This window comes from Gopherus evgoodei, unplaced genomic scaffold (assembly GCF_007399415.2).
Source record: "Gopherus evgoodei ecotype Sinaloan lineage unplaced genomic scaffold, rGopEvg1_v1.p scaffold_39_arrow_ctg1, whole genome shotgun sequence".
NCBI lineage: Eukaryota > Metazoa > Chordata > Testudines > Testudinidae > Gopherus > Gopherus evgoodei.
This window is the reverse complement of record NW_022060060.1, coordinates 3,078,172-3,220,730: the sequence shown is the minus strand read 5'-3', so window position 1 is coordinate 3,220,730 and position 142,559 is coordinate 3,078,172. Positions and strand designations below refer to the sequence as shown.

The 142,559-nt window shown below is 50.3% G+C and overlaps 3 protein-coding genes and 3 gene segments (V, D, J or C); 4 read left to right on the top strand and 2 right to left on the bottom strand.

Annotated features, from left to right (window-relative positions):
• Positions 1–6,201: 6,201 nt before the first annotated feature.
• On the bottom strand, positions 6,202–7,958 carry LOC115642321 (olfactory receptor 10G6-like). The gene is made up of 2 exons (XM_030545774.1): positions 7,057–7,958; positions 6,202–6,229 (listed from the first exon to the last, which is right to left on the bottom strand). Exons 1-2 carry the CDS (start codon positions 7,956–7,958, stop codon positions 6,202–6,204), a joined length of 930 nt encoding a protein of 309 aa, XP_030401634.1.
• Positions 7,959–36,094: 28,136 nt separating this feature from the next.
• On the bottom strand, positions 36,095–93,103 carry LOC115642320 (putative olfactory receptor 10D3). Of its 2 annotated transcripts, none has more exons than XM_030545772.1 (2): positions 93,043–93,103; positions 36,095–37,177 (listed from the first exon to the last, which is right to left on the bottom strand). In XM_030545772.1, the coding sequence occupies exon 2, from the start codon at positions 37,141–37,143 to the stop codon at positions 36,232–36,234; it is 912 nt and encodes a 303-aa protein (XP_030401632.1). In that variant the 5' UTR covers positions 37,144–37,177; positions 93,043–93,103; the 3' UTR covers positions 36,095–36,231. The 2 variants fall into 2 exon arrangements, with proteins under 2 accessions (XP_030401632.1, XP_030401631.1); XM_030545771.1 differs by lacking the exon at positions 93,043–93,103 and adding an exon at positions 54,249–54,300.
• Positions 62,542–63,200, top strand: LOC115642300. The segment is given in 2 exon segments: positions 62,542–62,599; positions 62,902–63,200. Coding segments are annotated over 2 exon segments (336 nt in total).
• Positions 93,104–97,063: 3,960 nt separating the features above from the next.
• Positions 97,064–116,056, top strand: LOC115642315. Of its 5 annotated transcripts, XM_030545768.1 has the most exons (5): positions 98,819–98,901; positions 101,312–101,907; positions 102,677–102,871; positions 113,775–114,642; positions 115,743–115,826. In XM_030545768.1, exons 2-4 carry the CDS (start codon positions 101,871–101,873, stop codon positions 114,080–114,082), a joined length of 540 nt encoding a protein of 179 aa, XP_030401628.1. In that variant the 5' UTR covers positions 98,819–98,901; positions 101,312–101,870; the 3' UTR covers positions 114,083–114,642; positions 115,743–115,826. The 5 variants fall into 5 exon arrangements, 4 of the variants coding, with proteins under 4 accessions (XP_030401627.1, XP_030401628.1, XP_030401630.1 ...); XM_030545767.1 differs by lacking the exons at positions 98,819–98,901; positions 101,312–101,907 and adding an exon at positions 97,064–97,310; XM_030545770.1 differs by lacking the exon at positions 98,819–98,901 and having other exon boundaries at positions 101,285–101,907; positions 102,680–102,871.
• On the top strand, positions 98,112–98,765 carry LOC115642317. The segment is given in 2 exon segments: positions 98,112–98,234; positions 98,411–98,765. Coding segments are annotated over 2 exon segments (381 nt in total).
• Positions 116,057–128,754: 12,698 nt separating the features above from the next.
• LOC115642316 lies at positions 128,755–131,869 on the top strand. The segment is given in 3 exon segments: positions 128,755–128,966; positions 129,472–129,749; positions 131,459–131,869. Coding segments are annotated over 3 exon segments (486 nt in total).
• The last annotated feature ends 10,690 nt before the right edge of the window (positions 131,870–142,559 follow it).

Here is a 142,559-nt window from a genome sequence, read left to right as displayed (position 1 = left end):
GGGCATCTCCTGGCCCAGACACCAGCATCCCCCTCCCTCCAGAGCCCAGCCATGGGGCATCTCTCAGCCCAGACACCAGCATCCCCCTCCCTCCAGAGCCCAGCCATGGGGCATCTCCTGGCCCAGACACCGGCATCCCCCGCCCTCCAGAGCCCAGCCATGGGGCATCTCCCAGCCCAGACACCAGCAACCCCTCTCCCCAGGACCCAACCATGGGACACCCCCAGCTCAGCCACCAACATCTCCCTCCCCCAGAGCCCAGCCAGAGGGCACCCCAGCCAGGACTGGCGCTTCCATTAGGCAACCCTAGGCAGTTACCTAGGGTGCCAGAATTTGGGGGGTGGCATTTTGTGTGCTCCCCATGAGGGTCACGGGAGCTTCCGATTCCGCTCCCATTGCACCGCCAAAGGACCTTCTGCCGACGTGCTGTGGAAAACAGCTGCAGGCAATTGAGCAGCTCAATGACTGCTGCTGTCACCTGTGGCATTTTGGCGGAGGGTCCTTCTCGGCGGCGTGAAGGGAGTGGAACTGGAAGCTCCCATGTGCCCCATGGGGAGTGCACAAAATGCTGCCCCCCGAATTCTGCCTAGGATGCCAGAAACCCTGGCGCTGCTCCTGCCCCCAGCTCAGACACCGGCACTCCCAGAGCCTTTACTGTCCCCAGATTCTTTACTGTCCTGCCAGGGGACACGGTGCAGCCCTGCCCTTCCTCACCCCTTGCCAGAGATAGGTCTCCTGAGGTACCCAGGAGAATGAGGATCAAGCAGAGCGAGCTGCCTCTGGCACAGCCAGCCTGGGCGCTCTGCTCACTGTGAGCTGGGCTCCGCAGAGTCCATTGGTCCCTAGTTGCACCAGGCAGCTCTGCAGCCCAATTCTGCGGGGGGAACCATGAATTCTGCCTAATTCTGCATTGTGCAGTGGTGCAGAATCCCTCCAGGAGTAAACATGCCAGCACTAGAAACAGCCCAAATGCCCAGAGAAGAGCGCCCCCTACTGAGCTGCCTGCACCACTCCCTGCACTGGAGTGCCCCCTTTGCAGTGCTGGGTTCATCATCACAAATTTTCTCTGTGGTTTCTCTGCATTTGTCCAGGGAATCAATTTCCAAAGAGCTAGAAATCCAGACTATGGAGAGACAGAGAAGAAAACCTGGAATGGAAGATCAGGGCACAAATTGTGCGCATTGATTTTAAAAACTGCAGTAGATTCTGGTGGACAATGGGAAAGCTCCATCGAGCTCCAAACCATGGGCATTGGGAGGCCGTAGAGGGAGAAGCAGGGAGAGCAGGTGGCTATAGTACAGGGATCAGCAACCTTTGGAGCGTGGCTTGCCAGGGTAAGCACCCTGGCTGGCCGGGCCAGTTTGTTTACCTGCCGCATCCACAGGTTCCAACGATCGTGGCTCCCACTGGTGGTTCCCCTCTTTAGGCCAATGGGGGCTGTGGGAAGTGGTGCAGGAGGAGTGATGTGCTGGCCGCTGCTTCCCCCCACTAAGATTCAAAGGGCTCTGGGCTGCCTGCAGAGACTCCCAGCCGTGGCTGAGATTTAAAGGGCTCACGGCTCGCTGCCACTGCGGGCAGCCCAGAGCCCTTTGAATCCTGGCCGGAGCTCCAGCGGATGGGCTGGGGCTGGGATTTAAAGGGCTCAGGCTCCCCTCAGTGGCAGGAGCTCTGGGCCCTTTAAATCCCTGCCCCAGCCCCGGAAAGCTCCGGGTTCCCCCAGCCACCGGAGCCCTGGGCCCTTTAATTTGCCCCTGACGGCTCCCAGCCACCTCTTCAGCTGGGAGCCCCTGGCTGATTTAAAATAAAGTATCACCTCCCCACCTTCAACCTTCCTTTTTGGACCACAGCTGTTTTGGTGGGGTGGCACTGGGCAAGGAGGGTTTGTTTCTGCAGGGCTGGGCGGTGCTGGAGCGGGGTGTTTTTGCGGGTCTGGGGGGTTTCGGCCCTCAGTTGTTTTCTTTGGAGTAATGTGGCCCTCGCCACTTTACAAGTTGTGCAGGCCTGTTCTAGGGGATGCTGTGCTGCAGGGAAGGGGTGGGACTCTGTTCTCTGGGTATGTCTGAACAAGAATCAGAAATCTGCACCTGGCTCAGGTCAGCTGACTTGGGCTTGCAGGGCTCTGGGGCTAAAAAACCCATCACCAACAAAAACATTCGCTCAATATATTTCTCAGCTCAGCCCCACTCCAAGCATCTACCCAGCGATATTTACCCCTGCAGCCTGAGCCTGAGTCAGCTGACCCAGGCCAGCCATCGGTCTTTTATCCCTTTGTAGACATACCCTCTGAGTCAGCTTTGGGCCCAATGTCCCAGCATGATAACTCGGGGCGTGATGCTGTAGGGGTGCTGTCTCCTGAGAGTCAGTGTGAGCCCAGGTGAGAACCCAGCTCATGGTCACTGGAGTGCTCATGGCACATTTTGATCAAAGTCGATGTTTTAACCTTCATTTCCTGTCTATAACTAGAAAGTAATTAACTGTTTAAGTGAGAGTGTAGAGGCAGCTCTAATGTCAAGCAGGTCGTATCCCCAGCTAGCACGACTCACCAAAGCGCCTTGGGAGTTAATGCTCTCATGTCTGTTTACATTGAGCAAATTCACTTTGGTTCTTGGCTGCACGTCTATCAGATTATACGCTGGTGGGTTTTCTTTCAAAGCACGGCTAGGTGAAAAAAAGTTTTTCCATCCCAGGAGAATTTCTGGCATTTTGAAATTTGTCAGATCAAAAAAAGCAAAATCTGCCAAGTGTTTCTTAACCAAAAATCTCAATAAATAAAGTTCACTCTGGGTAAATAAATGTTTCTTATTAATAATTTGTAAGTGTTTTAGTCAATACTGACCTTTGCCCTTTAACAATTCTAAACAAGGCATTGTTTTGACTCAAAACCCCCACAACTTTTTGGGTTGACAACACTGAAACAGGGTGTTTCTACAATCTTGAACATTTTTATTTGAGTCAGGTGTTTTATTGAGCCCAACACTGTTTCAGGAGTAGTTCTGGTTTTGCAAAATAGACATTATCCTACCAAAAATCCACAAACAAATCCAAACAAACAAAAAACCCAAACAAACTCACACCAAACACCAGAAAAAGCCCCACCAGCTCTATGTCAAAGGTTAGTTTTCCTGGCATCTGAACAAGCTAAGTGGAGAGTTAGGGGAGAGTGAGGAGACTATGAAGGATACAATTTCTACCCGAGTGCTTGCATTGCCCTGGATCCCCTTGAAGGCCCACTCATTTACACCAGTGTCTCTCTTCTCCATCCTGTCAGAGAGGAAAGGGTTAGCCCATTTCACAGGCTGAGGGCCAGAAAGGTTGTCAGGAATTTTCATAGGAGCCCAACAGACTTAGGTCCCTCCTTTGACCTTTCCAGCATAGGTGACTCACCCAGTATGTGGGCAGATCTCAAACCCAAATCTCTTGCGTCATTGAATAAATGGTTTATTATGGGTCACCTACAACAACTTCCATTGCTCCTATGAAATCCAGGAACTCTGCTACATGTTCCAGAGTGCCATCTACCAGCAGCCTCACTGCTAACAAGCCATGCACTCACAGAGGCGTGTCTCCTTCACAGAGCACTCCCGTAACACGGCATAGTGCTGTGACTGCACGGGTGCCCCTTGCAAGTGGAAATGTCTGTTGTTTCCGAAGGACCCTAGCCCAGATCCTGAGTGGGTGGAAGTGGGTAGCTGCACTTCTACTGGATTGCAATGGAGACCTAGAGGTGAAACGCTCCCTGAATGAGTCTATGTCCATTGCTCCCAGTGCTGGATCAGCCTGACAGATCTCATTTATACTGTCAGTGTGTGCATGGTGGTTGCACCTGGAGGCCCAGCTGGGAATGGAGCCCTGTTCTCCCAGGGGCAGCACAGACACAGTAACAGGTCAGGACTACACTGGTCAGAGACTGCACAAACAGTGACAGCCACTGGGATCCCACTGCACAGACAAACCCCGACTGACTGTGCTTGGGGACCCCAATGCACTGGGCACTGCTCAGACACACAGAGCAACAGAGATCAGGACACTGCAGTGCTAGGCACTGCACAGATAAACAGTAACAGATTAGGATTATCACAGGGCCACTCACAACTACAGCAATTTGTCCTGACGGCTCTGGGGATTAGCTCCTTCCAGGCCCAGTACAGAGACTGTTAAGCACTGTACAGACACATAGTAACTGAAACTGGGACCCCACTGTGCCAAGCTGTAGATGTGCAGATTCACCACTGCGGCGCCTCCTACTAGTTGTCCTCAGGAATTAGCTTTTTTTCCAGCCCAGAGCATCCTCTGCAGGCCAGTGATCCACCTGTTCTCTTGGCCCCTGTGTCCCTCCCTGGACCCCAGCGCCCATTTAACTGGGGTGCTGCCCCTTAGCAGTACCTCACCAATCTGTGTATCCCCTCCCTGGGGAACCCCCAAGCCACTATCCCCACTTTGACTACTGCCCAGTCTCCTCTAGCCCCCGCTCTCTAGGGCAGATTGCAATATCCACTATTCATCACTGGCCAAGAGGGGTTTGGACCTGCTGCATTTGCCTACCCCTGGCTACTCCTCTATAGCCCCAGTACCTGTCCTGACCTTTACCAAGGCCACAGCCTGGGGCTTTCCAGGCTGGAGCTCCCCAGCCCTGCTCCACTCTAGGTACCTTGTCTTTAGCTTCTAAGCAGCCAGGCCCTTCTTCCTCTAAGCCTTCCCTGGCCTTTTCATACAGGCCAGCTGTGGCCCAGCTGCAGCCCCTTCCCCAATCAGCCCAGATTTTTTAGCTGCAGCTTTTAAGCCCTTCCTGCCCCAGCCACAACCCTCTCCTGGGCTGTTGTAAGTTGGATAAGGAATTGGTTAAAGGGGAGACTCCAGAGGGTCGTATTGAAAGGTGAATTGTCAGGCTGGAAGGAGGTCACTAGTGGAGTCCCTCAAGGATCGGTTTTGGGACTGATCTTATTTAACCTTTTTATTACTGACCTTGGCACAAAGAGCGGGAATGTGCTAATAAAGTTTGCGGATGACACGAAGCTAGGGGGTATTGCTAACACGGAGAAGGACAGGGATACTATTCAGGAAGATCTGAACCACCTTGTAAACTGGAGTAATAGAAATAGGATGAAATACAATAGTGAAAAGTGCAAGGTTATGCATTTAGGAATTAATAATAAGAATTTTGGATATACGTTGGGGGCGCATCAGTTGGAAGCGACAGAGGAGGAGAAGGACCTTGGGGTGCTGGTTGATAGCAGGATGACTATGAGTCGCCAGTGTGATACGGCTGTTAAAAAAGCAAATGCGATTTTGGGATGCATCAGGCGGGGTATTTCCTGCAAGGATAAGGAGGTGTTAGTACCGTTATACAAGGCGTTGGTGAGACCCCATCTGGAATACTGTGTGCAGTTCTGGTGTCCCATGTTCAAGAAGGATGAATTCAAACTGGAACAGGTTCAGAGACGGGCTACAAGGATGATCCGAGGAATGGAAAAGCTGCCTTATGAAAGGAGACTCAAAGAGCTTGGCTTGTTTAGCCTGGCCAAAAGAAGGCTGCGGGGGGATATGCTTGCTCTATATAAATATATCAGGGGGGTTAACGTTAGGGAGGGAGAGGAATTATTTAAGTTTAGTACTAATGTAGGCACGAGGACGAATGGGTATAAACTGGATATTAGGAAGTTTAGACTTGACATTAGATGAAGGTTTCTAACCATTAGGGGAGTGAAGTTCTGGAACAGCCTTCCGAGGGAAGTAGTGGGGGCACAAGACTTTCCTGGCTTTAAGACAAAGCTTGATAAGTATATGGAGGGGATGTTATGATAGGATTGTTAATTTGGGCAATTGATCTTGGATCACCACCAGATAGGTCTGCTCAGTGATCTGCAGGGAGATGTTGGATGGCATGGGAACTGAGTTACTGCAGAGAATTCCTTCTTGGGTGCTGGCTGGTGACTCTTGCCCACATGCTCAGGGTTTAGCTGATCGCCATATTTGGGGTCGGGAAGGAATTTTCCTCCAGGGCGGATTGGCAGGGGCCCTGGAGGTTTTTCGCCTTCCCCTGCAGCGTGGGGCACGGGTCGCTTGCTGGTGGTTTCTCTGCAGCTTGAGGTCTTCAAACCAATTTTGAAGATTTCATTAACTTGATCCTGGGATAGGGGTTGTTATAAAATTGGATGGGTGGGGTTCTGTGGCCTGCCTTGTGCAGGAGGTCAGACTAGATGATCAGATTGGTCCCTTCTGACCTATGAGTCTATGAGTGGGTAATCATCTTGCTACACCAGCACTGCAAGTGGCCTAATGGATATGGCATTAGCTTCCTAAATCAGAGATTGTGGGTTCAAGCCCAATCTGGGGAAAAACTGCACAAGCACTGAACAGATGCACAGTAACTGAGACCAGATGCACAGTGAGAGATGGCTCCTCCCCAGGAAAAGCTTCCAGGGTATTTGGGAGATAATAGTGGAACCTCATGGAAAAGGTTTGGCCAGGAGGAAAGCCAAGGTAAGAAACTAATTATGTTTTCATAGAATTCAAGTCCAGAATAGACCATTTTAAGTATTGCAGTTTCAAGTTTAATTGCACCTCTACTCCCTTTGTTGTATGCTCACGGTGCCCCCTTAGCTCAAATGCTTCCAGCTGCCACCTCTCGCTGGGTGGGGATCTGTGTACCTCTCCTGCTAGACCAGGGAGCTTGAAACCCCCTAGCAATTTATTGTGACTATCTCCATGGATCTGAGCTTACTCCCGTACCTGGGGTTTGCTCCTTCTCAGGGACAGGGACAAGGACAAGAATGACCAGTGATCAGCCAGATTTCACACAGTCTATTATGTTCAGCATTACAGAGAGAACATACAACAATAATAATTAAAAATAAACAGACGACATGCCTGCTAAGCTTACCAGGTGCCACCCGTCTTCCACCCTGGCAGACCACAGTCCTTCAGATCCAAGCTGGAACCCAGGAGTCCAGAAACCCCCAAGTCCAAGTCCCTCACTCCTGTCCAGTTCTCCAGCAGCTCCTGCTGAAGGCAGGATAGATCACTGCTCAGGGCACAGCCAGTCTCCTGCCCCCCAGCCTCATCAGGGCTTCTTTCATCTCCTTGTTCCTCAGTGTGAAGATGAGGGGGTTGAGGAGTGGTGTCACCGTGGTGTAGAATACACCCACCACCCTGTCTATGGGGTGATGGGACCCCGGTCTCAGGTAGATGAAGACCAGAGGAACATAGTAGGTCACCACCACTGTGATATGTGCCACGCAGGTGGAGAAGGCCCGACGCCTGCCCTCGGCGGAGCGGATCCTCAGGATGGATGAGACAATGTAGACATAGGATGTCAGGATCAGCAGGAAGCAGGTCATGGCCACAAATCCCACGTCGATGAATGTCACCAGCTCGTTGAGTGCCGTGTCCCCGCAGGCCAGCTTCAGCACAGCCGGGATATCGCAGAAGATGTAGCCTACCTGGGTGTCTCGGGCATAGGGCAGGCGGAAGGTCAGTGCAGTCTCTATCAGCGAGTGCAGGGAGCCCGCTAGCCAGGTCCCCACTGCCAGGCACAGGCAGGCTCTATGGTCCATAATGACGCTGTAGTGCAGTGGCTTGCAGATGGCCAGAAAGCGGTCGTAGGCCATGACCGTGTAGAGGAAGCACTCGGTGCAGCCCAGGAAGTGGAAGAAGAAGAGCTGGGCCATGCAGCCATGGAAGGAGATGGCCCCACCGCCCAGCATGAAGCCGGCCACCACCTTGGGCACCACCACCGAGGAGACTGTCATGTCCAGGAAGGACAAGTGGCAGAGGAACCAGTACATGGGCTTGTGCAGCCGGCGCTCCCGGGCCACCGCCAGCAGGATGAGCAGGTTCCCGCCCAGCGTCAACAGGTAGATGAGGAGGAAGAAGAGGAACAAGGGCACCCGCAGTGCTGGAGGGTACGGGAGCCCCACCAGGATGAAATGGGTCAGCTGGGATTGGTTCCCACACTCCATCCACTCTGTTTGGGTCCCTGTGAGTGGATTCCGGGTGTTCATGATTAACCAAGGGAGAACAATGGGTGATCTTTGCAGACCCCACTACCCACCCAGAGTTGGGAAATTAAACTACACGTGCTGAACCCCCCAGCCTCCACTGAATCCCATTTGCTCCCAGAGTCTGCATTGAAGTCCTGGCTCCCAGCTCCCTGACTCTAGCTCACAAGACCCCTCTCTTCTCCCACATCCAGAATTAGATCCCTGGAGTTAAACGGAGACACATTCAAATGAAAAAACAAAGCCCACAATGATAAGTGTGAGGGTGATTAGTCATGGGAACTCTCTGAAGGGAAGCAGGGTGTTATCTGTCTTTTGAGGTCATTGAGTCACGATGGCCTTTATGGAAGACGGGAGTTTGTCAGACATGAGTTATTGGGTTCGACATTCTGTGGTATCCAGAAGATCAGACTAGATGATAATGCTAGTCTCCTCTGGTATTAAAAACCCATCAGTCTATGAATCTACACATCTGGACACAGTGCCTGGTTTTGTGTCCCAGCTGTGGTACTAAGCCATTCTCACCTGCTCACTGCCATGCCCTGAGATCTCTCTTCAGCCCTTTACATCTCCCTGACCCAACTCTTCACACAGAAGAAGGCTTCGTCCTCCACATGACGCCAGCCACAGATTGAAAGAGCTTAAGGTGAACTTTCTTGTGGAGATGAGCCCAGAGTGGCCCACCTCAGGGTCCTTGCCCCTGCCTCTGACGCAGCTGGTAGCAGGCACTGTGGGAGACCTGGACGGAGGTGCCTTGATGCTCATCCGAGCAGACCATTTCTCTATTTCTGCGAATCGTTTCTCTGTTCTGTTTAGTTTCTTCTTCAGCTCTGACGTATCCTTTCTCTCTGCAGCTTCTTATAACCTTGAACCCTCCCTGCGCTCTCTCTTCTTCCCCCAGGTGTATTTCACTCCCCAGGTCACTTGCAGCTACGTCAGTGTTAAACTGTTCATACTGGCTGTGTTTTTAAGAACATAATGATGCCTTCCCATTGGCAAACTGCAATGGGCCTTATTAGAATTGTTGTTTGGGGCAAAGCGAAGGAGCTAGCTTAGAGATTTCACTAGAGAGGAGAGTCAGTGGCCATGCTAGAGCAGGTGCTTCTGGTGCTCACAATGGACTGAAAGTCTGGCATTTGCTTCATTTAATGAAGCAATTCTCACAGAAAACTGCTCTCCCTGATAGTTCAGGCTTGGTCTCCCACTCTGAGCCAGTCTGAGCCCAGGGATCTGCTAGGAGATGCTGTATGTCAGAGACTGGAGTGGGTTACTCACTAGGATGTGAGCTCTGCTTGGAGTCAGTGTGGAGCCCAGTGTTCCAGCAAGCTCCTAGGGGGACACTGAGTTGCTGGGAGGATAGTGGGGGGTTCAGTAGATGGCCTTGTTCTCTCTGAGTCATTGCTGACCCCCATGTCCCAGCACTATGCTACAGGGAGGAGTCTTGGGGGGGCTCTGCACGGGGTGCTGTCTCCTGAGAGTCAATGCTGACCCCAGCTGCAAGCGCAGTACTTGGGGTCACTAATCATGGTATTTGGCTACATTTCCTGGCTAAATTCTAACATAGTTAATTATATCCTAGTTATAGAGGCAGCTCTAACATAAAGCAGGTCATAGCCCCAGCTGGTGTAATTCGCCAAAGCGCCATGGGAGTTACTGCCCTTATGTCTTTTTACACTGAGAAAATTCACTTTGACTCTTGGTTGTAAGGAGCAGACTCCAAGGTGCATGTCTGCCAGACTATACGAGGGCAGGAGATGGCTTTCCTGTCCCATGGAAAGGTTTGACATTTAGAAATTGTGCCTATTATGAGTCGGGATGAAGGGTTGAAATCTCAAAAAAATTGAACTAAAAATTTGGGGGGAAATTCAGTCTGGGATAATAAAAAAAATTGTTTTTAGATAATTTCACCATGCTTATTCCGTTTTAACCATCTTTCCTTTTAAACACTTACAGTGTATATTTACTACAATTTCAAAATGAAGTCATTTGGACTCAACCCCCCAAAATTTTCTGGTTTGACAGTGTTAAACAGGAGGCTTTGGCCATCTTTGAAACGTCTCTAACCAAACATGCTTTGAGTTGAGTGTTCCATTGAACCCCAAACCAATTTGCAAGCAATTTTGGTTTTGCTGAATTGGCATTTCCAAAAAAACCAACAACTCTTTGCCAGATAATTCCCACCCAGATCTCCTATTTCAAAGGTCCTTCTTCCTGGCATCTGCGTGAGCTAAGGCAAGCAATGGCAGGAGATTCTGAGAGCATGCATCTCGCAGGTTCCTCTGTGCCCCTTCTCCTGACTCATATCAGTGAATCTAGCCTCATGGCTGAGAGGTAGGGCAGGGTTATTGCCCCCAATTCCCAGGCTGAGGACCAGACACATTAAGTTTGAGACTCTCAAAATGGCTCAAAGGACTGGTACTCCTGGGAGGGGGGCCACCCACCTCCTGAGTGCCTCCTAGTGGCTGGGTATGGTCATGCAATCTTTTTTCTGCACATGACCCCCCTGCCAGGTTGCTAACCCCTCTTGGCAGGTCTTCCATGTCTCAGCCCTCCGGTCAAGTCACACGGTGAAAAAACAGACTTGCTACCGAGTAGCAAAGAGTCCATCGAACTGTCTGCCCTCACCAGGGTCTTCAGCCTGGTTGCTGGACCTTTTAAATCCTGCCTTTGGCTCAGGCTTCTAAAGGAGACTTGTCCCTGTATTGGGACTTTGGCCACTTTGACGGAGGAGGAACCTGGGCCACCCACCACTCTGGGTTCCAGGCCAGGGACCGTCTTCCCAGCCACCATGTACTGCTCCCTTTAATTGGCTGCTGCTTCCCACTGCCTCTTCCCACTCAGTCCTTTCACCTCCGCCTGTTATCTTCGGGTTACTGTTCTCAGGTCCTCTCGCTCCCAGGGCCAGCAAATGCGGCCACAGCAGAGCCCCCATTGTCACCCCTCTGCTCCCAGCAAGTCCTGCCGCTCCTTTTGTCTGAGCCCGCTGGGCTTTGATAGGCTGTGTCTGTGCAGGAATTGAAGTCCCAGCAGAAGGCCACAAAGGCCTGGTACATTCGCCCTGAGGCTCCTTTGAAATTCCCAATGGTCACCCACAGAGCCTACAGCTGAACTGGGAGTGGAATCCTGGGCTTCTGAGTCACAGCTTGTCCATAATCAACCATTTACACCCTGTAATGGTGAATTTGATTAGTCCTGCAAAGGCCTGGATCTACACTACATGTCCTTGAGCACCATCCACCTGCACTTTGTCTAATCATGAACAATCTTCATGCAGGTAGATGAGGCAGAGAAGGTAAAATATCTTTTATTGGACCAACTTCTGTTGGTGAAAGAGACATGCTGTTTAGCTACACAGAGCTCTTCAGATCTGGGGAAGCCAATTACAGACAGGGATCCTGCATTTACAGAGCAGTCTTGTAACACAGCCAACTATTTTGTGCTTCTTTTGCAGGCGCAAAGGTCTCTGCCCATCCAGATCTTTAGCTGGTGAAAATGCTGTTTTGATGGCTACTTATCTCGTTGAGACCCCCTGTAACCGGGTCTCTTCCTCTGCCCCCCTTGCTGCAGCTCCCTGCTGTCTCAAAAAGCACTCTGAGCCTCCTGGTTGCAGCACCCGTGGCTTTTTATTTACACACAGTTCCCACAACCAGTGATTCTATTTACAGGTCTTCGCCTTTGCCTTTGCCTTTGCCTTTGCCTTTGCCTTTGCCTTTGCCTTGCCTTTGCCTTTGCCTTTGCCTTTGCCTTTGCCTTTACCTTTACCTTTACCTTTACCGGGAGTCTACCCCAACCTGGAGACTGCCATGCCTCTGGCTGTTCTCTTCCCCCCTACCTCTGGCTGCCAGCCAGCCTTTATGGCCCTTGAGCCTGCAGGCCCACAGGTGCAGCCTGTTCTGAGGCCAGGCACCAGGCTTCTCCCCAGCCCCAATCCATTTCACCTGATTGGGGTGGGCTGAGCAGGGGCTAATTAGCTGCCTCTGCCGCAGCACCCTGCTACATACCTCCCCCCTTAAGCCGGTGCCAGTCCTGGTCGCCCTCGGCCTCTCTTCCCTCGGCCCGGGATATTACTATGCAGTGGGGCCGCCTGCGCTGTGGAGGAGCCCCCAGGACCAACCCTTTGGGGCTTCGGCACACCCCACCCATAAAAGGTACATTGGGTAGGGGATGGGGCACCCCACAGGTCCACGCTTACCCAGAGGTCCTCACACCATTCACACGGCTGGGCTGGCCACTCCAGAGGCTCCGGAGGCTCCTCCTCCCATTTCCCTGGAGTTGTTGACTCCGAGACCCCTGCCCCGAGTCGGCCCCCCGCTTCCAGGCCAGGCCCTTTGCCTCTATGCTGTGGGGCCTCTCCCTGTGGGGTATCTTTAGTCTCCCCCTGGGCATCCTCCCCCAGAAGCTTCCTGGGCTTCCCAGCCATTCCCTCTGGTTTGCTCTCTTGGCTTTATTGTCTAGGCTCTTTCAACTGTTCCCCTGGAGGTTGTAGGTCTGCCCCTTGCTCTGGGTCCACCTCCCCCAGGGTCTGGCTCCCCCTTTCCAGGGTCCTCTTTCCCTTCTTCCTCTTTAATGGTTGCTCCCCCCCCGGCCACCCTTCCCTGTAGGGGAGAGCGCCAGTCCTGCCCTAAGAGCACGGGGTAAGCTAACCCTTCAAGTACCCACACCCGCTTCCAGGCAAACCGCCCATTTACCTCGAGCGGTACCTGGGCCACGGGACAATACTCCCTATCCCCTTGGATGCATTCCACACACATCCGTTTCCCAGGGATAAGCCAACGCGGCCTCACCAAGCGCCGCTGTACAAAGGAGCGGGCGGAGGCCGTGTCCACCAGACCCCGCTGGGGCTTTCTCCCTACCCTCACCGGGACCGTGTCCAACCCATGCCTCCTTTTCTGTGCCCCACTCCTGGTCCAGCCACAAAAGTCCGCCACCCCACACTCCATCACCGGGCAGTCCCGACTTTTGTGTCCCAGCTTTCCGCTCTGCCAACACACGAGCTGCCCTGGGCTGCTTGGGGTCCCCTTGGGCTCCTCCCGTCGCTTGTCCAGCGGCTTCACCCCGCCATGTTCATGGGGCTTCCTGCCCCCCTCTGGATCCTGCCAGGCTCGAGGTTCCCTCGCTGGGAGATCAGCCTCCGCAAATTCCTCTGTCCTTTGTACTGCTGCTTCCAGAGTGGCCGGCTGGTGTCGCCGCACTCATACCCGCAGACTGTCTGGGAGGCCCTGTAAAAACTGCTCAAGGACCACCTGGTCCACTATCTGGCCCACCGTGTGGGCATCGGGCCTCAACCATCGGGTTGCCCAGTCCATTAATTTCTGCGCAAAGGCCCGGGGTCGCACATGCCCTGCCCACCGGGCTGCCCGAAACTTCTGGCGATATTTCTCGGCCGACAGTCTGAGGCGGTCTAAAATCACCGCCTTCACTGCATCGTAATCCCTGGCTTGGATCTCTGTCAGGGCCATATAGGCAGCCTGCGCCTCCCCGGTGAGATAAGGGCCCAGCCGCAGGGCCCATGTGGTCCGATCCCAACCGGCGCCTAGGGCCACCCATTCACAAGTGCCCAAAAAGGCATCGGGGTCATCGGCGGGGGCCATTTTACAAAGGCTGAGGCCTGGGGTCCGGGTACCATCCCCTACAGCAGGACTCACCACTTTCTGCAGGAGCTGTTGCTGTGCCATCGACTGCTCCTTTATGAAGTCCTGGAGGGCCTTCTGTTGCTCTGCCTGCTGGACGAGGAGGGCCTGCCGCTCCACCTGGTGGGACTCCTGCAAGCATCTTCGGCATTTCACTTTGTTGTTCTGCTAGCCACTGCAGGGTGTTCTCCATGCCCAGGCCGCCACACTGCGTCTATGGCACTGGATCCTGGACAAGCCCCCACATATAACCAGGTCTCTTCCTCTGCCCCCCTTGCTGCAGAACCCTGCTGTCTCAAAAAGCACTCTGAGCCTCCTGGATGCAGCACCCGTGGCTTTTTATTTACACACAGTTCTCACCACCAGTGATTCTATTTACAGGTCTTACTCTCATCCTCCTCCTCCTCCTCCTCCTTTACAGGGAGTCTACCCCAACCTGGAGACTGCCGTGCCTCTGGCTGTTCTCTTCCCCCCTTCCTCTGGCTGCCAGCCAGCCTTTATGGTCCTTGAGCCTGCAGGCCCACAGGTGCAGCCTGTTCTGAAGCCAGGCACCAAGCTTCTCCCCAGCCCCAATCCATTTCACCTGATTGGGGCGGGCTGAGCAGGGGCTAATTAGCTGCCTCTGCAGCAGCACCCTGCTACACCCCCCAACAAGACAGCCCCAACCCCATAATCCCTTCCCAGAGTAGGGAACAGAATGGCCAAGGTGGGCTGCATGTACGCAGGATATAGCAAGCAACCATGGTGAGGTGGGCAGCACAAGTGGAGAAGGCTTTGCACCTCGCCTACTGGGAGTGCATCCAGAACACAGCTGTGGCAATCCGGATATAGGAGCCCAGGATCGAGTCCAAGGAGCTGAGGGCCACCATCCCCACCCAACGTTAGCGAAAAGGACAGCCTCATTTAATGAGGTGTCGACACAGGCCAGCTTCAGCAGATGCGGCACGTCGCAGAAGTCGTGGTCAGCTGATTGGACCTGCAATAAGGGGGCCAGAAAGTGAGGGATATCTGCAGTGCTGAATGCGGAGACCCTGCCAGGCATGTCCCAGTCATCAGCCGGACACACACCCTCTGGTTCATGATCCTGGCAAAGTGCAGAGGGTCACATGTAGCCATGTATTGGTCATACGTCAAGACCATCAGCAGGAAGCACTCGGTGTCTCTAAAGCCAAAGGAGATGGAGCAGGAGCTCGCCAGGAAATCAGCCAGCCTCCTGGGGAGCATGACGCTGGAGTGGCACATGTCCAGGAGGGACAGCTTGCTGAGGAAGTGGTACATAGGGGAGTGGCGCTGAGGGCTGAGACTGATGGTCAACAGGATGACAAGATTCCCTAGCAGAGTCAACAGGTAGATGGCTAGAGAAAAAGCAAACCTTCCATTCCTGAGCCCCAGAAAATCCCAGGAGGGTGAATTCCAGCATATGGGTGACATTCTGCCTTGCCATTTGTCCCTACTGCAGTTCCTATTCCTACAGGCTTTTGTCTGAAGGCAGAAAAGAAACTGATGTAATTTAGTGAGGAAGAAGCATATCCAGCATGGTGATTTTTCTGAGAATTTACAAGTAAATCTTGGTTGAGTGACTGATGAGGAGGATAGATAGATAGAGGGGGTGAATGGGGATAGAGAGACAGACAAACATATTCCTCACTCTTAAAAAGAAGAGCACTGTGGCTTGCCCAGAGCTCAATTTAGTACAGTATTCTGCCTCCAGTGATAGCCAGTACCAGATGGATCACAAATTGAATATGAGATAGTAATGTAAGAAACGTAAGAATGGCCATACTGGGTCAGACCAAAGGTCCACCTAGCCCAGTATCCTGTCTTCGGACAGTGGCCAATACAGGTGCTTCTGAGTGAATTATCAGAACAGGGCAATTATCCAGTGGTCCATCCCTTGTCATTCAGTCCCAGAATCTGGCAAGTCAGAGGCTTTGGGTTGTGTCCCTGACAATCTGGGCTAATAGCCATTGATGGACCTGTCCTCCATGAACTCATCTAATTCTTTTTTGAACCCAGTTATACTTTTGGCCTACACAACTAGCAATGAGTTCCACAGGTTGACTGTATGTTGTGTGAAGAAGTACTTCCTTAGGTTTGTTTTAAACCTACTGCCTATTAATTTCATTAGGTAACCCCTAGTTCTTGTATTATATGAAGGGGTAAATAAAATGTCCTTATTCACTTTCTGTAGACTATTCTTGATTCTTTAGATCTCTATTATATCCCTTGTTAGTCCCAGGCTTTTCACTCTTTCGTACAGAAGCTGTTAAGTACCGTTAATCAATTTTGTTGCCCTTTTCTGTATCTTTTCCAGTTATACTATATCTTTTTTGAGATAAGGCAACCAGAACTGCATGGAGTATTCAAAGCGTGGGCGTCTATTTTCTGTCTTATTATCTATCCCTTTCCTAATTATTCCTAACATTCTGTTAGATTTTTTGACAACTGCTACACCTTGAGTGCATGTTTGCAGAGAACTATCCACAAAGACAACAAGATCTTTCCTGATGGATAACAGCTAATTTAGACCCCATCATTTTATATGTATAGTTAGGATTCTATATGTGACATTATCTGATCACAATATGACCATGTAGATCATTGTTGCAACCACTGTTATATATTTGCAACAAACCTTGCACAAAATGTGGCATGTAAGATGTCTATTGAAAGCTTATGATTTGCTGGTTATGATTATGCTATCTGAATGCATGTATTATTTTTGTATCTGAAGTTATAAGCATTGACTCTATTGTTGTATTTCAAATGTTTGCTCCTGGCGTAATGCTCACAAGGTATTTAGCCAGCACATCTTGGAGAGACTATCAAATTAAGTGGCTCATCAAGAAACACTTAACTGACAATGGACCATGGGGATGCCCATCTACACTGAATGGACTGTGATAGAATCATAGAGTATCAGGGTTGGAAGGGACCTCAGGAGGTCATCTAGTCCAACCCCCTGCTCAAAGCAGGACCAATTCCCAATTAAATCATCCCAGCCAGGGCTTTGTCAAGCCTGACCTTAAAAACCTCTAAGGTCCTGTAATCATGCTGTATGAGGTATAGGTAATGGCTTCTACTGTGGCCAAACCTTCATGCGTGTACATATGACTTTGAACTCTATCTTATCACCTGTAATTTTCCACTGGTTGCACTGCAGGCTTTGTTTGAGATAATGGGTTTCTCTCCACATGGCAGAAGATATAAAAGGTCCTGGAATGGAAACCCCTCAATTTTGCTCCTTTTCTGCTCCAGCCTCTGGACTATGAACTTACACTAATGGAAGCGTTCTAACCGAGGGACTAAGGTTCTTCCAACTGTAAGCAGAGTCAGGATAAGCTCTACCCTGACATCTGGTGGAAAGAATGTCAGAGAGTGTATTTGCATAGGCACGCCTACCCTATCCCAGACTGCTGAGTGGTGGGACTGCTTGGTGACAAATGACTCACCCTCAGTTGGGTGGTACTTGCTAGACAAGGGACATGGGTTCCAAAACCCAGTGACCTGAGAGAGGCTGGGGACAGGTGCTTGTGCCTGGTGGTGCAGGTGCCCTGTGGAGCCAGAAGCACCAGTTGCACCCCCTCCTCTCTCCATTGTGGAATGTCAGAGTTGATTTTTTTTATTCCCTCAAGAATCTAAATACAGGTTACTGAGCTGAATTCACTTTGGGCTAATGGTGCACTAGCAGTGGGGCTCCCCCACTAAGAGCTGAGATCACTAAGAGTTGAAATCACTAAAGAGCTGAAATGACTGTGTTGAGAGCGCTGAGTACTGTGCTAGCTAGTGGGGGAGCCTAAAGATATGCTGTGGAACAGAGCAGCTGGCAGAGTGGAGCAGTTGTGGGGATGGCTGGCATGGATCATGGGACAGCTGGTGGCAGCAGAGCGGCTGGCAGAGCAGAGTAGCTGTGGGACGAGTGGAGTGGCCCACAGAGCGAGCGGAGCTGAGCAGTGTTGCAGAGCGGCTCATGGAGCAGAACAGCTGGTGGAGCGGAGCAGTTCCTGAGGATGGCTGGAGGAGCAGAGTGGAGCAGCTGGTAAAGCGGAGCAGTTTGTGGAGAAGGCGGAAGCAGAACCCACGGAGAGGCAGGGCAGTTGGCCCCTGGACCACGTAAGGTGCCCCTTTCTACCCAGGCTGGGGGGAGGGACCTCTACAGATAACCCTTGAACGCTGGGGTGGCATTGACCAGAGACTTTTGGGTTGTTGGACTTTGGGGTGATTGGACTTAAAACCCTAAGGGGAAAAAGGACAGTGCCAAACGTACTTGGAGGTGGTTTTTGTTTATGGTTTGTGTTATAACCCTATCTGTGGTGTTTCTCCAATGGGATGCCGCATTGATTCCTTCCTTTATTAAAAAGATTTTGCTACACTCAGACTCCGTGCTTGTGAGAGGGGAAGTATTGCCTCCTAGAGGCGCCCAGGGGGGTGTGGTATGTGAGTGTCCCAGGTCACTGGGTGGGGGCTCGAGCCAGTTATGCATTGTGTTACTGAAACGGAACCCCTGGATACTGAACCCGGCCCTTGTTGCTGCCAACTCAGAGGGGCAGAAGGGCTACATTTTTGGGGGGCTCGTCCGGGATCCCTGGGTCAGTACCCCTCGCAAGCACCTGTTGAGTGTTCCACTGTATTGGGAAATAATTGTTTATATTTTGAGGAAACTACTGTTTGTATAATGGCTAATATGTCGGGTTTGTTGGGCCCCAGTCCTGCAGCCTCTAGCTCAGGGGCGGCAGACTCAGCCTATGATTGGGCAAAAGCACTGGGGCATATATTGGAAAAGATTGTGTTGGCCTATGCTACGTCGAACTCTTGTCGTAAGTTAAGGTTATTTGATGGGGAAGAGGAGTTTGAACTCTGGTCGGAGCATACTACTGAAATGCTGCGGGAGTGGGCCGTACCCGATGTAGAAAAGCGACGATTTCTAATAGAGAGCCTTAGTGGCCCAGCATTAGATGTAATTCGCACCCTGAAGCTCACTGACCCTGAGGTCAGTGTGAAGGACTGCCTAGAGGCCCTTGATAATACCTTTGGGAGTGTAGAGGGCCCTGAGGACAGTTACTGTAAATTCATTAATTCCCGACAGCAAAGCGGTGAGAAAATTTCAGCCTATATACAGAGGCTGGAGAGACTACTTCAGAGAGCTGTTATGAGGGGAGCAGTGACTGCTGAGCCGATGGATCAGACCAGACTGGCTCAAGTTGTTAGAGGGACTCAGTATCGGAACCCAATCTTACTTCATCTCCGACTAAGAGAACGGCAGGAACATCCCCCAAGTTACTCCCAGCTGATAAAGGAGGTCAGGGAAGAAGAAGAAAGGCAGGCAGCCAGCGAGTGTTGGGAAGCCCAAACATTGGAACCAGCCAGCACGACGCCACCGCCAATGGCCAGTGTACTGATGGTGAGCACCACAGAGGAACTTGCCCAACAAATGCAGGTCCTGACAGAACGGATAGCTGAGCTGCAAAGCATCATTGACCGAGCTAAGATTTCCAGGAATAAGGAGCCTCAGACTGTGATGATAGAGAAGTCAGTATCTAGAGTCACCGTCCCACCTCGCCGAATGGGGAAAGGACAATTCTTTTGCTACCGGTGTGGTCAGGATGGGCACAGTGCTGCTAACTGCCATAAGGAAGAGAACCCCTCCTTAGTGTATGAAAAGCTGAGGATCAGTTGGGAGAGATCCAGTAGCTGCCAGAAGGTCCGGGGACGGAGACCACCTAGGCCTAGAGGATTTGAAGATTCCCCCAGAAGAGACCAACCAGCTGGGATCCCTGCAGGACTGATAGGGCCTCGAGCAGAGGTCATGGTGAGGATTGAAGGGGCGGAGTGTAAAGCCGTTCTTGACACTGGATCTCAAGTGACTATTATATTTCAGTCATTCTACCAACAGATGCTTAGGCACCTACCCATACAGCCACTGACTGGCATTGGTCTGTGTGGCCTCAGCATGGATGAATACCCCTATCAAGGGTATGTCATAGTGCACCTGGAATTCCCAGAGGAGGTTGCTGGGGTAAAGCAAGAGGTGGACACCGCTGCCTTAATATGCCCTGACCCGAAAGGGACTTCTGATGTGTTTGTGCTGATAGGGACCAACTCCAGCCTCTTCAAGGTGCTCACGGATTACTGCAGACAACGGGCTGGGAACCAGTACCTGAGTACCCTGATGATCCATACGCTTTGTGCTGAAGCCTATAGGAAGATTGAGAGCGCTATAAAGGAGACATCTGAGCTACCGATTGGGGCACTGAAGTACATGGGTACAACCCCCTTAGTAGTGCCTGCAAGGACGGAGCAAGAAGTACTTGTCATGAGTACCAAGCTGAAAGGCAGTAAAGGGGCATTAGCAATGATAGAGCAGCCGACTGAAGGAGAGCTCCCGGAAGGAGTGCTGGTCCCCAGTGGAGTCATAACCCTACCTGCTGAAGCCCAGGAAAAGGTGACTATACTGATCACTAATGAAACAAGTAGAGATGTTGTTGTGAGGCAAGGACAAAAGATAGCAGACCTCTTTGAGCCTGAATCAATTGTAAAACCCCAGTGTGAGACTCAAGTGCCAACAATAGACCCAGCAAAGTTTGACTTTGGAGATTCACCATTGTCTGAGGAGTGGAAAGATCGCCTAAGAAGGAAACTTTGTGAAAGATCCAAGGTGTTCTCATTGCATGAGTGGGATGTGGGATGTGCAAAAGGAGTAGAGCACAACATCAGACTACATGACTCTCGACCTTTCAGAGAGAGATCTAGGAGGTTTGCTCTCTCCGAGATGGAAGATGTGCGACAACATCTTCAAGAGCTGGCTGCAAATGGCATCATTACAGAGTCCCGCAGCTCATACGCCTCGCCCATTGTGGTGGTCCATAAAAAGACTGGGAAAATCCGGATGTGTATTGACTATCACACCCTAAACCGCCGTACTGTGGTTGACCAGTACACAATGCCTCGAGTTCAAGATGCCTTAGACTGTTTGCTGGGAAGCCAGTGGTTCTCTGTGTTGGATCTTCGGAGTGGATGCTACCAGATCCCTCTGGGTGAAGAAGATAAGGAGAAGACAGCCTTCATCTGCCCATTAGGGTTTTATCAGTTAGAACGCATGCCCCAAGGGATTTCTGGAGCACTTGCCACATTTCAGCGTCTTATGGAGAAAGTTGTGGGAGACATGAATTTACTGCAAGTGTTAGTTTATTTGGATGACCTGATTGTGTTTGGAAGAACTTTGGAGGAGCATGAAAAAAGACTTCTTAAAGTGCTTGATAGGCTAGAGGATTATGGTTTGAAGCTTTCAATTGACAAATGCCAGTTCTGCAGGACCTCGGTGAAGTATGTGGGGCACATCGTGTCCCAAGAGGGTGTGAGTACTTATCCTGATAAAATAGAAGCACTCACTACATGGCCACGTCCAAGCAACTACAGAGAACTCAAGACCTTCCTTGGGTTTAGTGGTTATTACCGCAGATTTGTGAAAAACTATGCTACAATTGTAAAACCCCTCAATGATCTTACCAGGGGATATCAGCCCAGCAAGGACAAATCTAAGACCAAGAATAAAAGGCCTTCCCTGCAGAGACACTATGGCCCCTTCGAACCCTTTAGGCCACGGTGGGATGAGAGATGTGAAAGGGCTTTTTGAGAAATCATTACTTGCCTAACTCATGCCCCAGTCCTAGTATTTGCTGACCCAAGCAAGCCATTTATCCTGCATACTGATGCCAGTTTGGAGGGCCTGGGGGCAGTATTGTACCAGGAGGTGGAAGGTAAGCGTAAACCTGTACCCTTTGCTAGCCGAGGACTGTCTGATAGTGAAACCCGCTATCCCACCCACAAGCTGGAGTTCTTGGCCTTGAAATGGGCCATCACTGAGAAATTTAGAGACTACTTGTATGGGGCTCAGTTCCAGGTGTGGACAGACAACAACCCACTGACTTATGTGTTAACAAGTGCTAAACTGGATGCTACAGGGCAAAGATGGGTGGCCGCTTTGGCTAGCTATGACTTCAGCATTCAATACCGATCAGGGAGAAGCAATGTAGATGCAGATGCATTGTCCAGGAGTCCACAGGCACCATGACTTGCTGTGATACCCACGGATGGAGTGAGAGCTATTTGCAGTGTAAGTCGCCGAGAGCCGGAGGCCCATGAGAGCCTTCATGGATGTGTTGCTGAAACTTTGGGCCTACCCCCTGAATGCATGCCTTCTGCTTCAGTAAACTATATTGCTTTGGACCAATCTCCCTTGCCCATGCTCAATACGGCTGACTGGCAAGAGGCCCAACTGCAAGATACTGACATTCGTGATACACTACTTGCCAAAAGAGAGGGGCGAGGCCCAGCTGAGGTTGTCCCACCTACCCCAGAGGGCAAACTACTATTGAGAGAATGGACCAAACTAAAACTGATTCAGGGAGTGCTACACTGCACGACCACAGACCCTCTACAAAAGCAACGGAATCAACTAGTGCTGCCAAAAGATTACAGAGCCCTGGCCATGAGGGCCCTGCATGATGACTTTGGACATTTAGGGATGGAGAGGACCCTGGAACTTATCCGCAGTAGATTCTATTGGCCACGGATGGCTGAAGATGTTCTCAGGAAATGTGAGACCTGCGCGCGATGTGTTCAAAGGAAAACTCTGCCCACGAGGGCTGCATATCTGAAGAACATCACCAGCAACAAACCTCTGGAGCTGGTTTGCATTGATTTCTTGTCTTTAGAAGTGGACAAGAGGAATATTGGGAACATCCTAGTAGTGACCGACCATTACACGCGATATGCGCAGGCATATGCCACACGTGATCAGAGGGCCACCACTGTCGCTCGAGTACTGTGGGAAAAATATTTCTCAGTTTATGGATTCCCAGCCCGGATACACTCGGATCAGGGATGAGATTTTGAGAGTCACCTTCTGAAGGAGGTGCTGAGGATAGCAGGTATTAAAAAGTTGAGGACAACGCCTTACCACCCACAAGGTGACCCTCAGCCAGAGAGGTTCAACCGAACCCTATTGGATATGGATTGCGGCCAGAGCAGAAGGCAACCTGGAGCCAACATGTTGCATTTCTGGTGCATGCCTACAATGCCACAAAGAACGATGCCACGGGGGTCACCCCATATCTCTTGATGTTTGGGCGAGAACCAAGACTACCCATAGATTTGTGCTTTGGGGTATCAGAGGATGGCGATAGCTATGAAACCCATCAGCAATATGTATCCCGACTACGAGAAAATCTACGGGATGCTTATCACTTAGCTACGTCTGCGGCTCGGAAGAATGCAGACCGCAACAAACAGCGATATGATGCTAGGGTGCGTCTTCAAGAGCTCCAGCCAGGGGACAGAGTCCTGCTGCGAAATTTGGGTATTGCTGGCAAACACAAGATAGCTGACAGATGGAAGGCAATACCTTACTTAGTGATGGAAAAGCTAGGAGACCTGCCGGTCTACAAGATAAAACCTGAAGAGGGTCCAGGGCAGACCAAAACCGTGCATAGAAACCTTTTGCTCCCTGTGGGAGAATTGGTAGGCAGCCCTTATGAGATGGGCCACAACAGGGCAACTGGGCAGAACGAAGGTGCTGTACCAAAGCCGCCTTCCAATGTGGACAGCCGGCCTCCTGCAGCTAACCTACCCCTACTCAGCACATCTGACAGTGAGTCTGAGGAGGAAGACACAACCATGGTGTATCCTGGGATGAAGACAAGATTTCAGTCTCGATCCACTGAATCAGAAGAGAGCACATCCTCTTCCGCCCTAAACCCTATGGCAGAAGTATTTAGGCCCATTCCTGACATCCCTGAGCCACTGGTGGGACCCTCATGTAATGACTTACACAGGCTATTGGACAGTGGTGACATACAGATGGAGGATGTCCAGAGCACCTGCGACCCTCCACTGACAGAACTAGAAATGCAGGAGCCTATGCCAGTATCTGACGGGAACTCACAGGAAACCTCCCCATCCGGCACTCAAGAGGATGTCCCCCCTACCATAGCAACAGAGATTCTCAATAGGCGAGACAGGGTAATAAGACCAGTGAAACGGTTAACTTACAATGCACCTGGGGTGATTAGTGAGGAGCCTATACATTTAGCACACAGGTTTGTGAAAGCTAAAGTGGGCTATCTAATGCCTTTTGGAGGGGACCAATAAGTTGGTATAGTAGGGAATGTGATTTGTCGGGATGACAAATTCTTGGCTGGGGGGAGGATGTAAGCAGAGTCAGGATAAGCTCTACCCTGACATCTGGTGGAAAGAATGTCAGAGAGTGTATTTGCATAGGCACGCCTACCCTATCCCAGACTGCTGAGTGGTGGGACTGCTTGGTGACAAATGACTCACCCTCAGTTGGGTGGTACTTGCTAGACAAGGGACATGGGTTCCAAAACCCAGTGAACTGAGAGAAGCTGGGGATATGTATCTGTGCTTGGTGGTGCAGGCGCCTTGTGGAGTCAGAAGCACCAATTGCATCCCCTCCTCTCTCCATTGTGGAATGTCAGAGTTGATTTTTTTTTATTCCCTCAAGAATCTAAATACAGGTTACTGAGCTGAATTCACTTTGGGCTAATGGTGCACTAGCATTGGGGCTCCCCCACTAAGAGCTGAAATCACTAAAGAGCTGAAATGACTGAGCTGAGAGCGCTGAGTACTGTGCTAAGTAGTGGGGGAGCCTGAAGATATGCTGTGGAACAGAGCAGCTGGTGGAGTGGAGCAGTTGTGGGGATGGCTGGCGCGGATCACGGGACAGCTGGTGGCAGCAGAGTGGCTGGCAGAGCGGAGTAGCTGTGGGACGAGTGGAGCGGCTCCCAGAGCGAGCGGAGCTGAGCAGTGTTGCAGAGCGGCTCATGGAGCAGAACAGCTGGTGGAGCGGAGCAGTTCCTGAGGATGGCTGGAGGAGCAGCGTGCAGCGGCTGGTAAAGTGGAGCAGTTCGTGGAGAAGGCAGAAGCAGAACCCACGGAGAGGCAGGGCAGTTGGCCCCGGACCACGTAAGGTGCCCCTTTCTACCCAGGCTGGGGGGAGGGACCTCTACAGATAACCCTTGAACGCTGGGTTGGCATTGACCAGAGACTTTTGGGTTGTTGGACTTTGGGGTGATTGGACTTAAAACCCTAAGGGGAAAAAGGACAGTGCCAAACGTACTTGGAGGTGGGTTTTTGTTTATGGTTTGTGTTATAACCCTGTCTGTGGTGTTTCTCCAATGGGATGCCGCATTGATTCCTTCCTTTATTAAAAAGATTTTGCTACACTCAGACTCCGTGCTTGTGAGAGGGGAAGTATTGCCTCCTAGAGGCGCCCAGGGGGGTGTGGTATGTGAGTGTCCCAGGTCACTGGGTGGGGGCTCGAGCCGGTTATGCATTGTGTTACTGAAACGGAACCCCTGGATACTGAACCCGGCCCTTGTTGCTGCCAACTCAGAAGGGCAGAAGGGTTACACAACGATTTGCAAGCAGGCAGAGACTTGACTTAAGCCAGCAGTTTATTCCATCACTGCTGCAAGCCTGAGCCCAGAACTTTGCCATTACTGTATGTATTTGACTCCTTTGACCAGCTTTAACTTTCTTTCTTTCTTAATAAACCTTTAGATTTTAGATACTAAAGGATTGGCATCAGTGTGATTTTTGGGTGAAATCTAAGTTATATATTCACTTGGATGCATGGCTGGTCCTTAGAGATCAGAAGAACCTTTTATTTGATTAAATTGTTTTTTAAAAAACACTCATATTTAAAACCAGTGTTTTGAGGGGTGATACAAAAACTGGAATACCTAAGGAAACTGCTTTTATGACTTCTTGTTAGCCAGTGTGGTGAAACAGAAGCTTACTTTCATTCTTGGTTTTGGTATATCTTATGGAGGAATAGCCATTAGTTTAGGGTGTGTCTATCCTATTTCTCAGCAGTTTGTCCTGAATTTGGTATTCTCAGTTGTGACCCACTGAGGCATGGCTACATCATGTACATTATTTAGCATTTCTCAACATTGACTTTCATCTACCATTTTGTTGTCCAATCACCCAGTTTTGTGAGATCCCTTTGTAACTCTTCCCAGTCTGCTTTGTATCCTCTGCAAACATTACCACCTCACTGTTTACATTGTGACACAGTTGCAAAAAAGGCTAATATCATTCTGGGGCAGGGATTGGTAACCTTTGGCACGTGGCTCACCAGGGTAAGCATCCAGGCGGGCCGGTTTGTTTACCTGCAGCGTCTGTGGGTTTGGCGGATCATAGCTCCTACTGGCTGCAGTTCGCTGCTCCAGGCCAATGGTAGCTGCTGGAAGCAGCAGCCAGCACATCCCTCATCCCGCGCCACTTCCCACAGCCCCCAATGGCCTAGAGTGGTGAACAGCAGCCAATGGGAGCCGCCCTGCAGACGCTGCAGGTAAACAAACCAGCCTGGCCCGCCAGAGTGCTTACCCTGGTGAGCCGCATGCCAAAGGTTGCCGATCCCTGTTCTGGGGTGTATTAACAGGAGTGTTGTATATTAGACATAGGAGGTAATTCTCCTGCTTTACTCACAACTGATAAAGTCCCAGTTGGAGTCTTGTGTCCAGTTGTGGGCATCACACTTCAGGAAGGTGACAAGTTTCAGAAGGGTAGCCATGTTAGTCTGTTTCAGCAAAAACAACGAGGAGTTTCCTGTGACACCTTGAAGACTAACAAATTTATTTGGGGATAAGCTTTCATGGGCTGGAACCCACTTTATCAAATGCAGTTTTCAAACTATAAGAGTAGTTAAGGACTGGAACAGATTTCCAAGGGAGGTTGTGGAAACCCCATCATTGGAGGTTTCTGAGAAGAGGCTAGACAAACACCTGTCAGGGATGATCTAAGTATATTTGGCCCTGCTTCAGAGTGGGCAGATTGGACTAGATGACCTATCGAGGCCCCTTTCAGTGCTACTTTTCTGTGACTGTATGCTTCAGGGGATCATGTAAGACACTCTGCAGTAGTTAGTTATGGGATTACCTGTGCACAGGTGAAGTATTTTCTTAATCCACATTGTGGAATGGTTGGTTTGTTTCCTGGAGCCGGAGATTTCACATATCCTGCTGTGCTCATGTTTTGGATGAAACAATTGAAACAAAGAGTAAAACTTTGAAGAAGAAGGTGCTTTTATCTTTCTTCACTCACTCGTGGGATAAGCTCCTGGAAGAATGTGGTAGCAGAGGCATCAGCCTAATGAGCAATTACTGGATTTTGCATCATTTCGGTGAAATGACCGCTAGCAAAGATTGTTAAATATTTTAACGTATGAACAGTTTCTTTTGACCTAGGTATTTGTATAATTATGGAGGTGGTTGACCATGGTTTCATTGTGAAGATGGAGTTGAGATTTTACTCCTGGGGAAATTCTGCGCGACTTCAGCTTTAATGAGCTGCACATATTTTTAATTTTTTTGTGCAGAAAAAAGTTTTTGCCAAAATATTGCTGCAGTTCTGCCTTTTTCCCACCAGAGGGTACCGTGGTGATAGAGCAAAGCCAGCTCCCCACCAGCTATGGAAGAGAAAGAGCCTGCCTTCTTCACATCACCTGTTGGGCCAGGTCAGGAGACAGGGGCTATGGGGAGAGAGACAGGGTGGGCTGCTGGTGGGGTCAGACAGGGGCTCATAAGGGCTATTGGGAGAGGACAGACCAGTACAGGGGCTGAATGGGAGTAGAGGCACAGAGCCACAGAGGGGAGGGGGTGCAAAGCCACATGGTGATCGGGGAGGGGATGCAGAGCTACATAGGGACAGAGAGAGGTTGAGTGGGGGCACAGAGACACATGGGGATGGGGAAAGGGGTACACAGTCAGATAGGGACAGAGTGAGGGAGTGCAGGGTCACAGGGGGATGGGGGTGGGGGTGGGGGTGGAGGAACACATGTGTACAGGGGATACAAGGACACATGGGAATAGGTGAAGATGTACCTGACTGAATGGGAGAGGCTAAGGGTCAACCAGGGTCTGCATGGGGGAAACACCTTAACAATCCATCCTTGACCCCCCCCAAACCTGTTCCATACTTTCCTCACCCATATCCAACAACCCTCCAAGTTCACAGCCAGCCTCCTCCCCAGCAATTTACTTCCCTCTCCCTCAGCTCCACCGTTACCCCTGATTCCCTCAAGCTTTGCACTGCTTCTGTGGGGTGCAGGAAATATGGTTTTATACTGTAGTTTGAATTAATTATTACTCAGAGTTCTGTGTTATATGCCTAGTACGGAATCGATTTGTCAAAAAGCATTTCCTGAATCGTTTTTTATGTTACAGAATACTTACTTACAGGTATTTTGAAATAAATGACCATAAATAATTCAAACTGGTGTGTAGAGCCCTGCGCGGATACAAATTTCTATCTGCGGATGACGATATCTGCGGATAGCAATTGGTATCCAGTGATTCACAGGGCTCTACTCCCAGGAAATGCAGCAGCCAAGGAAAGAAGAACTTCGTGCCACACTTCCAGGAGCCAGCTTCCCATGCCGGCAGGCCCCTCCTGGCCGTACTGTATGACCCTAGACAGGAGATGCAGAGACTTTCAAATATTTTACACAGAGTTTTTAATTTTTTGGTTGCAAAATTTTTAATTTTTTGGCACGGAAATTCCCCCAGGAGTAGATCATGGCACCGTTGCTCTGGGTGCCACTTAACCAGAGTGACACAGAACCAGCCTTTCAGAGTTTGCTAACCAACCCAAGCATAGGAAATGTTATCAATGCCATCCCTCCTCTTTTCATTGGGACGAACATCGCTCTGCATCTTTCTGGGTCTTGGGAGTGTTCACTCACCCTCCCCTTTGCACAATCAGGGTGCAGGAGAAAGGGTCTTTACAGAATTAAAGAGAGGGCTAGATTGGGGGGTTTCCAGCAATGATATCATTGATCTATTTGTTGGTGTCCCAGCACCGCAGTTTTAATAAGGCCCCCTGCAATTTCTCTAATCACTATCATTTCCTGCCCTTCCTCGGGGCGGTGTCTTACTTGGGAGCCAGGACGAAGGGGCAGAAGCAGACGGTATAATTAATCTCTGTAGCTGTGTTATTCCCAGCCCAGTCAGAGCATCCCACGGGGTACTATGGCCGCTGGGATTAATTAAAATGTTGACATTTCTAATGAGTCCCCAGTCTGGGCCTTCTCAGTGTGCTGGTACCAGGCTCATAAGTTATTCTTGGTTTCTATCAGCTGAGTTCTGTGTGTCATTGCCAAGGACACTGGAGCTGGAACTGCATTTGACTATTTTAATTTGTATTATCCCTATTGTTATCATAGATATTATGATCGGCTTTACTGTCTGGAACTGAGACATGGGTCCCTTTGTGCAACACACAACACAGATACAGAGACACAGTGTCCACTCAGGGCCGGCGCTACCATTTAGGCAACCTAGGCAATCACCTAGGGTGCCAGGATTATTGGTGGGCGGCATTTTGCCGGAGGGGGCAGCAGGTGGCTCTGGTGGAGCTGCCGCAGTGGTACTGGAGGATGGGTCGGCTGCTTGCGTGGCTCCAGTGGAGCTGTCGCAGGCACCACTGCTGCAGCTTCACCGGAGCCCCGGGGCCAGGGCACGGGGCAGGGAAATTGCCATGCACTTAGGGCGCTAAAACCCCTAGCGCTGGTCCTGTGCCCACCTGAATGCAATACACATGTCATAGCTGAGAGTGACAGAGAATTTAATTACCCACGTGTAACGCCAACAGACATGTCAACTGGCACTTAGTTAAGGCTGTAAATCAGCTTCACTGATCTCTCTCACTCCGTGGTCTCAGTAGCTGTACATTACACATGTATAACCAGGTCAGGAAACTGAGGCACAAAGCAGTGTAGTGAGTTACTTAAGGTCAAATACAGAATCTTTTACAGAACCTGTACTGGAACCCAGATCTCTCGTGTTCCAGGCCTTTGTCTTAACTATAAGATAATGGTTTACAAATAATTCCCATAGGCTCTTTAAATGTAGGTCTGGAGAATTGATACACTTCTCAATTACAAAATACTATAGCCAGCTGCTCTCTTGGCTTCTCCCTCTATGGCTGTCCAGTGCCCATGGCTTGGAGGTTAATAGAGCTTTCCCTTTATCCATCAGAAGCTACAGTGGTTTTAAAAATCAATGTACACATTTTGTGCACTGATTTCCCATTCCAGGTTTTCTTTTCTCTGGCACCATAAGTCTGGCTTTGTGATATTTTAATGCAGCGTGCACATCTGGGAACAAAGAATTGAGGCTGTGCTTACAGGACGGGGGCCTCTCTCCGGGGGAGCAGCAATTCTGAAAAAGATTTGGGGATCATGGTGGAGAATTAGCTGAACATGAGCCCCCAGTTTGATGCTGTGGCCAGAAGACCTAATGCAACTTTGGGATATATAAAGGAGCAATCTCTAGTATGAACAGAGATGTGATTTTACCATTGGTGTGACCACTGACGGTACACTCTTTCCAGTACTAGTGTTCACAATTCCAGATGGCTGCTGACACATTGGAGAGGAATCAGAGAAGAGCCATGAGAATAATTGAAGGGTTACAAAACCTGCCATATAACGTTAGACTTAAAGAGTTCAAGCTCTGTGGTGCTGTGTAACAAGGCTGAGATTTTCAAAGTCCTCTTCAAGGTTTGAATCTCCAATTTGTATTATTTGTTGTGCAGACTGAGTGTGCCCATCCCTTAGGCAGCTTTGAAAATGTCAGATAGCGAAGTAAGAGTATTTCTATGGTTATTAGTGATCCAGATAGATAGATAGATAGGGGCTGTGTGGGGATAGGGAGAGAAGATAGAGATGTGTTTCTCGATGTATTTCTATGCAGACCCACTCTGCGGCCGAGCCCCACAGCTTTCTCACAGCTTCCAGCCTCCTTATGGCTCTCTGTGGTCTTTAAATCTCCTTTGGGCCCTTCGGGGCCAGGGCCCTGAATCCCTGCCAGGCTCAATAAGTGTAGCACCATTGAATTGAGAGGGCCAGATCCCCAGCTCCACCGGGATCCAGATTCTGCTCCCGCTCCTCCTGACCTGATTCCTGGGGAACTCCATTGGATTCCCTGGGGCTATTTCCCCTCTCAGCCGCACGTCCTGTTGTAAATCACAGTAACTCCACTGGAATCAAAGGAGCTGTGTAGATTTATATCAGCTGAGAATCTGACCCCGACATTGTTTGGCGGAGGGGGGACGTTCATGCTCGTCTAGGCTCTCCTGCCGTGTGACACAGCCAGAGAATTCCCCCCAGGGGTGTGAAATAGGAGTAACCTGGGCCAGACATGCAGCTGGAGGCCTCTGAAGCCAACAGAGCTTTGGCCTTGGTTTGTGTCCCCCGTTCTTCCCCTGCCCCTTCGCTGCGTCTCAGTGCACAGGGATGTATTTGTGCCCTTGTGTGGTTATGTGTGAGGGTGAAATTCACCGCTGTGCAGACAGAGGGCAGCATATGCCCTGGGCACCACTTCTCGTCACTTTTGGCAGTACAGAAGAGACTCCAAAAAGAGCATTGAATTGTTTTTGGCAGTACAGTACCACACTCTCCCCCATGCCCAACTCCAATAAGATCCTGGCACCGTTGTTTGGGGCAGCGCTCAGACACAGTGTGAGAGAGACGCTGCTTTTCATGGTCTATGTAATTAAACCCAAACATAGGAAGGGTTATCAACCCCAGCCCTCCTCTTGTCATCAGGATGAACGTCGCGCTGCGTCTTTCTGGGCCTCGCAAGTGTCCTCTTGCCCATCCCTTTGCACAATAGGGGGTCAAGAGAAAAGGCATTTAGAGGATTGCAGCTGATTTAACTGAACGAAAGCTTCTCCTTCACTAGCCTGGTAAGCAGAATAGACACAAGCCTCATCTTGGACTTCTACTGTGCGTCTACACTAAGGGATTGGTGGTGGTTAGCGACATCGCTGGGAAGCTCTATAGTGTAGACAAATCCATCGACACCACACAGAGAAGGATGTGAGAGAGACAGGGCTAGATTGGGGGGGCCTCCAGCAGTGATCTCATCGGTCCATTTGCTGGTGTCCCAGCACCACATTTGTAGTAAGGCCCCTTGCGATTCTGCTAATTGCTATAATTTCCCGCTCTTCTCTGAGGGGCATTTTACTTGGGAGCCAGGGCGAAGGGGCAGAAGCAGATGGTATAATTAATCTCTGTAGCTGTGTTATCCCCAGCCCAGTCAGATCATCCCACGGGGTGCCATGGCTGTTGGGATTAATTAAAATGTTGACATTTTTAAAGAGTCCACAGGCTGAGTCTTCTCAGTGCTCTGGTACCAGGCTCACAAGTTATTCTTGGTTTCCATCAGCTGAGTGCTGTGTGTCATTGCCAAGGACATGGGAGCTGGAACTGCATTTGGCTCTTTTAATTTGTATTATCCCTATTGTTATCATGGGGATTATGGTACAGACGTCGGCTCTTTTGTGCTACACCCAGCACAGATAGAGACAGTCCCCATGTGAATGTAATACACATTTTATAGCTGAGAGTGCAAAGTATTTAATTAACCACAAATAACATATGGGGAAACTGAGGCACAAAGTGATTTAGTGAGTTAATCAAGGTCAAATAGGGAGTCTTCTACAGAGCCTGTATAGGAACCCAGATCTCCTGTGTCCCAGGTTTTTCTCCTGGCCAAAAAATAATAGCTGACAAATAATTCACATGACTCTTGAAACGTAGGTGTGTTGAATTGATACAGTTCTCAGTTACAAATACTATAGCCGCCTGCTCTCCCTGCTTCTCCCTCTCTGGCCATCCAGTCAGGGTTGCAAGGCACTCAGTTTTTGACCAAAATACCCATTCGAAAAGGGACCCTGGCAGCTCTGGTTGACACTTCCGACTGGGCTGTTAAAAGTCCGTTCAGTGGCACAGTGGGATCCCAGGGCTAAGGCAAGCTCCCTGCCTGCCCTAGCTCTGCACAGCTCCCAGAAATGGCTGCCAGGTCCTTGCAGCTCCTAGGCGCATGTACGGCCAGGGGGTCTCCGTGCGCTGCCCCTGCCTCGAGTGCTGTCCTCACAGGTCCTATTGGTCAGGAGCCGCAACCAATGGGAGCTGTGGGGGCGGTGCCTACAGACACAACAGCAGTGCACAGAACCTCCCTGGCTGCCCATGCGCCTAGGGCCTGCAGGGACCTGATGGCCACTTCCTGGGAGCCACAGTAAGTGCTGCTGGAACCTTGCACTCCGAACCCACACCCCAATCCCTTGCCCCATCCCTGAGCCCTCTCTTGCACCCCAAACCCCTCATCCCTGGCTCTACCTTACAGCCCACACTCCCAGCCAGAGTCCTCACCCCCACACACTCCAACCCTCTGCCCTATCCCTGAACCTCCTCCTGCACCCAACCCCTCATCTCTGGCCCCACCTCAGAGCCCATACCCCCAGCCAGAGTCCTCATCCCCCTGCACCCCAACCCCCTTCCCCAGCCCAGAGCTCTCTCCCTCACCCTGAACCCCTCATTTCTGGCCCCACCTGGAGACTGCACCCTGAGCCCAGAACCCATACCCCTTACATTCCAATCTCCTTCCCCATCCCAGAGCTCTCTCCCGCACTCCAAACCCCTCAATCCTGGCCCCACTGCATATCCCATACCCCCAGCTAGAGCCCTCACCACCTCCTGTACCCCAACCCCCTGCCCCAGCTCGGTGAAAGTGAGTGAGTGGGGGGAGAGTGAGTGACGGAGGGATGGGAGATGGAGCTAGTGTGGGTGGGGCCTTGAGGAAGGAGTGGGGTAGTGGGAGGGGCAGTTGTGTTTAGTTTTGTGTGATTAGAAAGTTGGCAATCCTGCATTCAGTGCCCATAGCTTGGAGGTCAATGGCACTTTCTCACTGTCTATCAGAATCTACTGCAGTTTTTAAAATCAATGTGCACAAATTGTCCCCTGATCTTCCACTCCAGGGTTTCTTATCTCAGTCTCGCCATAGTCTGGATTTGTGGCTCTTTGGACCAATGGAAAGAAACAACTGAGAAAATTCAGGAGAATCCCAGCAGTGCAAAGGGGAGTGCTACTGAGCAGAGAGAGGTGCAGGTAACTCGAAAGGAGGCGCTCTTCCCTCAGCGTCAGGGCTGTTTCTAGTGCCGGGTGTTGGGCTCGCATGCGCTGTTCTACAGGGAGATGTTATCTACCCCAGGTTCCTTTCATTTTATTTCTTTTATTATTTTTTCATTTCAAGGCACATGGTTAAATCCCATGTCCGAGGATTTACTGACTGTGACAAGTTGGTCCCCCGAGTGCCACTTGGTGTACTGGGGTACCACTGAGCCTGCCTGTTCTACCAGCCTGGGTTCCCTCACCCTGTCCTGCTCAGCCAGGCCCTCAAGCCTCCTCCAGCACACACACAGGTAGGGACACACTCGGCTGCAGAGAGACACAGACACTGAGATCAGCTCTGCCTGGGAAGGCTTCAGCTCAGGAGCCGCCCAGCACTCAAGTGCTCACCCCCTCTGGAGTAAGCAGCAAAGAATCCTGTGGCACCTTATAGACTAACAGACGTTTTGGAGCATGAGCTTTCGTGGGTGAATACCCACTTCCTCAGATGCATGTAATCCAGACTAACACGGCTACCCTCTGATACTTGACCCCTCTGGAGTGTAAATCTAAAATCGTATTGTCCGGCGTTGCACAGTACAGCACAAGCTCATTGAAATTTGCCCCCTCCCTCAATGTGGAGGAAGATATGCACAGCTTTCTTGCCCCCAGCTATGAATTCCATAAACCTGTTTAAAAAAAACAAAACATTTATTAACTACAAAAGATAGATTTTAAATTACTATAAGTAATAGCAAAGAGATCAAAGCAGGTTACCTTAGTAAATAAACAAAAAACACAAACTGAGCGTAACACACTAGATAGGTAGGATATAAATTAGCAAATTCTCACCCTGAGTGATAAACAGGCTGGCAGACTCTTACGGCACAAGCTGCCTTAGCTTTCCCAGGTTTTCAGACACAGGCTGAAGATCCTTCTAGCTTGGGACCATCACTTCCCACAGTTCATTCCTTGCCCCTCAGCTGTTTCCAGGTGTGGTGGTGTAGGGAGAGCAAGGTCCCCTCATGACATTATTGTCCCCCGTTTATAGCTTCTTCTCACTTGCTGGAAAGCTCTTGTGCTGTGACTAGGTTCAGGCAGTTCCCATTGTGTAGTGTTGTTTCTACAGCACTGTGTAACTTGAGGTTTCTGTTGCACACAGTTCCTGGGGTAATCCCTGTGCTTCTGTGCATTTCCACAATGAGCCATTAATGTTGTTTGGCCTTTTCACTGTTGTACCTGAAAGGCTGCTTGTTTCAGTTTCAGTAACAAAAACAAAGCCAACCTTCATAACTTCACATATGACAGTAGCACACACAGTCCAATGAGATATTCATGTCTAGCAGATCAAGACTTTTAGAATGATGCCTTACAAGACATACCTTGTACAAAACATATCTGAATTACATGACAGTGGTGAATATTGGGGTGTCAGGGTGTCACAGTGATAATTCAGAAAAATACATTATTATTTCTGTTGTATGGGAGGCCCAGCTGCAATGGGTGCTGCACCAACACACCGCGAGAGACAGCCCCTGACTTAAAGAGCTTACAACAGAAACCGGGGGCGGGGGTGCGGGGGAAGAAAGGAATAATTTTCATCACATTGTCTCAGCTGGGGAACTCAGCCCCAAAGAGATGACGTCATTTGTATAACTTCCTGCCTAGCCCTCATAAATCCTGGCATTAATATATTCACTTCCTGCCTCACCCAAACACTGGGTAACTTTTTATTGACCTCATCCATCACCTGAACCTAGTGTCACCCAACAGCCCTATCTCAACACAAGCAGAATTCCTTTGACCTTTTCCCTGTCCCTAAGGCTAACCCTAGGCTAACACCAGTGTTCTCCCCCCTCCCCCTGGGAAAACTCCACTGACCTCCCTCCATACCCCAACCCTGGAATAGCTCCTCTGATCTCCTCCCCAGTTGGGATCAGAATCGCTAGGCAAGGGGCGCAAGCAAACAATGTGCATTTTAATGCAGCTGAAAATACGTATGTACTTCTAGGAACAAAGAACCGAGGCTGTGCCTGTAGCGCGGGGACTCTATTCTGGGTCCAGTGACTCTAAAAATGATGTCGGGGTCATGGTGGAGAATCAGCTGAACGTAAGCTCCCAGTGCGATGCTGGGGCCAGAAGAGCTAATGCGACCCTGGGATGCATAACTCCGGAATCTCGAGTAGGAGCAGAGAGGTGATTTTACCTCCCTGTTTGGCACTGGTGTGACTCCTGGTGGTACACTGTGTCCAGTTCTGGTGTTCACAATTCCAGAAGGGTGCTGATAAATTGGAGAAGATTCAGAGAAGAGCCATTAGAATAATTGAAGGAGGAGAAAACATTCTTTATAATTATAGACTTAAAGAGTTCAAGCTATGTAGATAAGTCAGCTACAAGATTTGGATCTCCAATTCCTGTTAATTTTAGTGCAGACTGACTGTGCCTGCCCTTAGGCAGGTACTTTTTAGGAACATTTCTATGACTTGCAGAGATCCACATAGATAGATGGGGGCTGTGTGGGGATGGGGAGAGACAGAGAGGTTCACAAGAGCCACGGAGCCGCCATGCAGATGTGTTTGTAGATGTATTTCCGAGCAGACCCACATGCTACTCCTGCAGCTGCCGCACATCAAGGTGCAGGTGTTTGACCCCCTCTCAGGTTTCTCAGTGCCGCTTTCACCTCCTTGTTCCTCAGCGTGTAGATGGCCGGGTTCAGCATGGGCGTAACCATGTTGCCAAAGATCTGCCCAGGGGTCACCAGCATTTTGCTTAGCTGGGGCTGCGTGTAGACCAGGGCAAAGGGCCCAACGAACAGTGTCACTACCACCAGATGCGAGACGCAAGTGGAGGCTGCTTCGCGCTGCCCTTCAGCCGAGTTCATCTTCAGGACAGAGTAGATGATCCTGACGTAGGAGGCGAGGAGGAGGAGGAAGCAGGTCATAGGCACCACCCCAATATTGGTGAAGCTCACCGTCTTGACGACATACGTGTCCGCACAGGCCAGCTTGACCACCGGGAAGATGTCGCAGAAGAAATACTCTACCACGTTGGACCCACAGTAGGGCAGTGTGAAGGTCAGGCTGGTGAGGATGGTGGCGTTGAAGGCGCTGGCGATCCAGGTGCCAGTGGCCAGGAGGGCGCACACTCTGCGGTTCATGATAAGCAGATAGTGCAGTGGGTGGTAGATGGCCACGTACCGGTCGTAGGCCATGACAGTGAAGAGCAGGCACTCGGTGCTGCCCAGAAAGTGATTGAAGAAGACCTGGGACATGCACCAGCCCAGAGAGATGGTTCTACTCTTCGCCCAGAGGTTGGCCAGAAATTTAGGGGTGCTGATGGAAGAGAATCCAAGATCTACGATGGAGAGGTTGCAGAGGAAAAAGTACATGGGGGTGTGCAGGTGGGCATCGGCGAGGATGGCTGAGAAGATGAGCAGGTTGCCCAGCAGCGTGCAGAGGTAGAAGGCTAAGAAGGTGATGAAGAGGATGGTCTGGAGGCCGCCGGTGTTGGGGATCCCTAAGAGGATGAAATGAGTCACCATAGTGTGGTTGACCCGCCCCACGAGGGACTCTTTCCTGTGGATGGGGAGAGAAATAATGCTAGTGAGTTGAAACAAAAGACCTGTCAACCTAAAGCTGCAATGGTCACCCTTCCTTCCACTGCCCCCATGACTTACTCTCACTAGGAGTGGTGTCTATTTCTATCATTGTAATGCCACTTAGGGACACGGCCTCACTGGCTGGTGATGAACATGGAAAGAGAAAATGTCTGCCTTGAAGATCCTACAGTCCAGAGACGAACAGACAAAGGGGACCTCTATTCTATTCTTCTCTCCTGTCCTATTCCAATTGCTTCAATTCTATTCTATCTAGGCGCTTTCCCCACTCGTATCACCACAGTACCTTAGAGCCTTTCTTTTGTGGCTAACATTTCCCATGTGTGGTTTGTTTGCTCGCTCTCTCTCAGCCTCTCTGCAGAGGGAAGCCGTGTGTGCAGTGAAGGGTTTTGCTCTTATAAACACATGGGCTGCTACGTGTGTGTCTTAAGGAAGAGGACGAGGAAGGAACAGACAAAGCAATGAATGTTGTGAAGAATTGCCCCAGCTTTGTTTATCATGTCTGTGGTTTTTTGTTTTTTGTTTTTCGGAGTGGGGGGATTGGGGTTAGAGAGAGAAGGAAAAGTAAAGACGGAGAAGGGGAATAGCCACAACCAGAGGTGCTGGAACTTAGGGTGCTGGGATGTGTGTGGCTGCACCCCTCCCAGGACGTGGTTTCCATTATTTCCAGCATTCACAGTTTGTTTCAATGGCACTCAGCACCCCCACTGTACAAATTGTTCCAGTGCCCCCGGCTGCAGCTTGTCTCTGCTCGGCTGTGATCAGCAGCCTGGGCTCTGTGGATAACCTGCCAGAGGGATTTTTAAGGTGATATTTGAAGGACAATAACAAAGTGTCTGTTTATGTTTTGCCAGGGAGTTTTCCCCATGCAGGAGAGGCTGGGCTGAAGGGGAGACGCTGGCGGGTTGGGGCTGTAACACACGGGGAGAGGGAGATGAAGGATAGCTACACAACAGACAGACAGACTGGCAGGCAGGCACACAGAGAAGGATGGATGGCTGGATTGATTTCTCTCTGCAGAAAATATCGAGATGATATCTTCCTCGGAGTGAGACAGAGCCTGGCAGATTCAGAGAGAGGCAGAGACTGAGGCCATGTCTACATCTAAAATTTTGCAGCGCTGGTTGTTACAGCTGTATTAGTACAGCTGTATAGGGCCAGCGCTGCAGAGTGGCCACACTTACAGCAACCAGCGCTGCAAGTGGTGTTAGATGTGGCCACACTGCAGCGCTGTTGGGCGGCTTCAAGGGGGGTTCCGGGACCGAGAGAGCAAACCGGGAACGCCGCGGTTTGCTCTCTCGGTCCCGGAGCCAGCCAGCAAACCGCGGGGAAGGAGACCTGCTTGCTCGGGGTTCCGGGACCGAGAGAGCAAACCGCGGCGAAGCTGGTTTCCTTTCCCGGTTTGCTCTCTCGGTCCCGGAACCCCGAGCAAGCAGGTCTCCTTCCCCGCGGTTTGCTGGCTGGCTCCGGGACCGAGAGAGCAAACCGCGGCGTTCCCGGTTTGCTCTCTCGGTCCCGGAACCCCGAGCAAGCAGGTCTCCTTCCCTGCGGTTTGCTGGCTGGCTCCGGGACCGAGAGAGCAAACCGGGAAAGGAAACCAGCTTGATTACCAGAGGCTTCCTCCTTCCACGGAGGTCAAGAAAAGCGCTGGTGAGTGTCTACATTGCATTACAGAGCGAGAAGAACTTTACCAAAGCAGGAGTCTTACACTGGCTGCATTGGGAGAGGCCGCTCCAGCTGGCTGGAATTCTTCCTTTCTTTCCACGGCCCTGACTCCTTTGTAGCACCATCCAGCTTTCTTATCCCAAACGGCCCATCGCCCAGGAGAGGTGCACAGCCTGGGCTTTTGGTATCCAGTCCGGAGACCTAATCCGCTCCGAAGCTAGCGAGGGCTGCCACAGCATATCGCCCCACTCTGCGGCGGAGCCCCACAGCTTTCTCACAGCTTCCAGCCTCCTTACGGCTCTCCCTGGTCTTTAAATCCCCTTCAGACCCATCGGGGCCAGGGCCCTGAATCCCTGCCAGGCTCCCAGGCTGAGACCTCAGCAGAGTCACCAATTAATGGAGATTCTGCATCATTTTTGATAACGCTCATAGACCTCCGGGACCAGGTCCTCCACCGGCATCAATAAGTGTAGCGCCATTGAACTGAGAGGGCCAGATCCCCAGCTCCACCGGGGTCCGGATTCTGCTCCTGCTCCTCCTGACCTGATTCCTGGGGAACTCCATTGGATTCCCTGGGGCTGTTTCCTCTCTTAGCCGCACGCACTGATGTAAATCAGAGTAACTCCACTGGAATCAAAGGAGCTGTGTAGATTTATACCAGCTGAGAATCTGACCCCGACATTGTTTGGGGGGAGGGGACGTTCATGCTCGTCTAGGCTCTCCTGCCGTGTGACACAAGCCAGAGAATTCTCCCCAGGGGTGTGAAATAGGAGTAACCTGTGCCAGACATTCAGCTGGAGGTCTTGGAAGCCAACAGAGCTTTGGCCTTGGTTTCTGTCCCCTGCTCTTCCCCTGTCCCTTCGCTGCATGTCAGTGCACAGGGATGTGTTTGTGCCCTTGTGTGGTTATGTGTGAGGGTGAAATTCACCGCTATGCAGACAGAGGGCAGCATACGCCCTGGGCATCACTTCTCATCACTTTTTGCAGTACAGCATCAGTACAGTAGCCCTCCAACTCCAACAAGATCACGGTTTTCCTGGGGGAATTCTGTGATACTGGGGAACAAAGCTGCATAGGAAGAGGGAGATGGCTGGGTGCAGACAGAGAGACACACGGGGACAGGAGGATGGGATACAGGGACACACAGGGACAGGGGAGTGGATGGATGGGGGCAGACACATGGGGTCAGGGGAAGGGGGTACAGAGCCACATAGGAACAAGGGGTTGTTGGGTGGGGGCACAGAGACACGTGATGACAGGGAGGGGGAACAGGGACACATAGGGGGAGGGATGGGAGGGTGGGTGGAGGCACAGAGCCACACAGGGACAGGGGGAGGAGGTGCAGGGCCACATAGGGAGGGGAAAGGGGGTGTCTGAGTAGGGGTGGAGGGACATATGTGGACAGGGGTTTCAAGGACACATGGGGGTGCAGGAACACATGGGGACAGGGACAGATGTACCTGATTGTATGTAAAGTCTAGGTGCCAGCTAGGGTCTGCATGCGGGAAGCTCCCTATCAATCCTTCCCCACCCCCCAAAATAATCTGTCCATACTTTTCCCACCCACACCCAACAGCCCGAAGTTCACACCCAGACTCCTTCCCAGCAATTTATTTCCCTCTCCCTCAGCTCCTCCATTACCCTGACTCCCCAAAGCCTTTGCACTGCTTCTGAGGGGTGTGGGAAATACAGGTCGCTATTGTAGTTTAAATAAATTATTACTCAGAGTTCTGTATTAATATGCCTAGGAAGGAATCTATTTGTCAAAAAACATTTCCTGAATTTTTTGTTGTTTGTATTGTTATGGACATACTTGCTGACGGGTATTTTGGCATAAAATGCCCAAAAATTATTGAAACTGATGTGATTATATTGTGTTATTTTGACACAAGATGGATAATTTGATGCAGAATTTTGCAGAATTTTCAAATATTGTGCACAGTATTTTTAATTTTGTGTTGCAGAATTTTTAATTTTTTGGCACAGAATTCCCTCAGGAGTAAGGCTTGGACTTAAGCAAGGATTCAATACCTTTGTTATGTACAAAAGAATTGGAGAGGGTTCAGAGATGAGCCAATAAAATGACCTGAGGGTTGGAAAAATTTGCCTCACAGAGAGAGCTTGAAGGAGGTCAATCTTATCAGAAAGAAGATCAAGAGGTGACTTGATGACCGCGTATAACAGGGATCGGCAACCTTTGGCACATGGCTTGCCAGGGTAAGCACCCTGGCTGGCCGGGCCGGCTTGTTTATCCGCTGCATCCGCAGGTTCAGCCAATTGTGGCTCCTACTGGCCGTGATTCACTGCTCCAGGCCAATGCGAGTGGCAGGAAGTGGCAGCCAGCACATCCCTCATCCCATGCCACTTCCCACATCCCCCATTGGACTGGAGTGGTGAACCGCGGCCAGTGGGAGCCGTGATCAGCTGAACCTGCGGATGCGGCAGGTAAACAAACCAGCTCAGCCAGCCAGAGTGCTTACCCTGGCGAGCCGCCTGCCAAAGGTTGCCGATCCCAGGAGTATAAGAACCTTCATTGGGAGAAAAGAGCAGGTACTAATACCTCTTTAATCCAGCAGAGAAAGGCACAACAAGGACTAATGACTGGAAGCAGAAATCCAACAAGCTCAAATTAGAAACAAGTCATGCATTTTTTAAACAGGAAAGGTGATTAATTATGAACAGCAGTAACCAAGGGAAGTGGTGGATTCTCTATCTCTGGAAGTCTTCGGATTGAGGTGGGATGCCTTTCTGGAAGATAGCCTCTAGTCAAACACAAGTTATTGGACTCACTACAGGAGTAACCATATGGAATTATTTGGCCTGTGTTACCAGATGATCTTATGGTCCTGGCCTTGAAATCCAGGAATCGATGAAAAAAATTACAACATAGGCAAATATAGCCTTTACTCTCTGGACACAGAATTACTTTTCTGACAATTTACCAATAAATCAGTTAATTTGTTTATGGATTAGAATGGGTCCTTTTAATATTTAACAACTGGTGTTGGATCATTTCTTTGAGCTGAAGGATCTTAATAACAATAGCTCTGAGGTGTCAAACTTCCTTTATGGTTAAAATTCACTGAAATCTTGTATATTGGTTACAGTTGAAGACTTTAATTAGAATTAATGGTCATTTCCCCCCCTTTACTTTTCATAAGTGAAAATTTCTCCTTCAGAAGGGTCTGATGAACAACTTGCTACTACAGTGAAGTCCATGTAGAACTGGCACTTCCCTCTTCCAAGATGGCTGACATCTCCTGTTGTTCTCAATGAGACTCAGGAAATAACTCACCCAGTTTGGTGGTCATCTATCTCCCATTGTTCTCACCGGGACTGAAGCCACAGGCTGCCCATAAAAGCCTTAAAAGTGGTGGTTTCTGGCTTCATTCATGCTGGAAACAAGGGGAGGGAGTGGCCATTTTGAAAAAGGGCAGGTCATCTAAGGGAAGCTGTGCTTTCACTCCCCTTGAGAACTAAGGAGGTGGGAGGCCATTTTGAAAGATGGAAGTTCTTTGTGAGTTTCTCTAAAGGAGACAATTTTATGTGCTGGCAGATAAACCTCCAGTTATGAAAAATAACTGCCAAAATTACCATTCACATGATTATATATATTTGCCAAAGCAACTGAGAGGGCAGGCAGAGGAAACGTAGATTGTGTGGGGACATGGGCAAGGGGGAAAGGAAACGTGTGTGCAGGCAGAGAAAAGAGGAACACAAGAGTGGAACTGGTGTGGGAGTGCAGGGGAATGAGGCGTTCAGGAGAGAAGGAAGTAGTGTGTGTATGTGAGCATGGGGTGCAGGAGGAAGAGGAAATGTATGTATGCACAGGGGAATGTGGGGTGCAGGGGGGGGGACAGGTGTCTATTTGTTTAGGGAAATGTGGGGTGTTGTAGGGCAGGAGATACTGGTGGTGGTGTGGTGGGGGGAGTGTGACTGCACTACGGAGCCCCTGCCCTGCTCCTTGCAGCACAGCACCCCGTAGCAGTGCACTGAGGCATTGGGTTCAGCCCTGGCTGCTAGCGGACAGCTCCCTCTATTGATTGCCTGCCCCACTTCCCTGCAGAGCAGTGCCCCAGGTAGCATACTGGAGCATTGCAGTCAGCGCTGAGTCAGAGAGGAGAGCCCTCCCTCATCTACACATTGAGGAACAGGGAGATGAAAGCTGCCCTCGAGAGACTGGGGGGGGCGGGGAAACTGCCAGGGCCTGAGCCATGGTTATCCTGCTGCGAGCAGGAGCTGCCTGAGAACTGGACAGGAGAGAGGGTTCTGGAGACAGACGTCAGGACTCCCCTGTTCTGTCTTCAGCGCAAGAAACTCACACGGCTTCCACCTTCCTGGGTCTGACCTTGGAGCCTTCAGCATCCTCTGCCCCTCCGTGCGCTTCCCACAGTGAGTCCACCCAGGCAGGGTCCTGGGGAAGCCAGAGGGTCCGACACCCCAACTTCTCAGTCAGACGTGACTCTCAGCCAGCCAGTGAAACGGAGGTTTATTAGATGACAGGAACACGGTCTAAAACAGAGCTTGTAGGTATAGAGAACCGGACACCTCGGCCGGGTCCATTCTGGGGAGCAGTGAGACAGACCCCCATGTCTGCACTTCACTCCTCGTCCCCAGTCAGCCCCAAACTGACTCACTCTCCAGCCCCTCCTCTCTGGGCTTTGTCCCTTTCCGGGGCCAGGAGGTCACCTGATTCCTTTGTTCTCCAACACCTTCAGCTATTACCTTTCAGGGGGGAAGGGCCCAGGCCATTAGTTGCTAGGAGACAGAGTGTTGGCTATTTATGCACACTGGTCCTTTGCTCTGCAACAATTACACTCCCTTATCCCACCACCTAGAGACTTAAGAAATGCATAGAGGAAACTGAGGCACCCCTACAGTATTCAGAGGAAACATTAAGAATGGTCCCACTTCGTCACACTCCTGGGTTCTCCTCCTATCTCTGGGGACATTTGTTCCAATTGTTGAACACTTAGAGAAGGGACTAGGGGATGAGTGGGGGACTCCTGGGTTGTAGTCGATGCTGTGAGAAGGTAGTGGGGGTTAGCTTAAATTGGGGAGTGGAGGGGCTGGGAATCCAGACTCCTGGATTCTACCCCTAGAGCTGGGAGGGGAGTCGGGTCTAAGGGTAACAGTGGGGGTGGGAGGGAACTGGAGGGTCCAGACACCTAACAGGAGGACAGTGGGGTCTGAAACCCCCAAACAGAGAATCGAATCCACTGATTGCATACAACGTCATTGTGCAAAAATATATACCAGGTAAGGTCTTGTATGAAAGCTTGTAATGTTCTGAACTTGATGGCCAGAATAAGGTATGAATACAGATTGTGGTTATGAATCTCTGTCTTTAATCATATGCTCATGACTGGTACTACAAATTCCAGGATACCTCACAGGGGGAGGAGGGTTCTCCCAAGCCTGTTGTTTACACAATATTACCCATCCCTTGCCCAGCCAGGAAAAGTCAATGGTGGCCCATTAGAGTTAACGGAGAAACGCTGAAACAGCTTGAAACAGAAAAGAAAACCCCAGACTTGGAAAAGTAAGAGAGGAGGGAATCCCCGTCCTGCACCTATGAATCACCATAGTCTGAGAGAAAAAACAAAACAAAACAAAATTGCAAACCCTGAAGAGAGAAGTGGGTTGACGAGAAGGACAGCTAGAAACTGAGGGCCAGTGCCCCAGAGCTCTTTACCCCTTTTGAGATTCCCTCCTAAGATACTATGTGCAAAAGACACATCCAGTCACACAACTAATAGGGCATTTCACAACGGAGACCAGTCTCTCCACTCTGTCTGTGAAGGACATAAATCCACCTGTGTAGAGGTCAAGCACAGGAGCTTATTATGCACAGCACTGGTGGAGTGTCACCTGGCTTATTAGGCTCAGAGACACTGTTAATCAATTGATTACAATGGAATATATGGATTTTTTATGGGTGGGGGAAAGTCCCACACCCCCGGATAGGTTCTAGCAGCAAGACAAGGTAGCACATTAGCCAATGATTAAAGGTTACATAATGTCTTTGCCCATGGTTTTAAGTTAACAAGTTAACATTTAATTAGTACTTTAATGAAATCTATTAGCATAGGCGTGTGCACAGGGTGTGCTGGGTGTGCCCAGACACACCCTAATGCCTGCGGGCTGGATCCAAAGCCCTGAGGTGCCCCCCGTGATGCCGCAGGCCCCATGCTGCTCTCAGAAGTGGCTGGCATGGCACCACGTCCCTGGGGCCCAGGGTGGGGTGGGGCCAGGGGGCTCCATGCATTGCTCCAGGCACCACTCCCCGCAGTTCCCATTGGCCAGGAATGGGGAAACATGGCCAATGGGAGCTTTGGGGGAGGTACCTGGAGGCTTGGCAAGGACAGCCCGTGGAGCCCTGTGCCTACCCCACAGGGGCTGTGCAGGGACATGGTGAGTGGCATAGTGTGGGGCCAGGGCAGGCAGGCAGGGAGCGTGCTGCTGCAGGTAAATGGCACCGGGCCAGAGCCCAAACCCCTCCTGCACCCCCCAACTCCCTGCCCTGAGCCCCCTGCCTGCTCTTCACACCCTCCTGCACCCCAAACCCCTGCCCTGAGCCCCCGCTGCACCCTCCTGTACCCCAACTCCCTGCCCTGAGCCCCCTGCCGCACCCCTCCTGCACCCCAACCCCCTGCCCTGAGCTCCCTGCTGCACCTTGCACCCCCATGCACTCCAACTCCCTGCCCTCAGCCCCCTGCCTGCAGCCCGCACCCCTCCTGCACCCCAACCCCCTGCCCTGAGCCCCCTCCTGCACACCAAACCCCTTCCCTGAGCCCCCTCATACACTCCACACCCTTCCTCTGCCCCAATCCCTTGCCCTGAGCCCCTTCCTGCACACTGCACCCCCTCCCACACCCTGCACTCCGTCCCGTACCCCAACCTTTATGTTTGCCTTTAAAAAAAAATTCCCTGGGTGAGTGCACACCCTAATGAAATGTGCTGCGCACGCCTATATGTATTAGCATAAAATATAGATGTTGCATTTTGATATGGGGTCTGTAGGAATGAAGTAGTTCCTTTGATTGTCCAACAGCTACATTCCTAGGGGATAAAGCAGAGAAACAGTGAAAGTATATGGCAATAAAAATTGTCTCCTTTGTGTTTTAAGGCAGGCACTGGTCCCTGGGAAAGGGAGGTGGGAGGAGGCCATATTTTATACTGACACGTCCCAACCCTTCATGAACTCAAGGGTGGAGTGTGGGAAGACCATCTCCCTACAGAAAAAGCTAACACAACAGAAACAGGGCTGCATTGTTCTATTTGCAACTTTGCATAAGACACAATATTCAGTTATTGTTCCAGCATTTGGCAATTTTGCTGACCAGGCCTATCTTAGCAAGCAAGGTTATCTTCATTTATTCTGCTTCTTTTAGCAAATTACTATTTGCTAGGCCTCTGGTCTCTTAACCAAACTCTGGACTTTGGGCCTGTGAAAGAGCTAACACAATCCATATACCAGGTTGTTATATAAAATGCACATGGATTTTAACCCTTCAGTCTGTCTGTCTGTCTGTCTCTCACACACACACAGTATCTCTACACAAACTGCCAGTAACATGCGTCCAGGCAGAAGATGACATAAAATGGAGGCTTCTCGAATTTTTGTGAAATGCCATAGAGTTTACATCCAGATGGGACACAGCCAGTCAGCCCATCTGTATCTCATAGGCCACCACCACCACCCAGCATCCTCCCACTAGACCCAACACATGGAATTAGACCCAGGTGTTACAGCCCTCAGCAAACAAAATTATTCTGGGCCCCAGGCAGAGAACAGGAGGGACCAAGATGCACCATCACCTGAAAGCCCTGCACTGGCAGGGAATTGATTTAGTGAGACATACCCAGATGATCCTGGCAAGTCAACTCCACTGCAGAGGAAGGCAAAAAAAACCCAAACCCACGGTCACTGACAATCTGACCTGGGGAAAAATTCCTTCCCAGCCCCACAGATGGTAAATGAGGCAAGAATTGTTTATCTGGGGGTATTATCATGGCCACATGCTCATCTGGTCTAATCCAGTGGAGCTGTGACTGACTTACACTGGATGGGGCTCTGCTGGGGGTACCCACTGCTTCCCCCAGCCTTAGCATGGCGGATGCCCCTCAGTCCCACCCACAGCCCCTCTGAGATCTCAGCACCGGGATTCTCCCCACAGGGCCTGGCCTATCTGAGCGATCCCCTGCTGGTTTTACACGACTAGATCATGCTTGATGCAGACTCATCCCAGGAAAGCTCCCGAGACCTTGGAAGCTGCCAGAGGCATCTTAAAATGATCTCAATGTAGCTAGCAACACTCCAGCCCTGGTAGCGAATGTCAGACACTGAATGAAGAATTCCGATGGGATGCCTGCTCTCCCCTGCTGACAGGGCCTGGGAACAGGAGACCAGGGGCGAGGATTAGCCTGTGTTTGCTTCAGACAATTGCTCCCCACACTCCTGGGAGCTAATAGTCTTAAAGGTGAAAGTAGCATTCAAACACTTGGGTGAGTCAGGCACTTTGCCACAGCGGAGACAATAAAGCAGCCGTTCCTCATCCCTGTACCGTGAGAGAGGTGAGTGCATCTCAGCCAGAGAACGTGCTTTTGTTTAGGGACAGAGGGACTGCCAGACCAGGTTAACCCAAGGTTCATCCAGCCCAGGCTCTGCTCTCAGACAGTGGCTGACACCAGCTGCTTCATAGGATGGTACAAGAGACACCGTACAGAGGGCAGCTAAGAGTTCACCTCCCTCTAGTGGGTCATTTCTCCCTAACCTCTTTAGTTTGGGGTCAGCTCATTCCCTGATCAGGACAGGTTACCACCCTTCCTGCTTTATGCAGTCCTCCCGGATTTCATGCTGCCTGGCACCTGTGCAGGCTCTCTGGACGCTGACTTTCCTGCATGGGCAGGCATTGGAATCTGAGCGGAAATCGTGCAGTAGACACGGGGGCCAACAGAGTCAGCCTCCAGCATTGCTCAGTGGTTTGTAACACTCGGCATCTCCGCACCACACCTCCCCTGAATTCAACGGGCTGGGGACGGGTGACAAGAGAAGAATCAGGATAGATAGATAATGTGCAGGAGACACAAGATGGTCTTGTATGAGGATAGATAGATAGATAGATAGATAGAAGGGGTGTCTGTACAGGGATAGATAGATAGAGGGGGTGTACAGGGATAGATAGATAGATAGGTAGATCGATAGAGGGGTGGATGGGGATAGATAGATAGATAGAAGGGGTGTCTGGGGATAGATAGATAGAACGGGTGTACAGGGATAGATAGATAGATAGGTAGATCGATAGAGGGGGTGGATGGGGATAGACAGATAATCTAACTACACCTCTACCCTGATATAACACAACCCGATATAACGTGAATTCAGGTATAACGCGGTAAAGCAGTGCTTGGGGGGCGGGGCTGTGCACTCCAGCAGATCAAAGCAAGTTCGACATAACACGGTTTCATCCATAATGCAGTAAGATTTTTTGGCTCCCGCGGACAGCATTATATTGGGGTGGAGGTGTATATTGACTGGTCAGAAAGGGACAGACTGGTAATCAAACTATCTGTCTACACTAGCAGGATATTGTTCACAACCGATGTGAAAGGAGGCAAGATGAGAGGAAGGATGGTCCAGCGGTTAAGTCATTAGCTGTGGATTTGAGAAACCTGAGTTCAACTCTCCTGCTCTGACACAGGGTTCCTGTTTGTCCATGATCTTTTCTGTGCCTCCAATCACTGGCTGTAAAAATGGGAAGCTAATTCTGTCCCTTGGAGGGGTGTTGTGAGGATAAATACATTTAAAAATCTGAGATGCAACAGTCATGGGGTCTAGATAGATACCGGAGGGGATGAATAATACACTCTGTTCTAGCTGTTGTTGCTCTGCACAGAGACAGAGCAGATGGAGACAGGAAACCAAACACCCGTGACAGAATTCGTCCTGGAGGGACTCTCGAACACCAGGAAGCTTCCTCCTCTCTACCTGCTCACCCTGCTGGGCGTCCACCTCAGCCTTGTGCTGCTGTTCTGTGCGCCACAGCTGTTTGCATACGTGCACTCCTATTGGAGTCACATATCCAACGGGGCAGTGGCTGAGTTCTACTCCACTGTAGAGTAAAGTTCACCCCCCTTTTGAACCTTTTCATATACATGCTGAGGAACAAGAAGATGAAAAAGGCCTTGAGGCGACTGGCTTATGGACAAGCACTGTCTCAGAATGGAATCAAAAGCTGAAACTTTCAAAGAATCCCGAGAGAGATAAATGCCAAATTTCCATAGGGTGTGTCAAGGTTCCTTCCCCACTCTGAACTTTAGGGTAAAGATGTGGGGACCTGCATGGACACTTCTAAGCTTAATTACCAGCTTAGATCTGGTATCGCTGCCACCACCCCCAAGCACTACCTTTCTCCCCTGGGTAGTCTTGAGAAACTTCACCAATTTCCTGGTGAACCTAGATCCAAACCCCTTGGATCTTAAAACAAGGAGAAATTAACCATCCCCCCTCCTTTCTCCCACCAACTCCTGGTAGATCCAGATCCACCCCCTTGCATCTAAAACCAAGGAAAAAATCAATCAAGTATTTAAAAAGAAGGCTTTTAATTAAAGAAGAGAAAGGTAAAAGAAAACCCTCTGGAAGAGATTAGCATACCAGCTACACTCACAGACAACAGATTCAAAACACAGAGGATGTTCCCCTGGGCAAAAACTTTAATACACACAAGAATACCCAATTTTGATAATTCCCTTAATGGTACCAAGACAAGTTACAAAGAAAATAAACATAAACCTATTTATCCCTTTCTAAAACTTACTACTCTGATAAGAGGCTGGCTCCTTGATCTTTTTCACTCCGGCTGAAACTGAGACTCTCAACAAAGGAAAATTTCCCTCCTTCTTTTTTAAACATCTTGTTCCCCCATTGGTTCCTCTGGTCAGGTGTCAGCTAGGCTAGGTGAACTTCTTAACCCTTTACAGGTAAAAGAGGCATTAACCCTTAACTATCTGTTAATGACAGAGTGTCCGATTCCTTTAGCCACCTTTGAGAATTCCAGCTGAATGTCTGTTTATTGGAGTGAGACAAGGTGGATGAGCGAGGTAATATCTTCTAGTTTCACAGTCTCACAGAGCTGTTCCTCAGCTCTCTAGAAGGAAACCAGAGTGTCACAGCTAAATATCAGGAAGGGACAGATTGCTAAGCATAAGGGGTCACGCATGTTGTAGGACACCACTTAAAATGCAATGTAGGGCAATTAATGTCTCTGCAGTTGTAGGGCAAAGCAGAGTGGAGAGGCAACAGAGTTTTACAAATTGTTGTCATGAGCCATATAAGTCCCTGTTTTTTAGTGTCCAGCTGCGTTATGACTTGAGGTTCCCAAGTTGTGCAGGTCTCCTTTGAGGACGAGGCCTGATAGATCAGACATGGAGCTAACAGGATTTAATGGCAAATGAAGGGTAAGTATTGCACTGTGGAAGGAAGGTGCATTCCCTCGGGACATGAGTGTACAGCATAAAAGGGGAAACACAAAATCCTACAGGGACTCCAAGGAGGAGCCACAAGGGGCTGTATTTTTTTGCAAATGGCTGCGCTTTGGAAGCAGAAATCAACCTGGCACCAAGAAAGATCAGTGAATATAAGAAGTGGAGCTTAATCATTATCACGCTTCTCCAAGCGTTCCGTTTATCTGCAGTGTAAAGTAAATGTGATTAGGAAGTGATTTGTAAACGGAAAAAGAATATTTGTATTAATATGAACCAATTATACAAAAGATTGAAATGCCCTAGATTGGAAACAAATCCAATGAGTGGTTTGGAGTTAAATCTATGGAGAAAATGTTGTTTAACAATGTATAGTTTATGAATGTGCCAACTGCTATTGAATTCCACCTATCTGCAGTCACTAGAGTTTGGTTAAAAATGGTTAAAAAACACAACGGAAAGTACTTTATGGACAAAAAAATAAACTTTTAAAATGCATAAGGCTGCCACAGTGAAACACCAGTTAAACTGGAAGGAGCGTGAAATGGGAACTGGTATGACAGTCACTCTGAAACCAAGCTGACAGAGATGCTGTGGAAACATGACCAAGCATTTCAACTGAAGCTAGCAGTAGACATACGGTATCCATTGCATGAGCAAGGGTTCTAACTATGTTTTGAAAGAATTCAGTAAGAGTTATTAACTGTTTTGTATGTATGATGTTGTAAATGTGTTTTTAATGTATAAATTAAAGTTCATTTCCTATCATGAAAGGTAAAAAGCAAAGCCAATGATGCTCAGTAAATGGAAAATATATGCTATGTAAAGTAAAAGAGGCCTTAAGTGGCAGAGAACAAAGTCTGCCCTCTTTTATCACCACAGAAAAGATAAAAATGTGGTAGAAGGGAGGTCCAGGGTCAGAAAATTAACAAGGGTCCAATGCCATGAAGTTCAATGTGGAAAGCGCTACAGCTCCTATGGTGTGGAAGAAGTTTGCTTTGCCTCCCCTAGTAGTGTTACAAGACAATGCAAGGTCTGGAAAGTCCCAGACTCGTGCATCTGTTTGTCCCTGGGGGATGGTTACAAGTGCAGGTGGAATGAGTTACCGGCATGTGGGTTCACTTTAGGGGAACAGGCTTCAAATTGCACAGGGTGGTTGAGACACTGGGACGTTGGTAAGTAAAAACTGCCTATGCTCTTGATAATGAGTATTATGTAATTGCTGAAGAGAATCATGTCTGGTATGGAGCAGGGAATGTTATTCCAATTGGCCCAGGTTCTGTTTCACACCTCAATTTCCTGGGGTAATAAGTGGAAAGATTTTTATATTTACAATCTTTTCATACTGTCATTAAAATAAAAAGCGAAGTTACAATTACCAATGGAGGCTTTAAAAGCAAAGCAAGCTTATAAAGTGCAATTGCCCCTAGTGCGCTGTCCCAGAGGAGCTGAACTTGCACTCTGGTTTGTACTTACAGCTAATATTGAAGGTGGTTCAAATAAGTACAACTTCTGTGGTCTTGAGTTTGTGTTGCTGGGTAAACTTGAAAAAGAGAGTCCAGAAAGGGAGAAAGATGATGCAACTGAAAAGACTGCTAATATAAAAGAGAAAGACAGAAGCAGGGACATGTAGCTGAGGCCTGGCCAGACATGAGTAATTAACACATGGAGGCAGGTCTCATTTCTTGGAGGATAGAATTAGGGAGGTAAACAGATCATTAGGCTGAAAACAGAACGTCTGGGCTAAATAAAATAAGTAAGTTTCTGAGTCAGGTCAGATAAGAGGGAGAACACCCAAGGACGCCCATTCAGTGCAAAGGAGATAACCGTGGTCAAGATAAGTTAGGAATGTGGAGATGAGGTAAAGAGTTGGTTGAGTGTGGACAATGCTTGGACAGAGCATGCTGCAAAGTAACCAAGCCAACCCCAGACATGTGTTGCAATGTACAGTACATGCAATGTCATTTGAGTGTATATATATATATATATAAGGTATTTAAAGGAAGATGCTGGCTGTCTAACTTTGGATGTGTGGTATGTCACCCTCTACACTTGAGTCGGATCAACTCAGTGTAGGTTTGCTGTATGCCGAATAAAGGGACCTGAGTGATGAGATCTGGAGGAGAAGAGAGTTTTTGGATCACAGAGAGCCGGATGAAGTGTCAAGCTCTTCTGGGTCAGCCGAGTGGAAAAGGTCTTGCAGGGAATCCCAGCAAGCAGAGTCACTGGGTTTATGGCTCATTACAACAATTGGCTGTAACATACTGTGGTGCCTTCCTTTGTCCTATGCCTGCAGAGGTGTGAAGTGACTATTTCATTTCAAGTGGTCTCCAACCACGGGTGTGAACTCCTTAGGATAAAGTGTCTCATATGACATAAGAACCTGAAGAGAAGTGACAGACTGAGCATTTTAATTATTGCTGCAGCTGCCTGTGTTACCTTCCTTACGGTTTTATTCTCAGGGCCCAAGCATAATTTTTTGGGGCCCAGTACAAACATGTAACATACATGTACCCATGTACATACACATACCGCGATCCCTCACCGCATACATACAATCTCATGAGCTCGAGTTTCTCCTGCGTCTTGTAAACCCTCTGAACGGAGTGACGCTAATGCTGATGCTACTTGACTATCTTCACGCATTAGATTGGAGTCACGTGATGCATGTTCTGGCAGCTTCTCTTTGTCATCAGCTGCCAGTGCCACAGACACAGTCTCTATATTGAAAGCATTTTCATCTTATTTTGTTCAGTTGCTTCCCTAGTTAGTATGTTGCCTGACTGCAGAAAGGCCTTGTCTGATTTGAAAACCTGGAGGATAGTTCCCTTTCTTTGACCTTCTTACGTTTCTGGCTGCCTGATTTGTATTTAGAGCCACCACCAGACATGGCAGTATAGGGTGTGTGTAGGGTGACCAGATAGCAACTCTGAAAAAATGTGACAGGGATGGGGGGTAATAGGTCTCTATATAAGAATAAGTCCCCAAAAATGTGACTGACCCCTTAAAATCAGGACATCTAGACACCCTCGGTATGTGTGACTGTGAGTGATTTAGACACTTACTCACAGATATTTTGGGCCTGTAAATCCTACCAGAAGAAGCACCAGCACTGGCTCCCACTGTCATATGGTGCTTTGCCCCGCCACCAGCTATCCCTCCCTCCTGCCTGTGCACAAGGAACTTTGGGACTGGTAGTTCTTATCTCAACAGGCCACGTCACACAGAGGAGCACAAGACTCTGTTTCTCAGTCTCAAACTACGTGTCCTAGTGTAACGGCACAAGCACGTTCTCTATTCTAGAGGAGGGCATGAGGCCCAGCAACTCACTGTTCAGAATGTGCCTGGAGGCTGCTTCTGATTAGCTCCAGCAAATCTCACAAGATCTGGACAATTGATACATAGATACAGGGAAATAAGTTTCTATAAATATCCTCAGGCATGATCTATAGTTTAGCCTCAAATTTTTCCTCATGGTTATGGGGATTGCAGCCTAGGCTGGCCCCCCAGGACCTCTGGGCCCTGGTAAAGTGTACCCTCCCCTCCTCTCCCTCCCCGGTCATGTAAGGGCCCTGTTTATTCTATTACTTATCACTGCAGTATCTGAGCGACTTCCATATCAAATCAATAACAATAATACAAGTCCAGATCATTGAAAGCAGTAGGAGCATCTGGGCCCATGTCCTTTGTATTTAGCAGTGTGACACTGATTCCCATCTCCAGACCTGGGAAAAGCTTTGCTTAGCTTGAAAACTTGTCTCCTCCACCAAGAGAAGTTGCCCCATGAAAGGTATTATTTTACCCACCTTTTCTCTCCCAGACCTGGGGACCACCAGGCTACAACACTGCGAACAATATTGAATGTATTGATGAACCCATACCTCATGGTCTGTGTATAAGGGCGGCTCCAGGCCCCAGCATGCCAAACGCGTGCTTGGGGCAGCATGCCGTGGGGGGTGATCTGCCGATTGCCGGGAGGGCGGCAGGCAGGGCTCCGGTGGACCTCCCGCAGGCGTGCCTGTGGAGGGTCCGCTGGTCCCGAGGCTTCGGTGGAGCCGCGGGACCAATGGACCCTCCGCAGGTACACCTGCAGGAGGTCCACCGGAGCCGCGGGACCGGCAACTGGCAACCGGCAAAGCGCCCCTCTGTGGCATGCCGCCATGCTTGGGGTGGCGAAATATCTAGAGCCGCCCCTGTCTGTATAGCTCAGATAAAGAGTGTTGAAGCCTAGATGTAATGACTGCAGCACATTTTCCCTTTGTGGAAACCTGTTATATATTTATGCTGAATGTTAATAAAGACTGATACTTTTTTTTTCAGTAGAAAGCCAGTGCAATACTTTAAACAGAACTTGCAGTTGTTGCCTGATCCTTTTAATGATTAATAATAATTGTATTGATTGCCAGTCCTGAGGCCTTTTCATCAAAAGACTTCAGACTGCTTGAGAAATGTTAGCTAAATAATCCAGCTGTGAGATGCCTCATTGGCAGCTCTAGAGTGGCCACTTCTGGGGTGGGATGCTGTGGCTGTTTAACAGCGCACTGTAACAGTGCCTTATAGTAGAGGAAGAAGAGTCCTGTAGCCAGTTCAAACCAAAAATGTGAACTGAAGAATGCAAAATGATACAAGCTAAGTCTGAGTTTGGGCTGGATATCAGAGCTAGCTCTCAGGAAAAGCAACAGGGTCCCTAGTAATAAAGTGTTAGTGTCAAGTGTAACCTCAAAGAGGGAAATTTCAACTGCACTGAGCCTCCTAGCACCACCTTGGGGCATTGGGGTCAGCACTGACTGTGAGGGGAGAGCGCCCCCTACTGAACCTCCCACCCTGCTCCCTGCAGCACAGCGCCCCCTAGTGCCCTCCTGGGGCTTTGGGGTCAGCACTGACTGTGAGGGGAGAGCGCCCCCGACTGAACCTCCCACCCTGCTCCCTGCAGCACAGCGCCCCCTAGTGCCCTCCTGGGGCTTTGGGGTCAGCACCGACTGTGAGGTGAGAGCGCCCCAGACTGAACCTCCCACCCTGCTCCTTGCAGCACAGCACCCCCTAGTGCCCTCCTGGGGCTTTGGGTCAGCACCGACTGTGAGGGGAGAGCACCCCGACTGAACCTCCCACCCTGCTCCCTGCAGCACAGTGCCCCCTAGTGCCCTCCTGGGGCTTTGGGGTCAGCACTGACTGTGAGGGGAGAGCGCCCCCTACTGAACCTCCCACCCTGCTCCCTGCAGCACAGCGCCCCCTAGTGCCCTCCTGGGGCTTTGGGGTCAGCACTGACTGTGAGGGGAGAGCGCCCCCTACTGAACCTCCCACCCTGCTCCTTGCAGCACAGCGCCCCCTAGTGCCCTCCTGGGGCTTTGGGGTCAGCACCGACTGTGAGGGGAGAGCACCCCCTACTGAACCTCCCACCCTGCTCCCTGCAGCACAGCGCCCCCTAGTGCCCTCCTGGGGCTTTGGGGTCAGCACTGACTGTGAGGGGAGAGCGCCCCCTACTGAACCTCCCACCCTGCTCCCTGCAGCACAGCGCCCCCTAGTGCCCTCCTGGGGCTTTGGGGTCAGCACTGACTGTGAGGGGAGAGCGCCCCCTACTGAACCTCCCACCCTGCTCCTTGCAGCACAGCGCCCCCTAGTGCCCTCCTGGGGCTTTGGGGTCAGCACTGACTGTGAGGGGAGAGCGCCCCCTACTGAACCTCCCACTCTGCTCCCTGCAGCACAGCGCCCCCTAGTGCCCTCCTGGGGCTTTTGGGTCAGCACTGACTCTGAGGGGAGAGCGCTCCCTACTGAACCTCCCACCCTGCTCCTTGCAGCACAGCGCCCCCTAGTGCCCTCCTGGGGCTTTGGGGTCAGCACTGACTGTGAGGGGAGAGCGCCCCCTACTGAACCTCCCACCCTGCTCCCTGCAGCACAGCGCCCCCTAGTGCCCTCCTGGGGCTTTGGGGTCAGCACCGACTGTGAGGGGAGAGCACCCCCTACTGAACCTCCCACCCTGCTCCTTGCAGCACAGCGCCCCCTAGTGCCCTCCTGGGGCTTTGGGGTCAGCACTGACTGTGAGGGGAGAGCGCCCCCTACTGAACCTCCCACCCTGCTCCCTGCAGCACAGCGCCCCCTAGTGCCCTCCTGGGGCTTTGGGTCAGCACTGACTGTGAGGGGAGAGCGCCCCCTACTGAACCTCCCACCCTGCTCCTTGCAGCACAGCGCCCCCTAGTGCCCTCCTGGGGCTTTGGGGTCAGCACTGACTGTGAGGGGAGAGCGCCCCCTACTGAACCTCCCACTCTGCTCCCTGCAGCACAGCGCCCCCTAGTGCCCTCCTGGGGCTTTTGGGTCAGCACTGACTCTGAGGGGAGAGCGCTCCCTACTGAACCTCCCACCCTGCTCCTTGCAGCACAGCGCCCCCTAGTGCCCTCCTGGGGCTTTGGGGTCAGCACTGACTGTGAGGTGAGAGCGCCCCCTACTGAACCTCCCATCCTGCTCCCTGCAGCACAGCGCCCCCTAGTGCCCTCCTGGGGCTTTTGGGTCAGCACCGACCATGAGGGGAGAGCGCCCCTACTGAACCTCTCACCCTGCTCCCTGCAGCACAGCGCCCCCTAGTGCCCTCCTGGGGCTTTGGGGTCAGCACTGACCGTGAGGGGAGAGCGCCCCTACTGAACCTCTCACCCTGCTCCCTGCAGCACAGCGCCCCCTAGTGCCCTCCTGGGGCTTTGGGGTCAGCACTGACTGTGAGGGGAGAGCGCCCCCTACTGAACCTCCCACCCTGCTCCTTACAGCACAGCGCCCCCTAGTGCCCTCCTGGGGCTTTTGGGTCAGCACCGACTGTGAGGGGAGAGCGCCCCTACTGAACTTCCCACTCTGCTCCCTGCAGCACAGCGCCCACTAGTGCCCTCCTGGGGCTTTGGGGTCAGCACTGACTGTGAGGGGAGAGCGCCCCTACTGAACCTCCCACCCTGCTCCCTGCAGCACAGCGCCCCCTAGTGCCCTCCTGGGGCTTCGGGGTCAGCACCGACTGTGAGGGGAGAGCGCCCCCGACTGAACCTCCCACCCTGCTCCCTGCAGCACAGCGCCCCCTAGTGCCCTCCTGGGGCTTTGGGGTTAGCACTGACTGTGAGGAGAGAGCGCCCCTGACTGAACCTCCCACCCTGCTCCCTGCAGCACAGCGCCCCCTAGTGCCCTCCTGGGGCTTTTGGGTCAGCACCGACTGTGAGGGGAGAGCGCCCCCTACTGAACCTCCCACTCTGCTCCCTGCAGCACAGCGCCCCCTAGTGCCCTCCTGGGGCTTTGGGGTCAGCACCGACTGTGAGGGGCGAGCGCCCCCGACTGAACCTCCCACCCTGCTCCCTGCAGCACAGCGCCCCCTAGTGCCCTCCTGGGGCTTTGGGGTCAGCACTGACTGTGAGGAGAGAGCGCCCCCGACTGAACCTCCCACCCTGCTCCCTGCAGGACAGCGCCCCCTCGTGCCCTCCTGGGGCTTTTGGGTCAGCACCGACTGTGAGGGGAGAGCGCCCCGACTGAACCTCCCACCCTGTTCCCTGCAGCACAGCGCCCCCTAGTGCCCTCCTGGGGCTTTTGGGTCTGCACCAACTGTGAGGGGAGAGCGCCCCCTACTGAACCTCCCACTCTGCTCCCTGCAGCACAGCGCCCCCTAGTGCCCTCCTGGGGCTTTTGGGTCAGCACCGACTGTGAGGGGAGAGCGCCCCCTACTGAACCTCCCACCCTGCTCCCTGCAGCACAGCGCCCCCTAGTGCCCTCCTGGGGCTTTTGGGTCAGCACCGACTGTGAGGGGAGAGCGCCCCCGACTGAACCTCCCACCCTGCTCCCTGCAGCACAATGCCCCCTAGGGCACTGGGGCAAGCACCAACTCAGACCCGTTCCCCAGCACAATCAGCACCAGGAGCAAGAAGGGATTCAGAGTCACTGCCCCATTTGACACTTGGCGTCTCTGACAAAAGATACAATGGGGTTGGGCGCTGGTGCCCGATGTTGCAGTGTTTCCGCTATTACATGCCTGGGCCACTGCCAGATACTTTTACAGAGCCAGTCAAACAGCAACTTTGCTTTAATGACCCTCAGCCACTTCGAGGGACCGGACAGCAAATGTGAGAAATCGAGACAGGGGTGGGGGGATGATAGGAGCCTGTATAACAAAAAGACCCAAAAATCAGGACCGTCCCTATAAAATCGGGACATCTGGTCACCCTACAGCCACTAGTGGACTGGAGCCACTGCCCCATATGCCATTCCCAAATTCCCTGGATTGGGGGCAGATTGAAGCTGGCATCACTTATTGGGGAAAGGCCTCTTTTCCTATTCATAACCCCCTGAGCCAGGTAGTGCCCTGACCCAAGGCCAGATCAGAGCCAGCTACCCTTGAGCCAGCCAATCCTCCTGCTCCAGGCCCGGATTGGAGGGGGAAGGCCCTGTTTCCCATTTCCAGACCACTTACAAGCCAGCTGGCTGTCACAGGGTGTTTAAGCGTAATGTACCACTCTGCTTGTCTTTAACATCCGTTTGTGAGTGATGCTGCTGAGAAATTCTCCATGGACCCCCAGGTCCATTTAGTCAGTAGGAGTAAATCAGCTGAATCTCACTGAACTTGACTGACCTCTGGCTGATTTACACCTGGTGGGGATCTGACTTTATATTTTTGCTTCTGCCTGCTACATCGTAATTGTTCTTGAGGGACTTTGGGCCTTGCTAATATCTCTGCTGGGCTTAGCTTTCCTCTGCACACAGCCAGGTTTCCTTGAGCTACAATTGCCACCTTTTCCAAATATACACTCGCTGTTTGCCAACCTCTCACACTGCTGCTAGCAAGCCCCATGGGCATTAATTCAAAGCTCTCTCTTATTAACTCTGGGGATTGCACACCTTGCAAGCAGGTAGCAAAGGCAACAATTAAAAAGTCATCGCAGGGAGGAACTGCAAGATGTTTAATGAGCCGCAATGGGAACCAGAAGTTACACGGTAACATTTTGCCCTAGCAACAGGAAAACACTGCGCAGCTCGTTAAAGTCCTAGTTACAGCTGTGCTGCTCTCTCAGCTCTGTCTGCTTCACAGCCATCAGCGGGCCAGAGGCTCAGCGGGCGTAATTTGGCTACTTGAATTTACACCAGCTGGGCATCAGGCATCACTGAGTTTATTGCAGGGACACCAATTCACCAGCTACCAATCTGGAGCATTGACTCCAGTGGAGTTATGACAGATTTACACCAGCTGGTCCCATGGTCCCCTGTCTAGTCTGGGCTGTTAATTCTGCCTTTTACGAAGACAAAACCATCCTGCGAAGAAGGATAAAGTGTCTCACACAAAATAAGAACCTGACAAGAAGCAACAGCCTGTCCATTTTAACTACTGCTGCAGCTACATGGGTGGCCTTCCTTAGGGTTTTATGCTGTTACTTATCCTCATGGTCTCTGAGCGACTCCCATATAAAATCAACATCAGTAATAAAAGCCCAAGTCCTTGCTGAGATCAACGGGAGTCAAGTGCCTAAATATCTTGGAGGATCTGGGCCAGAGTCGTGGGTGGACTTTGTGGAGTCTCTGACCCATTTCCTTTTTGGGGGTAAACCCTCTGCTTCGGCCGGAGTTGCTGAAGGCAGATCTAGGTGACACTAAACGAGAACGAGGACACTGCTGATAGGCGCGAGGTTGCCCTTGGGAAAGCAGGAGGCTCATATCTTAGATCTCCCAGGCTCCAGCCCATTTGTTTTAACCACAAGGCTGCTATTAGCATCCTATCTGCTTTGGGCAAAACTGAATCCCAGGATTAAATTCCTTCCTCCAGGCTAGTTTTATGCAATGAAGTATAGGGACTGACGTCTTCTGAAACAGAGAGTTTAAGGCCAGAAGGGACCGTTAGATCATCTGGTCTGATCCCCTGCATATCATAGGCTGGAGAATTTCTCTCAGTAGCCCTGTATTAATCTCAATAAATCGTGCATGGCTAAAACATCTTCCCCAAAAGCCTCCAGTCTGGGTCCAAAGACTTCAAGAGATGGAAAATCTACCACTTCCTTTGATTGTTGAGTCCAACAAATAATCACCCTCACTGTGAAAAAAAAGTATGTTTTATTTTCTAGGCATGGAGGAATCAGATTTTTATTGGCAAATGTTGGTCAGCATTGATTTCCATGCACACCAACCGATGAAAAAATATTTCCAGCTGTAAAAACTGAAATTTACAGATAGGTAAAGATAGGTAGAATTCTGCTTGAGAATTTATTATCGTTTAATTTAAGGTTACTTACTTTGTATATTTTCGTATGCGATGTTGACCCCCGCCCCCCAGCTAATTGTGTACAACTAGATAAAAATAATTCTAAAAATGCTTTAAAATAACCATGGATGTGATCCATCAAAATTATAAAAAAATAAAAACTGAATTCTGCTGAGCCTACTTATTTTGCATTTGTCTGGTTGTAACATCCAGCCATTGTTTCTCATTCTGCCTTTCTCTGCAAGTAGGAAAGCAACTTGGTCTGGTGGACTGAGCATTAGCACAGACAAATGGAGGGTTTTATTATTATTGGCAGTAGTGACGAGGGGGTGTAGATGCACAGACAGACAGTCCAGGCCCTTCCCTAAAGGACCTACAGTCTAAGTCACCTCGACTCTGCTATATGAACTTGGGCAAGTCCTTTCTGCTCTCTGCACATTCGTTTTCCCTCCCACCCCTTGTCTGCCTTCCCCTACTTCCCATGTAATCTCTTAGGGGCTGGCAGTCTTTATCACAGTACAGCACTAGCCTGTTTTGGAGATGGGACACCAGGCCCAATGGATCCTCCAGCCCATTCTCAGAATACACCTTAAGGCAGGGGTGGGTCACAGCCAGCCCCCGGGACTGTCCTGCCCAGCCCCCGAGCTCCTGGCCCAGGATGCTTGCCCCTGGCCCCTCCCCTGCTGTTCTCCCTCCCCCGCAGTCTCAGCTGGCCCTGCTGCTGGTGCAATGCTCTGGGTGGTGGGGCTGTGAGCTCCTGGGCCAGCGAAACTGCAGAGCCCGGCCTGACCCGCTCTCTGTGCTGCGTGGTGGCGGCATGGCCCAGTTCCAGCCGGGCAGCATGGTGGTAGCGCCGCCAGCCACCGGTGCTCCAGGCAGCATGGTAAGGGGGCAGGGAGTGAGGGAGTTGGATAGAGGGCAGGGGAGTTCGGGGGGTGGTCAGAGGACGGGGGTGTGGATGGTGGTTGAGGGGGAAACAGGAGGTTGAATGGGGGCAGGAGTCCCAGGGGCAGTTAGGGTACAGGCAGCGGGGGGGTTGGATGAGGCAGGGGTCCCAAGAGGCCATCAGGAATGAAGGGAGGGTTGGATGGGGCCGTGGGGGTCCAGGGGTGGTCAGGGGACAGGGAGAGGGTGTGTGTGGATGGGACAGGGGTCCCAGAGGGGCCGTCAGGGAACAGGGGAGTTTGGATGGGACAGGAGTCCAGGGGCGGCAGATAGGAGGTGGGGGCCAGGCCACAACCCCCTCCCCTAACCGGCCCTCTATACAATTTACGAAACCCAGTGCAGCCCTTAGGCCAAAAAGTTTGCCTGCCCCTTCCTTAAGGTAACATCCGGCGTCTTCATATTCCTCACCTTCTGCTGCCACTTAGTGGCTATTCCACTCCAACCACTTACAGTTGCATCAGTTCACCTTTGACTGAAACGCTGTTTGCATTCGCTTCCCCTCATCTTTCAAAAAAAAATCTTGATGCATTTCTGTGCCTGCTAGTGAGACAGGCTGGCGCTTCGCCTTGTTACTCTCTTCGGCCAGTGGCTTATAACCATCTTTTTTTTGCTTCCTTGATATCGGTGTGTGACCGCTGCATAAATATTGCTTAACCCAGAGAGCACAGCATAGAGGGAAACCCATGAATTATAGGGACAGAGCCTTAACTGGTAGAAACCGGACCAGCTTCCCTGGATTTGAATGCAGCTCCACTGATTTACATCAGCTATGGATCTGCCCATGGTCTCCAGTGGAACTGTGGCCAGTTTGCTCCAGCTGGGGAACCGGCACAGTGACTCTGATGGAACCCAATTAATCTGCACCAATGGAGGACCAGGCCCAGTGCACTCAGAAGGAAAACCCTTTCCCTCCCCCACCTACTTGAACAGGGTGAATGTACCGACTTCCTTCCAGCCTGAAGGCCACCCCTGGAGGCTGAGCAGTGTCAGAGCTTCACCTCATCCAGGTTCAGCTGCAGCCACTTCATTCTGCAGCTGAGTCCCTGACAATGAGTCTGGCCGCTTTGCTGCTGGTGCTGGCTCCAGGTATTCGAGGCTCTGCTCTGAGCAGGGCGCCATGGGTTGGGTTTTCAGGCTGTTGGGGAATGGCTTTTCTGAAAGAAAGGAGCTCCGATACCACAGGGATGGGCACCCGTGGGTAGACAGATGGACAGTGCAGAGGGGAGGATGGGCAGAGGGAAGGGTGGATGGATGGACAGGCAGACAGTACAGAGGGAAGGGTGGATTTTCGTTTGCTTGTTTTCTCCTTTGTCTGCACAGAGGTGCATGTATTTTCCTGTCACTGCTGAGCAAGAAAACCTGGACTAAAACTAACCTCCTCCCCCAAGGTGCGTTGGCCCAATACACGGTGACCCAGGAGTGGTCCCAGGCCACTGCTCATGAAGGAGAACCCATCCAGCTCAACTGCTCCTACACGGGCACCGAGTCCAGCGTGCATTGGTACCGCCAGTCCCAGAGGGGCCAGCCGCGGTTCCTGGCGCTCCTGTCCTCTAGCGGCAGAGACGCCCGAGAGAATTTCACCCTGAGCCTGGACACCAAAACCAAAAGCAGCTTCTTGTTCCTGAACAGCAGCTGCCTGGAAGACTCTGCTGTGTATCTGTGCGCGCTGGAGCACAGTGCCAGGTGAGCACAGGCAGCCTGTCACAAAACCCTGGGAGGGGGCAGGGCACACGGACCCAAGAGAGGAGACAAGCAGAAGTAAGAACAGACCTGAGGATATGAGCACAGAAGAGAAGAAAGGAAAGTAGAACACAGTCAGCGAGAGGTAACAAGAATAGAACGGAACAGAAGAGAACACACTGGAATGGACCGGAACAGGAGCGATGTGAACAGAATAAAGGGGAGAGAAGAGAAGAGGGGTCAGTAATTTAAGGAAGAACCTTGAAGAAAAACCTGGAAAATTATAGGTATTTTCACCTTTTCGCCTTCCCCAATTGCCTGGATCTGGTGGTTTTATGAACAAAATAGCTTCTTTGCCCCACAACACTAGCAGATGGGGAAGCATTCCTGGGGAGACAACATGGTAACTGAGCAATTCCCATGTGATTTTCCCTCTTATTCAGGTCAGACAGTGTCAGACTGGTAACATGCACACAGACATTCTCACATACAGCCACATGCACAATGACACACTGACACACACACACAAGCATTCTCACATACAGCCTGACATACACATACACAGACACATTTGCACAGACATACACACTCACCTCTCTCTCTCTCTCTCTCTCTCTCTCTCTCTCTCTCACACACACACACACACACACCCCTAGATTCACACACAGACAGATTCTAACACACAGCCATAAACCCACACACTGAAATCACACACACAGGCACACTCTCTAACATATCGACCCCTTCATACACACTCAGAAATATAGCTCTCTACTCAAACACACCATGACACACACACATTTAATCTCAGAGACAGATCCATGCACACTCTTAGATAATATCCTTTATTGGACCAACTTCTGTTGGGGAGACAAGTTTTCCAGCTACACGGAGCTCTTCTTCCACTGGGAAGCGTGTCTCTCTCACCAGCAGAAGTTGGTCCAGTAAAAGATGTGACCTCACCCACCTTGTCCCTCCAATAGCGTGGGACCAACACAGCTACAAGAACATGGCACACTCCTAGATAAACAGCCTGGCCCCCAGAATGCATCCCACACCCAGAGAATTTCCTGTGTCAGACGTAGATCTCTCGGCAAAGGGACCCAGTCCTGCCAGGGTCTGACAGACCCCACAGCACCTATGAACTTCCTTCTCCTGCCAGGTATTACACCCTTTTGTACTCAGTCTTTGTTATTCTCTGTCTTACACGCACACTTCCCCTTCACCCTTAGGCAGGATTTAATTGTTTGGCATCACTTGGTATTTACAAGCAAAGAACTGCGTTTACCCCAGTCCCATCTCTTCCTGTCAGCTCCACTGAGCACAACAGAGACACGTGCAGTTTGTAAAACTCCATCTGTTTCCTGCTGACTCTTCTCTATCCCTCCACTGTAAGGAGCCTTCCAGCCAAATGCCCGCCCCGCCCTGGCTGTGTACTTGCACTAGTCAAAAATCTACTGCAGCCTGTCAGGGAAGAGATGGTGTGCACATGTGCAAAGATTTGTAGACCCCTCGGGGGCTAAGTGGAGGGGTGAAAGGAACTTACAGGACTTACCGGTACTGATGGAGTCCTGAGGGGGCATGGCCTCACCTGGAAGAGGTGTGGCCTCAACCAGAAGGGGCGGACCCTATCAAGATTTAAAGGCTGTGGAGCTCCGGCTGTGGCTGGGAGCCCCAGGCCCTTTAAATCAGCCTGGGGCTCCTAGCTGTAGAAGTGGCTGGGAGCCCCCTGGGCTCAGGGGCAAATTAAAGGGCCCAGATCTCCTGCGGCTGCGGGGAGCTCTGAGCCCTTTAAATCCGGCCCCAGCCCGGCTGCCGGAGCCACGGGCGAGATTCAAAGGGCTCTGGGCTGCCCGCAGTGGCGGGCAGCCCAGAGCCCTTTAAATCCCCGCTGTGGAAGCTGATGAAGTCTGGCACGGTGTACTGGCTCTTGTCGGTATGCTGTACTGGACGGTACTGGCTTACTTTCACCTCTGGCTAAGTGTGAATTGATTTTACTATCCCTACTCACATGCCACGGAGATAAGTGTCAGCACAGACAGATATTGCAGCAAGAGGGAGGGATGGACAAAGCAGCGGGCTGGGTGGCTAAATGATGCATAAACAGACGTGCAGCAGGAAATCTAGCTGGCTATTTAGATACTGGGTCAGGAAAGCGAGGGAGCTCGATAATGAAGCATGAAGACTGCTGAGAACGAGAAGAGACATTTTTCCTTCCTCCATCAACAAACACTCAACTATAAGATTGTTTGGAAGGAATCGCGGTCGTTTCCGACACAGCAGAAAACATCACTTCCTTGTGTATAAGTAGCCTGCGACACTTATACTTGCGGATTATTCATTTTAACACATGAAATCCACTGACGACCATAAGAATGCCCAGACTGGGTCAGACCAAAGGTCCATCTAGCTCAGGATCCTGTCTTCCCACAGTGGCCAGTGCCAGGTGCCCCAGAGGGAATGAACAGAACAGGGAATCATCCACTGATCCATCCCGTCACCCATTTCGTTACCGTACTTTCACTGGGGTTACATTTCAGGGGAGGGAAAAGGCTCATCCTCTTCAGCAGTTTGTGGCACTGATATAATATAGGCAATGTGGCTGCCTCTGTCTGTAGTCCTGGGGGCCAGGGCCGTCCTTAGGCATAGGCAGAATAGGCAGCCGCGTAGGGCCTCACACTGCCTGGGGGCACCACTCTGCAGGCAGCCCAGACAGTGGAGAAGCAGGGCTGCTGGGTCCTAGAGAGAGCCGAATGCAGCACAGTCTGAGGGACGGGAGTGGCTGCTGGGGTCTCTGGGAAGGGGAGAGGGTGGGGGTTGGGAAAGGAGCTCACCTGTGAGTGTGACTCTTTCCCCCCGGCTGAGGTCAGGTGAGGCAGGCTCTGCGGCTCTGGAACCAGTATCCTTTGTTGTGCCCCATAACATCCATTCTTCTCCCCCCCTGCCCCATGGAGCACCCCATCCTTTCTCCCTCCTCCCCAGGAGCAACCCTCTCTCTCTCCTCCCTCCCCTCCGTCAGGGCTGGGCTGGGTGAGGTGCTGCGGGGGAGGGGAGGCTGGCTGCCTGCTGAGGAATGAAAGTGAAAGTAACTCACTTCCTGGGCAGCGAGCCAGGATTGGAATGTCACACAGGGCTGGGTTGGGGTTAGCCAGATGTCTGACAAATCAGGATAGGGGATTGGGGTACAGTGATCAGATATCCCTATTTTATAGGGACAGTCCCAATTTTGGGGTCTTTTTCTTATATAGGCTCCTTTTACCCCCCCCCCCCCCCGCCCCCACTGCTTGTCCTGATTTTTCACACTTGCTGTCTGGTCACTCTAGGTGGGGGTAATTGGTGCCTATATAAGACAAAGCCCCAAATATCAGGACTGGCCCTATAAAGTCAGGACATCTGGATCTGGCCACCCTAGCTGGGGAGCACCTCTCCCCGGGCTGGCAGCTGCCAGAGATCCGTCTCATCCGGGGGAAGCTGCACAGGGCAGGACGAGCTGCTGTGGCTCCATGGGTGCCCTGTCCCTGAGATCAGATGCTGTGCTAACTTCACCATGGTCCATAAGGCTGGTGGTGGTGCTCATTGGCGTGTGATTGGACCTGAGGGTTTGCTACTGCTGTTGCCACTCTGCACCCCAAGAGGTGGATTTTGGGGTCTATTGCAGCTGTTGGACCAGCAGGCTGGGGGGTGAGCCAAGCATGAAAGCAGTACTGTGTTGCCATTTACACTGTCATTTAACAACTTTCTTTGCCAAAAATTCTTGCTAACAATCCTGAATCCAGTTTCAATATTTTTTTAAATCAATATCTTAGCCAAAACCAGAAAATTAAGTTGTTGACAATTATTAGTGACAGGTTTGGTTTGAGGCAGGGAGTGGGCCAGTTTTCATCAGAGAAACAAAAAATGTTGACTGACTTTCCTATAGCCTGTTACTCCTGATAAGAGCCCTCCAACAACTGTAATATGCTCATCTCCTTACTAGTGTATAAAGCAGGGGTCGGCAACCTACGGCACACGTGTCAAAGGTGCCAGGTGAGCTGATTTTTTATGGTATGCAGCAGCAGGCTAAGCAGCTCAGCCCATCACTGCTCTGGGGTTCCGGCTGCTGCCCTATTGCCAGCTGGGATACCAGCCATCGGCCCCACTCAGCACCTGCTGCTGGCCTGGGGACCCCCAAGGAACCCCTGGCCGGCAGTGGGCTGAGCAGGCCAGCTGAACCACTCAACCTGCTGTCAGCCTGGGGTTCCATTCACTCAGCTGGCAGCGGGCTGAGTGGGCTGGTGGCGAGCTGAGCAGGGCCGGTGGGGGGTTGAGTGGCTGTCTGCTGCCAGTCTGGGGTGCCAGCAGCACTCAGCCTACTGCTACTCCAGGGTTTCGGCTGCCGGCCCCTTGCCAGTCAGGAGCTCAGCCGCCAGCCCCACTCTGCCTCCTGCCAGCCTGGGTGAGCAGAATCCCAGGCTGGTAGCGGGCTGAGGGGGGGTTGGCGGCCAGGATCCTGGCTGGCAGGAGTTGGTGGTCAGAACCCCAGACCAGCAGCGGGCTGAGCAGGGCCTGGGATCCTTGTCTAGGGTTCCAGCCACCAGCCCGCTGCTGGTTTGGGGTTTCATTTACTCAGCTGGCAGTGGCCTGAGCAGGACCGGTGGCCAAGACCTCAGATCATAACAATACTTTATTTATATAATATAGACATAGAGAGAAACCTTCTACAAACATTAAAATGTATTACTGGCATGAGAAACCTTAAATTACAGTGAACTTGGTGCACCACTTCTGAAAGGTTGCCGACCCGACCCCTGGTCTAGAGTGACCATATGTTGTACTAAGATTCTCCTGCTTTTTTTTTTTTCCCTGTGAGTCAGTATAACTTTTGCCAGCCCAGAAGTTGGGCAGCCAATGTTTTACGTTTTCACAGTGTTTTCTCCAACTTTCATAAAGTAAATACATAGTTAATATGAGTTAAAAAGGCCAGGGACACTTCTTTGTGAAGAATCTGTACAGCAGATCATGCCCACAGACGATCCAGAAAAGAAATTTGAGGTTGAATTTTTTAATGTTGTGATGGATAAAGCAGTATCTGCTGTTGATGAAAGGTTTAATACCTTGCAAATACACCATGAACAGTTTGGATTTTTGTATGACATAACTAAATTCAACGAAATAGGAAAACAAGAGCAACTAATGACAAAGTGCAAGAACCTAGAGAGCCTCCTGAAGCAGGGTGATAGTTTTGATTTAAATGGACTTGAACTGTACGAAGAATTGAGTACACTGTCATCAATGTTGCCACATGCAAAATCGGTGATGGACATTGTACAGTTTATTCATACCCACAAACTTGTTGACATATATCCTAATGTGTACATTGCCACTCGTATTCTACTGACAATTCCTGTAACAGTAGCATCAGGAGAACGGAGTTTCTCAAAACTAAAGCTCATTAAAAACTATCTCCACTCTACCATGAGTCAGGAACACTTAACTGGTCTTGCTATTCTTGCAATCGAACAAGACACAACTTTGTCTTTGTCATACGATGATGTTATTACTGATTTTGCAGCCAAAAAAGCCAGAAAGATTGCTTTTAATTAAAAACAAATCTTTGTTTCAATACCTCTTCATATAAATTTCCAATAAAATTTTGATAAATAAAAAAATATATATTATTTGCATCATTCTGTCATATCAGAATTTTTTCTATAGTGCTGCTTCTTTAGTGCTAGTCCATCAGCATTACAGTGTGCTTAATTAAGTTAAACTGGTTTTAATAACGTGAATGTGGCAAGTTTCCAATACTGTAAGCTTATGTTTGTGTTGCTAAGAGCAGATCAGGCACAGGGGCACCAGTTTAATAATCTCGCCTAGGGCACCATAAATCCTAAGGCTGGCCCTGCTGGGGGCCATTCACACCCAGCAGGGATGCACATTTCAAAGACGCATAAAACAGCTGAGCACCCAACTCCCCTAGTCCCCTTTGGAATCTCTGCCGAAGTGAGCAGGGGAGCCTGCTGTTGAGAATGGACAAGTCCGATGGGCACAAGGAGTGAGATGCGAACAGGATGGTTCCTGTGCCCATGTCCCTCTGAATTTAGAGCAAAAAGTGTTTCTATTATCAAGGGGAATATTTGAGGAGGGGGAGGGGCAGGTAACCTTCAGATTGTGAGCCAGATTGCGGCCCAATTTAAGCTAGGCCGACAGCCCGAGCCCATCCAAGGCCCGTGCCCTCTCCAAATTGCACCCATCACTCAAGCTGCTCCCATAGCCCCACTCTTCCCCACAACCCATCTGTGTCTGGAATGCAGGCTCCGCCTACCCACAGCACCCACTTGCTCAGAGCAGTTCTACAAAGTGACCCCCTGGGACTCATTTCCCAGCTGTGTTAGGCTACCCGGAGCTACAGCCTGCGGGTACCAAAGAGACTCCTAGTTCAGGAGGCGGAGCTGGTAAATTTGCCCCAGAGGGAGAAGTAAATCTACCTGTGATGGGGCTGAACCTTTTGTACTGAATGGGGAACACCCGGCGATACAGCTTCTTTGCTGCGGGACAATGGGGAGACCCTGGCAACTGTTCCCACGCCTGCTGCTACTGCTGGTGAACATTTCCTGTAAGTCTGGGGGCAGGAGACGTGACAGAAGATGCTGAACGTGCTGGTGGATTTAAGAGACAAGGACTAATTCCCTGACTCTCCCTTTGCTTTGCTAGCCAGGCACCATTCTCTGTATTGGATGGGGATACAGGACTCCTGGGTTCAATTCCCAGCGCTTGCCTGCTGGAGTTCCTTCCCTTTTGTGTGCCTCAGTTTCCCCTCCCACCCTTTGCTTGGCTATTTAATCTGCAAACTCTTTGGGACAGGGGATGTCTCTTACTGTGCCTTTGGGAATCTCACTGACAGCAATAATCTAAGGAAAATAGGAGTCATGGACCAGATGCAAAGACCCTGGAAATGAAGAGAAACTCCTCTGGGCTTTGCCTCTGGCCAGTGTGTGAACGGGACAGAGGTGCCCTGTCATCTATGGGATGTGTCTTTTCTTTTCTGCCCACAGGGGGGAGCTGCCAGGCCGAGGTGCACCAGAACCTGTCTGCGGTCACTCGGGAAGGGCAGAACGGCAGCATCGCTTGCCACTACAAGATAAGCAATTTCAGGAGTTTGCAGTGGTTCAGGCAGCTTCCCGGAGGCCAGCCTGTCTCCCTGCTGATTCTGGTGTCCGATGGGAAACAAACCAAGGAGCCCAACCTCAGCGCGGAGCTCGACAAGGGGAAGCAGCTGAGTTCCCTGCACATCAGAGAATCACAGCTGGGAGATGCAGCCACCTACTTCTGTGACGTGGGGACACAGTGACACAGGAGCACTGGCAGCCTGTGCAAAAACTCCCCAGCTAGAGGGTAACTGTCAGGCTGGCTGGCGGCACAACAAGACCTACTTCTTACACAGTGCATCTCTGAGCGTGCTTTGCCTTCCTTGTCACGGTCAGACCCCAGCACCCTGGTGAGGCAGGGCAGTGAGAGGATCCGCATCGCACAGATGGGGAGCTGAGACAGAGAGAGGCTGAGGAGGAAATGCACTTGGGGAATACCTGTTAGGGAAAGACCTCCAAGGCAGTGGCCCTCAACCTTTCCAGACTAGGGTTCCCCTTTCAGGAGTCTGGTGTGTCTTGTGGACCCCCAAGTTTCACCTCACTGAAAAACTACTTGCTTACAAAAATCAGACCTAAAAATACAGAAGTGTCTCAGTCACACTAGTACTGAACAATGGTTGACTTTCTCATTTGTACCATGTAATTATAAAATAAATCAACTGGAATATAAATATTCTATCTACATTTCAGTGTATAGTATACAGAGCAGTAGAAAGAAGTCATTGTCTGATGAAATTTTAGTTTGTACCAACTTCGCTAGTGCTTTTTAGGTAGCATGTAGGCAGACAGCTAGATGAATTGGTACCCCCAAGAAGATATTTGTGTATCCCCAAGGGTAGGCATGCCCCTAGTTGAGAACTACTGATTTAAGGAGCCTGGAGGTTTGGAGGGAGGAAGAAAACTAAAAGATAAAATATAAAAACAAATGGAAAGAAAGAAAGAAAGAAAGAAAGAAAGAAAGAAAGAAAGAAAGAAAGAAAGAAAGAAAGAAAGAAAAGTGATGGGTGGATTTATGGATACATAGGGAGGGAGACAGGCATAAGAAACAGAAATGGAGATACATTAGAAAGAACGATCACCTGTGGCACAAAATAGCCCCCTTTCTTGGGGGACCATTAGACACTGAGGATTAAACTGAGACTGATCTCCGGTTGCCACAGACTGCACCTCTGCAGCACAAGACTGAGACAGCAGCAGAGTGTTTGTGCATAGCTGGCACTGCCCACTCCCATGAAGTCCAGCTCTGGGGATCACCCCTTTGTCCAGGGGGAGGCAAGTCAGACTGTTAAACCCAGCGACAAGGGAACTATGGAGCAGAGAGACAAAATGTACCAAGAGTGACAACCACAGTGGGATTCACTTCAGTGTGTACGTCTCTGGCCAGGAGGGGGCAGCATTTCTGACGAAGAGGAAGGAGATTGAGGTCAATACAGTTGCACCTGTCTATTGTGTCTATGCCCGGCAGAGGGCAGCTTTCCCCTAAGACACCAGAGGCAAAGGGTTACTCCGGGGCATGGTTCTGTTTTTCTGAGACTAGGGGTTTGTCCCTGATTGGCTGGGCTCATTAATGTGTCTGATCCCTCCAGCAAAGAGGGACAGATTTTGCATTGCTCTCCTGGAAGCAGGGGAAAAGCACCGTCCCTTGGCCTCAGTGTGCTGAGGGTAACCCGGAGCAGCAATGAAGAGGCAGCTGACAGCCTTGTCAGTGATATTGTCCGTTCAGTTCTACTGTAAGTCTAGGGGCAGTTTGTCTGTCTAGACTGTGAGTGTGTCAGGGCGGGGGCTTTTCCCCACGGTGTCGTGCAGTGCCCGGACTAACAGGATCTCAGTTCCTGGGGGTCTCTGCAGCATCCGGCACAATGCCCCTTCCCCAGCTCAGTTCAGTTCTGTTGTATGTTTCTGGAGGTTTTGTCTGTTGAGCTCTGGGGGACAGGAACTGTCTTGTATTCGGTGTCTCTGCAGCGCCCGGCACAAGGGGCTCTGATCTTGGCTGGGTTTCCAGGTGCTATAATGATAACTCATGGAGTTTAAAGCCGGCAAGGCTCTAATCTGACCTCCTGTTCCCCGAACAGGCCACAGAGTTGCACTGAATTACTCCAGTACTGAGATAATAATAATGCGGGGACGAGGAAGGTCTGGTGCTTTAGCCACCAGATGTGAGCTCATTTCCTGGCTCCGCCAGAGACTACCTGACCTTGGGCAAGTGACTTAGGCTTGGATTTTGGAAGGAGACCAACAGAGTCAGGTGCCCAAATCCCATTGAAACTGCAATATGCGTTCAGTGCCTGGCTCCTATGAAAACACCCTCCCTGATCGCCCGGTGCCTCAGTTCCCCAGAGCAGGACCCTGAATTCATCCAGCAGTTCTAGTCCTTGATGACCCAAGAGGCCTCTCCATTCCCCAGGAGATGCTGTGCTGAACATCACAGGAACGGAGCAGGCACTCAGCTGCTGCTTAACAGGGTAGGTTTGTTGTCTTGGATGGAGCCACATAGATTTACACCGAGGCCCATGGTATTAAGAGATTCTGATTTATTTTGGCTGAAGAAGGAACAGTGATAAGGAGCAACCACTGGGGAAGATGAGGGGCTGATGAGAACAGACCAAGCTCATCTCTTGCTTCTCCATTTGCCTTTGTCTACAGGGGTGAGCTGCTAAATTGAAGTGGATCAGAGTCCTCCATCTCTGACCAGATCCCAAGGGGAGATCTCCATTCTGACCTGCAGCTACTCAGCAACAGTGTCCTACGTACAGTGGTACAGGCTGTTTCCTGGGGAAAGTCCTGTCTTCCTGCTGAGCCTGTATGAGGATGGGAATGTTACCCATGGCCCAAATTTCATAGCCAAGCTCTTGAAAAGGGAGAGACGGAGCCATCTTACACATCGACGGTTCTCAGCTCGCCGACTCAGCCGGCTATTTCTGTGCTGTGGAGACAAGTGAAACAAAGTGGCCGCCCTCCTGTACAAACCTTTACCTGCTAGGGGGCAGCGTTGAGCCTTGAAAGACGTGTGTTGGAGAGGATGGTAACTGCATGGGTCTCTGCAGTGAGTCTGTGTTTTGTCTGGGAGGGAAGGGCCTTGTTGCTGATAGGGCGAGAACGGAGGTGTCTTGCCTCTCAAGCAGGAGAAATGCAAGTAGATTAAGAAAGCTCCAGGAGAGGACGGAGGAGCCTGCAGGTGATAAATACACAAGGATCCAGGAATCCTTCTAGGTCCCGGGTCACAGAAATGAAGGGCAGCGCAAGGAAGAGGTGTCCTGGGGCCCTACTAGTGATCCTGGTCATTCATCTTTACTGTAAGTCCCGCGGCTGTTTAAACCCCTTGATAATAACGGGAGCCAAGATTCTCAGAAGTGACGAGTGATTCTGGGTGCCCCCGTTTCATAGATTTTAAGGCAGAAGAGAAGACTGTGATCATTTAGTCTGATGCCCTGCCCCCCAGGTTACTTCCCCAGTGATCCCTGTATTGGGCCCCTGCCCTGTGTTGAGCTGGAGAAAGACATCCAGTCTTGATCTAAAGACTCCAAGCTGGAGAATCCACCCACTTCCCTAGGTAAGTTGCTCCAATGGCTAATTACCATTACAGAGGTGGCACCTTATGTCTAGCCTGAATTTCTCTAGCTTCAGCTCCCTCCATCGGCTCTCGTCATGCCTTTGTCTGCTATATTAAAGAGCCAGTTACTCAGAAATCTCCTTCTCACCTAGATGCAGAGAGACTGGGATAAAGCTACGTTTTAAGAATTATTACAAGAATGGCTTAAATCATCCTGTGGTCAGACGCTAGAGCATTGTCCTATAACTGATGTTCCTGAGCTGAAATCAGATGTCCCTAGTATTTGTATTACCTCAGTGCCCAGGAGCCCGAGCCATGAACCAGGACCCCACTGAGCAAGGCATTGTCCAGACACGGGACAGGAGATTCCCTTTCCCAGAGACCTTACTGTCTAATTAGCCTAGACTTCAGCTCACACTGAAATCCCATGCACACGTCATTCTTGGCATCACAGTCTCAATCATTCCTGTTGCTCTTTTCTGGCTGCCTGGTGACACAGCCTCTGATAATCAGACTCTATGGTGTCTCGTGTTGGGCACCCAAGAATCATGAGTCACTTTTGTAAATCTTAACCCGGGGAGGTGATGAATGCCAGAATAATGTGAAATGATGCTTTCTTCTGTTCTCCTGGGATTTCGGGATGACGGAGGGACCTGATTCATTGATCATTCTGTTTATAAATCTCAATTCCCTTTCCCACTAGGTGTAAGTTCCAGGTTAATGTGGCGCAGAGCCCGCTCTTCCTGAGCATCTCTGAAGGACAGGACTCCAGCCTGACTTGCAGTTACTCCGGCACGGTGAGAAATGTGCAGTGGTACTGCCAGGCCCCAGGGGAAAGCCCTACCCTCCTGGGGATTCTGTATAAGGATGAGCGTGCCACGTGGGGGCTGAATCTCAGAGCTGAGCTCCAGACCACAGAGAAGCATAGTTTCCTGAACATCACTGAGGCACAGCTGCAAGACGCAGCCACCTACCTCTGTGCAGTGGAGGCACAGTGACACAAAGGGCACCCCAGCCTGTGCAAAAACTGTAGGCTGGAATTGTCAAAGGTGCCTAAGGGGGCGAGGCACCCAAACCCCATTGAAATCCAGTGAGAGTTGTGCACCTAACTCCTTGGGGTCCTTTGAAAATCCCAGTAGACGGATCAAAGAGTACAATTTCCAAAAGTGCCTAAGTGGGTTAGGAGCCCCTTTTCAGAAAGGGCTTAGGGGCATGTTTGTAAAAGTATTTAGGTGCCTAAAGATGGAGATAGGTGCTAGTGGGATTTTCAAAAGTGCTTAGGTAACTAACTCCTGTTAATAAAGTTCCTACATGCTTCTGAAAATCCTGCTCAATGCTGAGCTGCTTCTTTAGGTGCTTAAATACCTTTAAAACCTGTCCCTTAGCAACCTGAGCCTCTGATAGTCAATGAGATTTAGGATCCTAAGTGACGTACGTACTTTTGAAAATGTTACCCTATGTGCAGAAGCAGTGGATAGATTGCACCCTGGGCTTTCCTCTGATCTCAGGAAGATCAGGAAGTAAAGTTTTGCAGATCTTGGTCTGAAGCCTTGAAATTTCAGGAAGAGAATTGATCTTCGGACCCTCGCTGCTCAGTTTTTCTGCTGAACCACAGTGCATAGCTGATCATGCTGTTGGTAGTGACGTATGCTGCAAGGCCGCCCAGAGGATTTAGCGGGCCTGGGGCAAAGCAATTTCGGAGGCCCCTTCCATAAAAAAAATTACAATACTATATTCTCGGGGGGGGGGGGCCTGTGGGGCCCAGTGCAAATTGCCACACTTGTCCCCCCCATGGGTGGCCCTGGGAAAAAAAAAGCTTCTGCATCTTGGCACAAATCCAGTTTTGAGAAAACTTCTTTACAAGGTATCACTAGTTCTCAGCATCAGCTAGTGCTAAAAGGCACTAAAGCTCATTAAAAGGGTTGGACAAATATGTGCCATCAAAACTGTTTCTGGATTGAAAACTAGGGGTTTTTAAAAAGCAGAAAAAAATCACGGACAACGTCTGCTTTCCTTCAAAATTTGTTTTTGTTTTTTTTTAATTGAAAAGCTGAAATTAGTCTGCCATAACCTAAATATGGTTTGAGGTTTGAGAAATGTGTGGCCAAATATCTGTTGCTTGCTTTGTTTGATTGTTTAAAGAAACAATAAAAAAAACTGCTTAAAAAAAATCCAAAACTTTTTGAACCACCTCAGCTTGTGACCAAACACCTGAGCCCATCCAGTCAGAGATTTTCTCAGGTTTCTGATACTCTGCTGGCTTCCTTGACTCATATCTGTCTCCATAACTTTGGGTTCGTAGGTTAGAATATAAGAACAGCCATACTGGGTCAAACCAAAGGTCCATCCAGCCCAGTATCCTGTCTACCGACAATGGCCAATACCAAGTGCCCCAGAGGGAGTAAACCTAACAGGCAATGATCAACTGATCTCTCTCCTGACATCCATCTCCACCCTCTGACAAACAGGCTAGGGACACCATTCCTTACCCATCCTGGCTAATAGCCATTAATGGACTTAACCTCCATGCATTTATTTGTTCCTAGAGACTGGCTCCATGGGGTCCGTCACAAACTGGAGACAGTTACTGTGGGTTTGTCTTTAGTATAGCTTATGTACATACTCCACGAACTGAGCATTTGAGCTTGTTCCGAATCTGGGATGAGCCTATGTTGTGAAAACTGAAATGCTCAAAATAGCACATGCATGTGAATGGACATAGGGCGTTAAAATTAAATTACCCCAGGGGTTCTCAAACTGGGGGTCAGGATCTCTCAGGGGGTCACAAGGTTATTACTGGGGGCTGCAAGCTGTCAGCCTCCACCTCAAACCCGGCTTTGCCTCCAGCATTTATAATAGTGTTAAATATATTAAAAAGTGTTTTTAATTTATAAGGGGGGGTCACACTCACAGGTTTGCTATGTGAAAGGGGTCACCAGTACAAAAGTTTGAGAACCACTGAATTAACCCCTCTGGAGTCTCAGGAAATATGGGGGGGAGGTCTCCCCTGATAGGGTTGGGAAGGAGGTAGGTGGTGTAGGATATTGCTCTTCTCATGTGATCCCTCCCCCAGTGGCTAATTTTAAGTGAAGCTACCCTCCCCTGACATGAATCTCCCTATGGCACTGAAATTAAATATAGACTATAATATGGCATTTGAGAAGTGAAGGGGATGGTAGCCCTAATGGAAAAGCTAACAGCTTGGCTCTTCTGCAAGCCTCAAACTGCTGAATGAGCTTTAGGGTAGGGAAGGCTGTGCCTCCCAAACAGCCTGGGCCTGACCCCTATCTGACCCCCACCCACTTCCTGCCCCCCAACTGCCCACCTCCCTCAGAATCCCTGACCCATCCTGCTCCTTGTCCCCTCACCATCCCCCAGAGACCCCCACCACCACCCCAGGACCCACCTCTGCTCCCTGTCACCTGACTGCCCTGACCCCTCGCTGAGTCCTGACAGACCCCCGGAACACCCAACTCCCCCATTCCCTGCCCCCTGACTAACCCCCCCAACCTCTGCCCCCTCTCTGTGCCCTGACTGTCCCTGGGACTCCCTGCCCCTTAGCCAACCCCCCTAGCCCTGGCCCCTTACCCCTGGCTCCCCCTCTCACTCGGAGCCTCAGCAGATTCAGGAGCTTCGCTCAACAGAGGCAGCGTGTCTCTGCCGGGGCCTGAGCTCAGCCCTGCTCAGAGCCGCGTGGTCAGGGGACGCGGCTGGGAGCTCCAGGCTGACTGGAGGGAGCTGAGCTCAGCCTGGAGCTCCCAGCCCTGCCCCCTGACCACGTGGCTCTGAGCGGAGCGGGCTCAGGCCCCCGCTGGGGACACGGTACAGCTGTTCGGAAAGCTGCCTGATGGGCTGAGGCTCCGGGAGAGGAGAGGAGATGGGGCAGGGTGGGGCTGGTGAGGGAGTCTCAGCCATGCTCGTGGGGGCCCCTGCGGAGCCAGGGGCCTGGGGCAAATTGCCCCACTTGCCTCCCACTCTGGGTGGCCCTGGTATGCTGTGAGCGCAGGTGGCGCTAGGGAAAACAGATGCTGAGTGTAATAGCATTTGTTTTAACCACTGGAATAAATTGCCTAGGGAGGTTGTGGAATCTCCCTCACTGGAAATTTTTAAGAGCAGGTTAGACAAACACCTGCCAGAGATGGTCTAGATGGTGCTTGGTCCTGCTTTGAGTGCAGGGGAGTGGACTTGATGGCCTCTCAATGTTCCTCCCAGTCCTATGATTCTATTCTATTTCTGAGGTTGTCCCCTATTCATGATAAGGGAAAATCATCAGCTCTAAGTAATGGTGCAAGTTTCCATTGGAGCGATGTCTGCAGTTCACCTGCTGGGGATGTGGCCCATTGACCTGTCAATGGAGCTATGGCCGATTGACATCAGCTTGGAGGTGATTCGTAATCAGTAACATGAGATGATCCTTGGTTTCTGTAACATCTTGGATTTATTTTCTCTTTCGTACCCAGGGGGGAGCTGCCAAGTGGAGGTGCATCAGGGCACATCAGTGGTCACTTTGGAAGGGCAGAGCAGCAGGATCTTCTGCCGATACAGGCACTGGTCCTGTCCAGTTTGCATTGGTTCAGACAGCCCACAGGGCAGAGCCCTGCCTCCCTATTGATGCCATATCAGGGTGAGAACACCACACAGGGCAGGAATTTCACAACACAGCTCTTTCCAGACAAGAAGCTGAGCTACCTGCATATCAGCAACTCCAGGCTTGGAGATGCAGCCAGGTCCTTCTGTGCAGTGGAGACACAGTGACACAGGGCTATGCAAAAGCTCTGCAGCTGGGCTCCAGCCACATTTATTAATAAGGGGGCTTGCAAACTTAGCAGCTACTTCTCCACAGCCTCACCTGGATGTTGCCCTTCATACTAGATGCCTGTGCTATGCAGGGGATCAGACTAGATGATCATAATGGTCCTCAAAAGTATATTTATTAGGGAATGTGGGAAAAAGCTCCCCTTTTCACTAAACTCTCCTGTGATAAGGAGAAAGACATTCACAATTGTAGCCACCCCTGTTTTCCCCTGAAATAAAGACAAACAAACACAACCTCCTCCAAGCAGAACTTTGTATGACCTGAAACAGAAGATGTAGAAACTTCCTGAAGTCCCATGAGGAATTTGTGATGTGGAGTAGCAAGTCTGAGCTTCCAGTGCAAAGCTGTGGCACAAGAGGGCTGACGTGGTCCTTGATGTACAAACGGGAGTAGTGAGTAGAGGTGATTTTACCTCTGTATGTGGCATTGCTGACACCAATGCTGGAATACAGTGGCCAGTTCTGACGTCCACATTTTAAAAGGATGTTCAAAAATTCGAGGAGGTGCCAAAAAGAGCCACAAAAATTATTCAAAAGCTGGAGAAAATGCCAAACAGCGTGAAACTTAAAGACTCAATTGGTTTAATCGAAAAGGTCAAATGATGACTTGTTTATGGTGTATAAATACCTTCCTGGGGAGAACATTCCTGGTTCTAAATGGGCTGTTTAATCCAGTGGAGAAAGGCACAACAAGAACCAATATGTCTGGAAGCTGAAGCCAGCCAAATTCAAATTAAGCATAAAACACCCAAAAAACATTGAGGATGACTAACCACTGGCCCAAACTACCAAGGGAGTGGCAGATTCTCTATTTCTTGATGCCTTCAACCAAAGATTGGCTGCCTTTCTTTGAAAGCGTTAGTAGCCTAATGCAGGGGTTCTCAAACTTGGTCTGTGGCTTGTTCAGGGTAAGCCCCTGGTGGGCTGTGAGCAGGGCTGGCTCTAGGTTTTTTGCCGCCCCAAGCAAAAAAATGTTTCTGTGCCCCCCAACCCCACCCCAACTCCGCCCCTTTTCCACCCCATTCCAACCCCTTCCCTAAATCCCTGGCCCTGCCTCCTCCTCCGGGTGCACCGCATTTCCCCTCCTACCCCTCCCTCCCAGGCAAGCAGGGAGGGCTGCAGGAAGTAACCTGTGGGGGCAGAGGAACCACTCCCCCCAGCTCACCTCCACTCCACAGCGAATTGCATGCAGCTCAGCACAGAAGCAGCATGTCTATGGCTCTGTCCCAGACCTTCCGTTTGCTTCTTTGGTTTTCTGGTAGGCTTGTCTGAGCTCCTTAACTTTCACGTGGCACTGTAGCGAATCCCTATTGTGGCCTCTCTGCATCATGGCCTTGTAGATTTTTTCAAATGTTTTGGCATTTCATCTTGGAACGTAGTTCTGCTACCACGGAATCATCTCCCCATATCGCGATCAGATCCAGTACCTCCCATGCGGTCCATGCTGGAGCTCTTTTTTGATTCTCAGACTGCATGGATACCTGTGCTGATGAGCTCTGCATGGTCACCTGTGCTGATCAGCTCTCCATGCTGGGCAACAGGAAATGAAATTCAAAAGTTCCTGGGGCTTTTCCTGTCTACCTGGCCAGTGCATCTGAGTTCAGATTGCTGTCCAGAGCAGTCACAATGGTGCACTGTGGGATAGCTCCCGGAGGCCAATACTGTCGAATTGTATCCACACTAACCCTAATTCAAACTGGCAATGTTGATTAGCACTAATCCCCTCATCGGGGAGGAGTACAGAAATCGATTTTAAGAGCCCTTTCTGTTGAAGTAAATGGCTTGTTGTGTGGACAGTGTCACGGAGTGTGGGGGAGTCCGGCCCTGCACCCCTCTTCCTGGGACCCACAGTGACTCTCAGCCAGCCAGTAAAACAGAAGGTTTATTGGAGAACGGGAACACAGGTTACAGCAGAGCTTGCAGGCACAGTCAGGACCCCTCCACCGAGTCCTTCTGGGCTTTCAGGGTGCTTGGATCCTAGCTAGGATACCCTGAATTCTGCCCATCCAGCCCCAAGCCCAAACTCAAACTGCTTCCCTCCTGCCACTCCCTTCCTTTGTCCCCTTCCCGGGCAAAGGTGTTGACCTTTCCCCTCCCTTACCTAGCTCAGGTTACAGGCCCTGGCATCGTCCATCCCCTAAAGTCCTCCCCTGCTCTCCCACTCCCCACACAGACAGTCCCTACTGCATCACATCTCTCCCCCCTTCGAGACTGAACTGAGCAGGGTCACTCTGCCCAGTGACCTGGGGAAGTTCAGGGCCCCCTCTCCGGGACAACGCATCCGCTGTCAGGTTGGCACTTCCCTTCACATGGACCACGTCCATGTCATAGTCCTGCAGGAGCAGGCTCCACCTCAGGAGCTTGGCGTTGGCTCCTTTCATCTGGTGCAGCCAGGTCAGGGGAGAGTGGTTGGTGTACACGGTGAAGTGTTGCCCAAAGAGATATGGCTCTAGCTTCTTAAGGGCCCACACCATGGCCAGGCATTCCTTCTCGATGGCCACGTAGCTTTGTTCCCGGGGTAGCAGCTTCTTACTCAGGTACACGATGGGGTGTCTCTCCCCCTTTTCATCCTCATGCATTAACACCGCCCCCAGTCCCATGTCTGAGGCATCGGTGAATACCATAAAGGGTTTGTCAAAATCTGGGTTTGCCAGAACTGGGCCACTAACCAGAGCCTCCTTCAGCACCCGGAAAGCCTCCTGGCACTGCTCAGTCCAGATCACCTTGTCTGGCTTCCCCTTTTTGCACAGTTCAGTGATGGGACCGACTATGGCACTAAAGTGGGGCACGAACCTTCGATAGTACCCCGCCATCCCAATAAAGGCCTGGACCTGCTTTTTGGTTTGGGGACCAGGCCAGTCTCTGATTACCTCCACCTTGGCTGGTTCCGGCTTCAGGCAGCCGCTCCCCACCCGATGGCCCAGGTAAGATACTTCAGCCATCCCCACCTTGCACTTCTCAGCCTTTACTGTTAACCCAGCCTTTCGGAGTCGGTCCAGGACTTGTTTAACCTGGGACATGTGGTCCTCCCAGGTCTGGCTGAAGACGCAGATGTCGTCAATATACGCCACGGCAAAACTCTCCATCCCCCTCAGTAGCTGATCCACCAGGCGCTGGAAGGTGGCCAGCGCTCCCTTGAGGCCGAAGGGCAGGGTCAGAAACTCATAGAGCCCCAGAGGGGTGATAAAGGCCGATTTCAGCCTGGCATCTGCGTCCAGCGGCACTTGCCAGTAGCCTTTGGTAAGATCCATGGTGGTGAGGTACCGAGCAGCTCCCAGCTTGTCTAGGAGCTCGTCAGGCCTGGGCATAGGGTAGGCATCAGATACGGTGATGGCATTGAGCTCTCGATAGTCCATACAGAACCGGATTGACCCATCCTTCTTGGGGACCTAGCACCACTGGCGAGGCCCAAGGGCTGGAAGACTGGCTGGATCACCCCCAAAGCCAGCATGTCCCTGACCTCTCTTTCAAGATCCTGGGCAGTTTTCCCAGTGACCCGAAAAGGGGAGCATCTTATAGGGGCATGTGACCCGGTCTCCACCCGGTGGACAGTCAAGTTAGTGCATCCAGGCTGGTTGGAAAACAGCTGTCGGTATAGATGCAGCACCCCTCTGATCTCAGCGTGCTGGCCCGGGGTCAGCTGATCAGAGAGGGGAATCGCCTCCAGGGGGAAACCAGCTTTTGACCCAGGAAATAAATCTACTAAGGGGTCATCTCCCTGCCCCTCCCAATGTCCACACACGGCCAACACCACATTCCCCCTGTCATAGTATGGTTTCATCATGTTCACATGGTACACCCGACGGTGATGTGCCCGGTTTGACAGCTCCACCACACAGTTTACCTCATTCAGTTGCTTGATAACCTTGAAGGGCCCTTCCCAGGCGGCCTGGAGTTTGTTTCTCCTCACGGGGATGAGAACCATCACCTGATCCCCGGTGGCGAAGGCACGGGCCCGTGCCGTGTGGTCATACCAGACCTTCTGCCTCCTCTGGGCTCGGGCCAGATTCTCCCTGGCCAGGCCCATGAGCTCGGCCAGTCTTTCCCGGAAGGTCAGGACATACTCCACCACTGACTCTCCCTCGGGAGAGGCTTTCCCCTCCCATTTGTCCCTCATTAGGTCTAGGGGCCCCCTCACCCGCCTTCCATACAACAGTTCAAAAGGTGAAAACCCGGTAGATTCCTGGGGTACCTCCCTGTACGCGAACAGCAGGTGAGGTAAGTACTTGTCCCAATCCTGCGGGTGCTGGTTCATAAATGTTTTTAGCATCATCTTCAGCGTCCCATTGAACCTTTCTACCAGCCCGTTGGACTGGGGGTGATACGCTGAGGCCCAGTTGTGCTGGACCCCACATTTCTACCATAAGGACCGGAGCAGAGCCGACATGAAGTTGGACCCCTGGTCCGTTAAGACCTCCTTGGGGAACCCCACCCGGCTGAAAATTGTGAGCAGCGCATCTGCCACTGTGTCTGCTTCGATAGAGGACAAGGCCACCGCCTCGGGGTAGTGAGTGGCAAAATCCACCACCACCAGGATGTATTTCTTCCCTGACCGGGTCGTCTTGCTGAGGGGTCCCACTATGTCCATGGCCACCTTCTGGAAAGGTTCTTCTATGATGGGTAAAGGCCTCAAAGCCACTTTCCCCTTGTCCTGGGCCTTCCCCACCCTCTGGCAGGGGTCACAGGATTGGCAGTACTGTGGGACCTGGGTAAAGACCCCAGGCCAGTAAAAGTTCTGTAGCAGCCTCTGCCTGGTGCGCCGGATTCCCTGGTGCCCTGCGAGAGAGATGTCATGGGCCAGGTACAGCAGCTTGTGACAAAACTTCTGGGGGACCACCAGCTGCCTCCTGATCCCCCATGACTCTACTTCCCCTGGGGGAGCCCATTCTCGGTACAGGAACCCCTTCTCCCACAGGAACCTCTCCTTGCAACCTCTCCTCATGGTCTGTACCGCACTAAGGTCAGCCAGGTCCCTGGGCTTCCGCAAGGAGGGATCTTTCTGCAACTCGGCTTGGAACTCAGCAGCTGGGACAGGGATGGGGACCGGCTCTCTCTTGCTGGCTGGGTCTGAGGCTGCAGCCCCTCTGAGCCGTGCCTCTGGGCGTTCCCCGCCCCCTGGGTTAGGGTCTTGCACCTGGGTAGAGTACCTTCCCCGTTGTCGGGGTGCAGTGCCCTTTGCTGACTCTGACTACGAGTCATGACCAGGGCACTCTGGGTGTTACTAGGCCAGTCCTCAAGGTCCCCTCCCATTAACACGTCAGTGGGCAAATATCGGTGTACCCCCACATCCTTGGGGCCCTTCTTGGCCCCCCACTTCAGGTGTACCCTTGCCACGGGCACCTTGAATGGGGTCCCGCCCACGCCCATCAGGGTCAGGTAGGTGTCGGGCACCATCCGATCTGAGGCCACCACCTCGGGCTGGGCCAGCGTCACCTCTGCGCCCATGTCCCAGTACCCAGTGACCTTCCTCCCATCTACCTCCAGGGAAACAATGCACTCTTTCCGGAGGGGCAGCCCTGCGCCCACCTGGTAAACCAAAAACCCGGAGCCTGGAGCATCCACAGGTGGTATGTTGCCAGCCCCCCTTTCCTGGGAATGTAGCCCCTCCTCCGATTGTGTTTTTACCCAGTCCACCCTCTGCGGGTTGGGTCTGCTTGGTCTGTCCCTGAGCTTGGGGCACTGGGCCCGTATGTGACCTCGTTGGCCACAGCGATAGCAGCCCATGTCTCATGAGTCCCCTTGAGTGGGTCGGAGGCACCTGCTGCTGGATGTTCCCCTTTTGGGGGGGTTCTCCATAGGCCCTCTTTGGGAGGTCCCATGATGACTCTCTCTCTGTGTTGAGGCAGGCCTTCTCCTTCAAGACTCCTCCCTGCCATCCCCTGCCCGACTGTCCACAAATTGGTCGGCCAGCTGGCCTGCGTGCTGTGGATTCTCCGGCTTCTGGTCCATCAACCACAGCCTCAAGTCGGACGGGCACTGCTCGTACAGGTGCTCCAGTATGAATAGGACAAGCAGGTCCTCTTTAGTTTGGGCCCCAGCTGTCCACTTGCGGGCATACCCCTGCGCCCGGTTGACCAGTTGTAGGTATGTGACCTCACGGGTTTTACGTTGGCTCCGGAACTTTTTCCGGTACATCTCAGGAGTCAGCCCAAACTCGCGGAGCAGGGCCTGTTTGAACAGTTCATAGTCCCCTGCCTCCGCCCCTTTCAGTCGGCTGTACACCTCCACGGCTGTGGAGTCCAGTAAGGGGGTGAGAACTGCGATCCTGTCTGCAGGGTCAACCCTGTGCAGCTCGCAGGCATTCTCAAAGGCCGTCAGGAAGGTGTCTATGTCCTCCACCTCCTTACGCCGGGGCAGCAAGTGCTTATCAAAGCTCTTTGTAGGCTTGGGTCCCCCCTCACTCACCACAGCTGGGGCCTCACTTCTCCTCAGCTGGGCCAGGTCCAGCTCATGTTTACACTGTTTCTCCTTCTCCTCCCGCTCATGTTTACGCTGGTTCTCCTCATGTTTACTCTGGTTCTCCTCATGTTTACGCTGTTTCGCCTTCTCCTCCAGCTCTTGCCTCTTTAACTCGAGCTCCTCCCATCTCAGCTCCCTTTCATATTCCAGCCGCATCCGCTCCACGGATGCCGAGTGTCGCCGGGAGGATCCCCTGCTGGGGGGTGAGCGCCGCCGGGAGGATCCCCTGCTGGGGGGTGAGCTTCGCCGGGAGGATCCCCTGCTGGCCGGGAGTGTCACGGTGCCTCGGTATACACTGGGCTCCTCCTCGCCCTTCCCCTAGGCCTAGGAAGGGGGGGTCTCGGGAAGCCCTCGTCTGCTGGCTGACCACTCCCAGCAAGGAAAGACCCTGGTGCCTGTGCTGCATCTGCCCGGCTGCTTCCCTCAGAGACAGGACTCCGTTCATTCATGCGGTCTCCCTGCTCCAGCTGGGCAATCAGGTGGTCCTTCCTGAGCCTCCACGAGCGCAGCCCCCTCTGCTTGCACAGCTCCAGCAGGTCGCACTTGCGCCGCTTGGCATACATCTTCCTGCTGGCCACTCACAGGCCGGGGTGCTCGCCACTCCCCACGGTTTCCAGGGGGACCCCTAGTGCACCAGCCCTTCTTGAGGTCACCACCTCTCTGCCAGGGTCGAGCTGCAGACTCCTTCGCCCCTGGGACCGCTCGCTGAAATCCCTCGGGGGACCCTATTACTGCAAAGTCCTTCTCACTGGGCACACACTCCCAGGGGTTAACCACCCCTTCGTTTTACTGCTCCCCAGTCACTTACTACAGGAAGCGCCGTCCACGGGGTGCAGTATCTCCCGCCGCTGCCACCAGTTGTCACGGAGTGTGGGGAGTCCAGTCCTGCACCCCTCTTCCTGGGACCCACAGTGACTCTCAGCCAGCCAGTAAAACAGAAGGTTTATTGGACAACAGGAACACAGGTTACAGCAGAGCTTGCAGGCACAGTCAGGACCCCTCCACCGAGTCCTTCTGGGCTTTCAGGGTGCTTGGATCCCAGCTAGGATACCCTGAATTCCGCCCACACAGCCCCAAGCCCAAACTCAAACTGCTTCCCTCCTGCCACTCCCTTCCTTTGTCCCCTTCCCGGGCAAAGGTGTTGACCTTTCCCCTCCCTTACCTAGCTCAGGTTACAGGCCCTGGCATCGTCCATCCCCTAAAGTCCTCCCCTGCTCTCCCACTCCCCACACAGACAGTCCCTACTGCATCACAGACGGATGCAGGGTTAATTCAATTTAATGCTGCTAAATTCGACCTAAAGTCATAGTGTAGACCACGCCTTACATGCGAAGTTACAAGGAGACCACAGACAGGAAAAGGGTGTGTTTGCGTGTGTACGTGTATAGGGGGAGAGGGAATTGCTGCAGCTGGGTTCCTGGAGATGAAAACCTCTAACTGATTTCTGGGAATCAGCAGCACAGCTGTGCTCAGAAATTCACCACAAAGGGGAAAGCTGGAAGGAGACACAGCAGACTGCGATCCAAAGACTGGAAGGACCTGCAGTGGGACGCACTGCCCCACTCCCCATGAGTGTGGGCTGCGGCAGGCCAGGGCACCTGCACAGACAGGGAGCCAATTAAAGAAGGGCTTATTGTGAGCCAATCAGGGCCCAAAGTGGAGACAGCCAATCAGGGCCAGGCTCAGCCCTATAAGAAGGCTGCCCAAGAAAGGAGCAGTCAGTCTGTCCCAGCCCTTTGAGAGGGAAAGGTCAGGCTCCAAGGGTGGTAGACTAGCACTGGACAGCACAGTGCTAGTCAGGCTTGGGGAGCAAAAGGGAGCTCTAGCCCAGAGCCTGCCAGGCTGCTGCCCTGAAGGGAAGGGCCTAGCAGGTGCAAGGGGCCGTCGGGGAAGTGGCCCAGGGAAGCAGACAGATGAGGGGAGAGAAGGAAGACAGCGAGGCTGCTACTAGAGGGTCCCTAGGCCAGGACCCAGAGTAGAGGGTGGGCCTGGGTTCCCCCCTTGCAGTACACCCAGCCATTGGTCGTAGGGAACGGCCGTTATAGACTACGCCAGATCCCTGACAAGAGGTATTAGACTTAGAGGGTGTGGTTGGACATAGTGACTGGGGTGTAGGACTGCTGATCAACTCCCTCCCCTCCGAAGGGGATGCAGATGGACTAGGGGGCACTGCTGGAGGACAGTGACCTCAAAGAGGATGCCACTGAGCAGGGAGCAATGCGGGTCCAGAGATGCCAACTGAGGGCAAAATAATGACAGGACACTACTAGGAGGGGGCACTCCACTGGACAGAGCTAATTCTCAGAGGCACCAGTGGGAGGTGCCAGGTGGTGAGTCCCAACTCCGTTACAGGACCTTTATTGAGAGAAGATTTTTGGTAGCCGAGGGTGTGATGTTATCTAATTACAATATAACCATATAAATCACTGTTGCTACCACTATTATATATTTGCAGCAAATCTTGCACAATGGTTGCCGAGTGAGGTGTCTATGAAAAGGTTCTGGTTTGCTGGTTATGATTATGCTATCTGTATGCATGTATCATTTTTGTATGTGAAGTTATAAGTATTGAATATCCACCAACTTTATGGGGATTGTCTGCCCTATGCTTTGCAGTTCACCTTAATTTGAGTGGCCATAGCTATCCCTCACTGGGACACAGTCACAGCCAGATATGACATGTAAGATATCTGCAAAAATGTTATAATTTGCCAGATATGATAATCTTGTTTGAATATTTGTATCATCTTTGTATTATGAGTTACAGCTATGTATGTCTGTATTTCAAACTTGTGCTGTGCTTCTGGGTGAAACCCCCAGACAGTTTGGCATCAGCACTGCCTAGCCTGCTTGATGGCGCATTAAGGGCCATCAGCTTACACAACTGACCCATCGAGAGAAGGCAGACACACCTTGTGAGTCAGCAAGGCAGGGACATGCCTGTGGACAGAGCTTTAAGGCCTCCGAGCCATGTGCTGGGCAGCTTGTGTTTAAAACAAAGGAAGCAGAGGCCACATGACAAAAGACTATATAAAAAGCAGCTGCACCTTCTCCATTTTATCTTCATTCCTGCTTCTGACCTCTGGAGGGACTTTGCTACAGACCAAAAGCTCTCGAACAAAGGACTGAATGACCCATCCCAGCTGTGGATGTACTCCAGACACTTGACTTAAACCAGCAGTTTATTCCATCATTGCTACAAACCTGAACCAAGAACTTTGCCATTACTGGATGTAATTGATATCTGTAACCATTTTAACTTTCTTTCTTTCTAAAAATAAACCTTTAAATTTTAGATACTAAACGATTGGCATCAGAGTGATTTTTGGGTAAGATATAAGGTATCTATTGAACTGAGTGTGTGGCTGGTCCCTTGTGATCAGAAGAACCTAGTATTGGATTAGACTGGTTGTAAAGAACCACTCATCTGTGAATCCAGTGGTTTTGGTGATGATATAAGAACTGGAATGCCTGAGGAAACTGCCTTTAAATTTTCTTGTCAGCCAGTGCAGTGAAACAGGAGTTTACTTTTGTGGCTGGTTTGGTATATCTTATAAAAGAATAACCACCAGTTTTGGGTTGTGTCTGCCCTATTTCTCAGCAGTTTGTCCTGAATTTGGTATCCTCAGTTGTGACCCACAAAGGCATGGTTACATAGGGTCTTTAATCTAGCAGAGCAAGTCAGAATGAGATCCAATGCTGGGAAACTGAACAAACTCACGCTAGAAATAAAGCAAAAAATTTCCAGAGTGAGTGTTTCAGTTACCCATTGCATCAACTTATCTAACGAGGTGGTGGATTCTTCATCACTTGGACTGGTTCAAACCCAGACTGGATTTCTCTTTTTGAAGGATATACTATAGCTCAGGCGTAGGGAGCACTGGCTGAAATTCTGTCTTGTGTAATGCAGGAGAGCAGATCATAATGGTACTTTCTGGCCTCACAAATCCATGAGCCTGCTGAATAAATCCCTGGCTTGTGAAGGCTGGAATTGTCACAGGCTCCTCCCAGTGTTAGGCACCCACAGTTCTATTGAAATTCTAGGGGGATTTAAGTGCCTAACTCCCCACAGACCCTTTGAAAATCACAAATGAAATTGTGCAGTTGATCAGCAAAAAGGCCTGTGCACCACGTAAATCTTAGTTCAACCCTCAGTGCATAATTTAATTTGTGCTGGCCCCTCTGAACAGGGGCAAACATCACCGTATAAAAAGAGGTGCTTAGGCAGAACTGAAAAAAGTACCTCCCAGAGTTATACTAATACTGAAATTTTCAAAGGATGATCAAATCCCATTGAAATTAAAAGGGCTTTGGGAACCTAACTATCTTAGTCTTCTTTGGAAATCCCATCCTGCATGCCCAATCCCCATTAATTTTAGGTATTAATTAACCTGCCTGCCCTTAGGAAGTCTTCACAGTTGCAGCCTGCATTTTCAAGTCACAAGTAAATATAAGACGGATCGAAAGTAGAAGGGTACCCATAACCCAAAACCAGAAGTGAAATAATAGAACTGTTTGAGGACCCAGTGTGTTTATTTATAAAGAAAATTTAATAAAAGTGTGACCTGTCCTTGTCTGGAAGGAAATAGCAGGTTTGTGTTGAAGTGCTGCCACCTAATGGCTGTTTCATCCAGCATTCAGATATACAGAAAGATGGTACAAAATTGTCCTGAAGTTTTCCACCACTGTTCTACTAGACTGATGTCAAACATCAGCATAAATCCTCATGTCATCCAGGACATTTGACCTGTAAATTAGATGTATAATCCAGTATATTTTGGACACAACCATACCCACTCCCCACTCACCTACACAAAATTCACTCAGACAATCAAATTTACATCAAATTTACTCCCACGTGTTCACACAGTCATTCACAAACACCCATATCCCAGCCTCCACATATTTCACGATCCTGGCCTGAAGACATTCTATCTCTGCTGAGGCTGATGGAATAGTCCCTGTGGATCTGCTCTAAACTAGGTGTCTGTGCTGGGGTTGCAAAGCTGTGAGAAGGCAGTTTGGTTAGGTGCTTAGCAAGCAGAGGCAGAGATGAGACAGACAGACAGTGTATGTCAGTGCCTGGAATGTCTCAGGTGTCAAGAAATTAACACCACTCAGCTGAGAGCCATGAGGCTGAAACCTCCCTTGGGTCTTTCTTCACTTCTACTGTAAGTTTCTGCTTAGAATACTCTGGCCACTTCCAACCGAGCTGCTTCGCTTGTGGGTCATTGAACCAGAAATGGTTGAAGCAGCATTTGATTCCGTTTATAGCTCTGTTTGATTAAGAGTTACTGCACACAAAGAGAGAGGGGGCTGCCAACTGGACATGTAACTGTTGTATTTCAGTATTTGGAGTGATTTGGAACATTTGTTAGCATTGCTTACCTCCTTTTTTCAAGACTTCAGAAGAGCATCAAGATAGATAGATAGAGGGAGTGTCTGGGGATAAATATAGATAGATATGGAAACTGCATTTTACAACAGATTGATGTATGGATAGATGATGAAGAGGAACGGACAGATAGATATGGAGAGATAGGAGAATTAATAAATTAGAGTCAATTGAAGAAAGAAAGGTAAATAGATACAAATATAGACAGGGAGAGAGACATAAGAACAGCCCTACTGGGTCAGAGCAAAGGTCCATCTAGCCCAGTATCCAGTCTTCTGACAGTGGCCAATGGCAGGCACCCCAGAGGGAGTGAACAGAACAGGGAATCATCAAGTGATCCATCCCCTGTCACCCATTCCCAGCTTCTGGCAGACAGACAGACGTGAAGTTAAACAGGTGCTGTAACACTCTGACATACATTGTTCTAATCTTGTCAATTTATTTCCCTGCAGTCTCCTGCTGTGAGCCCCTGTTGGTTCAGAGACCTGGGTCACTGGTTGTTCAGGAAGGAGATGTCTCCACTGTGACCTGTACTTACACCGGTGCTTACCAAACCTTCCAGTGGTGCCAGCAGCTCCCCTGGAGTGGGCTGGGCCTTCAGTGACTGTCAGTGCTAGGGAGAAAGCCACTGATGGGTGGTTCATGGGTGAGCACCTGGAGGATTTGAAAGCATCTCTCAGCTCAGCTTGGACTCCCAGCTGGGGGACTCAGACCCCTACTTCTGTGGGGTGGAGGCACAGTGACCCAAGCTGGGCTCTGCGGAAAAGCCTTCATCCACTGCAAAGCAGCTTGGTGGGGGAGATACATACGCAGAAGTCCCCAGCTGGTGTGAATGCATCATAGCTCAGCTGGAGTCAATGGGCCAGATCCCCAGCTGTTGTACATAAACACAGAGAAAGTCCCTGCCCCCAAGATCTCACAAGCCACATGAGAGAGAGAAAGAGAGAGGCTGAAAGTGGAAAAAGAGTCACAGGGACAGGGAGGGGGTTTCCCAAGGTCACAAATTCGGGGCTAGAATCTAGCAGCCCTGAACCCCATTCCAGCTGGCTACTCACCAGACCGCACTGCTTGTCAAATGCAGTGACTTTATTGGCATCACTGTGGGCTTACACTGACGTACCCAGATATAGGGCTGGGAGTCCCTAGTGCTGTTCTTTCCCACTGAACACTCCCTAAAACACATGGCAACAAAATTTAAAAACAGGTTAATCCTGGAGGGAATTTTTCCTTAGGAAATGGAATTTTACAGGGAAAAGTCCCTTCTCTGGACCACATGGCATCATCCAGTATTTGCAGCAATGGAAAAATCCACCGGCAGCAAAGGGAAAAATGTTCCCAGCCTTTGGAACAAGCAGCTCACTTGGGAAAGAGATGGTGGGTAAGTTTTCTGTTGGCCCTGGGTCTCTCTGCGGTTCGGGCTGTTGTCCTCCAGAAGGTGCCACAGCACAAGCAGCATTGCTCTCTATAGACAGGATGCAACGATTTATTTCAGCCACTGGTTTCCCGTGGTCTAGTTCTCCTGCCAGCCCCCTCCTACGTGGTGAGGCCTGTGGGGAGCTCAGCCAGGGGCACTGGAGCAATGTGCACAGTGGGGTCCTGGGAACCATTGAACCAAACTGTGAACCTGGATATGATGGAAACCACATCAAGCCAGAGAGTGTGGCACCCTCCCCCTCTCCTCAGCACCCTTAGTTCCAGCATCTACGGGCTCAGCTGCAGGGCAGATATTGAGGGGAAAGGAGGGGACGTTCATACTTGGCAGCAGGAGTCACTCACACCTCCAACTGTGACATCACTGCCTGATTTCTAATCTTCACCATTCAGACAAGGGCTCTCCCCTCCCTCTGCCCAGGGCTGCAGGTGGAGGACAGGAGCTGCCGCCTGCGTGACTCTCTCCCAGGCTGCTGGAGAGAAAAGCGGCAGTGCCCTGCAGAAGAGCTGAGCTGCTGAGGCGATGGCCACGGTCCGGGACTCAGCCATTGTGCTGATTTTGCTTTTCAGTGAGTAAGATTCCAATTCCCATTTCTGAAAGATTCTCCATGTGCCTCCCCCTTCATTACTGGCACTGAGAGATTAAACAGACCTTCCTCCTCCTCCTCCTCCTCTGCAAGAAGCGATGCTCTCAGGCAGGGATTTAGGTGCTCAAATCCCACTGGAATTGAATTTCAATGAAATCTAGGAGTCTAAATAAAGAGGAGGGTGATCTGTTGTTCTCCATGTCCACAGAGGGTGGGACAACAAGTAAGGGCTTAGTTTGCAAGAAAGTTAGGAAAAACTTTCTAACCATAAGGAGAGTTAAGCTTTGGACATGTTAAGTAGGGAGGCTGTGGAATCCCCATCACTGGAGGGTTTGAAGATCGGGTTAGACAAATACCCATCAGGGAGGTCTCATGGCCTCAGCACCAGGGGAAGAAATACACGACCTCTTGAGGTCAGCCTGACATTTCCATGATTCCATTAAATCCCTTCAGCTCCTTTAAAAATCCCAGAACCAGGAACTCACCTCAGTGACAGGATGATCCCACTAACCTCTCTTTCCCCTCTCCTTGTGCCAGGCTCCAGCATGGAAGATACTGTAACTCAGACCCAGCCTTCAGTGTTAGGGGTGGAGCATGCGTCTGTTTCCCTGGACTGCACTTATGAAACTGTGGCTAGCAGCTATATTTTTTATTGGTACAAACAGTCCCACAGGGAAAAGGTTATTTCTTGGCAACATTCTGGAGGAGAAAAGAGGAATGCGGCAGGGGAGAGATTTTTTTTCAATTTGGAGAAATCCAAAAGCTCCGTCAGTTTGAGGATCACAGCTTTGGAGTTGGGGGACGCGGCCATATACTTCTGCGCTTTCAGTAGAGATACACACAGTGTTGAAATTAATAGGGAGCCCTGAACAAAAACTTGACACCTCTCCGCTACTGTAAGAAACTGACTCCCGCAGGTGAAGTTAGGAGATGAGCACATGCGGGAAAGGGATAGGGGTGGAGATAGAGGCCTATGAAATGGGGTGAGACCTGCCACAGCTGGCTTCCTGGAGATTAAAACCTCTTCCTGATTTCTGGGAAAAGGCAGCACCAAAATGGTACTCAGAAATTTGCTGCAAAGAGGAGATGGAACGAGACAAGGGCAGAAAAATATCCCATGTCTGGAAGCCGGGGTGAGACAAATTTAGACTAGAAAGAAAGTGCACATTTTTAACAGCAGGGGTAATTAAACACTGAAACAACTTACCCAGGGAGATGGTGGATTCTCCATCATTTGAAATCTTTAAATCATGATTGGGTGTCTCTCCTCTATGTCAACCACAAACTATGGGCTGGGTGCAGGAATCCCTGAGGATCATTATCTGGTCATGTTCATGAAGGAGGTCAGACAATATCAGTGGCTCTCAAACTTTTTTACTGGTGACCCCTTTCATATAGCAAGTCTCTGAGTGTGACTCCCCTTATAAATTAAAAACACTTTTTTATATATTTAACACCATTAGAAATGCTGGAGGTAAAGCGAGGTTTGGGGTGGAGGTTGACAGCTCGTGGCCCTCCATGTAATAACCTCGCAACCCCCTGAGGGGTCCCAACCCCCAGTTTGAGAACCCCTGGACTAGATGATCACAAAGGTCTCTTCTCACTTTAGGATCTATCCATCAATCAATCTATTAATATCTCACTGGGGGCTGGTGAAGTCTGGGATGGGTTCCTTGGGGAGTTAGGGACCCCGAGTCTATTCAAATCCAATGAGTGCTGAGCATCTAAGTCCCTTAGGCTCCTTTGGAAATCCCAGCTGAAATTCCATCCTGGGGTGACACTTAACCCAAGGGATGCTTAACCCTCACTTCTGCCTTCAATTTATGGACTTAATCGGGACCTGGGGCTCACACTGGCCCCTCTGCATAGGGGTAAACATCGCCATACGGGCAGAGGAGTTATTCCTGGAAAGAGTGCTCTCAGATTTATACTGAGGCTGGTATTTTCAAACAGGCCTAGAGGATTTAGAGGATCAACTTCCATTGAAATTCAATAGGATTTCAGCATCTAATTCCCTTAGACTGCTTTGGAAATGTGTATGCTCAATCTGCATGAATTTTAATGGGAATCGGACATCTAATTCCCTTCGGCTGCTTTCAAACTCTCAGCCTGTGTTTTCAAGTCACACGGAACTATAAACTGCATTGAAAGTAGGCGGTTCTCCTTTACCTAAAACCGAGAGCGAACTAGCAGAGCTGCCTCAGGCCCTGCTGGGTTGATATGAAAAGAAAATGTGATAAAAATGTGTCTTACCCTGTTCTGAAAGCGAACAGGCTTGTGATCATGTGCTGCCATCTGGTGGCCATGGCGTTTCACTTCAACAGCTGCAGGAATTAATGAAAAATTGTGCATGAGTTTTCCACCACAGTTTTACTCGATTATTATCATCAAATATAAAGGCACATCCTCAGTTCAGCCTGGGTACTGACATTTTGTTTGGACCACACAACTGCTTATGTATTTTGCATACATACATACAGACACACACACACACACACACACCTATCACTCTCTCTCTCTCACACACAAATTCATACATATGTGAATTCACGGTTCACACACACACACAAAGTCACTCACACCCAGAATCACATATATACCAAAGTTTTTCTTACATACATCAAACATCTACATAGTCACTCACACACACCTCAAATTATCTCACTCACACATTCACAGTGACACTCTCACACACACAAGCTAGCCACAAATACCAAACTCACTCACATGCAGATCAAACACAAATGCACACTCTCAAAGTCTCAGTCACAACAAACTCACTCTGCTCTAACGGCACAGAGGTAGCTGCCTGAGTACCCCAGCTGGGAGTCAGTGATATGCAGGGAGCTGCGTTTCCCATCTTCCAGCGGCTGCCCCACGAACCACTGCTCGGTAGTGTTCTCCTGAAGATTCATGGCCAGCAGGTTAGGCACTCATGTCCTGTTGAATTCAAGGTTGGGATAGCCAAAGACAGCTCTAGACCTAGGTAGCCAAACTTCACTGAAATTCAACAGGACACGGGTTCCTAACTCCCTTTGGTTCCTTTGAAAATCCCAGGCTAAATCCATTCATGTTTGTGTGGTGCTGAGCTACTGCAGGGCTTGGGTCTAGGGGAGACAAAAGCACTCAGGTATCTTTTAAAGTATTTTCAAAGGAGCCCAAGGGAATTAGGTGCTCAGCTCCTAGTGGAAAGCAAGGGAAATTAGGCTATGAATTCCCTCAGAAATCTTTGACCATTCCAGTGTAAAACTGCCTGCACTGGGTATTAATCTGGCCATATTACCACGGTGTTTGTGCACCTCACAACCATCACTTCATTGGTCCACACAACACCCATGCGAGGTGGGAAAGTGCTGTTACCCCCATTTTATGGCTGGGGATCTGAGGAACAGAGTGGTTGATTTTTAAAGGGCTTTAGGTAGCTGGTGGGATTTTTCACAAGTGGCTTGGTGCCAAACATCCTTTGAAATCAATGGGTGTTGGAGTCCTGGGTGTGTCTGAAAACCTCATTGGTCATCCCTTTAAAAACATGGCCCTGAGTGACTTGCCCAATTCCCAAAGCCCCCAGAGTGCCTGTGGTGGAGGAAGGACTCAAACCTAGGCCTTAGCTAGCGTTATAGCCATTGGACTCTCCTGCTTTGTCGTGTTTGGTGCTGTTCAGATATTCCCAAGGAATCCCCTCATGCTGGGTGCATTTGTCTACGCTGGGGGTGTACAGGTGTGAGAAGGCAGTTCAGCTTGTGCAGGTCAACAAGCTGAGGCCGCTACAGGATCCTAGGCTGGTGTGTGAGTCACATGATGTGTCTGAGAAGAAAAGAAAAATCAAGCAGAGATGAGCCAGGCACCCACTGCATCTCAGTGTTCAGTTGCTACAGGTGACAGAAATTTACCTCACCTCTCTGAGAACCATAAAGCTGCAAGTCCCCTTGGTCTTTCTTCCTTTGTACTGGAAGATGGGAAACGCAGCTCTCCACACATCACCGACTCCCAGCTGGAGGACTCAGGCAGCTACTTGTGTGCAGTGAGAGCACAGTGCCACAGGCAGAGCTGGGTTCAGGGCAAAACCCCTCAGCTTCTGGCAGGCAGCTGGGTCGAGGAGCTGCAGGGACTGATCCCCAGCTGGTGTAAAGTGACTGTTGCTGCACTGGAGCCACTGAATCAACCCCTAGCTGGTTAAACTCAGCAATATCTTCATTTACGTCACTGGGCCAGATCCTCATCTGGTGCGAATCAGACGCTCTCTATTCTAGGTAATGGGGCAGATGCTCAGGGGGTGTAAATCAGCTATAACTCCATTGGAGTAAAGGGGTGAAGCGGTGCCTGGGTCTGTATCATTCCTACCATCTTCTACCTGGGATTCCCCTGAAGCAAATAATTTCTTCCCCTCCCCCTTGTGTGCCAGGCCAGCAGATGGCGCTAGAGTGCTCGCCACCTCCCCTGCGAACCCTGGTTAATTCCCACAGCCTGAGGTCGGGGCTGGACCCAGCCCAGCCCAGGTCACCGAGCTGCTGCTCCGCCCCGGGGCAGACAACGAAACAGCAGCTTCTGTAGGCGGATAATCCTTCCTCTGAGAAGGGGGTAACCTGAGGGGAGGGAGAATTCTCGTTTCCGCCGGTCTCCTCCCTGCAGACCTTCCTCGGATTGACTCTGCCTCGGAATATTCCTCTGCCAGGGAGAGAAGAAACGGAGCTCGCCATGGGCTCGGAGAGAGGAGCTGCTCTGTGGAGCCTTCTCCTCAGCTTTGCGTTTCTCTGTGAGTGAAACAAATATTTTCTCGTTCTAAAGGGTAAAAAGATACAGAATCTTAAAAGTCAGTGGGGGGGCAAGTCCTCTTATCTATCTATCTATCTATCTATCTATCTATCTATCTATCTATCTATCTATCTATCTATCTATCCACCTGTAAGGAGAGAGGGGTCTGCCAATGGGACATATCTCAGTCTCTGATGTATTTGGACAGTAATATTGCTTTGGAGTTCTTTGTTAGCCTTTCTTGTCCTGTTTTTTAAGATTCGGGGAGTGAAGAAATCTATATAAACAGATGCTGATGGAAGGATCTATATCAATTTGTATCTATATATAGACATGTAGATACAGATACTGGGGCTGGAACAATAGAAGGATGGATGGAGGCGGCAGTCCCTCCACCCACCCTCCTTCCTTTACAAACCGCGACTCCTCTGTGGAAGCCAGAACTTCTGCTCCCCCGTATCCCTGTGCAGTTCACACAAGAGCCCGACAGAGGGAGCTGCCGCGCCGACAGGAACAGCTCCAGAATCGAGACCACTTTCTGGTGTTTCTAGACATCTAGTTCTCGCTCCATCTCCTCCCCACGCCTCACCCCCCAATCCTCCAGGTCCCTGCCAGACTTTTAGCCGAGCAGCGGAAAGGCAGCTGCCAACCAAGCACAGAGAGATTTGATGCTTGACGCAAGGAGTCACAATTGAATTCGGAGCAGAAGCAGCGTTCCCGGATTCCTTCAGCCCTCAGAAGACAGAGCTCGGCTTCCCTCTGCGGGGAAAGGGCCTAATTCGTTTCTTCTGACACGGCTAGGGGCGGGGGTGCCTGAGTGGAGAGAAAACGGAGCCTCTCCTTGCAGAAGCGCAGAGACACCGAATCTCCACAGAGAAGATGCTTAAAACCCTGGTCTCAACGCTTGTGCTGATCCTTGTTTCCAGTGAGTCAGATTCCCACGTGGCATTTCTGGGCATTACTTCCCCCGCCCCCATATTTATTAATTTTCGCCTGTGTCCGGGTGTCCTTCTCGATGACACTTCACGCTGCTGCTGCTAGTTTCCCTGTCTGTGTCTGGGGGATTTTTCATGTTCTGTTATTATTATTTTTTTCTCTCAGGCGGAGCGGTGGACACAAAGGTTTCTCAGCCTGCTGCGCTGTCTTTCCTGGGAGGGGGCAGGGCTGACCTCCCCTGTAACCACAGTGTCGCTGCCTATGACAGAGTTATTTGGTACTATCAGAACCCCAAAGCTGCCCCTCGAGCTGTGATCTCTGGCTACAAGTCCGCAGAGACCTCGGAGAGGTTTGAACTGTCCATTGACCCCTCCCGTCGGTCCGCCCCGCTGCGCATCACCAAGGTGGTGGTGGAGGACTCAGGGGTGTATTACTGCGCCGTGAGAGACACAGCGAGAGGAAATGCAGGGCGAGCTAAACAGAAACCTTCCCGAGTCTGAAAGTCCTGGGTAGGAAGAGAAGGGAGCTCAGATAATCAAATTACAGGCTGGATCCTCAAATGGGGCCAGGAGAAAGGACGCATGGAACTCCAGTGAGCAATATGCTCCTAACTCCCTTAGGCTCCTTTGAAAATCTCTGTATCCAAAGCGACTCAGGTAATTACAAGCCTAATTGCTATTGTCTTCCAATAAAAAGAAGGCTCCGAAGGGTCAAATTTGAAAAGGTATTTAGGGACCTAAAGTTACAGAGAGACACGAGAGACCAGATTTGTAGAATTACTTAAGTGCCTACAGAACTTGCTGATGCCTAGTAGGATTTTCTAAACCCCCCCGCTCCCATTGGCTTCCCTGGAAGTTAAGGGCCTAGCTGCATTTGGAAACCTCATTAGGCACCTGCCGTCTGAGTCTTTGGGCTCCCAAATGCTGTTTTGACCAGAGTATCAAGTCAAAGTCTGAGGCCCTGTGGATGTCCCTGTTGGGAGGAGAAATTACAGTCACAGATTAGCAGGGGGCATCTACTCTGACCCCCTGCCAAGGTGCAGGATTTGCAGGCTTGGTAATTGTATAAAGGGAAGGGTAACCACCTTTCTGTATACTGTACTATAAAATCCCTCCTGGCCAGAGGCACAAAATCCTTTTATCTGTAAAGGGTTAAGAAGCTCAGGTAACCTAGCTGGTACCTGACCAAAAGGACCAATAAGGGACAAGATACTTTCAGATCTGGGGAGGGGGAAATGGGCTTTGTTTTGTCTGTTCTTTGTCTGTCCTGTGTGCTTGCTGGAGTCAGACCAAGGAAGCAAGTGATCCAACTCCTATAGCGTTAGTAAGTATTTAGCAAGGAAAGGCGTTAGTTTATTTTTATTTCGGTTTGTGTTTTCCTTTGTGTAAGAGGGAGGTTTATGCCTGGTTTTGTAACTTTAAGGTTTTGCCTAGAGGGGGGATCCTCTGTGTTCTTGAGTCTTTTGTTATTCTGTAAAGTACTTACTTACCCTCCCGATTTTACAGAGGTAATTCTTTTACCTTTTCTTTAATTAAAATTCTTCTTTTAAGAACCTGATTGATTGTTCATTGTTTTAAGATCCAAGGCTTTAGGTCTGTGTTCTCCTGTACCAATTGGTGAGGATATTATTCTCAAGCATCCCCAGGGGGCTCCAAGTGGCCCTCCCTAAATGTTTGCTTAAATCACTTTGTGGTGGCAGTATTACTTAATCCAAGGTATCAGAGAGAAATTGTGCCTTGGGAAGTTTTTAACCTACGCTGGTAGAAATAAGCTTAGGGGGTCTTCATGCAAGTCCCCACATCTGTGCCCTAAAGTTCAGAGTGGGGAGGGAACCCTAACAGAAATAGGTATTTATTTGCTGTGATTTTATTGATGTACAGAGAACGTGCAAAGTCCTGTAGCTCTCAATGCAGAAGGAATAAAACAGCAGGAAACAGATTTTCTTGCTTCTGCCAACACCAGGTTACGAAGGGCTTTCCCTGGCTTTCCCCAGGGACCTGCTGTGCACAGAACACAGGCTGCTGCTTGGCTTTCAGTGTCTGCTCTGTTCCTGTCTGTTTTCAGTTTCTCTGTGTTCTACCCCCACTCCCGCCCCCCACAGGCATCATTTCAGAAAAATCGGTGTGTGTGTGTGTGTGTGTGTGTTGGGGGGAGCTGTGTGAGCACAGAACATTCGATGTGATTCTATTATATCCTGCAACAACTGAGAGCACCCAGGGAAAGTCTGCGAGGAGGCAAGCCAAGGTTCTGGGAACAATGATCCCTCTTCTCGCATAGCAAAGGACCCCCTGAGCCCCTGTCTGTTTACAATATCCACTGGAACCGCCCCACCCCAACTGGGCAGCCTCTATTAGACTTTGTTTTAGGTGGAGTCCCTTAAGCGTTTCTCTCTTGAGTGAAGGGCATGTTCACACATCAGTTAGAACAAGGTTTTAGCTCAGCCCATAACAAGATTTCCCCCATTTATAAGGACACCTTTAAAAATCTGGTCCAAAGTCGCTTTGAAAAATGGTACTTAGCCTTTAAGTCATGAAGGCACTGTTGAAAATTGTACCCCAAATCCCCAGGAGTGTAGTTCCACCTGCTCTGATGTAATTCTAGAGTAGCTCCATAACTGTACCGGAGTGACTCTGGAGCTACTGCACGGCTGTGAGTGAGGGCCCAGTTTCACCCTCTCATTCTGTTAATGGCTTTCAGCAAGCACCATTCCATCATAAAAATAACACAACTTAGGCCTGGTCTACGCTACGACTTTAGGTCGAATTTAGCAGCGTTACCTCAATTTAAGCCTGGACTCGTCCACCAGACGAAGCTCTTTTTTTCAACTTAAAGGGTTCTTTAAATTGATTTCTTTACTCCACCTCCAATGAGGGGATTAGTGCTGAAATCGGCTTTGCCGGGTCGAATTTGGGGAGTGTGGATGCAATTCGATAGTATTGGCCTCCGGGAGCTATCCCAGAGTGCTCCATTGTGACCGCTCTGGACAGCACTCTCTACTCAGATGCACTGGCCAGGTAGACAGGAAAAGGCCTGCAAACTTTTGAATCTCATTTCCTGTTTGGCCAGCATGGCAAGGTGCAGGTGAGTGCAGATCTCATCAGCAGAGTTGACCATGGTGGAGTCCCAGGATCGCAAAAGAGCTCCAGCATGGGCGGAATGGGAGGTATGGGATCTGCTCGCTGTATGGGGAGACGAATCTGTGCTAGCTGAACTCTGTTCCAGTAAACGAAATGCCAAAACTTTGGAAAAAGTCTCAAAGAGCATGAAGGACAGAGGCCATAACAGGGACACAAAGCAGTGAGTGTGAAAATTAAGGAGCTAAGGCAAGCCTACCAAAAAAACAGAGAGGTAAATGGCTGCTCTGGATCAGAACCCCAGACATGCCGCTTCTACGCTGAGCTGCATGCCATGCTAGGGGTGGAGCCAACACTATCCCAACCCTGTGCTTTGACACCATCAACGGAGAATCACGCAACACGGAGGTGGGTTTTGTGGATGATGAAGATGATGACGAAGAGATTGAAGATTGCTCACAGCAAGGAAGTGGAGAAACCAGTTTCCCCAACAGCCAAGATATGTTTCTCACCCTGGACCTGGAGCCAGTACCCCCGAACCCACCCAAGGCATGCTCATGGACCCTGTAGGCAGAGAAGGGCCCTCTGGTGAGTGTACCTTTGTAAATATTACACATAGTTTAAAGGCAAGCGTGTTTAATGATTACTCTGCCCTGACATTCATGGCCAGTACAGCTACTGCAAAAGTCCTTTAATGTATGGGGATGGAGCGGAAATCCTGGTGTTTGCTGGCATTCAAACAACATGAATTCCTTATCTTTCTCTGTGTTATCCTCAGGAGAATGATATAATTCATGGTCACCTGGTTGAAATAGGGTGCTTTTATTAAGGGGACATTCAGAGGTACCCATTTCTGTTGGGCTGTTTGCCTCTGGCTGAACAGAAATGTTCCCTGCTGTTAACCACACGGTGGGGGGAGGGGTGCAGTGATCATCCCAGAGAATAGCATGGTGGGCAGGAGGGGAGGGGTTATTTGGGTTTGTGCTGCATGAAAAGCCACAAACTGCAGCCCTTCCTTTTAAATTGCAAACCCATTTTAAATGGCCAACCCAACGGCCGCTTGGTATGGGAAATGAGGGTGCTGCTGTTTGAAACTATTCCCACATGTTATGAAAGTTAAAGAAGCTAAAAGACGGTGACTTACCGTGGCTGCCTGCAAGCCGAATTCTGTTGCCTGGCACTGCAGGAGTGATCTCTCACACCACACCAGCAGGCCCTCAATATAAGAGGCAAAATGCTACCTTGTAACGTAAGCACATGTGCTGTGTAATGTGAACAGCAAGGTTTAACTGGAAAGAATGACCCCATTGTTCTCTAAAATGTGTCTTTTCCACCACCAATCTCCCTTTTCCCCCAGCAGCTGCAAATGTTTCTCCTTCGCAGAGGCTAGCAAAGATTAGACGGCGAAAAAAACGCATTCGGGATGAGATGTTCTCAGAGCTACTGCAGACCTCCCAGACTGACAGAGCACACCAGAATGCAGAGAGGCAGATGATGTCAGAGTGCAGGAAAGCGCAACAGGAATGCGAGGAGAGCTGGTGGGCTAAAGAGGGTAGGTGGCATCAGCTTGTTGACAGAAGGCAAGAGTCGATGCTCCGACTGCTGGAGCATCAAACTGCATATGGTTGAGCTGCGGGAAAGGCAGCAGAAGCACAGACCGCCACTACAGCCCTGTGTAACCAACCACCCTTCTCCCCAAGATCCATAGCCTCCTCACCCAGACACCCAAGAACACGGTGGGGTGATGTCCGGCCACCCAGCCACTCGACCCCAAAGCATTGCCCAAGCAGCAGAAGGCTGGCCTTCAATAAGTTTTGAAGTTTAAGTTTTAAAGTGTGCTGTGGCCTTGTCTTTCCCTCCTCCCCAACTCCAACCTGTGCTTCCCTCCGCCCCCACCCCTCCTGGGCTACCTTAGCAGTTATCCCCCTATTTGTGTGATGAATTAATAAAGAATGCATGAATGTGAAGCAACAATGACTTTATTGCCTCTGCAAGCGGTGATCTAAGGGGGGAGGGGAAGGTGTTTAGCTTACAGGAAAGTAGAGAGAGCCAAGCGGGGGGGTGTTCATCACAGAGAAAAAAACAGAACTTTCACACTGTAGCCTGGTCAGTCATTAAACTGGTTTTCAAAGCTTCTCTGATGCACAGCGCGTCCTGCTGTGCTCTTCTAACTGCCATGGTGTCTGGCTGTGCGTAATCAGCGGCCAGGCGATTTGCCTCAACCTCCCACCCCACCATAAACGTCCCTCCCTTACTCTCACAGAAATTGTGGAGCACCCAGCAAGCACTAATAACAATGGGAATATTGGTTTCGCTGAGGTCTATCCGAGTCAGTAAACTGTGCCAGTGCACTTTTAAACGTCCAAATGCACATTCTACCACCATTCTGCACTTGCTCAGCCTATAGTTGATCAGCTCCTGACTACTGTCCAGGCCGCCTGTGTATGGCTTCACGAGCCATGGCATTAAGGAGTAGGCTGGGTCCCCAAGGATAACTACAGGCATTTCAACATCCTCAATGGTTGTTTTCTGGTCTCGGAAGAAAGTCCCTTCTGCAGCTTTTGAAACAGACCAGAGTTTCTGAAGTCGCGAGTGTCATGTACCTTTCCTGGCCATCCCACGTGGATGTTGGTGAAACGTCCCTTGTGATCCACCAGTGCTTGCAGCACCATTGAAAAGTACCTCTTGCAGTTTATGTACTCGCTGGCTTGGTGCTCCGGTGCCAAGATAGGGATATGGGTTCCATCTATCAGCCCACCACAGTTAGGAAATCGCATTTCAGCAAAGCCATCCATTATGACCTGCACATTTCCCAGAGTCACTACCCTTGATATCAGCAGATCTTTTATTGCATGGGCTACTTGGATCACAGCAGCCCCCCAGTAGATTTGCCCACTCCAAATTGATGCCTAACTGACTGGTAGCTGTCTGACATTGCAAGCTCACCACTTGCTTCTCAACTGTGAGGGCCAGGGCCGGCTCCAGGCACCATCTGAGCAAGTTTGTGCTTGGGGCAGCAGAGTCTATGGGGCGGCTTCTGCCTAAACCTTGGGAGGCAAGGCCATTTTTTTCCACTTCTCCTGCCACCCTGTAGGGGGCGGCGGTGCAGAGGAGGGTAGCGCCCTGCAGCAAACTTGGCAGGGCAGCCCGCGTCCTTCCCTCCCCGCCGACCAGAGCCACACTGAGCCCTCCGGGCAGGCAGCGCAGCGGTCGGGGCCACGTGGGGAGCACCCTGATGAAGCACTGGCTGCCCCCCTTCTCTCTCCCCCCCCGCTCCCTCCCCTTCCCTCCTATCAGACCGGGGCACACTCTGCAGCAAAGGAAGTCCCCTGGCTCCGGCCGCCCTGTAGAGTTTTTTGTTTTGTTTTTTCCCTGCTTTGCCAGCTGCGCCATTGTCCCCCCCCCTTTGCTGTTCCAGTCTTGCCATTTTTGTGTTGTTCCCCTCCCCAGCTTTGCCACTCCAGCTGCGCCGTGTTCCCCCTCCTTTGCTACTTTGGTGGATGTGCCCCCCCACCCTTTTTTTTTCCATTGCTTGGGGCAGCAAAAAATCCAGAGCCGGCCCTAGTGAGGGCTACTCTCATCTTGGTATTCTGGTGCTTCAGGGCAGGAGAAAGCAAGTCACAAAGTTCCATGAAAGTGCCCTTACGCATGCGAAAGTTTTGCAGCCACTGGGAATCATCCCAGACCTGCAACACTATGTGGTCCCACCAGTCTGTGCTTGTTTCCTGGGCCCAGAATCGGTGTTCAACAGCACAAACCTGCCCCATTAACACCATGACATGCACATTGCCAGAGCCCGTACTTTGCGAGAAGTCTGTGTCCATGTCTATGACCTCATCAGTCTCGTCAGCGTTGTCTCCTCCTCACTTGATTTTGCTTTGTCAGGTTCTGGTTCTGCATATACTCCATGATACTATGCATGGTGTTTACAGTGCTCATAATTGCCACAGTGATCTGAGTGGGCTCCATGATCCCAGTGCTATGGCGTCTGGGCTGAAAAAAGGCACGAAATGATTATCTGCTCTGACAGAGGGAGGGGCGACTGACAACATGGCTTACAGGGAATTACAGTCCACAAAGGGGTGGCTTTGCATGACGGAGAAACACAAACAACTGTCACACACAAAAATGGCCCCTTAAGAATTGAACTCAAAACCTTGGGTTTAGCAGGCCGTTGATTTCACAGAAGGCGCGAGGAAGCAAATGAATACAAAACAAATCAGGTCTATTTCTTGTTTTGATCCATTCCATCTATCTTTTACATCTTTAGGGTGGCAGCAGACGGTACAGTTTGACTGCTAGCCAGCCATTGTCATCTCCTGGGTGCTCAGAACGAGTCTGCCCAGGCACCCGTGACTGACCTCACCAAAATCAGTTAAAAGAGCACCTAGGAATATGACGATGATGGCTACCAATCGTAACGCACCAACTGCTGCCAAAAGGCAAGGAGCTGCTGCTGTGTAGCAATGCAGTCCCACATTTGTCAGCACCTAGGAGATGTACGGTGATGGTCAGCTGTGCGGGCTCCATGCTTGCTGTGGTATGGCATCTGCACAGGTAATCTAGGAAAAAAGGCTCTAAACCATTGTCTGCCATTGCTCTCATGGAGGGAGGGAGAGGGGAGCCTGATGACATTTCCCCAGAATCACCCGCAACACTGCTTTTGCCCCATTAGGCATTGGGATCTGAACCCAGAATCCCAATGGGCAGCGGAGACTGCAGGAACTGTGGGATAGCTACCCACAGCTACCCACAGTGCAACGCTCTAGAAGTCAACGCTAACCTCGGTACTGTGGACAGTCCGCCGACTTAATGCACTTAGAGCATTTTTGGTGGGGACGCACTCAATTGACTGTATATAAATGATTTAAAAAAGCCAAATTCTATAAATTCAACCTAATTTCATAGTGTAGACATACCCTCTGAGTGAGCATCTTCTATCCAGCCCCATCATCCACCCACCCAACCAAAATTCTTCTGACATGTATTAATCCTCATTATCAACTTCTACCCCCTCCGTCTCACCCTGACACCCCCTCTCTCCTCTACCCCACCCTCCATCTCACCCTGACACCCCCTCTCCTCTACCCCACCCTCCATCTCACCCTGACACCCCCCTCTCCTCTACCCCACCCTCCATCTCACCCTGACACCCCCCTCTCCTCTACCCCACCCTCCATCTCACCCTAACACCGTCTGTCCACTACCTCACCCTCCATCCATCTCACGCTGACACCCCTTCTTCTCTACCCCACCCAGGGCTGGCTTTAGGCCTATTCCACCAATTCTCCTGAATCTGGCACCATGCCTAAGAGGGCCCTGCGCCCAGTGATAATGCCTTCCCTGGCTAGAGGTGCCTCTTTAATTTTTAGTCACCCAGCAGTACTCTGGGTCTTCGGCGGCACTTCGACTATGGGTACTTCACTAGCTCTGGGTCTTCAGTGATGCTTCAACGGCGGGTCCTTCAGTGCCACCTAAGACCTGGAGTGAGTGAAGGACCCACTGCTGAAGTGCTGCCGAAGACTCGGAGCACTGCCCAGTGAGTACAAGCCCCACGTGTTTTTTTCAGTCATCTCTACTGGAGCCCCATCGAAACTGTTCGAATTGGGCCCCGCACTTCCTAAAGCAGGCTCTGACCCCACCTTCCATCTCACTCTGACACCCTCTCCTCTACCCCACCCTCCATCTCACTCTGACAACCCCTCTCTCCTCTACCCCCCTCCATCCATCTCACCCTGACACCACCTCTCCACTACCTCACCCTCCATCCATCTCACTCTAACACTCCTCCTCTACCCCACACTCCTTCTCACCCTGACACCCTCTCTCCACTACCCCACCCTTCATCTCACCCTGACACCCCTTCTCCTCTACCCCACTCTCCATCTCATCCTAATACCCCTTCTTCTCTACCCCACTCTCCATCTCACCTTCACACCCCCTCTCTCCATTACCCCACCCTCCATCTCACCCTGACACCCTCTGTCCACTACCTCACCCTCCATCCATCTCACCCTGACACCACCTCTCTCCTCTACCCCACCCTCCATCTCACCCTGAGACCCTCTGTCCACTACCTCACCCTCCATCCATCTCACTCTAACACTCCTCCTCTACCCCACACTCCTTCTCACCCTGACACCCTCTCTCCACTACCCCACCCTCCATACATCTCACCCTGACACCACCTCTCTCCTCTACCCCACCCTCCATCTCACCCTGAGACCCTCTGTCCACTACCTCACCCTCCATCCATCTCACCCTGACACCCCCTCTCTCCTCTACCCCACCCTCCATCTCACCCTGACACCCTCTGTCCACTACCTCACCCTCCATCCATCTCACCCTGACAGCCCCTCTCCTCTACCCCACCCTCCATCTCACCCTGACACCCTCCTCTTCTACTTCACCCTCCATCTCACCCTGACACCCTGTCTCCTCTACCCCACCTCCTCCATCTCACCCTGACACCCTCTGTCCACTGCCTCACCCTCCACCCATCTCACGCTGACACCCCCCTCTCCTCTACCCCACCCTCCATCTCACCCTGACATCCCCCTCTTCTCTACCCCACCCTCCATCTCACCCTGACACCCCCTCTCTCCTCTATCCCCCCTCCATCTCACCCTAACACCGTCTGTCCATTACCTCACCCTCCATCCATCTCACGCTGACATCCCTTCTTCTCTACCCCACCCAGGGCTGGCTTTAGGCCTATTCCACCAATTCTCCTGAACCTGGCACCGTGCCTAAGAGGGCCCTGCGCCCAGTGATAATGCCTTCCCTGGCTAGAGGTGCCTCTTTAATTTTTAGTCACCCAGCAGCACTCTGGGTCTTCGGCGGCACTTCGACTATGGGTACTTCACTAGCTCTGGGTCTTCAGTGATGCTTCGACGGCGGGTCCTTCAGTGCCACCTAAGACCTGGAGTGAGTGAAGGACCCACCACTGAAGTGCTGCCGAAGACTCGGAGCACTGCCCAGTGAGTACAAGCCCCACGTGTTTTTTTCAGTCATCTCTACTGGGGCCCCATCGAAACTGTTCGAATTGGGCCCCGCACTTCCTAAAGGAGGCTCTGACCCCACCTTCCATCTCACCCTGACACCCCCTCCTCTACCCCACCCTCCATCTCACTCTGACAACCCCTCTCTCCTCTACCCCCCTCCATCCATCTCACCCTGACACCACCTCTCCACTACCTCAGCCTCCTTCCATCTCACTCTAACGCTCCTCCTCTACCCCACACTCCTTCTCACCCTGACACCCTCTCTCCACTACCCCACCCTCCATACATCTCACCCTGACACCACCTCTCTCCTCTACCCCACCCTCCATCTCACCCTGACACCCTCTGTCCACTACCTCACCCTCCATCCATCTCACCCTGACAGCCCCTCTCCTATACCCACCCTCCATCTCACCCTGACACCCCCCTCTTCTACTTCACCCTCCATCTCACCCTGACACCCTGTCTCCTCTACCCCACCTCCTCCATCTCACCCTGACACCCTCTGTCCACTGCCTCACCCTCCACCCATCTCACGCTGACACCCCCCTCTCCTCTACCCCACCCTCCATCTCACGAACACACACCTTCTCTATCAGACACTCCTCTTCTCTATCAATCCTGTCACACCTCTCTCCAGGGAGTTCCCTAGACCTCCCTACATGTCCCCAACACCCCCTCCCCCCAGATTCATGCAGTGTTGCCAATTTAGTTGTTGGTTGGAAATTTGAATTAAAATTCAAACATTCATACACACTTTAAAAGCATGCACGGTATGTGAGAAAATACTTGTACCTGAGAAAGCATAATGGGTTTGAAAAGTGTGACCAAAGAGTAGCTTGCTCATACAGCTGTTATTTATAACAATGTTGGCGCATTCGTTTTGACTATAGTGGCCTACCTAATATTTTCAAATGATGATTTGTAAGCAAGGTCTGACTGAGCTCTCCCTGACAGCTAGTGCTGAGCTAGGGGAGGAGGAAAGGCTTCAGGACCAGCCTGTATTTACATGAACTCATCCACTGTGCCAAGGTGTCCAGCAGACAGAGCTGTGCTGCCCAAGTGATCGATTTTGGCTGATGTTGGGTCACAGATCACTGAAGTGTTAAATGTGGGATCATGAAATGTTGTTCTCCTTATTGTCTGAGTAAAGGGCAGCAGAATGGTACGTAGCATAACTGAATGAGAGGGTCTCCCCCAGTGCTTAATTTGTGCCAGGACTCAGCCCTGGCACCTCTAGGCTCGGCGGTTCATAGCCCTGGGACCTCTGGGCTTGTGACATCAGTTACGAAAGTAACAAACTTGCTTGAGCTGTGACACCTCTTTCATTACAAATTAAGCACTGGTGACTCTCGACTGAACTGCACTCGCTAAGCGGGGGATTTGGATGCCAGATCGCAGTGGAGGGGATGGGGAGGAGACAGGTGTTTTGCTTGGTGGGGTGGGCTCTGCCTAAGAGTCACAGGCACTATTTGACCTGTCCCTCTCCACTGTTTAAAGACAGAGCTGATTTTTTGGTTTGTTAAGTTACCACTGAGCTGAAATCACTGATAATCAGGCCTAAGTGCTTAGACCTGCTGCAGGACAGCGTTTCTGTGGAGGAGACAGCCCGGACTGCACTAACGGGGAGGTTCTCCTGCTGAGAGCTCAGCTATCATCACTGAGAGCTGTTGGAACCTCGAGAGACCAACTCCCAGAGGTCACAGTGACAGGTGGCAGCAGAAGGTGACAGTGCAGGGACATGGGATGAAGCAATAGAGTGAACGATGGCATGACAAACAATAGCGGCCAAAGCATTGGACTATGTTTTAGTGACTTTGCTCCAGAATGCTAGATTTGCGACTGGGAAACTTGTATAAATACTGTCACGGAGTCATGGGGCGATGCTCTGGAACTGCTCCCCACCAAGCCAGTCAGGACTTTGGGGAGCCTCCTCTCCCTTGGAGCAGACTTGTTCAGGGCAAGAAGCTCACACGTCTTCACCTCCTAGGTCTCTCCTTGGAGCATCAGCATCCTCTGCCCCTCCGTGCGCTTCCCACAGCGAGCCTGCCCCAGCGGGGTCCTGGGGAAGCCACAGGGTCCTGCAACCTCACTTTGCAGTCAGACGTGAATCAGCCAGCCAGTAAAACAGAGGTTTCTTCGATGACAGGAACAGGGTCTAAAACAGAGCTTGTAGATACAGCGAACCGGACACCTCAGCCAGGTCCATTCTGGGGGGCAGTGAGCCAGACCCCCCACATCTGCCCTCCACTCCTCAACCCCAGCCAGTTCAAACTAACAACCCCTCCCAGCCCCTCCTCTCTGCTCAGCTCCTTTCCCGGGCCAGAAGGTCACCTGATGCCTTTGTCTCCAACACCTTCAGCTGGCACCTTTGCAGGGGAGAGGTCCAGGCCATCAGTTGCTAGGAGACAGAGTATCAGGCATTTAGATGCACTGGCCCTTCGCTCTGCCAGATACTTAAGAACAGCCTAGGGGACACTGAGGCACCAACACAGTATTCAGAGAAAACATTAAGAACATTCCCAGTTTATCACAAATACATTTCCCAGTAGGCCAAGATTTTTAAAATGCATTATTTGCCAAGGTCATTACCTCACATAGTTGCTATCTCAAGAGGTCATTTTCTTGGGGAGTTTCTGTACTAAACTTTTTGATTATTATAATTATTTTTATGTAAGAATGGACATATTAGGTCAGACCAATGGTCCATCTATACCCGTATCTGGTCTTCCAACTGTGGCCAGTGCCAGGTGCCCCAGAGGGAATGAACAGAACAGAGAATCATCAAATGATCCATCCCTTGTCGTCCACGCCCAACTTCTGGCGAATATAGTGTTGCATTCCTGCCCATCCTGGCTAATAGCCACTGATAGACCTGTCCTCCATGAAGTTATCTAGCGTTTTTTTTTAATCCTCTTATAATTTTGGCATTCGCAACATCCCTGGCAAAAAGTTCCATGGGTGACTTGTGTGAAGAAATAATTCCTTTTGTTTGTTTTAAACTTGCTGCCTATTAATTTCATTGGTTGACCCCTGGTTCTTGTGTTAAGTGAAGGGGTAAATAACACTTCCTTATTCATTTTATCCACACCAGTCAAGATTTTATAAGCCTCTATCATATCCCCTCTTAGTTGTCTCTTTTCAAAGCTGAAAAGTCCCAGTCTTTTTAATCTCTCCTCATGTGGAATCTGTTCCATACCCCTAATCATTTTTGTTGCCCTTCTCTGAACCTTTTCCAATTCCAATATATCTTTTTTGAGATGGAGTGACCAGACCTGCACGCAGTATTCAAGATGTGGACGTACCATGGATTTATATAGTAAAAGTTGAGGAGCTTGGTTTACCAGACTGAACAGCTAGGTCAATACTGACAATCTATATGGAAAGGCTACAAAACACCATGCCTCTGGACTGCATCAACATGCAGAAAGCCTTATAAGCCAGTCACTGTCAAAGCCAGTTTTAGAAGAACTTAATGAGGCTGTTAACTCAGTTTATGTGAACCAACATGGCTGTTGCATCATACTTTCTATTTAAGCAAGAGATACCACACACTACAAACTGGACACCAATGATAAGTGCATTGTCGCTTGCTAATCCTGAAGTTGGGCACTGGTTTCAAACAAGACTGGCAAATGCTTGCTATCTTTCTGAAAAAACTCAGCTGACTCTCTAGAAGCATGCGGTGTAACAGTGACTCAGCAGATGAAAAAGTGAAGAACTTCCTCACCACATTCAAAACATGTGCATACATGGCTGATGAAGCACCAATGCAAATAGACATCAAATATTAAGTCGTTGCATATGTTATCTTGATGTCTGTGGGAGGCCAGTAGATGCATTTCTAGATGTTCGGGTTATAAAAGACACATTAGCTGCATCTGTGGCATCTTAGAAGAGTTAAATGCTTGTAAATTGAACCCCAGACAGATGGCTGCTTGTGCATTTGATGGAGCTACAAATTTCTCTGGAAGACATAGTGGAGTACAAGCTTTGCTTAGAGAAAGTGTAACTCTAATCTCAACTATACGCACTGCAGAGGCCATGTACTTCAGCTAGTGCTAGTACAAGCTGCAGAATCTTCAGAAGACATTAAAACACCATAAATTTAATGGCTTTTTATACTCTTTTTTTCAGCAAGAGTCCAAAAGGACTGAACATTTTGGAAACAAATAGAAGATACCCTGGGATTGAAGTTCAAATTAGTCCAACCTGGGAAAACCTGCTGGCTTTCTCATGAGTGATTCTTGGCTGTTGTCTTAAAATTACTTCAACCATTATTACTGACTTTGGAAAGTATCTACCAAGATGGGATGGATCTAAGCAGTGAGGCTGGTGGACTACTTTTGCTACTATGTTCAGAGAAGACTATTGCCATTCTCTCTCTTGTAAGTCTACTGTTGAAACCACTTGGGTCATTAAACAATGCCATCCAGGCATCTGCTACAACAGTAGTAGATCTGTGTCCAGCAATAAAAGCTACCCTTGGATCTATCAGAGAGCTATCCATTGAAAACGTACTGGAAGAAGCAAAGACTTCAGTCCAAAAGTTGACTAATGAAGGTACTTATATTGACTCCTTAAGTGAAAGGGACAAGAAGTGTTTGTTAAGCCAGCTGAAAAAGTACACAGACTTGATTCTTACAAATCTACAACAGCGATTTCTGGATTCTACTCAACCTCCATGTAGCTTTTACAGACTGCTTTCCTATACAACACCTACAGTTGAGTGGAGTGAGGCACCATCTGCAATAGGGCTGCTATGTGATGAGGACAGAATAGAGAATTTTGAACACAGGGTGGAATAGCATATGATGAACGAATGAAGATTTAACTTCAAATTCTTTATCATCACTAGTGGCTCGACCTGATCTTTGTCCTGTTTCCTGAAAAAGGTAGGAATTCATCTCTTGCTCCTCCCCGTCATGACAAGTAGTTGAGCGTTCTTTTTCCTGACTGAATAGAATTTTGTGTTCTGAAAGAAGTTGCCTTCTGCCTGATCATGAGCATATCATGAAGGACTGGAAGTACCAGACACACAAGGAGCCACCAAAGAGTGCAAAATTACAACAAGAGACCAAGAAGGATGTAGATATAGTGCTTTATAGTAGGCTTAAGTAGCCAAGTTTAATTTGTGTGATGATTTTAAAACATGAGTTAAATCTAATAAAATGGTTGTGAAACATTTTTCAGTTTTTACTCTGGTGCCATACAGCCCACCTTTTCCCTAACAGTCTCAACCCTTGTCGACCCTCGCCCTTCCCCCAAATATTCCAACACTCTCCCTAATTTCAATTCCTGGGGAAAACACTGCTCCCCTCCCACCCCCATCATCCTTGGAAACACCCAGGGCAGTCACTGGATGAGGGCTGGAGAAGGGGATTTACCCCTAGGATTCCCCAGAAGTTTCAAGCCCACTGAATCAATTATCTTGCTGGTTTTCTCTCCTAGTGGTCCTGGACAGAGCCAAGATCCAACAGCCGTGGTCCTCAGAAGTTTTGGATGGAGACGAATTGAACCTGACCTGCTCCCACCATGCCACCAAGGCGAGTGACAGCACAATCTGGTACCAGCAGCTCCCAAACCCGATACCCCAGTTTGCACTTACCGGATACAAGGAAACCATTAATAGCCCCGAACCGAAGGGAGCTCTATACATGTCCGCTGACAAAGTGTCCGGCACCCTGGCCCTGCACCGTGTGAGGCTGGTGTATTTCTGTGGTGTGGTGTGGTGTATTTCTGTGATCGGAGCAGCATGATGTGATAACCAGGGGGCAGCCCCCCGGCAATAAATATCCCACCCCTACTCCAGGGCTGAGTGTGTGTGTGGGGGTGGTGTGAGCAGAAGGTGAGGAACTCTTCTGTGGATGTGGGGGAGAGGGAGGACCAGGGAGAACAAAAAGGGAGGAATAAAACAATTAGGACCAAATTTACAAAAATGTCTCTATGCGCCTAACTATTTACGCATGTGACTACTGAGATGTGGTACTTTGGAAAATTTCTAAGAAAGTCCGCCTTAAGAGGGAATGAAGAACAATAAAGGGAAGAGTAAACCATGGAAGTAAATAAACTTTTCCAAGACATCAGCAAGCACATTATCTAGCTGGATAGATATGTTATCTATCTATCCAACTATCTATCACCATATACCTCCATCTCTCTCTCTCACTCCCCAATGCACCCCATCTATCTATTTATTAATTACTAGGCAGCAGACAAATCAAACACAAAGAAATATTTCTTCACACAACGCACAGTCAACCTTTGCCAGAAGATGTTGTGAAGGACAAGACTATAAGAGGGGTCAATAAAGAACTAGGTAAGTTCATGGAGGACAGGTCCATCAATGGCTATTAGCCAGGATGGGCAGGGATGGTGACCCTAGCCTCTGTTTGCCAGGGACTGAATGATAGGGGATGGATCACTCCATAATTGCCCTGCTCTGTTCATTACCTCTGAAGCACCTGGCACTGGTCACTGTCAGAAGACAGAATAGATAGACCTTTGATCTGACCCAGAGTGGCCGTTCTTATGTTCTTATCTATCTGTCCCCATATGCACCCATCTATCTATCTCTCCATCCATCTGTCTATCAAAACCATCTTTGTCTTGCATCTGTGGGGTGGCCACACTGGTTACTGGAAAAGACGATTTACACACGGATTGGCTAGTAAAGCAGAATGTGATTTAATCATCTCCCACCAGCTAGCGCGAATTCGGAATTAATTTGTAAGGTTTCACTGCGCAGCCTGATAACTTCCTCCCTTTCACGAGTCGCCAGTGAATTCTGCGGAGAACTCCCTTGGGGAATGTGATGGAGACAGTTTCCCGGTTTCACTTGCTGGGAACTCGGGCCGTCTCCCGCCAGGGATCGGTGCAGTACAAGCAAAAGTCGTCGCTGTTTAGACATAATGACACCCCGGTCTGCGGCTTCGCCTCGCTATTCGCGCAGTCGGGTTCCCCTGAGCCCGCCGCCTGCGCAGCCAGACGCAGTGAGGCAGTTACCCCGCAAAGCAGAGCGATACAGAGAGAGAAAAAGGTGTTTATGGTCCTCCCCGCCAGTCCCTCACACCTCCAGCTCCGGCAGCAGCATCTTTGCCTGTTATTTAGTCCTCCCCGCTATAGGGAAGGGGCAACGCCTCTGTCTCGCCCATTTCAGTAGCGGCAAGGCAGCGAGACTAGGGCTGATCCCCGGGAGGAGCAGAGACACCGAGATTCCCCTTGTGACGATGGTACCGGTGCTGGGCTCGGCGCTTGTGCTGGTTTTTGTCTCAGGTCAGTAAGTTCCCAAATGTTCCAATCTCTCTCTCCCCTTCCGCGTTCTCCCTTCTGAGCTCTTCTGACCACCCCACAGTCAGAGGGAGAGGACGGGGTTTGGCGACATAAAAAATTAATTCTGTGCTGCGGTTTCTCTCCTAGGCGCTTCGGGCAGAGCCGAGATCCGGCAGCCGCGCTCCGCAGAGCCCTCGGAGGGAGCCGAACTGAACCTCACCTGCTCTCTCGGGTCTGTCATCACTGAAACTATAGTTTGGTACCAGCGCCTCCCGAACCGAGGGCCCCGGTATATAGTCTCGGGGTACCAGGGAATCTTTAACAGCATCAACCCAGAGGGAGCTCTGCATATTCCTGAAGACAGAAAATCCAGCACATTGTCCCTGCGCAGGGCGAGGCTGGCAGATGCAGCGGTGTATTATTGTGCTCTGAGCGACACAGTGTGACAGCCAGGGGCGGCCTCCGCACATGGGGGGAGATGTGGGGTGTGTTTCCGGGAGGGGGGTGGAGGGTGAGAAGCAAGGGTGATCGGAGAAGAAAAAAGAAATTAATAAAACAATTAGGGCCAAATCTACAAAGGTCTCTGTGCGTCTAATTATTAACCGAGGCGACTAGTGAGATTTGATGCGTTGGCAAAGCTCTAAGAAAATCCTCTTTGGAGAGAAATCTGAAGCCCAATAAAAGGGTAAAACCATGGCACAAGCAAACCAAAAAATCCCTTTGCACATCTCCAAAGATAAAGAACACAGCTCCTTCGCCCTGCGCAGGGTGCGGCTGGCAGACGCAGCCTGTCTTACTGTGCTCGGAGAGACACAGTGGGACAGCCAGAGGCAGCCCCCGCTCACGTACAATAAATCCCCTACTGCTCGTGTGTGTCCGTGAGGCGGAAGACAAAGGGGAGCTGGAAGAGAAAGGGGAAGGGCGACAGGGCCGCCCGGGGGGGGGGGGAGCAACAGGGGCAATTTGCCCCAGGCCCCGGGCCCCTCAGGGACCCCCACGAGAGTTTTTCAGGGCCCTTGGAGAGGGGTCCTTCACTTGCTCCTGGGGTCCCGGAAAACTCTTGTGGGTTCCAGGCACGGGAGCTTCTTCCGCTCCCGGTTTTCGCCGGCGGAGAGTCCTTCCTCTCCGGGATCTGCCGCCGAAGTGCCCCGCAGACCCGTGGCAGGGCCCTCCCGCAGGCGAATTACCGCCGAAGACCAGGCTACACTTTGGCGGTGAGTCCCGCTTCTGCGGAATTTGGTGTGGGGGGGGGTCCGGGTGGGTCCGGGGGGGCCCGCCCCCGCCCGCGGGTCTTCAGGGCACTTTGGTGGTGGGTCCCGAACGAAAGGGCCACCCGCCGCCAAAGACCCCAGACCCCCGGAATCCTCTGGGCGGTCCTGGGACCTTTACTGGGAGAAGATTTAATATATGAAGATATGCCTATCTCATAGAACTGGAAGGGACCAGGAAAGGTCATCAAGTCCAGCCCTCTGCCTTCACTAGCAGGACCAAGTACTGATTTTGCCCAGGGCCGGCTCTAGGTTTTTTGCCACCCTAAGCAAAAAATTTTTGGCTGCCCTCATCTGAGCCCTGGGCTCTCACCCCTCCACCAGTGCCCTCCGCCACCCACATGCCCTGCCACCCCAGCTCTGGGCTCTCCCCCAACCACATCCCTTTCCACCCACAACCCTGCTACCCCAGCCCTGCCCCCCACCCGTGCTGACTCTGCCCGCTCCCCCCTCTCCTCCAGCTGGTCAGGTCTGGCAGGGTCGGGGTAAGCAGCAGGGCTCCTGGGCCATGCCTCAGCAGGGTCCCTCCGGCCAGGGCTTCTGCCTCCAGGACTGGCCGGGACATGGGAGGGCAGAGCTGGGGGACTGCCCCGGCAGGGGGCTGAGGAGCTGGGGCAGGGTAGCCCCAGGGAGAGCAGAGGCCCAGAGAGCAGGATGCGGGCCCCACATGGCAGCACCACACCCTCTATGGCCCCGCTGCTGCTGCTGCTGCTTCTGGCCATCCTGCCCCAGTCCCTGGGCAGATCAGGCTGCTTTGCTCAGCCCCGGCTGTGGCAATGGGAAGTGGATGCCCTGTGGCATCTGCAGGTGGCTCCCTCTGCCATGTTGGGTGTCCCCTAGCCTGAGTGTCCCCCGCTTGGAGCCTGCCCAGCCCAGCCACAAGGTGCGGATGCTGCTCACCCGCGGCATGAACCGCAGCGACCTGAGGGTGCCCTCATGCACAATGTGCTGCTATTGCCAGGGCTGAATCTAGGCTTTTGCAACCCAAAACAAACAAAAAAAAAGATGACCAGAATGCCACCTATGAAAATATGCTGAGATCCAATGGCTGGAAACTGAAGTAGGACAAGCTCAGGCTAGAAAGAAGGTGAAAATTTTCAAGAGTGTTTCAGTTTCTCATTGGACCAACTTATCTAACGAGGTGGTGGGTTCTTCATCACTTGGATGGTTCAAACCCAGACTGGAATTCTCTTTCTGAAGGACACACTATAGCTCAGGCGTAGGGAGCATTCGCTGAAATTCTCTGGCCTGTGTGATACAGGAGAGCAGATCACATGATTGTAATGGTCCTTTCTGGCCGTACAAATCCATGAACCTGCTAAATAAATCCCTGGTTGTGAAGGCTGGAATTGTCACAGGTTCCTCATGGTACTAGGCACCCACATTCTATTGAAATTCAAGGGAGATTTAAGTGCCTATCTCCCAATGGCTCCTTTGAAAATCATAGCTGAAAATGTTCAGTTGATCAGCAAAAAGGTCTTTGCACCATTCAGGTCTTACTTCAGCCCTCAGTGCATGGACTTAATCAGACAGAATTGGAGCAAACACCACTGTATCCTAAGAAGAGTTAGGCATAACTGAAAAATTAGCTCCCAGAGGCATATTGATACCGGAATTTTCAAAGGACGATCAAATCCCAATTAAATTAAAAGAGATTTGGGCACCTAACTCTCTTTATTTGTTTTGGAAATCCCATCCTGAATGCCCAAACCCCATTAATTTTAGGTATTACTTAACCTGCCTACTCTTAGGCAGTCTTCACTCTTAAAGCCTGCGTTTTCAAATCACTGGGAAATATAAAATGGATTGAAAGTAGAAGGGTTCCCATAACCCAAAATCAAAAGTGAAATAACAGAACTGTTTTAAGACCCAGTGTGTTTATTTGTACACAAAATTTAATAAAAGTTTAACCTGTTGTCACAGAGTCAGGGGGAGTCAGGGCCCGGCACCCCCGGCTTCCTGTGATTCACCAGGATTCTCAGCCAGCCAGTAAAGCAGAAGGTTTATTTAGATGACAGGAACACTGTCCCAGACAGGTCTCGCCGGTACAGACAACAGGACCCCCTTTAGTTAGGTCCATCTGGGGAGGCCACAGCCCCGTTGGGAGGCCCAAGCCCCGTTGGGGTGCCTCTCTCCATTTCCCAGCCAGCTCCCAACTGAAACTCCCTCCAGCCTCTCACTCAGTCTCCCCTTGGCTCCTCCTCCAGCCTTTGTCCTTTTACCAGTTTCCGTGGAAGAGATGTTACCTGGCCTCCAACCCCCCACCTGGGTTCTCAGGTTACATGCTCAGGTGTGCTCCCTTCCCCAGTGCAGGCCATCCCAAACTCCCCTGCAACCTTGCCAGGTTAATACTCCCCACTCAGCATCCACATAACCAGTGGTGAGCTGGAGCCGGTGTCCACTGGTTCGCGGGAACAGGCTGTTAAATTTAGAAGCCCTTTTAGAACCGGTTGTCCTGCGAGGGATAATTGGTTTGAAAAGGGCTTTTAAATTTAACAAAAGCCCCAGCAGCTCTCTGCCCTTGCCCCGGCCCCAGCTCACCTCACTCCGCCTCGGCCTCCTCCCCTGAACGCTCCCGAGGCTTCTTCTCCCCTCACCGGCTTCCCACGAATCAGCTGTTCGCGTGGGAGGCCTGAGAGGGCTGAAAAGGAAGCAGAGGCTTCCCGCAGGTGAGCTGGGGCAGGGAGGTGGGGGTGCGAGGAAGGCTCCAGGCTCCGCACGGCTCCGTCCTGGCCCCTGAACCCATCCCTGGGTGGTGCGGCTCCGGCCAGGTCCCGACCGCGGCCAGCCAGGCGGCGCGGCTCTAGCCTGACCCCTGGGCCTGGCCGGCTGCGCAGCGCGGCTCTGGCCCCAGCCGAGCACCCCAACTTTGATTCCAGCCCCGGCCAAGCGGCCCAGCCGGGCCCCGGCCCGGCCCCCATCTCCAGGCAGTGCGGTAAGGGGGCAGGGAGCATGGAGGGGGTGTTGGATAGATGGCAGGGGAGTTGGGGGGTGTGGATTAGTGTTGTGGCGGTCAGAGGGCAGGGAACAGAGGGATTGAATGGGGGCAAGGGTCCCGGGGGGGGGCAATCAGGAAGGAGCAGAGGTTGGATGGGGAGGCAGAGGGCAGTCAGGGGACAGGGAAGGGGGTTGGATGGGGCAGAAGTCCCTGGGTGGGCATGACCCCCTCATGGGGTGAGTAGGAGGGAACCGGCTGTTAATATTTTGGCAGCTCATCACTGCATATAACACATCAAGAACTTTCCCACTTCTTCACATCTCTCCCCCCTTCGAGACCGAACTGAGCAGGGTCACTTTAGCCAGTGACCCGGGGAAGTTCAAACCTACCTAAGTTCCCCTGAATGCCCCAGCATTCTCCCCGCTTCCTGGGTGAGAATTACACCAGGTCCTTCCAGTTTTTCCCCCCGCCCCCTTAGGTCGGGTGTGCTTGAGGCAGTCATGGTCTGCAGGTGTGAAGGCTTATGCTGCTCGTGCCCCTTTTCCACCCCAATACTCCTGTGGTTCAAATTGGGCTGGGGTCTTTTCCCAGCGTTCCATTCTGGAGGGCTGCAATTCAGACTTCCTTGGTTAAGAGCCCCCTTTTTACCTTGGCCATCCTCTGGAAAGGCTCCTCTGTGCTGGGAAAGGATCCTAAGGCTGTTTTCCCCTTCTCCCAGGCCTTCCTCACCCTCCGGCAGGGGTCAGTACTGTCAGACATTAGTAAAGACCCCAGGCCAGTAAAAGTTCTGCAGCAGCCTCTGCTGGGTACGCCAGGTTCCCTGGTGCCCTGAGAGGGGGACGTCATGGGCCCGGCACAGCTGCTGGCAGCGATACTTCTGGGGTACCACCAGCTGCTTCCTGATTCCCCATGACTTTATTTCCCCTGGGGAAGCCCATTCTCAGTATAGGAACCCCTTCTCCCACAGGAACCTTTTCCGGCAACCTCCCCCCATGGTCTGTACCACATTGAGATCAGCCAGGTCCTTTAGCTTTCGCAAGGAGGGATCTTTCTGCAGCTTGGCCTGGAACTCAGCAGCTGGGACAGGGATGGAGACCTACTCTCTCTCGCCGGCTAGGTCTGAAGCCACAGACTCCTTGAGCTGTGTCCCTGGGGTTCCCTCCCCACTGGATTAGGGTCCTGCACCTTGGACAAGGTACCCTCCCCAAGGTCAAGGCGCAGTGTCCCTTGCAGGCTTGGGCTACGGGTCACTACCAGGGCACCCTGGGGTTGCTTGGCCAGTTCTCCATGTCCCCCCCCCATTAACAACTCAGTGGGCAAATGGTGGTGCACCCCCACTTCCCTAGGGCCCTCCTTGTCCCCTATTTCAACTGTACCTGTCATAGGTTTCACCCCCACTCTGAACCTTAGAGTATAGATGTGGGGACCTTCATGAGAAGCCCTAAGCTTAATTACCAGCTTAGATCAATATGCTGCCACCATCCAAATATTTGAGTTATTTGGAAAACTCTGTCTTCCCCCCCAAAACCTTCCTTTCCCCGGGTAGCCTTGAGAGATTCCTCCACCAATTCCCTGGTGAACACCGATCCAAACTCCTTGGATCTTAGTACAAGGAAGAATTACTCTTTCCCCCTTCCCCCCCACCGCCACCAATCCCTGGTGAGTCCAGATCCAATCCCCTTGGATCTAAAAACAAGGAAAAATCAATCAGATTCTTAAAATAGAAGGCTTTTAATCAAAGAAAAGAAATGTAAAAGAAAAAAAAACCTCTGGGAGACAGCATACAAGCTGATCTCACAGACAACAGATTCAAAACACAGAGGATGTTCCCCTGGGCAAAACCTAGTACACACAAGAATACCCAATTTGATTATTCCCCTAATGCCAAGACAAGTTACAAAAAGAAAATAAACATAAAGCTATTTATTCTTTTCTAAAACTTACTACTCTGATAAAAGGCTGATTCCTTGATCTTTTCCACTTTGGCTGAAACTGAAACTGACTCCAAACAAAGGAAACTTCCCTCCTTTCTTTTGAAACATCTTGTTCCCCCATTGGTTCCTCTAGTCAGGTGACAGCTAGGCTAGGTGAACTTCTTAACCCTTTACAGGTAAAAGAGGTATTAACCCTTAACTATCTGGTTACGACAGTATCCTTGCCACGGGCACTTTGAATGGGGTCCTGCCCAGCCCCTTCAGGATCAGATAGGTGGAGGGCATCACCTGATCTGGAGCTACCATCTCAGGCCAGGTCAGTGTCACCTCAGCACCAGTGTCCCAGTATCCAGAGACTTTCCTCCCAACCACCTGCAGGGGAACAAGGCACTCGCTCCACAAGGACAACACTGTGCCCACTCTGTAAATGGAGAACCTGGTGTCTGGAGCATCCAGCTCTGCAGAGGAGTTGGCCTGGAGCCCTCCTCTCTCCTGAGCAGTTGATAAGCTGCCAGTCCCCCTTGCCTGGGAAGCCTGTCTCTCGTCCAGCTGGGCCTTTACCCAGTTAACACTCTGTGGGTCTGTTCTGTTCTGTCTGTCCCTGAGCCTGGTGTACTGGGTCCGTATTTGGCCTCTCTGGCCATAGTAATAGCAGCCCATGTCCCATTGATCCCCTTGAACAGGTTGGTTGGCCCTGATGCCGGATGTTCCCCTTGGGAGGGGGTTCTTCATGTTTCCTTTATGGGATGTTCCGGGATCACTCTCTTTCTGCATCGTGGTGTGTCTGTTCCTTTGGGACTCTTCCCTGCCACCCCCTGACTGGCTCTTCACAAACTCATTGGCCAGCCACCGGCATGTCACGGGTTCTCTGACCTTTTGTCCCTCAACCACAGCCTCAGGTCGGATGGGCACTGCTCATACAGTTGCTCTAGTACGATCAGTTTAAGCAGGTCCTCCTTCGTCTGGGCTCCATCTGCCCACTTGCTGGCATACCCCTTCATGCAGACGGCTAGTTGCAGATATGAGACCTCCTGGGTTTTATACTGACTCCAGAACCTTTCCAGGTACATCTCAGGAGTCAGCCCAAACTCACAGAGCAGGGCCTGTTTGAATAGTTCATAGTCCCCTTCCTCCATCCCTTCCAGTTGGTGGTACAATGCCACGGCCTTAGGGTCCAGTAGGGGGATAAGAACCTGGAGCCTGTCCACAGGATTAACCTGGTGCAGCTCGCAGGCCAGGAGGTCATTCATGTCCTCCCCCTCCTTACGCTGGGCCAGGATGCACTTATCAAAGCTCTGTGCAGTCCTGGATCCCCCCCTCACTCACCACAGCCGGGAGCTCGCTGATCCTCAGCCTGGCCAGCTCCAGCTCATGCTGCCTCTGTCTCTCTTTCTCCTCCGGTTCACTCTGCCTCTGTCTCTCTTTCTCCTCCACCTCATGCTCCATCTGTTTTTCACGATCCTCCATCTCTTTCATTTTTAGCTCCCTCTCCCATTTCAGCCGCTTCCGCTCCATGGATGCCGAGTGTCGCTGGGAGGATCCCCTTCTGGCTGGTGAGCATCACTGGGAGGATCCCCTGCTGGCCAGGGGTGTCACGGTGCCCTCAATATTTGCTGGGCTCCTCCCCACTCTTGCTCTAGGCATAGGAAGAAGGGGTCTCAGGAAGCCCTCTGCAGCTGGCTGACCACTCCCAGCTGGGACAGACACTGGTGCCTGTGCTGCATCTGCCAGGCTGCTTCCCTCAGAGACAGGGATCAGTTCATTCAAGCGATCTCCCTCCTCCAGCTGAGCAATCAGCTGGTCTTTGGTGAGCCTCCCACTGCACAGCTCCCTCTGCTTGCACAGCTCCACCAGGTCACACTTAAGGCTCTTGGCATACATCTTCCTGCTGGCCACTCACAGGCCTAGGTGCTCACCCCTTCCCACAGTTTCCAGGGAGACCCCTAGTGTGCCAGCCTTTCTCAAGTTCACCACCTCTCTGCCAGGGTTGAGTTGTAGACTCCTCCGCCCTGGGACTGCTTGCTGCAATCCCCCAGGGGACCCTGGTACTGCAAAAGTTGTTCTCTCTGGTCACACACTCCCAGGGGTTAATTGCCCCCTGAAATCATCTCTCTCTGAATCTTCAGCACGCCTGGGACCCATCAATCCCCTTCGTTTTACTGCTCCTCAATCACTTACTGGAGGAAGCACTGTCCCCGGGGTGCAGTAGATCCCACCTCTGCCACCAGGTGTCACGGAGTGTGGGGGGAGACAAGGCCCTGCACCCCCGGCTTCCTGCGATTCACCAGGACTCTCAGCCAGCCAGTAAAGCAGAAGGATTATTTAGACGACAGGAACACAGTCCAGAACAGACCTTGCCGATACAGACAACAGGACCCCCTTTAGTTAGGTCCATCTGGGGCCCCCGGGGAGGCCACAGCCCCGTTGGGAGGCCCAAGCCCCGTTGGGGTACCTCTCTCCATTTCCCAGCCACCTCCCAATTGAAACTCCCTCCAGCCTCTCACTCAGCCTCCCCTTGGCCCCTCCTCCAGCCTTTGTCCTTTTACCAGTTTCCCTGGAAGAGATGTTACCTGGCCTCCAACCTTCCACCTGGGTTCTCAGGTTCCATGCTCAAGTATGCTCCCTTCCCCAATGCAGGCTGTCCCAAACTCCCCTGCAACCTTCCCAGGTTAATACTCCCCACTCAGCACCCACATAACACATCAAGAACATTCCCACTTTGTCACACCTGTCCTTGTCTGGAAGAAAATAGCAGGTTCATAATGAAGTGCTACCACCTAATGGCCATTTCATCTAGCGTTCACATCTATAGAAAATTTGTATGAAATTGTTATGAAGTTTTCCACCACTGTTCTACTAGACTGATGTCAAATATCAGCATAAATCCTCGTGTCATCCTGGACATTTGACCTGTAAATTAGACATATAATCCAGTATATTCTGGAGACAACCACATACCACTGACTCGCACAAAATTCACTCATAGAGTCAAACTTACACACATCAAATTTACTCCCACTCTCTTGGATGAGGCTGTTGGAGGAGTCCCTCTGGCCAGGGTTGCAGAGCGGCAAGAAGGCAGTTTATCTTGGTGCCTAGCAAGCAGAGGCAGATATGGAACCTCAGCCTGGGTTATGTGTCATGTGATGAGTCTGATGCAAAAACACTCAGGCAGAGACGAGACTGGGAGCCAGTGTATCCCAGTGCCTTGAATTCTCAGGTGTCAATAAATTAACACCACTCAGCTCAGAGCCATGAGGCTGAAAATGCCCTTGGGTCTTTCTTGACTTCTAATGTAAGTCTGTGCTCGGAATACTCTGGCCTCTTCCAACCCAGCTGCTTCACTTCTGGGATGTTGAATCAGAAATGGCTGAAGCAGCATTTGATTCAGGGTTTAGGATGAAAAAGAGTTACTGCACACATAAAGAGAGAGGGGGATGCCAACTGGAGGCATCACTGTTCTATTTCAGTGTTTGTAGTGATTTGGAACATTCGTTGGCATTTCTTACCTCCCTTTTTCAAGACTTCAGAACAGCATCAAGAGAAAGAGAGAGAGAGATAGGGAGGGAGAGAGAGATGGAAACTGTGCATTTTACAACAGATTGATGTATGGATAGATGATGCAGAGAGAAGGACAGATGGCATTGATAGATAGGATAATTAAGAAATTAGAGAGAGGCAACAGAAGAAAGAACGATACATAGATAGACTGGGAGAGAGACTTAAGAACGGCCATACTAGGTAAGACCAAAGGTCCATCCAGCCCAGTATCCTATCTTCCAAGAGCAGCCAATGGCAGGTGCCCCAGAGTGAATGAACCAAACAGATAATCACCAACTGATCCATCTCCTGTCGCCCATTCCCATCCTCTGGCAGACAGACAGACATGAGGTTAAACAGGTGCTGTAACACTCTGATATACATCTCTCTAATGCTGTCATTTTATTTCCCTGCAGTCTCCGCCGGTGAGTCCATGTTGGTTTAGGGACCCAAGTCATGGGTTATGTGGGAAGGAGATGTCTTCACTGTGACCTAGACTTACACCGGTACTTACCAAACCTTCCAGTGGTACCAGCAGCTCCCCTGGAGTGGGCTGGTCGCCTGATGACTCTCAATGCTAGGGAAACAGTCACTGATGGGTGGTTCATGGGTGAGCGAATGGAGGATTTGAAAAGCAGCTCTCAGCAAACGGTATCCACTGGGAGCTGCGAGTGGCCGTACCTGTGGATGCTCAGGAAAACAAAGTGCCTTGCTGCCCACCAGGGGGTTACCCTGAACAAGCCACGGACCAAGTTTGAGAACCCCTGATCTAGACCATCCCTGACAGGTGTTTGTCTAACCTGGTCTTAGAAACCACCAATGATGGAGATTCCACAACTTCGCTCGCTAACTTATTCCAGTGATTAACAACCTGACAGGAGGCTTTTCCTAATGTTAACTGTGATGGGGCAAGGCCAGATGGCTATAGAAAATTAGTGGGAGATAGATATTTTAGCCCCAGGTTAAACAAATCCCTGGTACCAGGATAAGTAAATGGCAGCCGCTCCAGGTCAATTAAGACACCTGGGACACATTTTGTATTTGTGCAATTGATTCCAAATGGAGTACTTGGCATTTACCCATATTGAATTTCATGCTATTTAATTCAGAACTCTTCTCCAGTTTGTCAAGATCTGAACTCTAATTCTGTCCTCCAAAGTGCTGACTACCCCTCACAGCTTGGTATCCTTTGCAAACTTTATAAAGGCACTCTCTGTGCCATTATCCAAACCATTTATGAAGATACTGAATAGAATGAGACCCAGAACAGATGCCTTTGTCATATGCCTTAATAACTCGACTGTGAACCATATTTGATAACTATTCCCTGAGTACAGTTTTCCAGCCAGTTGTGCACCTGCCTTGCAGTAGATTTGTCTAGGTCATTGGTTCTTGAACTTGGTCTACGGCTTGTTCAGGGTAAGCCCCTGGCATGCTACAAGATGCTTTGTTTACCTGAGCATGCACAGGTATGGCCACTCACAGCTCCCAGTGGCCACGGTATGCTGTTCACAGCAAATGGGAGCTGTGGGAAGCGGTGGCCTGAACTGTGCAGGTTCCCATGGCTCCCATTGGCCAGGAACGGTGAACCATGGCCACTTGGAGCTGCTATTGGCCGTACCTGTGGATGCTCAGGTAAACAAATCGTCTCATGACCCACCAAGGGATTATCCTGAATCATAGACTATTAGGGTTGGAAGGGACCTCAGGAGGCCATCTAGTCCAACCCCCTGCTCCAAGCAGGACCAATCCCCAGATTTTTACCCCAGTTCCCTTAATGGCCCCCTCAGGGATTGAACTCACAACCCTGGGTTTAGTAGGCCAACGCTCAAACCCCTGAGCTATCCCTCCCCCTCTCATGAAGAAGCCATGGGCCAAGTTTGAGAACCGCTGGTCTAGATTATATTTCTTTAGTTTGTTTATGAGAAAGTTATGTGAGACAGTATCAAAAGTCTTACTAAAGTTGAGACATATCACATCTATTGCTTCTCCCCCATCCACAAGACTTGTCATTCTGTTGAAGAAGGATGCTACCTTGGTTTGACATGATTTTTTCTTGACAAATCCATGTTGCCTGTTATTTTACCTTAGTTTCATCTAGGAAATTACAAATAGATGGACTGATTATTTGCTCCATTATCTTCCCAGATATTGAAATTAAGCCTACTGGTTTATAATTCCCCAGGTTTTCCATATTGCCCTTTTTATAGCTAGGTACTATATTTGCCCTTCTCCAGTCCTCTGGTAGCTGTCCAATCCTCATAGGATATCAGGGTTGGAAGGGATCTCAGGAGGTATCTAGTCTAACCCCCTGCTCAAAGCAGGAGTGATACCCAGACAGATTCTTGCCCCAGATCCCTAAGTAGCCCCCTCAAGGATTGAGCTCACAACTGTGGGTTTAGGAGGCCAATGCTCAAACCACTGAGCTATCTCCTCCTCTCCTCCATAAGTTATCAGAGATAAATTGCTAATGGCTTCAGTCAATTCCTTAAGTATTCTAGGTTGTATTTCATTAGGCCCTGCTGTCTTGAAGACACTAAACTTGTCTAAGTAATTCTTAATTTGTTCTTTTCCTATTTTAGCCTCAGATCCTACCCCTTTTACATTGATGTTCACTATGTTAGTTGCCTGATCACTTAAATTTTTTTTGTTGGAAACTGAAAGAAAAAAAGTCATCAAACAATTCAGCCATTGCTGCATTTTCTGTTATAGTCTTTCCATCCTTACTGAGTAATTTGTATATCCTGTCCTTGGTCTTCCTCTCTCTCCTTATGTAATTGCCAAATACTGCCTTGATATCCTTTATGATCCTAACTAGTTTAATCTCATTTTGTGCTTTGGCCTTTCTAATTTAGTCCCTACATGCTCTTGATTTTTCAATATTCATCCTTTGTAATTTAATCTAGTTTCTACTTTTTGCCTGACATTTTATTTTTTGAGTTTCAGGTGATTGACGACCTCTCAGTTAAACCAAGGTGGCCTCTTACCACAGTTCCTAACTTTCCTATACTTTGGGATAGTTTGCTCTATTAATATCTCTCTAAAAAATCTGCAAACTCTCCTGCTCTCTTTTTCCGCATAGACTTGCTTCCCAGTGGCTCTTACTTACCAATTTTCTGTGTTTTCAAGAGGTTAGATCTCAGCTTTCCTAAATTGGCAGTGGTCTATTAGAGTTAATGGGGCTATGTCCCCAGCTGGTTTAAATCGGCGAAGATCCATTGGAGTAAACGGATGGTGAAGCTGTGCATGGTTCGGTATCATTTCCATGATAAAAGCTGGAATTCCCCTGTGTTAAAGAATTTCTCCCCCAGCCTTTCTCTACCAGGACAGCAGATGGCGCTAGAATGCTCACAATCCTCCCCTGCGAACCCGGGATAATTCCGCCAGTTTGAGATCTGGGCTCGGCTGTCCTCAATGAACCCAGCCCAGCCCAGGTCACCGAGCTGCTGCTCCGCCCCGGGGCAGACAATGAAACAGCAGCCTCTGTAGGCGGAGAATCCTTCCCCTGAGAAGGGGGTAACCTGAGGGGAGGGAGAATTCTCGTTTCCGCCGGTCTCCTCCCTGCAGACCTTCCACGGATTGACTCTGCCTCGGTATATTCCTCTGCCAGGGAGAGAAGAAACGGAGCTCGCCATGGGCTCGGAGAGTGGATCTGCTCAGTGGGACCTTCTCCTCACCTTTGCTTTTCTCTGTGAGTGAAACAAATATTTTCTCCCTCTAAAGAGTAAAAAGATACAGAACCTTGGAAGTCAGTGAAGGGCAAGATCTCTTCTCTCTTCGTTCCTCTGCCAGCAGATTTCTACCTATCTCTCTATCTATCTAACCAGCTACTGTACACGTCAGGAGTGAGGGGTCTGCCAATGGGCCATATTTCAGCATCTGATCTATTTGGACAGTAATATTGCTTTGGAGTTATTTGTTAGCATTTCTTGTCCTGCCTTTTAAGATTCGGGAAGAGAACAGAGCAAAATATAGAGATGTAGATGGAAAGATCTGTATCTATCTATCTATCTATCTATCTATCTATCTATCTATCTATCTCTATATATATAGCCATGTAGAAATAGATACCGGGGATAGGACAATAGTGATGGATGGAGGCTGCAGAGGGAAGGCTGGGTAGATAGATCCATAGATAGACAATGTAACACTCTCATAATCATTATTTCACCTGCTATTATTTTATTTCCCTCCAGTCTCCTGCTGCGAAGCCCAAGTGGTTCAGAGCCCCGAGTCGCTGGATACTGGGGAAGGGAAGGTCTCCACCATGTCATGCTCCTTCACCAGCGCTTTCCAAGCCTTCCAGTGGTACCAGCAGCTGCCTGGGCAAGGGCCGACCCATCTGCTGACTGCGAGCTCTAATGAGAATGCCACTGTGGGGCGGTTCATAGGCGAGCGCCTGGAAAGTGGGAAACGCAGCTCCCTGCACATCACCGACTCCCAGCTGGGGGACTCAGGCAGCTACCTCTGTGCGGTGAGAGCACAGTGACACAGCAGAGCTGGGCTCAGGGCAAAAACCCTCATCCTCTGACAGGCAGCTTAGGAGAGGAGATGCAGGGGCAGTTCCCCAGATGGTTTAAAGTAGCATAATTCCATGGCAGCCAAGGGGACAGATCCTCAGCCGTTATAAATGAAAACAGCTCTAGTGGAGTCAACAGGGCCACATCGCCAGGACCAGAGGACTAGAAGCCAGGCCTTCAGATCATGGGACAGCTGTGTGAAGATCAGCATAAATCCGGAGTCACTCCACATGTGTTCATTGTGGTGACTAGATTACAAGAAATTCGAGACATAAATTCATTTTATTTCCTTTTCTTCCTATGGATACTTTCTCAAGGAAAGTTCATTACTAAACATAACCAGTGGGAAACCATCTTCCCTTAATGGAGCGAAATGCAAAATATCTTTGGCTTCTAAGCTGTAGGATCACCCGCCTTTCAATAGCAACAAAAATAAACAAAACTAAACTACCCCCCCTCCCTTTAGAACAGGGGTGGGCAAACTTTTTGGCCCGAGGGCCACATTGGGGTTGCAAAATTGTATGGAGGGCCTGGTAGGGAAGGCTGTGCCTCGCCAAACAGCCTGGCCTCTGACTCCTACCACTTCCGGCCTCCAGACTGACCCCCTCTGAACCCCTGACTCACCCAACCCCCCTTGCTGCTTGTCCCCTAACAGCCTCCTCAAGGGACCCCCCCATTCAACCCCCCCTGCTCCCAGTCCCCTGACTGATCTGACCCCTATCCACACCCCCTCCCCCTGACAGGTCCCCCGACTCCCACATTTATCCAATCCCCCCGTCCCCCAGAACCTCCGCCCATCCAACTGCTCCCTGTGCCAAGACTGTCCCCTGGGACCCTCCACCCTATAACCACCCCTCTCCCCCCCTTCCCACATGGCTGCGGGGAAGGGAAGGGAAGGGGGGAGCCTCCCCTGATCGGAGCTCAAGGGCCAGACAGGACGGGCTAGCGGGCCGTTGTTTGCCCACCTCTGCTTTACAAACCGCGACTCCTCTGTGGAAGCCAGAACTTCTGCTCCCCGTATCCCTGTGCAGTTCACACAAGAGCCCGACAGAGGAAGCTGCCGCGCCGACAGGAACACTCCAGAATCGAGACCACTTTCTGGTGTTTCTAGACATCTAGTTCTCTCTCCATCTCCTCCCCACGCCGCGCCCCCGCCCCCTCCAGGGCCCTGCCAGACTTTTAGCCGAGCAGCGGAAAGGCAGCTACCAACCAAGCACAGAGAGATTTGATGCTTGACGCAAGGAGTCACAATTGAATTCGGAGCAGAAGCAGCGTTCCCGGATTCCTTCTGCCCTCAGAAGACAGAGCTCGGCTTCCCTCTGCGGGGAAAGGGCCTAATTCGTTTCTCCTGACACGGCTGGGGGAGGGGGTGCCTGAGTGGAGAGAAAACGGAGCCTCTCCGTGCAGAAGCGCAGAGACACCGAATCTCCACAGAGAAGATGCTTAAAACCCGGGTCTCAACGCTTGTGCTGATCCTTGTTTCGAATGAGTCAGATTCCCACGTGGCATTTCTGGGCATTATCCCCCCCCCCTCACTTCCCGTATTTATTAATTTTCACCTGTGTCCAGGTGTACTTCTCGATGACACTTCACGCTGCTGTTGATAGTTTCCATGTCTGTGTCTGGGGGATTTTCATGCTCTGTTATTATTTTTTTCTCCCAGGCGGAGCGGTGGACACGAAGGTTTCTCAGCCTGCTGCGCTGTCTTTCCTGGGAGGGGGCAGGGCTGACCTCCCCTGTAACCACAGTGTCGCTGCCTATGACAGAGTTATTTGGTACTATCAGATCCCCAGAGCTGCTCCTCGAGCTGTGATCTCTGGCTACAAGTCCGCAGAGACCTCGGAGCGGTTTGAACTGTCCATTGACCCCTCCCTCCGGTCCGCCCGGCTGCGCATCACCAAGTTGGCGGTGGAGGACTCAGGGCTGTATTTCTGCGCCATGAGAGACACAGCGAGAGGAAATGCAGGGCCTCTCAGGCCGCCTCTGTCAATTCTCACTGAGCAGGTTCTAATGGCCTTGAAAGCGGGGTCACAGTCTCTTCCCCAGAAAATGTCTCTCTTGAGGGGAGTGACTTTGTTGCTGACATTATGGTTCACCTTTCGAAGCGGGGAAAGGCCTTATTTGCGCACAGACTGGCTAACCTAGTAAGGAGGGCTTTAAACTAGGTTCGACGGGGACAGGTGAGCAAAGCCCACGGGTAAGTGGGGAACAAGACCTGGGAGATGGGTTAGAAACAGGAGGGAGCACGGGCTATAATGGCAGAGAGGAAGGAGGGTCAGGGCAAAGCTGGGAGGCAAGATCAAACCAGTATCTTAGATGCCTTTATACAAATGCAAGAAGTATGGGTAATAAGCAGGAAGAACTGGAAGTGCTAATAAATAAATACAACTATGACATTATTGGCATTACTGAAACTTGGTGGGATAATACACACGACTGGAATGTTGGTGTGGATGGGTATAGTTTGCTCAGGAAGGATAGACAGGGGAAAAAGGGAGGAGGTGTTGCCTTATATATTAAAAATGTACACACTTGGACTGAGGTGGAGATGGACATAGGAGACGGAAGGGTGGAGAGTCTCTGGGTTAGGCTAAAAGGGGTAAAAAACACAGGTGATGTCATGCTGGGAGTCTACTACAGGCCACCTAATCAGGCGGAAGAGGTGGATGAGGCTTTTTTCAAACAACTAACAAAATCATCCAAAGACCAAGATTTGGTGGTGATGGGGGACTTCAACTATCCAGATATATGTTGGGAAAATAACACCGCGGGGCACAGACTATCCAATAAGTTCCTGGACTGCATTGCAGACAACTTTTTATTTCAGAAAGTTGAAAAAGCTACTGGGGGGAAGCTGTTCTAGACTTGATTTTAACCAATAGGGAGGAACTTGTTGAGAATTTAAAAGTAGAAGAAAGCTTGGGTGAAAGTGATCATGAAATCATAGAATTTGCAATTCTAAGGAAAGGTAGAAGGGAGTACAGCAGAATAGAGACAATGGATTTCAGGAAGGCGGATTTTGGTAAGCTCAGAGAGCTGATAGGCAAGGTCCCATGGGAATTAAGACTGAGGGGAAAAACAACTGAGGAAAGTTGGCAGTTTTTCAAAGGGACGCTATTAAGGGCCCAAAAGCAAGTTATTCCGATGGTTAGGAAAGATAGAAAATGTGGCAAAAGACCACCTTGGCTTACCCTTGAGATCTTGCGTGACCTACAAAATAAAAAGGCGTCATATAAAAAATGGAAACTAGGTCAGATCACGAAGGATGAATATAGGCAAATAACACAGGAATGCAGAGGCAAGATTAGAAAAGCAAAGGCACAAAATGAACTCAAACTAGCTATGGGAATAAAGGGAAACAAGAAGACTTTTTATCAATACATTAGAAGCAAGAGGAAGACTAAGGACAGGGTAGGCCCACTGCTCACTGAGGAGGGGGTAACAGTAATGGGAGACTTGGAAATGGCAGAGATGCTTAATGACTTCTTTGTTTCGGTCTTCACTGAGAAGTCTGAAGGAATGTCTAGTATAGTGAGTGCTTACAGGAAGAGGGTAGGTTTAGAAGAGAAAATAAGGAAAGAGCAAGTAAAAAATCACTTAGAAAAGTTAGATGCCTGCAAGTCACCAGGGCCTGATGGAATGTATCCTAGAATACTCAAGGAGTTAATGGAAGAGGTATCTGAGCCTCTAGCTATTATTTTTGGGAAATCATGGGAGACGGGGGAGATTCCAGAAGACTGGAAGGGGGCAAATATAGTGCCCATCTATAAAAAGGGAAATAAAAACAACCCGGGAAACTACAGACCAGTTAGTTTAACTTCTGTGCCAGGGAAGATAATGGAACAGGTAATCAAAGAAATCATCTGCAAACACTTGGAAGGTGGTAAAGTGATAGGGAATAGCCAGCATGGATTTGTAAAGAACAAATCATGTCAAACTAATCTGATAGCGTTCTTTGATAAGATAACGAGCCTTGTGGATAAGGGAGAAGCGGTGGATGTGATATACCTAGACTTTAGTAAGGCATTTGATACAGTTTCGCATGATATTCTTATAGATAAGCTAGGAAAGTACAATTTAGATGGGGCTACTATAAGGTGGGTGCATAACTGGCTGGATAACCGTACTCAGAGAGTAGTTGTTAATGGCTCCCAATCCTGCTGGAAAGGTATAACAAGTGGGGTTCCGCAGGGGTCTGTTTCGGGACCGGTTCTGTTCAATATCTTCATCAACGATTTAGATGTTGGCATAGAAAGTACGCTTATTAAGTTTGCGGACGATACCAAACTGGGAGGGATTGCAACTGCTCTGGAGGACAGGGTCAAAATTCAAAATGATCTGGACAAATTGGAGAAATGGTCTGAGGTAAACAGTATGAAGTTCAATAAAGACAAATGCAAAGTGCTCCACTTAGGAAGGAACAATCAGTTTCACACATACAGAATGGGAATAGACTGTCTAGGAAGGAGTATGGCAGAAAGAGATCTAGGGGTCATAGTGGACCACAAGCTTAATATGAGTGAACAGTGTGATACTGTTGCAAAAAAAAAGCAAACATGATTCTGGGATGCATTAACAGGTGTGTTGTAAACAAGACACGAGAAGTCATTCTTCCGCTTTACTCTGCGCTGGTTAGGCCTCAGCTGGAGTATTGTGTCCAGTTCTGGGCACCGCATTTCAAGAAAGATGTGGAGAAATTGGAGAGGGTCCAGAGAAGAGCAACAAGAATGATTAAAGGTCTTGAGAACATGACCTATGAAGGAAGGCTGAAGGAATTGGGTTTGTTTAGTTTGGAAAAGAGAAGACTGAGAGGGGACATGATAGCAGTTTTCAGGTATCTAAAAGGGTGTCATCAGGAGGAGGGAGAAAACTTGTTCACCTTAGCCTCCAATGATAGAACAAGAAGCAATGGGCTTAAACTGCAGCAAGGGAGATTTAGGCTGGACATTAGGAAAAAGTTCCTAACTGTCAGGGTAGTCAAACACTGGAATAGATTGCCTAGGGAAGTTGTGGAATCTCCATCGCTGGAGATATTTAAGAGTAGGTTAGATAAATGTCTATCGGGGATGGTCTAGACAGTATTTGGTCCTGCCATGAGGGCAGGGGACTGGACTCGATGACCTCTCGAGGTCCCTTCCAGTCCTAGAGTCTATGAGTCTATGAGTCTATTATGTGAGTAGCCGTATTTGAACCCTCCAGGAATTTGGAAGAAGGGATGGCGGGAACAGACCCTGGTGGTTTGCATCTTATCTTGCTCCATTGAGTTGTGCTGGACCAGAGGGAGAGATTTAGGTTTGCTGCTAGTGGAATGTGATGCTCAGACACGCTGGGGATGGGCGAGTGTTGTAAAAAACCCTAAAGATAAGGTCGCTAGCTAGCAAGCTCAAATCAAAGCGAGACAGGGTATGTTTTCTCTACGTGGAAATTACACCTTCCGCACCCAATGTAGACATACACATAGACAGGTAAATGGACAGAGATATTGTGGAATCTCCGTCACTGAAGGTTTTAAAGAGCAGGTTAGACTAACAGCTGTCATGGATGGTCTAGAGATCATACTTAGTTCTGCCATTGAGTGCAGGGCACTGGCCTCCACCACCTTTCGGTTCCCTTCCAGTCCTACGATTCTGTGATAGAAACTCCAATGTTCTCATGACACAGCATGAACCTGGAAGCAGGACCATTGGCTACGGATTGAGCTCTCTGAAATTATTCTTTTCTCTGTTAAGCTGCTTAGTAGGGATCTTTGTGAGATTAATGAAATCTACATAAAGGACGAGAAGGGACTGGGTGTTGACATTAAGGCCTCCATGAAATGCATTCTCCGCCGTGTCTCCTTTCCTAGGTGCCCTTGGCAGAACTGGTACCAAGCAGCCCTTCACCACAGAAACGTCTGAGGCAGGAAACCTGAACCTGGCTTGCACTTACCCCTCTGTTACAGATGAACGGATTTTCTGGTTCTGGTAGTTCCCGATCCGAGGGCCCCAGTATAGAGGGCGCGGATACATGGAAACTGTTCATAGTCCCGACCGAGAGGGCGCCTTGCACGTCTCTGGGGATAGAAAATCCAGCAGCCTGTCCCTGAGCAGGGCGAGGCTGCCAGATGCAACAGTGTATTACTGTGCTCTGAGAGACACAGTGTGACAGCCAGGGACGGCCCCACTCGATTAATATCCCATTCTGGGGCTGAGCAGTGGGGGTGCCCAGAGAAGGGCAGAGGAGGATCCCGCCCAGAGAGAGAGGTGAAATGACTCAGGCCTTTAAGAACAGCACAAGGACACTTACAAAATCCATGTATAGATACACAGACTCCTCCCCCCACAGTCAATCCATTGCTGTGTCAAGGTGTCAAATCTTCAGTCTTTCAGGTGGAAGTCTGCCCTATCCTGACGTGTACAGTACACTCAGACTGTATCAACACCAGGAAGTTTCATTAGTTTCATACCATAGGTGTAAAGAGATTTAGTTAAACCAGTGAAGGGGTGTGAAAATACTAAAGGTGACTATGCAACAGGATTACCACACTAAGATATATTGTACACTCCATACCCGCAAATCTACCCGCATTTCCCTTCAATACATCCTATTTCATCACCAGAATAAAATTTCCCCATCACCACAACACTATTTCCCATCAATATAACCCATTGCCCATCAATGTACCATATTTCTCAAAAATAGATCGTATTACCATCAGCATCCTCATGTTTCCCACAAATATACTCCTATTTCCCATCAATGTACGTTGTATCCAATCAGTGTAGCCCCATTTCTCATCAATGCATTTACCCCCCCAAAATACCCTATTTTCCTAGCGATAGACTCAATGCCCACAAATATCTCCTATTTATGATCAATATACCTGTCATAAACAGATAGTTAAGGGTTAATAGAACAGGAGTACTTCATGTCTCTTTTGCCTGTAAAGGGTTAACAAGTTCAGTGAGCCTGGCTGTCACCTGACCAGAGGACCAATCAGGGGACAGGATACTTTCAAATCTTGAGGGAGGGAAGTTTTTGTGTGTGCTGTTAGTTTTTGGTGGTTGTTCTCTCTGGGTTCTGAGAGCGACCAGACGTGCAACCAGGTTTCTCTCCAATCTTTCTGATACAGGCTCTTATGTGCTCGGAATAGTAAGTACTAGGTAGATAAGGCGAGTTAGGCTTATGTTTGTTTTCTTTATTTGCAAATGTGTATTTGACTGGAAGGAGTTCAAATTTGTATTTTGCTGAAAGGATTTTAATTTGTACTTGTATACTTAGGCTGGGAGGGTATTCCCAGTGTCTATAGCTGAAAGACTGTAACATATTCCATCTTAAATTTACAAAGATAATTTTTACTGTTTTTCTTTCTTTAATTAAAAGCTTTTCTTGTTTAAGAATCTGATATTTTTTTATTCTGGTGTGAGATCCCAGGGGACGGGGTCTGGATTCACCAGGGAACATAGGAGTGCATCCCTGACCATCCTGGTTAGTAACCATTGATTGACCCATCTTCCATGAACTTATCTAGTTCTTTTTTTCTACTTAGTTATACCTTTGGCTTTCACAACATCCCTGGACAATTAGTTGCACAGGTTGACTCTACACTGTGTGAATAAATACTTCCTTTTGTTTGTTTTCTAACCTGCTGCCTATTAAATTCATTAGGTGACCCCTCATTCTTGCGTTATGAGAAGGAGTAAATGACACTTCCTTATTTACTTTCTACACACCAGTTATGATTTTATAGACCTCTCTCATATCTGCCCCTTAGTCCTCTCTTTTCCAAGCTGAGAAGTCCAATACCCAGTGGAACCCCGCTCCCAACTTGGGCAGACTCTATTAGGCTTTGGTTTAGATGTGGTCCCTTCAGCGTTTCTGAGTTATGTGAAGGGCTTAACAACAATTCTTTACTCACTTTCTTCACACCATTCATGATTCATAGACCTCTATTATATGTAACAGTGTGAAACCTCAGTGGGTGGAAATCTGTGCGGTTATCTCAGCTATGGCTCTTCAGGCCATTTGGGGATATGGCACATTAAATACCAATCCTTGTGGTGCCTATTTTTGATTATTTCTCCCCTCTGTCTGCATTAATGGTTTGTAAATTGAGGTTTAACGTCACAACCCCCCTGCCCCAATTTTAAATGAAATTAGGGAATGGGAACAGCTGGTTTAAATGTGCATGGTAGAGTCAAGGGGTCTGCAACTATCCACACTAGCTGAGGATTTAGCCCATAAACGTGGCAATTCTGGAAGGGACCCGGGTTCACTTGTGATTATGATAACAAGTAGGAGCCCCTGCTGTGCCAGGCAAATATAGAACAAAAACAGGCCGTGTCTTCCCTGAATTCACTTACAATGCAAGTGGAAGTGGAGACAACATGTGGGTGCAGAGAAACAGAGGGAGGAACACAAAGGAAACAACGAAAGATCATTGGGTAACAACAGGCTGTGGTCTCAGCACAACAGCTGTCTAACCCGGCTCAGCATTACACCAGGCAGGTTTTACAGCTGGCTAGTATGGCTGGGGTGTTTTAAAAGAAACCGTGTTAGCGGCTGAGAAAGTTCCCCCACAGATGTTCCACAAGAGGACCCTGTTTTACCAGCCCCTCACCCAAGTGCAGAGCTGTCATTTCACAGCCTGCTGCTTCACGTGGTCTCGGATTCCCCGCAATTCCCCCCCCCCCCAGCTCTCAGACATCCCGCAGAAGCCAGGGAGCCTAGTTCACGGGCAGTAGCGGCCTGCTGTGTGGTTAGCACCGTAGGCATTCAGCAGAGGAGAGATGCACCGCAAAGAAAGCAGGTGGATCTATATTCTGAAGTCATCTTTCCTCACTTCTCCTCAAGACTGGGGAAGGCAAGGGAGAAGCTTCTCTCTGCAGCTTGGGAGCAAGGTTCTAGCTCACCTGATCCCCCGAAGATGTTCCTCATCTGGGTCTCAGTTGTTGCAATATTTTCCACTCTCCGTGAGTAAAATCTCAGGTCTATTGGGCCAGATCCTTAGCTGCTGTGAATTGTCACAACTCCGTGGAAGGCAGTGGAGTAACAAGAAATCCCAGGAGATGCTGAGTTAGATCCAATTTGTTGTTATTAAAGCACCAGTGTATAAAGCTTAGCCCATCCCCTCCATTATTGGAAGTTTGGAAGGTAGATAAATATCCCTGGTTGGAGTCTTTATCCATGTGACTTTTTTTCCCCAGAAAGAGCTAATGGAGAACCAGTGACCCAACCTGATGCCTGAGTGACTGTGTCCCAAGGGGAACCAGTGCTGCTGAAATGCATCTATGACCCTACCCAGTCTCCAAGGCTCTGGTGGTACGAGCAGTACCCAAACGAAGCCCCTCGCCTCTTGCTGACACAACATGAAGCATCGGATGAGGAGGAGAGAAGGAGCCGGCGAGGGTTCTCCGCCACACCCGACAAACAGGGGAAGACCTTCCACCTGAAGAAAAACTCCAGTGAACAACGCGACTCCGCCGTCTATTACTGCGCCATGAGCGACACAGTGATTGCGCCCAGCAGAGTCGCTGCACAGAAACCCACCGGGGGAAGAGGAGGCGGCACTAAGGATGTGTGTGTTAGAGCCCCAGAGGAACAGACTTTGCACAGAGCCGGTGGAGTCAGTGAATCCCATCCCCAGGGTGTAAATGTGCAGAGCTACACAGGAGTCAACGGGCCAGATCCCAGACTGCTGGGACTGGGTGGAGCTCAGAGGAAGCAAATGACCCAGTTCCTCAAAATGTTTAAAATCAGTGAGGAATTGCACAGGAGTCAGCTGAGCTGCACTGGTTCCTATCAGCTGAGGATCTGAGCCATTAAAATAGGACATGGCGGGTCTCTAGCAACATTCAAATGTTACTTATTCCTAACAGAACACACAAAATACAAATCCTGAAATTTAATTTTTCCACAATTCCTCACTCCACTAACTTCCTTGGCGTCTATTGTGTGACGGTTTTGCTGGTTTCGGAAATGAAACATCCAGAAATGGAAGCGAAGTCAGGAAAAATGGGAACATTGGCATTACACTGTGGTTTACTGTACACAGCCATCTAGTGCAGTATTTGCTCTGACGGCAGCTTAACTACCAGCTGCTTCAGAGGAAGGTGAAAGTGGGTAGTTATGAGAACTTCCCTTACGGGTGCTTTCATCCTAACCATTGACAATAAGTCATAGATGTATGTCTTGAAGTAGAAGGGTCTCCTTAACCTTCCAAATTTTAAAGTCAATTTTAAATGAAATTCTGAAAGGGTTTATTAAATCTATAAGAGAGTCCCAAGGTTTATTTATTGTGGTAAACTTTTGGCCTCACTCGAGTATCTGGTGGCAATGAGTTCCAAAGGGTCATTGCCTAACTTGATAATGAATTTTCATGAAATATTTGCCATCCCTAGTAAGATTTGTTACTCGAAAATATCCCACTTATAGATCAAACTAGCAACCTTCAACTCAAATGTGATTTCCACCTTAATCTAGTAACATGAAAATTGAAAATCCACACAGTTACAAAGAGCCGTCTAAAGGCTTTCAAAAGGATTAACCCAGGAAACCATTAGTTATTAAAAGGTGTGGATTTATAACAAATGATGAGAATTATCAGGTAGCTGAATAACTCCTTATTGCCAAATTTATCCAGGAAAGAAGATGGAAATAACCGGGACAGGTATGCAGAATGAAGAAGGCAAAGCATCTGCCATTGGACACATGGCTTTGGGCAGTTCTAAATGGGGCTAGATGATAGAGAGGGAAAGTCTATGGGATTTAGCCACATAAAGAACGTGGAAAAACTGGCCTCGGAAAGACAAGGATAGTGCAGCCATGTCTGTGTCCTGTGTGACTGTGAATCCTTCCTGAGCTTTCAGACTATAATCTTTTCTTCCAATTATTCTGAACATTCTTAGCTAGATACACAGCGGATCCGGGTTGGTGTAGCTCGAGTGATTCCAGCGGATTTACACGGATTTACTGCAGCTGGGGGGTTGACTCTGAATCTTTCCCCAGAGCATCAGACAGATTGTGCAGCTATTAAACGGGATAGTCCCACTGGAGTAAAGATAACACTCTGAGCTGCTTAGCAAAACGTTCCCCACAAGGGGCCGGTGTTTGACCACGGGCTCGCCTCCCAGGCAGCGCTGTCTGGGGCTGGCAGTTCAGAGCCCCGCTGTTTAACGTGATCTCGGATCCCCCGCAATTTCTCCTCCCTCTTCCCCTCCAGCTCTGTGCAGCAGCCAGAGAGCCGAGTGCGGGGCAGTACCGGACTGCCTGCCTGGTTAGCACCACAGTCGCTCAGCAGAGGAGACCAGCGCCAGCTGCCTGTGTATTCAAGGCATCTCCTCCCTGAGTAAAACCTCCCCCGCCTCTTCCATCTCCTCCTCACAGCTGGGGAAAGCGAGAAAGAAGCTTCGCTCTTGGGCTGTGGGGAGAAGTTTTCATCCCACTTCATCCCTCAAATATGTTCCTCCCCTGGGTCACTGTTCTTACACTACTTCCATTCTGGGTGAGTAGCGTGTCTCACAGAGTCTGAGCGAATAGGTGTCTGCAATATTTCAGCTTGGGAGGTAGATAATCATTTCATGTGCAAACCAAGAGCCGTCTACGTGGTTCCATAAGCGCTTTATTATTATTTTTATAGGAGGGGCTAATGGAGAGTCCGTGACACAACCTGATGACCGAGTGACAGTGTCCCCAGGGGAACCAGTGCTGCTGAAATGCATCTATGACACTTCCTACGTGCTTACACTCTGGTGGTACGAGCACTACGCGAATGAAGCCTCTAGCCTCTGGCTGGCAGACTAGGCTGCACCGGATGAGGAGGAGAGAAGGAGCCGGCGAGGGTTCTCCGCCACACCCGACAAAGAGGGGAAGATCTTCCACCTGAAGAAAAGCGCCAGTGAACTGCGCGACTCCGCCGTCTATTACTGCGCCATGACAGTGATTGCGCCCAGCAGGGTGGCTGCACACAAGCCCGCTGAAGGAAGATGAGGAGACACAAAGATTTTGTGGTTTAGCTCCCCAAATGGTTTTAATCTGCCTAGCAACTAGGGTGTGAAAGGGCCGGATTCCAGATGGTGTTAATCTGCCCACTTCCCCTGAGACAATGGCCCTGATCCCACCTTGGCGCTAACTGGTCACAGCTGCGCTAAAAATATTTGTTTTGAAGCAGTGAACGTCCTAGGAATCATTTGAGATACTCCAGCTTACAGCAGCCAAGGCTCTGATCCATTACATATCTATGCCCTTGAGAAACTAAAAATTCAAAGCGTTACTTTTCCCCAACAGCCAGGATACCTAAAAATGCAAATCCTGTCATTATTTTTTCCACAATTAGTTCCTCTTGTAACTCCACAGGTGTTTCTTGCGTGAAGGTTTTAGAAATGGAATGAAGTAGAAATTGAGAAGATAGGAACATTGGAATGACCAGACTCTATCAAAACAGAGGGCCATCCAGTTCAGTGTTCGCTCTTTAGCTGTATCTGCTCCCAGATGCTTCTGAGGAAGGGATAAGACAAGACACCCTGCACTGAGTAATTATGGGATAATCTCTGATAGGGAAGTTTTCCCCCTAACCCTGGACAAATGTCAATTTGTTTGAGACTGGAGAGTTTCATCCACCTTGAAATTGTAGAGACCGCATCAGGGACACTCTGCGATTTGTTTAGCCATAGTGCCACAGGACTCTTTGCTGCTTTTACAGATCCAGACTAACAGGGCTACCCCTCTGATACTTTTATCCATATAATCATCCTTACAAAAAATCCTGGTAAACTGTTGACATCACG

Coding starts and splice junctions, on each gene's coding strand:
- LOC115642321 (XM_030545774.1), bottom strand. CDS start 7,958: ATGGAGTGTGGGAACCAATCCCAGCTGACCCATTTCATCCTGGTGGGG. Junction 6,230..7,056: donor ATGAAAGAAGCCCTGATGAG/GCTGGGGGGCAG, acceptor ACCCACTCATAG/ACTCATAGGTCAGAAGGGAC.
- LOC115642315 (XM_030545766.1), top strand. CDS start 115,235: ATGACACCCCGGTCTGCGGCTTCGCCTCGCTATTCGCGCAGTCGGGTT. Junction 115,599..115,742: donor TGTGCTGGTTTTTGTCTCAG/GTCAGTAAGTTC, acceptor TTTCTCTCCTAG/GCGCTTCGGGCAGAGCCGAG.